Source organism: Erpetoichthys calabaricus, chromosome 7 (assembly GCF_900747795.2).
Source record: "Erpetoichthys calabaricus chromosome 7, fErpCal1.3, whole genome shotgun sequence".
Classification (NCBI taxonomy): Eukaryota; Metazoa; Chordata; class Cladistia; order Polypteriformes; family Polypteridae; genus Erpetoichthys; species Erpetoichthys calabaricus.
Genome location: NC_041400.2, coordinates 169,221,571 through 169,365,749, shown reverse-complemented (window position 1 = coordinate 169,365,749; position 144,179 = coordinate 169,221,571). Strand labels below are relative to the sequence as shown.

Here is a 144,179-nt window from a genome sequence, read left to right as displayed (position 1 = left end):
AAAAATATTTTATCATTCCAAATGCAGGCATAGATAGGGCTTATGTTTGAAGAATGTTGTATGCTGAACGAATGCTAATTGTTTGTGAAGGACTTGCCCTTGGATTTGTGCAGAATTGTATATTTATGAAGGTAAAACTAAATAAAGTTTTTAACAAACACTTGCAAGGTTTTATTTTTATGTGTGACTTTGGAGGTGTAGGAGTGAGTGACCTAGGAAAACTGCCCTGTGGCAATATACTGCACAGTAATTATTTTGTAAGCGGATTTATTCCATTCCATTCATTAAATATTTGACCTGCTTGTCAATTTTAGGACAGAGTAGAGAAACAGCAACTCATAGCCAAGGGCAGGAACCTGATCCATACTTATCACCCAAGACGACACAGCTGGCTACTTACAGTAATGTGAAAAAGTAAGTACAACTCATGAAATGTTTTTTTCTTTTTATAACATACTAGCCAACCCGCGGCGTAGCATATGCCACATAATTATTTATTGATGGGTGAACACTTCCTGAACGACACAGTTGTCCAAATGGGGTGGGTTTGAGGATACGACTGTGAGTGAATGAAAAGATGGAACTCTGGAGAGAGCAACATACAATTGTCCATGACTGAAAATTGGTTTTGGCAGACACAGGCATATCTTTTTGAAAGTTTGGCCCTGTGCCTTATTAATTGTCATTGCAAAGGCCAATCTAACAGGAAATTGTCTGCGTGTAAAAGTAAAAGGCAAATTAGAATCTGATGGGGTCAGGGATATCCGGGGAATAAGGACAGTTTGTGAGGTAGGAACTGCGATAGTTTTACACTCCAGTACATTGCGGTGAATGCTGGTAACAGTCAGTCTAGTGCCATCACAGAGACGTCTTGCTTGCCATGGGCGGTTTCTGAGAAGCATGACGACTGAACCAATTTTAATTTTGAGTTTATGCGGAGGCATGCCAGTGGGAGTAAGACTGTTAAGAAATTCTTCGGGGAATGAAACTTGATCTGCAGGATCATCTGTGACGATGGAGGCAACGCTGGTGAAAGTTACTTCGTCGGTAGGGATAAGTTTCAGTACTTGTTCATTAAGGTGTAGCGAGTCTTCGTTGGTGACGCTTAATATAGCTCGTGTACTGAGTTGTTCCGGAGTCACAGTTGAGAAGTCGATGTCGCCACATAGTTGTTGAATGGGATCAGAAATTAAAGGAAAACAATGTGAAGGTAATGGACGTGGGAGGAGTGTTAGAGCTGGCGGGCGGGGCTCTGTTGTGCGTGCCATGGTCGGCTGTTTAGTGAATTGTTGGTGGGCGGGGCTCTGTCTTGCGTGCGTCTTGCTTGCCATGGACTTAGTGAATTATATATATATATAGATGTGGACATAACAAGATTTGATCTTCTTTTAAAAGAAATATAATTGAAAAAATGAAAATTTGAATTTACAATAATGTGTTCTTCAAATAATGAACAGAACTGCCATATGTGGAAAAAGTAAGTCCATCCGTTATAATAATAGCTGGCATTCAAGTAGGCATTTCCTATACCTGTCTACTGGTTTCTGACATTGACTGCGAGAAAGTTTTTCCCATTCCTCCAAGCAGAGCCCTTTCAGCTGTGGGATATTTGAGGGGTGGCTTTACTGCACAGCCCTTTTCAAATCCCCCCAACAGCATATTAATGGGATTCAAATCCAGACTTTGAATTGATCCAAAACCAAAGAGGTGTGTGGTGGTCCCGATATCTCTGTAAAAGGATAAAGGTCTAAGTCTGTAGAGTCCTGGTGTTCTCTGTTTTGCTTTATGGTGCAAGATATGGACAATATCCAGTGACCTGAGACAAACACTGGACTCCTTCGGTATTGTGTCTATTCAGAGAATCCTAAGATACCAGTGCTTTGACTTTGCATTGAATGAGCGGTTACTCATGGAGTCCCGAATGAGGCACATTACCTGCATTGTGAGGGAGCGTCAGTTACGGCACTATGGCCATGTGATGCGATTCACCAAGGGTGATCTGGCTAGCAGGATATTCATTGTTGAGGACCTGAGTGGCTGGACCAGGCCAAGGGGACACCCATATAAGACCAGGCTGACACAGATAGATGGTCATTTTTGAGGGTGGGACTGGACCACGTGGGACTTTACCAACCGGGATCCCAACCTGTTTTGTCATGTGGTGGGTGTGGCAACATGCTGTACCAGTGCATGCTCCCCAACCTGACCAGACCTTCCTGGCTTCTCGTTTTTAAGCCATCTTAAACTTTAACACTTACGCTATAGTGTGAGATCAAGGTAATGTTTGATAAACATCATTGTTACCGCTTTACTGCTGTTTTCAATGCTTTGACCCTGATCTGCAAGCACTCCACAGTTACATCAAAGCTTTGTTCAGACAGATCCAATTGTCCATTGCATTTTCCTTGCTACAAGTAATGTATTATAAAAATCAGCATGAGGCATTGTGGAGTACAGTATACAGATTCAGTGAAATGTTATTTAAGATTATTAAGTACCTGGAAACCCTTTGACCTCCAGTCCATGAAGAAAGGTGGTTCATGTGCTTCTTACAAAAACACAGCACCCCATGCCACTTTGCCAAGAGTTGCCACCACTTTTTTCTTGCACTAACAGTGTGTATGCCTGTCTTTTGCACTCAGAGTGTATGACTTACATTTGTGATGAAAATGATCAGTTTACATGTGCAATGAGCTTGATTATCATCAGATGTTGCTGGGGTTCTTTTTTTTGACAGCTATGTTGCATGCCCATGCTGCTGTGTGCTCCAGCTTGCTGTGAGAAAGACCTAAAGCCCAGTTATGAAGGTAAACCAAAAAGTAAAGGCAATTTGAAAATTATGTGCTACCCGCAAAGGATAGAAGCTAACAGAATACAGCACATTTGTGTTGGCTTACCCACACAGCACAGCATTCTGCCATTAGTTTAGTTGAAGCCAAGGTCAAATAAACATGGAAGCTCTTGTGGCCTGCAGAGGGCACTGCAGCTGCCCAAACCCAACGCAAGCAGACACAGGACAGAAGTTCAGCACAGTTTTTTATATTTTTTTCGTGGGAAATGCTTTCCCCTGTTTACCACCCACATAGCACAATTCAAGCACAAAAACACAGCATAAAGCAGGCTTTTTACTCCTCTTTCTTTCTCTCTCTCTTTCCACCTCTACTCCTCCTAACAAGCTTTGTCCTCTTCCTCCCAATTCAGGCTCCTGGAGTAGTGACGGCCTGATCCTTTAATAGAGCAGTGCTCCAGGTGTCCAGTGATCATCTTTTTCAGGCAGCACTTCTAGATGTGGTGGCATTCCTGCCATGAAGGGCTCTGCAAATCCCACAGCTCCCCCGGTGACATCCATGGAACCCAACAGGGCTGCAGTGAACTGATTTTGAGTTGCGGTAACCCAGGGGGGCTGCCCTCTAGCATCCCAGGTGAAATAATGTCCTTCCATCACATAGGCCTCCCGGCCAAACAAGAGCTCCGGCTGTCTGCACTCTCTCCTGCAAGATTTCACAACGTTGGACAACATGGTCTTTGGGAAGAGTGAGTGAAACCTGCTGACATTTATTGAAGGATGTTGGCTCAGTATGGAGGCGAAAACAGCACGACTCAACAAAAAGTTTATAAATGGAGGAAAGGTTTAAAGCGGGCAGAGCAAGTGTAACTGACAAAGCTCGATTTGGTGGACCATCAGCATACTGCACACAAGCCCACATTGTCATACCAAATGCCTTAATTAGAAAAGACCAATAGATTACATTGTCCGCTGTTACACAACTGGATATCAGCTATGAAAAATGTTTGTGCAAGCTGGGTACCCAAACAGCTTACTGGTCTGCACAAGCCAACATTCTTCAGTGAAACCTGTTTGATGTTTTGTCCAGCAATGGCCTAATCACCCAGGGAACGTCTGTGTTCATTTGACTTTGGCTTCAACTAAGCTAACGGTAGAGGGCTGCGCTGTATGTGTTTGAACTACCCATAAGCTATTGCAAATGTGTAGTGTTAACGCCAGCTTCTATCTGTTGCAGTTAGTGCATAATTTTCAAATTGCCTTTACTTTTTGATTTAACCCGCTCTTTCAATTCTTTCGTTGCCTATGACTTTCTTTCCTGATTTTATGAACTTGGGTTTGGAATGAAAACAATCAGTTGACCTGTGCAGAGTGTTTCACTGTTTGCTGATGTGACTGTGGTTCTTTTCATGTCAGCCATACCTGATTGTCTACGCTGCTGTATTTTTGCTGTCTACCATGGTGTGTGGCTGCACCGATGTTTGCCGTGAGAAGAACCTGAAGCCTAATTATGTTTCCAAGGTAGCCTGCACAATTCTTGGATTGCTTTACTCTTATCATGTCATAAGCTCTTTATTAAGATCAAGATTGAGGCTCAAGGCCCAGTGGTTTTTGCCTGACACAGAGATAAACCATAGCATTTTATATATATTGATGAATTGAGGATTTTCATTTGGTTTTAAAAGAGGATTCTTGCACAATATGATCTTAATGATATTGCTCACCTGTCCATTTAATCTTGCCATTATTTCTTGCACTTGCTCTTCCAGGTACACAGCTCTTCTCCTCAGGTAAATATTAGTGTACTCTTCCCATTCATAATTCATAAATGTATCTGACTTACCATCTTAGAAACTAGGTGACTTTCTTACATCAGACTGCAAGACTAGTGTAACTCCTGAGAGACTGAGTGTGGGTGATGCAACTGATGGTTGTCCTCTTAGCTGTGCTTGAAGAGCTGTCCACATGCTCTTTTTCCCATTACTCTGTTCCAATTCTGTCAAAACTGACTAGGGAATTACGTCTTAGTCCTGAGAATTCATATCAATATGTAGAACAGAATAATAATAAAGTGATGAAAACTGGCTGAAATTACATTTTCAGTGGGTTGGATTTTTAGGAGCCAAGTGGTTAGTAAAAGCCCCTTGGATTGTTTGCAAGTATCCAAGAAGTGCTGTCAGTGAGAGGGTGAGTTGATCAGAGACATGGAGTGTTATAAGCTTATATATTTAATGATTCAGTGTGGATACAGAGCTTCTTCTTATTTTCTCAGCAACCTTTTATCTCCCTTTTGAGTTTTCCTAAATGCTCATTCCCATCCTTTTTCTTGTCAAATGTTTATTCTACTACAATGTGAGAAAAAGGCACTTATGTGAGAAAATATTCTGAATATTTAAACACTTTCTCTTAAGAGAGGTAAGTAAAGCTGTAGTGAAATCTGATTTAGTCTCTCTTGTTTACACTTCTCAACACATCCCAAATCTGTAGCCATTCATAAAACATCTTAACAAACGTCTCTCATAACAGCAAGAATGAATCAGATGGCTTAGCTAGTATGACTGAATACTGGAGTAATGCAACTTTTCACGGTGAAAAAGCAACAATAAGCAACCTGAGTCATGGGAGTAATAAAACTGAGTCAACAACTACCCCAGGGAGAGCGGTTCTCCTCTTCACATACGTAAACATGCTATTTTAATAAAGTTCCTTTTCTCTGCGTAGGGTTGTTGTTGAACATATGTGTCTTGAATGCATTTTTTTCTTTTTTTAATGAAAATGACTTCAAGTCAACCAAGCTTACTACTTACAACATCTCATATGGCAGCTGTTAGTACTGATATATCATGAAAATAAGCAAAATGTATAAGAATGAGTAAATATTAATTTAGGAGAAAAAAACTTTGCTCTGTGATCTTTAATACTATTGGTTGATTTGTTGTTACAGTAGTTTAATTGCTTTATAGATTGTTAATCCAAACTTCACTTGGAGCAATCAGCTTTTTGTTACCTGTCCTATTATACTTGCTGAACAAACAGGCCCAAGCTTTACTCGATTATTTTTAACTCTTTTGTAAGCTGCTTTTGATAAAAATGTCTGCCAAGCAAATAAATGTAAATGTAAAATGTAAAGTACATAACTGTATGTATAATAAAGGAGTAAAAAATGTTTTTTTTATAATATGCATTTTTAATAAAGCACAAGCTGCTGCTATCTATCTATCTATCTATCTATCTATCTATCTATCTATCTATCTATCTATCTATCTATCTATCTATCGATTTACTGGATTATGCAATGGGACTTCCACCAGCCTTCCTGGCCTTCACCTTCAAAAAGGTAACTTTGCCCCAATTTGCTTATCACCTGTGACAGATAGGGGGCGCTCTCGCTCCCTTGAACCCTTGGACAATACGTCAGACACCAGGTAAAAGTCCAAATGTTGACTTTATTAATATAAATACGTGCACAAAGCACCCTCCGCTCCACTATTCCAATAAACACACACAATAAACAATCCTCCACTCCCAGACACGTTGCCACCCTTCCACCCAGCTCAGCTCACTGCTGGGATTTCCCACAGTCCTTTTATACTTGTTGACCCGGAAGTGTTTCTGTCCCTCAGTCCATGTGACTCTTAACACTTCCGGGTCAGGTGAAAACTCCTTTTCTTCATCCCGGAAGTACATCATTTCTTCTGTCCCTGTGACTAGGATGAACTTCTGGGTTATACAATACAATACAATACAGTTTATTTTTGTATAGCCCAAAATCACACAGGAAGTGCCGCAATGGGCTTTAACAGGCCCTGCCTCTGGACAGCCCCCAGCCTTGACTCTCTATGAAGACAAGGAAAAACTCCCAAAAAAAACCTTGTAGGGAAAAAAATGGAAGAAACCTTGGGAAAGGCAGTTCAAAGAGAGACCCCTTTCCAGGTAGGTTGGGCATGCAGTGGGTGTCAAAAGAAGGGGGTCAATTCAATACAATGCAGTTCACAGAACAGAGCAATTCCTCAATATAGTAAGAAATAAAAAATATACATTTTAGAAGTACAGAGCAGAATTTAACAGTAGATGATATATCCCATGATAAGATTTGGATTTGTATAGAGTCCTGGAGACCTCATCCTTCAAGCTGCCTCCCCCATTTGGCCATTCCACGGCTGAAACAGTGCTGGGCCAGCCAATCCGATGAAAGGACCCCTCTTTCCCACGACTCCTGCGATCCTCCATCTGGGATGACTTTTCCTTAAGCAGGCAAAACAACTTGGCAGGTGGGCCATGGCACCAAGTGCCACATTTGAGTACCGAGAAGAAAAACAGAATAAGTGAGGGTTAGTATACAATTATAACTGTCATGTTACTTATGTTTAAGTGCTAATGACTAACAACAGAGATGCAGTCTGTACAGTAATCAGCAGCTCTAGTCAGGATATGCTAAACTGAAGTAGTGAGTCTTCAGCCGGGATTTAAAAGCTGAGACCGAAGGGGCATCTCTTATAGTAGCAGGCAGACCATTCCACAGTTTAGGGGCCCTGTAACTAAAAGCTCGACCTCCCACTGTTATTTTATTAATCCTTGGGATCATAAGCAGACCGGCATCTTGAGATCTTAATGTGCGCTCAGGTTTGTAAGTCATGATAAGTTCAGACAAGTAAGCCGGACCTCGACCATTTAATGCTTTATATGTTAAAAGAAGGATTTTGAAATCTGCCCTAAACTTAACCGGGAGCCAGTGTAAGGATTTAAGAACTGGAGTTATGTGTTCGTATTTTCTTGTTCTTGTAATAATTCTCGCAGCCGCATTTTGGATTAACTGGAGGCTGTATAAAGAACAGTTTGAACATTCAGTGAATACCGCATTGCAGTAGTCAATCCTACTAGAGATAAATGTATGAATTAGTTTCTCAGAATCCTGTTATAGTTATAGGCTGGATATAGTTATAGTGCACATAGCAATCCCTGGGCCTCCCTGCAGCGTCCCCTTGCAGTCCCCATGGTATCCAGCAGGGCTGTGCAGTAAAACTCCAATGTCCATGAGGCCCTGCTGGAATTCGGGGCACCTCCATGTTGCAGGGAGGGCTCCATCTGGCGGTCTGGGGGTATTGGCCGGGATGAACGGCCGGCCATATCCCACACACCTTTTGCAAATATACCTACATTATAGCAAAAACCAATAACAGATTATGTAGAACATTTATAGCCAAGTAAAAGAAAAGTACTTATTTATAGAGTTATACCCAAAAGATGTTTTTTTTTATCCAGTTGTTCATTAGATTATTTTTAATATATTTAGACCAAGGCCCACTGAAACATGTAGATATTGCTTCTCTCCATCCTTAGTTTCCCTGGTTGTTAGGCACTCATAGTAGTGTGATGGAGATTCTGATTCTTTATCCATTCAAAGTTATAATGCTGGCATTTTGGACAGGTCACAACCCATAACATTGTAATAATTGACTTTCATGAAGAGTGGTGAATGTTAATATGAGAGTTATTTATAGCAATGTGGTACTTTTAAATAGTTCTTTTTTTCCTTACCTGGATTGAGTCACGGTGAAGTAGCTAAAATACCACAAAAGTAAATGGCTCCATGGCAGGGGAAGACAAAACAACTCACAGCTTACCTATAATGAACATCTACCTTAGTCCTATAGTTAATGGCTTATTTGTGCGCCCAGAAAGCCAGCGTTGAGCATTCAGTTACCACTATAACAAATAAAAAAAACAAAAAAAAGGAGCCTGTGATTAGAAGCTGGCAAAATAATAGGATCCTGGATTGAATGGTAAATGAAAGAGAACGCTTACCTAAAGAGGGCACATTCTAGCATACTGAAGTATGTACCAGCGTGCTCATGCAACCTCTTGTGTTTTTAAAATTTAAAGCTGAACCTTACCTGCTCTAACTGCTACAGTATGTAAGGTAAACTTATGAGAATGAGCTATGACAGGCTGAGATCGCTGGCATCACGTGTGATTGGTTAGACCAAACCAGGCTGGATATAAAATGGTTGGTCGTCCACAAGTGGTTGTAATTTGACAGTGGAGAGTTGGCTAGTGTTTTTTTTTTAACTGTAGAAGAATTAGAAGCTTACAGTAAGGTCTTCAGTTTTTTATGTTCTGAACACCTCCGAGTTTCTTATAGAGGAGGTAGCTTTTGTAAAGATTTATGGTGTACTTTCTTTTTTTTGCTAGTTTCCTTCAAGGGACATCACTTTTCATTTATTTTGCTTGTTTTTGGTGACTGGTGTGTAAATAGATCCTGCCTGGACTTTGTTTTATTTTTGGAGGAGGATCATTTTGAAATATTAATGTTTTTTTCTCTTTATATTGTTTCCTTTTTGCAGTCACTGTACCTACTGTAAACAGTAGCTTGTTTTGTTATTTTGTGTCTAGCAATGAAGATCTGAACTTTGATTATTTGACACAATATTATAGATTTATAGAACTTTATTATATTGATCATTGTTTATTTTTCTGTGCAATTAAACAGAGTTACAGAATTATCATTTTTTGCCACATTCTTTATATCTTTCTCTCTCTCTGTCTCTCTCTCTCTCCTTCACTGGTTCTGTTCGGTGTTACCATCCCACAACAATGGGCACCACAGGCCTGCACAGAAAACAGAAGAGGCTGCTGTAGAGTACAACACATACAATATTGCAGTAAAACTGAAAGTGACATTTTTGTCACAGTGTTTAGTTTCCCCAAACTGGCCTATACTGTAGTTAGCTTGCAAACTCCGATGTTACTTTCTAAGTTGTCTTGCAAATTGCTTTTTTCTGTAGGCCCTGTGAATGACTTAGAAAGGTTTGAAAAAGCAAATTACAAGTCATTGTACAAGCATGTCAAACCAGTACATCAGATAGCAGGAGAGCGGAGCAGTGGTCTTCAGTGGCTTTCTTGTATCAGTTGTTTTGTTACAGACACTGCCTGAAATGAAGTACTATCTTTAACTTATCTTGTGCTTTGCTTTGCCTGATTTCAGAAGACCCGAAATTAAGAGTGACTCAGTATTACCAAGTGCTGAGACAATGGTGGAAAGATCGCAGGATAACTAAGAAATAGAGTTTAAGGAAAAACTCATTTATCAAAGCAACCTCTGACAGTTAAAATGCTGAGGCGCATTTCACAGCAAAGGAGAAGAGACATAATCCAAGAAAAACAGTAGATACCTTTAAAGAGGAAAAAGTAAAATAAAAGTTACACAAAACACAGATAGATAGATAGATAGATAGATAAATAGATAGATAGATAGATAGATAGATAGATAGATAGATAGATAGATAGATAGATAGATAGATAGATAGATAGATAGATAGATAGATAGATAGAATTTTATTGTAAAAAAGTGTTCATAAAAGGCACTTTAACCTATAAGGTTCTTTTTTATATTGGTGGACAAGCTAATACAGGAAACGCCAAAATTATCAGCTTTGATTTATATGTACACCCAGCAACATTTACATTAACATTCTATCATCCCTCAATTCTCATCACAAACTCAGTGTACTCAACCCAACACACTGCACGTTATGCTTGATAGCACTTTACTCTCATAGATAATAGAGAATATGTTGTTTTTTCCTTTGGATCGCTTACCATGAAAGGTACACTTCACAACACCTTAGCAAAGGCCAATAGCCGTGATGGGATGCTCTGTACCCAGATATCTATCTTTGATACGGCCGTACAAGTACTCTAACAGAAGCTAAGGGGTTACTTAAAAGCCTTCTCCAGTGGAGTCATGTATTTTGCAATCTGTACTCAAATTGCTATACCTGAAAGAACTTAATTTGAACAAACGTAGCTTATTATATTAATAGTTAGCAATCATTGTCAGTAAACAATAAGACTACATCAGTGAATTAAGAGCTAAACTATTTCAATCATTACTTATGTTTATTTGAGGTAAAAAAGACATAAATATTAAATGTGAACAGCATAGCAAATGAATGATTCAAATCTGTGTCACGCAGCAAGCTTTATATCAAGTCGCTAAAGTCTACTTAAGCCAGATGTGATGCTTGAGAGTGGAGAGATTGTAGATGGCATATCTGACAGAACTGTGTTCTCTCTCTGGCAGTTGTGCTGTCTGTTAAAATGCTTTTAAAATCCTTTCTTTTTATAGGGTGCCTTTGATGGCTGTTTTATGTGATACTTTGCATCAGCTGAACTCAGATGACTGATAAATTCCCATGGTCTGTTTACTTGTCAGTTAAATTACTTTTAACAAACTATGAGATGCAAGTTGACTTATAAAGTCCCCACCCTTTTTACACATCTTCTTACAAGCATATACACAATGGTTAGTTTTACAATGCTTAAATGCAAACATAGATAAAATAAAAACACTTTAAATATCTACGTTCACACGTATCTTCCCAGAATTCTTTAATCTATTTCCAAAGCCTTATCTTCTGAAAAAGATCCTATGAGATGTTAATTCTGTAGCTCGTTTATGATCTGTGAGCTAATGCTAGCATTCCAATATGAGCTCTGGGCACACAGTTTATACACTGTCACACTTGTGCACATAGGAGGCAGCTAAAGTGCTCAAATCAAAGTAATTCCTGGTCAGACCAAAGGGTGGCAGAGTGCACTAATCTTTTCTCTTATCTCCCCGCAGACCAAATACGGGAAATTCCACCCGGTTCCCATGATGTTACTTCCAGTTCCGTCACAGAAGATGTCACTTCCAGACCAGCAAAATAGCCCACCTCCTAATGACATAATTTCCACATCCCAAGAAGTCACAGCCCGATGAGCTAATTTCCAGTTCTAGTCTCAAGATCTCTCCTCTTCCTGTTTTTCAAATATTTATCTGCCATGTTTCCTAACCTGCTCAATTCTGTTTTGGACTTTTGTCTGTAAAGATCATTTAATCAAACTCTTTGCATCTGCCACCACTTTCAGTTATACAGGAGGCTGCCCGAAACCTTTTTGTTGTGTCAAGACTTGATTGTTTACCACAACACTTAAAAGCTGCAACTACCCAAATAATCCCAAGTAGAAGCACTAAATTAAAACACACAAGTTATGTATTATGAGAAAACCAGATTTTTTATCTGCGTTATAGTCAGATAGAAAACAGGAAGAAGAATAGTTAACAAAACATTTTTAGTTAAGACAGACTACTGTTCATAGCTTGGTATACTGTACATGTAACTTTCTTCTAATTTTAAATTATTTTAAAAGTTTTTATTTTGCATATGAAAAATGAATCTATGATATATGTTTTTTAGTATTTAATAATATTTTTTACTTTACTTTGAAAAACAGTCATGCAGCTTATTGTTGATATTTGGGGTTCTGGTAAACAAAGAGAAAGCAGCCATTTTCTATTCCTATCAAAACAATTCTCTAGGATAACTGGAGCCAATATTGATTGGAATAGAAATGCACAGAATGTTGCCTAGTGGTATTTCCCAATTTTCACACTGCAATAAATGAGCTAATAGTTTCCCAGTAGCTCTTTATGAAGTGTACCTAAATGCAATATTTTAATGATGAGTAAAGGCACATGGTTCAGGAATTCTTGAGTTGACTAGAAAGAGCTTTAACCTGGAAGACCCTCCTGCCAAAGTAGAACCACGACCAGAAGTGACCTACCTCAGGATGGGATATGAAGCTCTTTGGAGCCTGGAGGCCAACCGAGTGGGAGAGTGCAGAGTAAGATAGAGAAATGGGAGGTGAGAAAAGGGAGCACCTCTTGGTATTCAACAAGTAAACAAGGGACTACTTTGGCCTATTGTGCCAGCATTCCCCCTTCTTATCAAACAAGAGTCTCTGTCTCTTTAAATATCCCTTATACTGCTTTGTCTATTGGATTGTACCTATGGTTGCACAATTTCCATGAGTACATCCATTTTCTTAATTACGGGTAGCAATGAGGAAAACAGCAAGTTTATAGTTGCATACAGTTTCACACTAAGATTAATTTTGTAGAAGATTTTAGAGAAAAGCCAAGCAAAATGACACCTTTTATTGTCATATTGTCACACCCAATAAAAGGTGTCATTTTGCTTGGCTTTTCTCTACATTCATAATGGCTAACACGGTACAACACCCTAGTACTGTAGAAGATTTTGTAACTGTGTGATGCAAAAGTTGTCGAAAAGAGTTTTCTGGAGATTGTAAGGGTTTTTTGAATGGATAAACAAGGAATATTGCTCCATTTGCACTTCAGTGTTTACCTGTCCATGCACCCCCATAGACGGCGTCTATGTGCTCAGTTCAGGCACTCCACAGTAACGTGCTAAGCCCCCTTTTGCACTCCTTCTTCACCTACTCCAGCAAGTGTTGTCCTCCTTCTCTCAACTTCAACTTGGGAGTACTTTCTGTGCCAGGACATTGCACAAAGGAAGCAGTTGCAGGTCAGGCAGAAGCTCCTCAAAGTAGGAAAAGCCATTCCATGCAGCCCCACCTGGAGGCACACACGGAAACCCAACAGGACTACACTTCCTATGTGGGTTTGTGCATGGAATTTTACCACCTAACATTTTGGGGGAATATACACTGTTGGAAAGCACTCTCTGGAGAAACTGGTGATAATAGCACCTTCTGAGAGTAAGGAAAAGTGGGATGTGGATAAAGTACCTTGCCTCTGCTGCTAATATCAATCAAGCTGGGTGCATAGCCACTGGTGACTCCTGGGTTGGGTCCTGGTTTGGCTGTTGGAGCTGAGAAAAGTGTGGCAAATGGTGTTACTATTGGCTCAAGGTTGGGGATATGAGACAGAGCTGGTAACATGTACAGTAAATGCTGACAAGGCAGGTAGACGTATGTGGAGCTGCAGAACATCAGAACAGCACTGCAGAGCAGCTAAAGAGAGATAAAGTGGGTTAGGCCTCAAAGACACCGATGGTGCCAGAGTGCTATGTCCATTCCTCCATGCCTTGCACCCTCAGGTCATTCTGTGGAGACATGAAAGTAACAATTAGATTTTACTGCTATATACAAGTGACAGTAACCATGACATAACATATCCTGAATTACTACTATATCTGTAATAATTGTTTTTAACAAAGTTACAGTGTTAATGTTTGTGCTACAGTTTGTCATACTACTATAGAAATCCTGATATCTGCATTCAAATTCTAACCCTCTCCCCATTCTAGCATTTCTTTCCTCCCTCATCCCAAACATGTGCAAATTAGGCTGACTTGTGATTCTAAATTGGCCCAGTTGGTGTGTGCGTGAGCTCTTTTACTGACTGACTGCCTTCTTTTACTTTGCTCAATGCTATCAGAATAGGGTGGGATAGACAATGACCCTGTAATGAAATGCATGAATCGAGGAGAACTGGCATGTTTATATATTTGACAGAGATTGTATCTGAGCAGCACAGGTGAATTCTAACCACAAAATGATGTTGACATGACGTCTTTTAGTGGCCATAGCAGGTTGCAAGTCCATAAACCCTAATATCAATCTGTTAAAACACAGCCTTGGCTGCTCACTGATTTATTTCATAAAGAATCCAAGAAGATGAAAAGTAAAAAATGCAGATATTACTCAGTTCATTTCATCTCACATCCTGTTGCGCTTCTAAATGCCGTGCTTTATTCGGAAATTTCACTTCTTATCGGGCCTAAGGCTCAGCAGCACAAAGCTATTAGAAGTTATTACCTACCTGAGACAGTTTTGCTGAACTTTGTAAAGAATGCCTTTTTACCGTGACAGCCTGACAGAACGTTTTTCTCCAGGAAGTACAAAAAAGAAAAATAAAAGTCGAGAGAAGCTCCTTCTTGGATAGATGCCACACTTATCTGGGGTTCATTTTCCCAGTCACTTTGTAAGAGGAAATTGCAAGGAGGAGATGATATCTTGAAAGAACTCTGGCTGCTTTGTACTGCAGATTCTTGGAAGAGGTCTGTTTAACCCAGGCTGCTGTTCTTTTAACAGATAACAACAAGGTCCTTGCAATCGCTTGTTGAGGAGTGAAGACAATCACTTGTTTCCAAATTCAACGAGTGCAGTGAGCTGATGCTAATTTAAAATAGGCTGAGGATGAATGCTTGGAGATCAGGTTTGGTTTTTTTTGGCTGTTTATTTAAGGAAGGAGTGTACAGCATGTTTTGCAGCTTTTGAAATATTTATTTAATGGTGACTTCAGCCTAAGCCTTAAATATGCCATTACAAATTTTAGTACAATGGCACATTAATATGGGGGAGACACAGGAGACTGAGGAAGAGAACCGAATCAGTCTGGAACTAACCTAAATTAAAATAAATCCCTCTTATTCCAGCACAAAGTGGAGATGAATAACCATAGTACTCTGAGGATGAGCCACATAAAATGGATAAGATTTCCTACAAAATGTTTGAGAACATCAGTGAGGCTCAGAGACAGCCAATGAGTAATGCCATGCTGCACTTCCAAATGTGGCTTCCCAGTAGCTGCCTAAGAGACCTGGGCCTGTATGAAGATGACAGAAGTGGTCTCACATGATATCAGGGGGCAAAGTGGCTCTTGACCCCAAGAATTTATTTGATTCCAGAAGTAATCCCAAGAGGGGTTACAAAAGTGCTTCAAAATATAAAAATAAATTCATACTATATATTTATACATACATGCATATATATATATATATATATATATATATATATATATATATATATATATATATATATATATATATATATATATATATAGTGACAGGCAGCCGTGAAGGACCAGGGGAGAGAGCAAGGCACTACCTCCCCGAGATGCTAGAGGACAGCCCTCCTAGGTGGCTGTGGCACCATGGATTCCCGCAAGGCACACTGGGAGTTGGAGTTTGGCACAGCCCTGTTGGGTTCTGTGGGGCATACCAGGGGGAGCTACAGAGCCCTACATTGGACTTTTGCCACATCTGGAAATGAGTTCAAGTCTGATTAATGATCCACCTGGAATCACTCCGAGGGTCTGCTGAAAAGGAGCCGCCTCACTCCAAACAGGGAACCGGAGTCGGGAGGAATAGGGATGAAGCTTGACCATGGAGGAATGGAAGCGGAAAGGAGAGAAGAAGAAGAAGAAGAAGAAGAAGATGACAGAAGGGACTGTATATTTAGTACTTGATGTACTGTGCTGTTGAGGAGAGTGAGAGAGACGTGCTTCCTGTGTAGAAATAAACGTGTGCTGTCCTGAACTCGTGTCTCTGCCTGTCAGGGTTGGGGCAGCTGGAGTGCCCCTGGTTTACACAGTATATATATATATATATATATATATATATATATATATATATATATATATATATATATATATATATATATATATATATATATATATATATATATATATAGTGATATAATAAACAGATGAGACAGATTAAGAGTTGGGCAGCCTCCCTATATACCGGTCGTAAGTTCCAGTTGCTGAAAACAAGGTCAAAAATCAGAACAAAATCAGGTACATTTAACAAAATTTCTTTGGGGTCATGAAGCTTTTATAGAGGAACAAATTAAATTAACGGATGTCATAAAGATCGAGGGAGCTGGGGATGACGTTAGAAGGGAAGGGAGGGAACTGAAGTCATCAGGACGGGACTGGAAATGAGATGATTCTAAGGAGCTGGAAAAGAGCGTCTCTTCATTGTGTGGATGGATGGGGAGATCGGTGCATTTGTTGAGGTACAAGCTTTTTATTTGAGCGTCTTTATGGCCAGCTGGCTAGAGACGTCTAGGCGGTTGGTCCCATTATCGATTGCAGCCTCAACTCAACATCAACTCAACATCAACTCGCCTCTGCTATGCTCCCATACTCAGATCTTTAAGGATCTCAAGCAGACTGGTTAATAATTTCATGGTTATTGTATTATAAAAAGGGCATATTATCAAAAATAGTATTCTAGTGTTATAACCATCTATAAAACTTGTGAGACCAGCTATTTTATAAAGAATTCTATGCAGAAAATTTTCTAATGAAATCTGTAGTGAAAAAATACAGTTTTCAGTAGCTGTGGGAGTTTAACCTGCTATTTCCCATAGGTTCAATGTATTAACATTTACGTTATTTCTTAGGAATGTAACCCCTGCAAAAGTTGAGGATTGACTGTATACATGCACAAACTGAAACATTTTGGTTTCGGTTTTTAACCATCCCATATCAACCAGACACCCAACCCCAGTTTGAGATCTTTGTAACACACCACAGCATAGGAAAATATTGATAATGCCAGGGGAATGAGATAATAGCCTGTCACTAGGTGCATCATTGACAATGACATGTCAACTTCAAACACCTTGTCCAATAAAAGGAGTGATGTGGCAGTGGCACCTAGTGTGACAATTTTAAATATCAAGCAAAGTTGAATTCAATTGTTCTCTCATTCGCTAGCTAAGCGGAGTTAAGGAACACGCCCTGAAATGGGCAACTGAGTGAGGAAGGCCCCTCCCCTCGACCTGCTGCGTGTTTCTCGGATTCGTGCAAATAAATCGGTAGCACAAGTGAACTATGATACATAGCGAAATGAGAGAAGTCGCAAAGTCAACCGGAATGTTCAAGCAAATTATGTAAAAAAATCCGATCAAAATCTGTTAACACTAGAATTACCAGAGTCTACGACAAAACTCGTAGATCCGGCCCACCTTAAAACCGTTCTCACCTCTCTTTTGTCTTCTAAATGTGCTGATTAAGAGGAGCAGCGAGCAGCCGGCTATTCCATCCCCCACCGTCGCAGAACGTTCACTAAGTTCTCCCAGCTCATGCCTTGTTTGATTATCTGGGAGTGACTGAACTGCTGGAGTTTTAGAATGGAAATAATAGATCGCTATTTGGAATATATGCATTTCATGCGTGTTCCATTTCTACAGTAATCTGTGTAAACACATTGCTAAAACAGAAACTTTTTCATATTTTAGTAATAAATGTTACAAAATGTAGGCATAAACTATAGAATCTGTGAAGCCTGAAGTCCAAACATCAAATAAACACTTTCACAAAAGGTTCAAAGATGATACAACAACTTCTGTGGCTTAACACTACGGTTTGCTGACTTGGAGCACAGCTGCCCTACTGTGCTACAGAGACGTGAGTTCGATTCCCAGCTTTGAAGAAAGTGGTTTTTTTTTTTCCTCAAACGGACATTGAATTTATAAATTGGTATGCACTGTAAATCGTTAACTTTAAAATGTCAATCGCGGTTATTTCTGTTGATTAATTCATGCTTTTTTACTTAGAGTCAGAACAGGAGCTTTTTCAGCTTACTCAGCTTCTGATCTGACTCAAACAGCGCCAGTATAACTTCACACCCGATCTGACGCTGTTCGTTTTCAAATAATATTGCATTACTTCGACGATGTTTTCTGATTGGTACTATTCGCGTCATAAAATGATTTCTTCAAAACGTCACATATATTTGTCTCTTTCTTTTTTTAAAATGTGCGTTGTAGCACTCAGCAACTGGCCACCTGCATGTTCTTGCGCACACTGAATAAGACAGAGCTATATGCAATCATCAGATTAAAATGTTAACAGTTATATAGCACAGAATGGAAATCAGCAGTTCTTAGCATTGCACCACGCAAGCTGTCATATCAACCGCCTACTGTAACTTGCTTTCTTTTTTCTTCGGTTATAGTCTTGAATAAAAGTGCACTTGTTTTGTTATACTTTTACATCAACATATGTTCCTGTGTTTGAGCTACATGGGCATGCTCAAAAAATACACGTATAATGCCACGAAAAGTGCATGCAGACACTTCAGTTCGCAAGCATTGGTACGACAATGCAGTCACAAGTACACTGCAGAGCTTTAGCGCGTCTTTATGTGAAAACAGCAGTGTCAGATGGGGAGTGTCTGATGATTGCATATAGCGCTGAAGTTACTGCTCTTTACTATGCTTTCCTCTGCATGTCCTGGAGTACAAAAGAAACAGCATACAGCAACACGTGGGGACTGGCAATATTGGGGGAAAAAAACACGCGGTCGTATGTATCGTGATACACTGCAGAACTATAGCGCGTCTTTATGTGAAAACAGCAGTGTCAGGTGGGGGGTGGTAGGGAAGGATCCTGAACGCGACGGAGACAATGAAAAGTGAATTTAAAAAAAAAAATAAAGCTAACCTTTACAAATATCATAAATTACACCTTCTGTTACAGACTGAAATCAAATGTATCTTTTTATTCTAAAATAGTGAAAATAAGAACACTTCTCAAAATGGAGTTGTGCAGGATCGAACTCATGACCTTCAGACTCCCAGCCAGTGACTGATACTGTTGCACCACGGAAGCAGTGATAGGTAAAGTGTGTCAATGTCGCACACTAAGGCGGCTTTTTTTGGCGGTGGCTTTTTTTTTGTACCTTTTGTGAAAGTGTTTCTTTGATATTTGGACTTCAGGCTTCATACATTATATAGTTTATGCCTACATTTTGTCATTTGCTACTAGAATATTGTAAAACGTTTCTGTTTTAACAATGTGTTTACACAGATTACTATAGAAATGCAACACATACTGTATGAAATGCGTGTGTTCCAAATAACAATCTATTATTTCTACTCTAAAACTCCACTTCACTCCCAGATAATCAATCAAGGCATGAGCTGGGAAAAGCTCGTTTACGTTCTAAGTCGTTGGGGGGATGGAATAGCCGGCTGCTGGCAGCATGTCTTTATCAGTACATTTAGATGACAAAAGACGCTGGCGGAGAGGTGAGAACGGTTTTAAGAAGCGATTTAAGGTGGGCCGGATCTACAAGTTTTTTCGTAGGCTCTGGTAATTCTAGTGTTAAGTAGTTCTCTCGTGAAAAGTGGACAGACATACGGACAGACAGACAGACATTGGATTTTATATATATATATATATATATATATATATATATATGTTAGTAAACCTTCAAAATAATCTGCAGTTAAAGTCTCAACAGCATTCTCAGCATTTCTGGATCTTAGTAGAACCAGATAACTATAAGAATCTTCACCAAACAGCTCTGAAAATGTCTGCTTTGTTTAGGTTTCCATACCTCTGTGAGTCTGCCTTTTCTGATATGAATGTCATTAAATCAAAGTTCAGAACAAGACTGAGAGATGAACATTTAAATGACTCCGTAAGAGTGAACCTAAGTGGCTACACTCCACCATACACCTCTCTTGTTGACTCCATGCAGTGCCAGTCATCTGACTAACTAAACAACACATCACATATGCAACTGGACATGTGAATAAAGTGAAACAGTGACATGGAACAAAATGACAAATGAATAAGTAACATCTATGGATTTGGAATTGCATTGTTTTGTTTTGACAGCATTCATGTTTTAATTCAATAGTGTGAGATACACTAGAAAATGCATACAGACATACAAAATGCACCTACAGGTGAACTAAATATGTTTTGTGATGTTTTAATGCAAATTGTGAGTTGTGGACACCAACATTTTGTAAATGGCAAAACAAGCTTATTCAGTTTGTTTTGGTTGAATTAAGCTATGAGAATAAATGTTAGAAAACACGAGTAGCTCTCATCCATTTTCATTTTGTAGAAGTAGCTCTCAAGGAAAAAATGGTTGGAGACCCCTGCTCTAGATTATTACATTTCCATTTACTTATTTGGTTGATGCCTTTATCCAAGGTGACATACAACATACACAATATAATTTTTTACATTTCTTTTTGGTTTTCCCATTGGAGCACAGACAGGTCAAGTGACATGCTCATGGTCAGATGGTGTCAGTAGTGGGATTTAGAACCTCAGGGTTTGACATCCAAAGCTGTAACTACTACACCACACTGCCTGCTTCACTGATTACAAAGTTTGGAGGCACTAAAACTATAACTCTAATAATAAGAATTATTCCTCTTGGTTTTTATATTTTGAGTTGCAGTTTAGTAGGAAGAAAACCAGAAATAGGCTTGTTTTCAATAGTATTGAGAAAATGATAATGGATTTTAATATTTATTCCCATTGATGAGTTAAATCCTATTTTCATTTTCAGGACTGCTTCTTTAATTTCATGATGACTTTCCCTTCATGCCTTCTTGGTTAAATGAAGTGACGCCTAAAGGCAAGAAGATGTGGCACAGAACGCGACCTTTGATAATTCCCTGAAGTTCCTTTAGTGCTGTTTGCCATGGAAAGTGTTATTCTTGGAAATGAAAAACAGGATCAGGTGTGAATGGCACGGCACCTTAGATTACGAATTCCCTCAAGAAGTTAACCATTGCAATAAAAGTTACATTATGTGAAATGATGTCACTGTTCTCTTACTGTATGCTTTTTTCTACTCTTTCTTTTAACACGGAGTTACCTGTAGGGGGCATCTAAGACCCTTAAACGAGACATACAGCTGCGCTAGACACAAGTCCCAGGGTTAAAAGACTCTTTTATTCAACACAAATACCTTTTCACCTGTTTCTTCTTCTTATTCACATTATAATACAACAATGTTTTATTCCAGATTTCTCTCTCGTTCTACCCCTTTTCTTCCTTCTCTATCTCCTATCCTGGTGAGTTTTGTCTTCCTCCTCTACCGACTCTGATTTACCTGCCTGAGAACAAGGGGGTCCTTTTAAGGCTGGACTTAGATGCTCTTCCGGCATGTCAATGTTTTGGCTAGGAAGCACTTCTGTGTCAGGCAGAACCTTTATATGACAGGAAGCCTTCCTGCGGAAGCTCCTAAGGACAAGGTTGTCTGTTGGAACTTCAAGCTGTGTGGGTGTCAAAATGGGAGACCTATGAGAGGGATGCTGCCACCCAGTGCACAGGGGCAAACATGGTCTGGAAGTCAATCATCCAATCAGCCAGAGTGCCAGCTAGTTCATGCCCTCCTTTACACTGGTTAACATCCAAGGGCCCTTGACTGTTACTATATTTGTGGTTTTGTGTTGAGAGTGTGATGTATTATAGGTTAGACAGTCAGGTTTATTTCAGATTCACTTCAACACTTCAACAGAACTAACTGTTACATTTCCTGAGCTTACTTTATCCAGAAAGGATCACTTTGAACTAGAGGCTATCCAATCAATAAAGGTGCCAGTCTTCTCTCTCTATCCTGGAACAGAAATGTTGTCCAAGTTTTGTGGTGCAGTTATTGGCCTTTTCACACCTGCTTCATTCAGATTCTTTGAATTCTGGTGCAATTTCCCACAAAATTTTCAGTTTGTTTGGATAGATGTGAAAACGGCAATCGCACTCTGTTGTGGGCCAAAGCAACCCTACCGGAACCCTTTGAAAAGGGTGGTCTTGAGGTAATACCAAGTAAACCCTGGAGCAGTTTGCATGAAGTATAAATATGATCCAATGTGGGACTGATCTGACTACAAGAAATACTGTGCGTAGTGGGTGAAATTGTGCATATTGTGGTAGTTATGTTAAGTGTCTGCTGTCAGTAATTACAAAATGGCATTCACATCATAAAGTCAAGGGTTAACATAAACCATTGTAGAGATAGTCAAGCATAATGACACCTTTAATTGGCTAGCTAAAAAGATTACAATATGCAAGCTTTCGAGGCAACTCAGGCCCCTTCTTCAGGCAAGAAGATCTTTTTTAGTTAGCCAATAAAAGGTGTCATTTTGCTTGACTTTTCTCTACATTCATAATGGCTAACATGGTACAACACCCTAGTACCATAAACCATTATAAATGGATGGATGGTAGGTGGCACTATTGCCCTTTTTAAACCCAACAGACAGACATTTCAGACACAGGTTAAAAGCACCAAGAAGTATTTTATTATTTCATCTTCCCACACAGTGCCTCCAAAGCACCACAGCCAAAATAAGTTCAGCAATAAAGCGCAATATTCTTCTCATCCACACCTCCCAGCAAGCGCTGTCCACCTCCTCCCGACTCAGGCTCACCTGCTGGGTCTTCAGCAGTCCTTTATATAGTGCTTCTGTTCTTCCTTCCACGTGATTTGCTGGTACTTCCGGGTTAGATGGAGAACTCAAATTCTTTAGTTAGCCTGGAAATATTTTGGGGCTCCTGTCCACGTGATCCATTAGTACTTCCGGGCTATAGGGAAAGTATGACTCCACCGGTCTTTTGACAGATCCCCCTGGCTGCACCCACAGCACCCAAGAGGGCTGTGAAACCGAACTCCAAGTAGCAGGATGCCCTGTAGGAATCCAGGGCACCGCTATACTCCAGGGGAGCTGACATCTAACGTCTTGGGGGAGGCAGTGTCTAAAATTTACTGCCTTCCCTCATCTTTTCCTTTTCTGGTTGAGCTACTGGCCGTCCATCACACCATTAAAAACAATAACAAGGTAAAATAAATATATACAAATGTAACAATTTACATAAAACAACTCACACAATTAGCAGACAATCAGAGCAAACCTAGCACCTGATACAGGTCCACAGCTTCTTGCATGCATGGGTCAAACAAACTACATTCAGAAATGCCAAGAAACGAATAGCAGTGACCCATGATACCAACGATCAAACCCCCTAATTTTACACTCAGAAGGTCATATGCACAGGAGAATGTCTTCTTAATGCAATCAGTTTTAGGGCATGATGTGGATACAGAGCCACAGACATACGCTAACAGGCCACTTTATTAGGGACACCCTTTCAACTGCATGTTAATGCAAATATCTATCAGCCAATCACGTGGCAGCAACTCAATGCATTTCGGCATGTAGACATTTTAAAAACGACCTGCTGAAATTCAAACTGAGTATCAGAATGGGAAAAAAAGGTGATTTAAGTGACTTTGCACTTGGCCTGGTTGTTGGTGAAACACGTGTTGGTATGAGTATTTGAGAAACTGCTGATCTACTGGGATTTTCACACACAACCACCTTTAGGGTTTAAAGAGAATGGTCAGAAAAAGGGAAAATATCCAGTGAGCGGCAGTTCTCTAGGCGAAAATGCCTTGTTGATGCCAAAGGTCAGAGGAGAATGGCCAGACTGGTTTGTCTTGATAGAAAGGCAACATATGCCAAATAACCACTCATTACATCCAAGGTATGCAGAAGAAACCTTGAAGCAGCAACCAGGAGACCACACTGGTGCCACTCCTGTCAGTTAAGAGCAATCAACTGAAGCTACAATTCGCATGAGCTCACCAAAATTGGATAATACAAGATTGAAAAAGCATTGCCTGGTTTGATGAGTCTCAGTTTCTGCTGCTACATTTGGATGGTAAGGTCAGAATTTGGTGTCAACAACATGAAAGCGCAGATCCATCCTGCCTTGTTCAGCTGGTGGTGGTGTTGTAATAGTGTTGGGGGATATTTTCTTGGCACATTTTGGGCCCCAATTGAGCATTGTTTAAATGCCACAGCCTTCCTGAGTATTGTTGCTAGCCATGCCCATACCTTTATAACCGCAGTGTACCCATCTTCTGATGGCTACTTCCAGCAGGGTAACGCACCATGTTACAAAGCTCATATAATCTCAAACTGCTGTACTATTTCTTAAACATGACAATGTGTTCAATCTACTCAAATGACCTCCACAGACACCAGATCTCATTCCAATAGAGCACCTTTGGGATGTGGTGGAACAGGATATTCACATCATGGATGTGCTCCCGACAAATCTGCAGCAACTGAATGATGCTATCATGTCAATATGAACCAACATCCCTGAGGAATGTTTACAGCACCTTGTTGCCACTAAGAATTATGGCAGTTCTGAAGACAAAAGGCATCCAACCCGGTAGTAGCAAGGTGTCCCTAATAAAGTGGCCGGTGAATGTATGTAGTAAATGTTAATCAAACATTACTGAAATTCTGAAAAATTATTAACAAATATTTACAAATCAGTAGACACATAAATTGAACTACCCTAAACTGAAGTTACGTTCATATTGTTGCTACTGGAGAGTAAATAAAGTATCTATCCATCCATTTTCCAACCCGCTGAATCTGAACACAGGGTCACAGGGGTCTGCTGGAGCCAATCCCAGGGCACAAGGCAGGAACCAATCCTGGGCACACACAAACGGGACAATTTAGAATCGCCAATCCACACATCTTTGGACTGTGGGAGGAAACCCACGCAGACATGGGGAGAACTTGCAAACTCCACGCAGGGAGGACCAGGGAGGCGAACCCGGGTCTCCTAACTGCGAGGCAGCAGCGCTACCACTGCACAACCTGCTGCCCTAAAGTATCTATCTATCTATCTATCTATCTATCTATCTATCTATCTATCTATCTATCTATCTATCTATCTATCTATCTATCTATCTATCTATCTATCTATCTATCTACACAACATTATTCAGTTACAGTAAATGAAACTTGACAGATATGTCAACTGTATAACTGAAACTGAGGCACATCAGTGTATGCCCTTCACAGATCTTGCCTCCTTTGTGCACTTGCCTGTTTGAAATATATTTTTCATACCAAGCATATTAGTGTATCATTTTCACGTAGTCTTCCAGTTGTCTGATAAGAGGAATTATGCTCACAGACCTACAGTATGGTTGGTAAATAAACCACATAATTATGGAAAATGTGCAGCGTGCAAACACAACTGTTGTTGACCCTCCTTAATATTTTTTTCTAGGGAAAATTTTTTTTCTGACCAATGAAAGAAGTCCACAGGGTATTTATATTCAGTGACTAACTGGAAATCAAAATAAAGTAATGAATGATTGCTCTTATTCGGAACAAAGCAAACAGACTACGAGTGTGAAAACGCCTAATGATACAGTGCTGACTGCACATTGACAGCCCAGACTGGAAAATTAGAAGCTGGTATTGCAGATAGCAAGTAAAGCCACATTTAGAGAAAAAGTGCAAATGAGAGTTGTTCTGGGATTCCGTTTGCAATGATAAAAGATGGACAAGCCATATTAGAAGCAGAAGAGAAATCCTTATATACAGTAGGCCTGGGAGAGGCAGAGAAACTCAGACCTACATTTTTGGGGTCCTGAAGCTTAAAATTTTATGGGGGCCCCTTTGCATTCAGTAACAAGGTCTGAGTAACCACTTTTATCTTCTTCAGTGGGGTTTTTCCATGATAGACTACCACAACTTTTTTAAAAAATGTAACCACTACATCGCAGATTTTGATTAAAAATGTAGTACTGAATTGCATTACATAGTTAATATTATTATTGTTTAAACCCCCTTCTCATTGAGTAGACACTGAAAATGTTTAAGCAATGTAGACTAAAGTTACTTCTGGGGCCCCTTCAGGATTAAGGTCTCTGTGGCTTAAGCTTCAGTAGATCTGCCCATGCCATAGAATTCTGATTGGTAATCCTTCCTTAACTCCTCAAAGACTGGCTCTGAGCCCTTTCCTGTGTGCAATGGTGATGGACAGATTGACAGATGAAGTCATAGAGGAGTCTCTGTAAACTATGATATTTGCATATGAAATTGTGATTTGTAGTGAGAGTGGACAGCATGGTGAGGCGAACCTGGAGGAGAGAAGGGGAATGAGAGTCAGTAGGAGTGAGATGGAGTGTATGTGCGTAAATGAGAGGAAAGGTGGTGGAAGTGTGCAGGGCCGGATTTATATGAAAAGAGGCCCTAGGCTATTCTACTTATGAGGCCCTTTCACCTTCCATTTTTAAGTTTGTAAATTACATGAGAGATAATAAAATACGTAATACGCGTTGATCTTAACCAATACATTTTTATGTTTGTGTATTAGTCATATGCATAGAATTTCTCCTTATTTTCGGTTCAGTGTTTTAGTGTTCACTGTTTTTAGAATAGTGTAATTTTAATTTTGCTAACAATTTGAATGTAGGCCCCTCTTGATCTTGAGTCCCTAGGCTGAAGCCTAGTTAGCCTATAGGAAAATCCGGCAATGGAAGTGTGTGACTGCAAGGAGCAGAGGTGGTGAAGGTAGATGAATTTAAATACTTGGGTTCAATAGTCCAAAGCAACGGAGAGTGTGGCAAAGAGGTGAAGAAGAGAGTGCAGGAAGGGTGGAGTGGTTGGAGAAGAGTGGCAGGAGTGATTTGTGATAGAAGAGTACCTGCAAGAGTGAAAGGGAAGGTCTATAAAACAGTACTGAGACCAGCTATGTTGTATGGTTTGGAGATGGTGGCCCTGATGAAAAGACTGCAGGCAGAGCTAGAAGTGGCAGAGTTGAAGATACTAGATTTTCACTTTGAGTAACGAGGGTGGACAGGATTAGGAATGAGTATTTTAGTGGGACAACACAGGTACGACAGTTTGGTGGCAAAGTGAGAGGGGCTAGATTGAGATGGTTTGGGCATGTGCAAAAGACAGATGATGGGTACACTGGGAAAAGAAAAATGAGTATGAAACCCACAGGCAAGAGGAAAAGAGGAGGGCCAAAGAGGAGGTTTATGGGTATGGTGAGGGAGGACATGAAGGCAGTCGGTGTGTCAGAAAATGATGTAAAAGACAGGGACAGATGGAGACGGATAATCTGCTGTGGTGAATCCTAAATAATAGCAGCCAAAAGAAGAAGAAGAAGGATCCTTCCTTCTGTGGGAGTAAAGGTAACACTAACTAAAATACACAAAATAAATCTGTGGAGCTACAGTACCTATAAAAAACATTCACCCATTTGAAAGGTTACACTTTTTATTATCATACAACATTGATTCACAGTGGACTTAATTTGGATTTTTTGACAGATCTCTGCAAAGTGGTCTAAATTAATTACTAAATTAATATAAAACACAAACTTATTGAAGGCATAAATATTTACCACGTTCAAGTCAGTATTTAGTAGATGCACTTCTAGCAGCCATGATAGCCTTGTGTCAGTGTGCACAGGTCTCTCTATATCAATTTTGCACATCTGCACACTGCCGTTTTTTCCAGTTTGGGATGATGAAGAGCGTAATGGTGATTACTGATAATGTGATACTGACAGTGTTCAGTCTGGGAACAGAGTGAAGCTAGATATATCTTCTTCCCAGTTCTTATTTATTGCTTCCTGTGGCTCGCTACAAATGGGGAAGTGTAGTCATCAGTCTTGTTAGGTTTGGACATGGTGCTGCTATTTTTGTAACTCAGCAAAAAAAAAAAAAAAACAGAACAAAAAAAGCAAACAGCCGGTGATGAACCTGGGACACTGCCTTTGAGAGGACTTCAGCTCCCAGCAGTCAGCAGTGGTGGACAGGAGGTGACCTTATTTGGTGCACATTTAGAAGGAACAGATCAGAGCAGAGGTGCAGCAGTTTTTCACACACAGCATCTAAGTACACGTGTCATAAAAAGTGGCGGTCTACATGATTTTGGTCAAAAATACAAGGTGGCATGACTATGTTTGCAGATGGTGCATCTGTTCATGCATTCTATGACCAGGCACACAATTCAAACCTAAGATGCTGGATCCATAATTCAGCAGCACTAACCACTGCTGCACCATTCCTATACTGTACGTAGATGTATAATGTAATGAAAATAGACAGAAGACATGAAAGAGTTGGGGTGTCAGCTGATAGCCCTGTTTAATTCCTCGTTAAAAAAAAAGCAAAATAAACAGTGCACAAGGGTGCAAGAAAGTTTGCTATAGAGCCTCACAAATGAAAACAAGAGGGATCGATTGATTCACCCCTAGTGATGTTCCTTCAATTAAAGACAACTTCCAGGTAGTTGAGGGGTTTATATATTGCTTACACTTTGTCATGGAAGCCAATCTCAATTTACAGGCTTTTTACATCAATATAATTATTCCAAAGCAAAACTGAATGATTTTTCAGTCATGTTGTGACCAAATTCAACACCATATGTTGTTTCTCTGTCTTTGTAAAACACATTTTGACAATGTTCTCTGTGAATTTAAAATAACAAAGCCAAATATGGATAGGGAGGTAAAACGTAAACATTCATTTCTAGGGCTCACTATTTCCTAACACTTCCACTTTCTTCCCAGGAGGCCTCACAGCTGAGCTAACCCTGGAGGATAATCCTTCCAATTATTGATTTGACCTGAGATATGCTGTCTGTCTTGGGAGCAGAGAGCCTCTGTGTTTCCACTTTACAGGAGGCAACATTTATTGCCTATGCAATAAAGATTATTCTCTAAAACCTCAAATGTACTTTTCAGATTTCAAATAGTGTAGAACAACTTCACAAAATAATAGTGGTCTTATGGTGCTTGGCCTGCTTTTGTAGGAGTATCAAATGAAGGGTGACATAAAATATTCTCAAACCTGCTTATTCCAGTATGAGGTATTCTGGGCAGCATTGGGCCTGAGCAGGAAGTAATCCATTACCGGGCCCACTAACACACGTGGCTGTGAAACCAATTTAAGGAGAAAGGCAAAGCTCTACATGGGTAGTGACACATGGGCGTGGGATTCAAAACAAGAATGGTGGATCCTTGAGGAGGTATGCCTCACTATTATCTCACCAATTGCTAATAATAATAGCAAATTTTATTTTTAACATTCTTTTGTTGACCCAAAGCACTACAAGGTATAACAAAAGACTAGAATAAAAAGCATAAACTAAGTAGTAAACGACAAAATGAAATGCAATATGCAACATACAAACAATGCAAGATAATAAAACAGAATAAAACATACAATATAAAAAAATGACACAAATAATATCCAAGTAAAAGAGAAGCAAACCTAAGAATTTATAAAATCCTAAAATGCTACATAGAATGAATATGTTTTGAGAAGTTTCTTAAAGCAATCAAAAGTCTGGCTATTTCTGATATGCACTACTGTCAGGCAGTAATGCATTCATGAATAGGGAGCAAGTGTGAGCATACAGGGTGATGTGATGGTGCTGTAATGTATGAGCACGAATCCGAGCAGCACAGTTTTGTATATAATAGAATTTCCAAAGAAAACTTTAAGTTGATTCAGTGCTGGCTCTAGCTTATTTGCTGCCCTAGGTAACCGGGAAAATATCGCACCCAAACCACAGTCTTGAACTACTGCCACTTTGAGGTTGGATTGAAGAGTGATGGGCGGAATCCCCTTGAATTTTCAAATTAATAGTCCAAGAATGTAAGAGTGAAGAGCCCTTGTCCCCCTTGAAGGTCCATGCAACTGTTATGTGTATTTCAAATAAGGTCCCCTTAAGGATTCACATGAGTAGTCCATAGTACTAGGGTGTTGTACCGTGTTAGCCACTATGGATGCAATGAGGAATCAAAGAAAATGACACCTTTTATTGGCTAACTAAAGTACTAGGGTGCTGTACCGTGTTAGCCATTATGAATGTAGAGAAAAGCCAAGCAAAATGACACCTTTTATTGGCTAACTAGAAAGATTACAATATGCAAGCTTTCGAGGCAACTCAGGCCCCTTCTTCAGGCAAGATGTAATACAGAAACTGAAGTTTCCTATGTTTATATACACACTCTAGGGCAAGAAACAACATTGGTAAAAATTTAAATGAGAGATTTTGAATGTAAAAAAATAATAGATTCATTCAGGCTAGGGTTAATTTAGCAAGAGAGAAAAGAACAATGTATTGTCAAGATCTCTGGATAAGATAACTGTCCAACAAAGTCTTTTGAAGTTTGTAATGAGTTTTTTCAAAACAATGTGGGTCTGTAGTCAGGTTGTCTGTTATTCTGAGAGATGTAAACAATCCTCATATCTGGCCATAAAACTCTTGTCTTTATTCAATCCATGTTGTAAAGTATTAAATTTTAGCATGAGTTTAACTTCCCATTCTTTTCTCTCTTGCTGTGTTTTGAAGTTGCCCATAAGCACTGTGACCTTAAAGTCCTTCTCACAGTGTCCATGGCTGTTGAAGTGGGCCGCCACAGGAACATCTGTGTTGCCATGTTTAATGTGGAACCTGTGTAAGTTCATTCTCTGGCGGAGTGTTTGTCCAGTTTCTCCCACATAGAGTGCAGTGTCAGGACATTTCATGCAGAAAATTAGGTAGACTACATTAGATGATCTGCAGGAAAATGATCCCTTGATGTGATGTTCAAGTCGGCAGTGTGGTATAACTATACGGTCTGTATCATAGATGTGGGCACATGTTTTGCATCTTTTCTGTAGGCATGGAGATGTGCCATTTTCTGTTGGTTCACTTAGGGAGCCTCGGACAATTAATTGTTGAAGGTTTGGTGGTTGTCTGTATGCCAGGAGAGGAGGTTCAGGAAATACATTTTTCAGTGTTTGGTCATTGTTTAGTATTGGCTGAAGTTCTTTTATAATTTTTCGAAGTGTTTCAAGATGTGGGTTGTAGGTGACAACAAGGGGGATGCGATCCTTGTTGTCTTTGTTTTTATATTCCAGAAGGTTGTCTCTGGGTATGGCAGTAGCTCTTCTTATTTGAGTGTCTGTTGTTTTCGGGGTGTAACCTTGTTTGATGAAATCTTGTCTGAGCTCCTGCAGTTGTTGATCACGGCTCTTGGCTAACTAAAGAAATTGCAATATGTAAGCTTTCGAGGCAGATCAGGCCCCTTCCATCTTGCCTGAAGAAGATCTCAGAACTGAACCCTGGGTGACATCATGGCTTACTGGGGCAGAGTGTGATTGATTAGTACCCATAATAATAATAATAATAATAATAATAATTTTTTACATTTATATAGTGCTTTTCTCACTACTCAAACACTTTCCTAGTGAGTGGAGAGCCACTTCAGCCACCACTAATGTGTAGGATCCACTTGGATGATGTGACGGCAGCTATATTTGCCCCAGTACGCTCACCACCCATTACCTGTTAGGTGGTGAGACAAATAGTCAATTAGGGACAGGGGATGATTAGTGGATGAGAATGACTAGGCCATTGAGGGTAATTTAGCCTGGACATTGGGATACACCCTACTCTTTACGAAGGATGCCCAATGGATCTTTTACGACCACAGAGAGTAAGTAGCTTGGTTTTTGTGCCATTTTAACAGCACAGTATCCTCATCACTGCTCTGGCATCCACATTCAGAACACAGGGTAAGCACCATTTTCTTGTGCAGGCCTCACCAACAAGTCTTCCAGCAGTAACTCAAGCTATTTCCTAGATTGTCTCCCATACAAGTACTGGCCCAGCCCAAACATACTTAGCTTCAGGTGAATGACTTGCTCTGAAGTGCATGTGGTATGAGAAAAACCTACCGAATAAAAAAGCTACATACAAAATAACGTGTATGTCATGAATCATTAATTGTTAAGCATGTGTTTCATGTTATTTATTTAAACATTATGGTAGTGATGTCACCTTCACTCCATTTTGTTATTTTTGGATATTTTCTGCCATTTTGTAGCCATTTATCTTGTGCATATTGCATATTGTTTCCACACCTGTTGCTAGTCACATGACACAAAGACCACATGAAGGTCCATTCATCTTATTCCACTTATGAAAGACAGATGTGCAGAGCTTGTGGAATCACAGTGTTAGATCTTTCTCAAAAGCAAACTTTTGTGACAACTTCAAATATCTTATTTGGTTTATTCAGCTTTTCCCATGAGGACTTAAAGTTGGGCTTGGTGTCAGTGCCTTCTGATTTGCATCCAGTGTTGCCAGGATAGGCCCGACTTCACACAAGAATTATTAGAACAAGCAAATTCAGAGAATTATGAACAAAACTGCTGTAGATTTCTTTTTAAATAGTCACTCTGAAATTATTCCATAAGGGCTCAATTTCTTAAATTCAATGTATCTATTGAATGGTAGCTAGTAAACTCTAGTTCTTCTTGAAGACTGTCACATGATGTGACTTTTCCAGTGATTTTCAGTCATACCTTTCATTTACAGGATCTTAGCAAGTCGGAGACATTTCACATTGTGCTCCCATGAAGCCAGTCACCTAACGTGACCAGGCCAGCAACTCACTTCAACTAGACTGCGACTTGCTCCCATAAAGTCAGAGAGGTTTGATATGGTCTTTAGAGTTGTAAAGGTGGACTCTGTGTGAGTGAGAGCCAGCAACCAATGAATGCTGATCTGGAAGTACAATGCATATAATTCAGCAACAATTAATAAGGAGCATTGATGTTTTGAACCTCACAAGCAGAAGAGAATCTCATCTGTCTGATGTCTTATGTACCATGGCTTAGTAAACGTGACATGGACAACAATTTTCTGTCCTCAAGGATGACATGGTCTGGTGACGAGATCAGCTACTGTGGTTGGTAAGTCTGACCTACCAAACAACTAGAAGTCACGTAATGTGACATCGGCTGCAGCTCTATCTACACCAAGACATTTCTATGCTTATATTGACATACATAAGAAATGAGAGCTAGAGTGCAGTCAATCACCCATAAAAACTGTAGAAACTTACTAGGAAACTTTGAAAGTGGAGCATCCTGAGAAAGCTGCACAAAGACAGCATACATATAGTCCCAGAGATTGGAACTCAGGAGTCACTTTAACCCTACTACTCTACATATGTACACAGGAATAACAACTACAATAGGCTCCGCACTCTTTCAAGGCAAACACTAGTCAGACTCTAGCAATTAACAAGATGATGAAAGTCTCTCATCAGTGTTGATTAGTGTGTAACCTTCAACTGTCCTTAAAATGAAATTGAACTTCCTATATAGCACAAAAAAGAATTCACTTGGTGTTGGGGTTGGGGGGGTGGGATAGGGGGGTGTGGGGGTGGTGTTGGTGGTCACGGTAACAGCAAAAATATAACACCCAGCTTCATTCATTGTCTTTCACCATGTTGCATGTGTAAATCCTTAGAGACTTAGTAATACCAGCTAAATTGTTAATTTGTCAGCGCAGGGAATGATTGCATTTAATTATCTCTCTATAAAAATAGTCCATTGTTGCTGATTTAATCGTGTGTTAGCTTCTGCTTTTTATGGACTCTTGGGGCCTGTCTGTGGTGCTGGAGCTTTTGGGATCATTTTGCTCACGTCACACACGACTCAATTTTTCATTTAATGAATGCTTGAGTGAAAACAGCCTCATGTGGAAGAACCATGAAGCTTATCTAAATCTTTCCTGAAGGAGGGGCTTTGTTCCAGTCTGAGGGTGCTCTTCTTGACTGGTGTTGTGAAATGCATTATTTTTAGCTTTCACTGTGGTCCTCAAATATTTTTTCAGGATTCCTATTTTATTTGTAAAGAACAGATAGATAGATAGATAGATAGATAGATAGATAGATAGATAGATAGATAGATAGATAGATAGATAGATAGATATCTCCACTGTTACTTGCCATGTTATCTAACGCTTTAAAAATGGTATTGTTGAGGAACACATCTTCATCATGTCAAATGTGATATTAATATATTTAGGCGCTCACTTTGTCCAGCTGAGGACTGCATTAGATACAGTGTTAAAGGATATGTTCTGTTTTTTCAAGTTATTATTATATGTTTATGGTATTCGTTGATTTATACCACGAATGTGCAAAAAAAGTGTTACTGTTCTTATTATATCTTTCTTCTAACTCTTTAAATGTATATTGAACTATTTTGTAGATTATTCAGTTATTGTAATAATGATTCAAGATTTTGTTTATTACTACAAAAGACCACACTGGTCTGTTAACATTTGACACGTGGGGCTTTGTTAAATATGCAATAATTTTCTGTTCTTGTCAAAATGATACCCTATAAATAAGAATTGGAGAAAGAATATTTATTTCAACAGAAACACACACAACAGCCTCTTAAGTGCTTTAAATCTGCTGAAATTTGCTAATGACACTTTCCTGATGGGCCTGATCATACATATACATAAGGTGTTGGATCATGGTGGATTAGCTGGACAGTTGGTGGGGCCCTTGCCCAACACTACTAAAATATTGTTTGCAAACTGAGAAGGTCACCCTTCAAGAGGTTTGTACCCATTCCCTGTGACCTTCCTTGTGATGATGCCACCTGTGATCTCCATAGTCCTCCCACTTCCCAGCCTCTCTGTCTCTGTCGACTAGGTGAGTACAGAGAGTTGGGGAAGCTCAGCATGAACAAAACTGCACAGCCTGATGGAATCAGCCCCAGGGTGCAGAAGACATGTGCCAACCAGCTCTGTGAGGTCTTTCAGTGGCTTTTCAGGCTTCCTTTCCTTAAATTTGCAAAAAGTTCCTCTGCTTTGGAAAACAACTTGTACTACCCCAGTGCCAAAGAAGGGGCTCTGCAGTGCCTCCAAGGACTTTAGACCAGTTGCTTTTACTTCATACAGTATGAAAACCTTTTAGAGCAGGGGTGGGCAAAGTCATTCCTGGAGGGCCACAGTGGCTGCAGGTTTTTGTTCCAACCCAATTGCTTAATAAGAAGCACTTCTTGCTCTAGAAACATCTTCTGCTTCATTTATCTCCCTCATTAAGATTTTGAACCCTTGTTGCTTATTTAAGTCTTAAACAGCTGCATTCTCTGTTTTTAATTGCTCCTTATTAGCAATAAGATGCAAATGACAAAAGAAACCAGCAGTTATCCATTTTGCTTGTTACCCTTTACACCTGTGTGTATTTATCGTGCACTATTTGGTTTAATTAAATACTTGGAAGGAAAGAGAAGAGAAAAAAGTGAAGGATTGAGAATTACTCATCCGTTTTACACTTCAAAGTATTTGGATGATATCCTTAGACTGGAAAAAAAAGGATATGAGAATGACTTAAAATAGCAGAGTTAAAGCACTAACAAGCCATGAAATGTAATTATTGGCAAGGATTGTTTTCTAATTAAGCAACTGTGTTGGAACAAAAACCCGCAGCCACTGCGGCCCTCCAGGAATGACTTTGCCCACCCCTGTTTTAGAGGCTGGTCCTGAAGCAGCCACAGGTGCATGTATTGTATGTTTTATTCTGTTTTCTTATATTGTACTTACTCTGTGTCTTTGTACTTTTTGTTTTTGCTTATGTACGCATTTGAATTTCCCCCTTGGTATTAACAAAGTATATGTGATCTAATCTAATTAAATCTAATCTAATCTTCTGTTTTCGGCTGCTCATGTTAGGGGTTGCACAGTGGATCATCTTCTTCCATATCTTTCTGTCCTCTGCATCTTGCTCTGTCACACCTACCACTTGCATGTCCTCTCTCACCACATCCATAAACCTTCTCTTAGGCCTTCATCTTTTCCTCTTGCCTGGCAGCTCTATTGTTAACATCCTTTTTCCAATATGCCCAGCATCTCTCCTCTGCACATGTCCAAACCAACGCAATCTCGCCTTTCTGACTTTGTCTCGTAACCACCCAACTTGACCTGACCCTTTAATGTACTCATTTCTAATTCTGTCCATCATCGTCAAACCCAATGCAAATCTTAACATTTTAACTCTGCCACATCCAGCTCTGTCTCCTGCTTTCTGGTCTGGGCCACCATCTCCAACCCATATAACATAGCTAATCTCACTACTTTCTTGTAGATCTTCCCTTTCACTCTTGCTGATACCCGTCTGTCACAAATTACTTCTGTCACTCTTCTCCACCCATTCCACCCTGCCTGTACTTTCTTTTTCACCTCTCTTCCACAATCCCTGTTACTCTGTACTGTTGATCCCAAGTATTTAAACTCATCCACCCTTGCCAGCTCTACTCCCTGCATCCTCACCATTCCTCTGACTTCTCTCTCATTCACACACATGTATTCTGTCTTGTTCTTACTGACCTTCATTCCTCTCCTCTCTAGAGTAAACCTCCAACTCTCCAGGGTCTCCTCAACGTACTCCCTACTCTCGCTTCAGATCACAATGTCATCAGCAAATATCATAGTCCACGGGGACTATGTCTGTCTAATCTTGTCTGTCAACCTGTCCATCAAGATTGAAAATAAGAAAGGGCTCAGAGCTGATCCCTGATGGAATCCCACCTCCACGTTTAATGCATCCGTCACTCCTAATGCAGTTCTCACCACTGTCACACTTCCCTCGTACATATCCTGTACAACTCTTACATACTTCTCTGCCACTCCCGACTTCCTCATACAATACCACAACTCCTCTCGAGGCACCCTGTCATATGCTTTCTCCAGGTCCACAAAGACGCAATGAAACTCCTTCTGGCCTTCTCTATACTTCTCCATCAACACCCTCAGAACAAACATTGCATCTGTGGTGCTCTTTCTTGGCATGAAACCATACTGCTGCTCACTAGTCATCACCTCTTCTTAGCCTAGCTTCCACTACCCTTTCCCATAACTTCATGCTGTGGCTCATCAAATTTATCCCCCTGTAGTTACTACAGCTCTGCACATAATCCTTATTCTTAATAATCGACACCAGTACACTTCTTTTTAATTCCTCAGGCATCCTCTCACTTTCCAAGATTTCATTAAACAATCTGGTTAAAAACTCCACTGCCATCTCTCCTAAACACCTCCATGCTTCTATAGGTATGTAATCTGGACCAACAGCTTTTCCATTCTTCATGTCCTTACTTCCTCCTTGCTAATCTGTTGCACTTCCTGATTCACTATCTCCACATCATCCAAATTCTTCTCTTTCTCGTTCTCTTCATTCATCAGCCTCTCAAAGTACTCTTTCCATCTGCTCAACACACTCTCATCACTTGTGAGTATGTTTCCATCTTTATCCTTTATCATCCTAACCTGCTGCACATCTTTCCCAGCTCGGTCCCTCTGTCTAGCCAATCAGTACAGGTCCTCTTCTCCCTCCTTAGTGTCCAGCCTCTCATACAACTCATCATACGCCGTTTCTTTAGCCTTTGCCTCCTCTCTCTTCATCTTGCGCCTTATCTCCTTGTACTCTGGTCTACTTTCTCCATCCCTCAGACTATCCCACTTCTTCTTCGCAATCTTCTTCCTCTGTATACTCTCCTGTACTTCCCCATTCCACCACCAGGTTTCCTTTTCCTCCTTCCTCTGTCCAGATGTCACGCCAAGCACCCTTCTTGCTGTCACTCTTACTACTTCTGCTGCAGTTGCCCAGCTGTCTGGCAACTCTTCACTGACTCCCAGTGCCTGTCTCACCTCCTCCCTAAACTCAACCTTGCAGTCTTCCTTTTTCAACTTCCACCATTTGAAAATTTGCTCTGCCCTCCCTCTCCTCCTCTTTTTCTTGATCTCCAGCATCATCTTACAGACCACCATCCTATGCCGCCTAACTACACTTTCCCCTGCCACCACTTTGCAGTCTTTAATCTCCTTCAGATTGACTCTTATACATAGGATATAATCTACCTGTGTGCATCTTCCTCCACTCTTGTACTTCACCCTATGTTCCCCTCTCTTCTTAAAATACATATTCACCACATCCATGTCCATCCTTTTGGCAAAATCCACTATCATCTGACCTTCTTCATTCCTCTCCTTGACACCTACCCATCACCTCCTCGTCTCCTCTGTTCCCTTCACCAACATGTCCATTGAAATCTGCTCCAATCACCACTTTCCTTCCCTTGGGTACACTGTCCATCACCTCATCCAACTCACTCCGGAAATCTTCTTTCACATCCATCGAACACCCAAGTTGCGGGGCATATGCACTAACCATTCATCTTCACACCTTCAGTTTCCAGCTTCATAATCGTTACTCTGTCTGACACTCTTTTCACCTCTAAAACACTTTTGACATACTGTTCCTTTAGAACAATCCCTACCCCATTTCTCCTCCCATCTACACCATGATAGAACAATTTGAATCCACCTCCGATCCACCTGGCCTTACTCCTCTTCCATTTAGTTTCTTGCATGCACAATATATCAGCCTTCCTTCTCTCCATCATATCGGCTAACTCTCTTCCCTTACCAGTCATACTGCCAACATTCAAAGTTCCTACCCTCTTTACCTTCCTTCTGTCCTTCTGCCTCTGGACACATCTCCCCACTCTTCTTCTCCTTCTTCGGCCAACAGTAACCCAATTTCCGCCAGCACCCTGTTGGGTAACAGTACTGGTGGCGGTCATTGTTAAGCTGGCCTCGACCGATCCAGTATGGAAATTTGTATCATTGTGTGCATATTGATCTGGCAAAATTTTACACCGGATGCCCTTCCTGACGTAACCCTCCCCATTTATCCAGGCTTGGGACTGGCACGAAGAAACACATTGGTTTGTGCATCCCCTATGGCTGGATTTAATCTAATCTAATCTAATCTAATCTAATCTAATCTAATCTAATCTAATCTAATCCACTACTATTGCTTGCACTATGAACAGAGATGAAATTTTTTCTTATTAGAAATGGTTTGGTTTCTGCAGGCCTAGCTCTCTTTCTCAGGAGTGGGGGTTGATTTGTTTTGAACCTTTTCCTTTTTTTTCTTTTTGTAAAACTCGAGTTATGTGTATGGAGTGTTATTTGATTTTAAAAAGTTCAATAAAAATAAAATTAAAAAAATGGTTTGGTTTATTGCATCTTTTCAATCAAAAGATAAACTGCAGTGTGTTGTTAGGGCAGCGGAAGGATTTTAAACCTGAAGTGAAATGCTATTCAGGACCTACAGTATATGCAGTAAATCTCTGGTTAGGAAACCAGATGGAACTATGACTGAAGGCCATACTCACTCACTCAGATGATGACCCATTTCAATTATTACCACCACAAAAATGTTTATGGTCACGAAGAATAGGAGGCACTCACATTTTCCTTAAGAAAGGTATTTCTACTGGTATATTTTTTATTTCCAAGACCCCATTGTATCATGATTTCAGCTTGAGTGTTCAAATAGATTTTAACTCTCTTAGGCCAGAGTTATACTTCACGCGACGCCATGCATGCTGAAGCGGACGCTCCTGCTATGCAAGCGTTGAAGTGTTTATACTTGCACGCGTACTTTACGTAAATCTGGAGGAATCCGCCAGGTGGCAGTGCGAGATATTATCACGGTGAGAACATGTTCGTCTTCTCTGTGTTGTGAATTGCCTAGAACACCCATTAAATTCCGATGACACCTTACCGCAATATCTCTGAAAAGGATGTTTATTGATTAAATCCAGGGATGTGTCCATTCCAGCAAGCATTGGGCACAAGTGAGAAACAATCCCTGGACGATGCCTCGATTCATCGCAAGGTGAATACAAGCACACACATACACTAGCGTCATTTTAGCGGCACCAAATCCCCAAATCTGCATATCTTTGGAAGGAAACTGGAGCACACTGAGGAAACCCAGCAGGAAAACGTGTAAACTCCAGGCAGGGAATATCAGCAATGTGACTCCCTGCAAGACAGCAGCGCTAACGCTCCACCACTGTGTCACCTCATGTGTGTAATTATTAACAGTATTCATTATTTAAACGAAATTACCGATTTATCTGTAAAATGTAATATACATTGTAACAGTTGAGGCTGTTATCGACCTCTCGAACCCTCAGGTACCATGCCAAACACCAGGTAAAAGTCCAAGACTTTTTATTTTTATAATAGTGTGCACTAAGCACCCTCCACTCCACACTACACATACAAATACCAATAATCAATAATAAAGCACAATAATCACTCCTTATCTCCCAGACACTTTGCCACCCTTCCTCCCAGCTCAGCTCAATGTCTGGGCTTTACCAGAGTCCTTTTATACCCCCTGACCCGGAGGTGTTTCTGTCACACAATCCACAAGTTCTCATTACTTCCGGGTCAGGGTAAAAGTCTGTTTCTTCAACCCGGAAGCACGTCGTTTCTTCTTGTCATGTGATCATGACGCACTTCCGGGTTACAGGGCACGTAAGAGTCCGACAGCCTCCCTACAGCGACTCCCGGTGGTCCCCAAAGTATCCAGCAGGGCTGTGTATACAAACTACAAGGTCCATAAGGCCCTGCTGGAATTCGGGGAACCTCCATGCTGTTGGGAGGGCTCCACCTGGTGGCCTGGAGGCGTGGGCCGGAATATTTAGCCGGCCATCCATCACAACATACTTTAATGCTTTTCATCATGAAAGTGATATCAAGTATAAATCTAAGGATTCTAAATGTGCAGAGAGTTAGAATATCATACATTTAATGTGCTCAGTGTGGCGATCTATTGCTGGCAATTCGCTGCTGTCAGGAGCAGAGGAAGCCCTAGAAAAAAAGATAGCGCAGAAGATGGTATGTGAGAATATTTAAACATATCGTGTCATTACAATCGGGAATATGCGACGCTTGAATATAAAAGCATCACGAATACATCTGTATGCCGGCATTTTGCTTCACCACATCAAACCATTTATCAAATATCGAAGCGTGCACACCGATCTCGTAGGATCCGCAAAGCGACTTTCTGTCACATATAGATAGTAAACAGAGACTCTGACATCACATTCCAACTTTTAGCACATTGTGCACCCCGACTTTTTGCTGGTACTGCAACTCGCACACGCGTCGCGTTAATTTCTGAGGACCTGCTTAGAGGACGCATCAAATGAATGCTCAGAACACGTGGCGGCCGTAATGCAGGCGCGTACGCGTTCTGAACATGAAGTATAAATGAGCCCTTGCGGGTAACTTCTATCCAGAACTTTAAGTTTAAGACATATGAAGTGCAACAAGATATAGACTCTCCAAGTTACTGGAGTGCCAAAAAAGTAATTGTTTTGATCTTTGAGTGTCATTCATGTTACATCGTTGTCCTATTTTTCTATTTTGTTTAAAAAAGACAGTACAATAATGGTTCTGTATTTCAATGACACTATAATTTACAGGCAAAACATCACAATGATCTGCTGTCATTATCAACAACCAACAATTTTTTTTAGCTTGAGGCCTTTTTATGATTTTTATATATATATATTTTTATATATTCTTGAGATTATTTTATGTTTACGACATAAGAATTACAATGATGAGTTGTAGGGCCTCTACAACCAACAACTAACACTAGTGCAACAATTGATGCAGTGAGGATGATCAGGAGACTGAGACATGGTCAAAAATTATACAAGGTTCATAACCATGATGTTAGATCGCGCGTTGACCAAAATCAAAATATACCCAGAAATTCTAGTCAAACATCAATGCAAGAATGTCAGGAAACAAGAGAGAAGTTAAATTAAAATCACACATAAAGTCTATGGTGTAACTGCAAACTCTGGAACACAGTGAGAGGCCCAGCAAGTGACCATGGAAGATAAGAGGGAGCACAAGAAGAGTGAACACCACCTTAGAAACAGTTCAAGAATAGCCATGGCTACTTTCAGTAACTGTTATTTTGTGAGACGTTTCCTCTGGCCTAAACAGCTGGAAGGTGATTCTTTTTGAAGTACACCTGTGGATCATTCATTGTTAAAGAAAACATGCCCATTATCGGGCTTAACTCTGTTTGTATGTGTCTTGGTGCTTCTACCTTGGTGCTCATTGCAGTCTTGAAATTGTGTGCAAAGTGGCCTGGTTCACAGCATGACTCTAAACTGCTTTATGACAGTGGCATAAACCTTTCATTTGAATGTAATCATGTCCCTTTGAATATCATTATTGTTATTATTATGAATGAATTAATTCATTCATTTTTTTTGTAGTGAATCCTTAGCATTAAAATCAGAAAACTACAAAACGTCATTCATGAATTATCCTCATTAATAAATTATTAATGGATGGGCCTAGCTGTCTGATTGGTTGGGCACCACCTCGTTTGGCCCGCCCACAGTGATGGATCTGATTGTCTTTATTACTTATGTTTTAGAGTGGTGAAGCCTAAGCATTAGAATCAGAAAACTACAAAGCATCATCAAGAGAGGCAAAGGTTGCTGATAATTGTGGTGTCATTCATTTTCAAACTTGTCTTCCTACTGCTCGCTGGAAGCAAGTGTACGACGCTTCATAACCACTTCTCATGTCCTACTATTGTCATGTCAGACCTAGTCAGACTTGAATGCAATTCCTAGGAGAAACTCTGAGAGGCTTGATAAGTATGGGCACTGAACTGGTCTCCTGGAGGTGTGAGGTAGCAGCACTAAGCACTGTGTCACCTTTCTGCCCCAACATTTCAGGTTATCTTTAGTAGTTTAAAAGATAAAATATTCTATTTAGATAAGACATAAATAAATGGCTGGTCCATGCAATTTTCAGCAGAACTTTACTATTTTTCTCTTTCCAAGGGTTATAAATGTACTGAGGTAGCACATCCTTCTGAAGAGTTGAGTCACTTTCGCCTGAGCATTGCCTTTAATTTATTATCTTTCTTGGTATGACTGAATGTTTTTTGCCATTGATAAAGATCTTTAGCGTCAGATTGGGCTGCTCTCTTTTCATGGGTCTCTTGCAGGCTGAGATTTGGTCAGAGTGTAGATAAGAACAGAGTCAGGGATATATATATAACCTGCTGCACCCAAGGACATTCTCCGACTGAGGCTGAGAGGAGCAGTAAACAAGCTTGACTGATGGCCTGCAATCTAATTGGAAATAAACACAAAGATGGTGAAAAACAAGTGGATGCATTTAAAAAAAAACGGCACTAACCTAAAAGCAAACTTCAAACAGGGGGATGTTAGAAAACAAGTGAAAAGATCAACCCCCAACCCATTCCCAGAATCCTTTTATCTTTGTGTTATGCTGCACAAACACCTATTAGGGGGCCAATAACAGAGTGCCTTGAATAAGCTGCTATTGTAATGGGCTTGGCAGAGAGCCGAGGCAGAAAGATCCCACAATTATCCAGGGCATCCAGTTTGTAAGCTGTAACTTTCCTTAATATTTTTGAAGCAATGAATATATCTTCCATTATTGTTTCAATTGAATGTTTTTTTTTTAATGCTTTATAAGTACAAGGCTGCTTTACTTGTAGTATCAGACAATATTACCCAAGCTATCAGAGTTGGTTGGAAGTGCATGAGAAACAAAACATAAGTGGCATGTCTATGAAATGACATTGAAATAAATTCTTCTTAGCATTGATAGAAAAATGTAAGGGAAAACATGAGCCATAAGCCAATTAAAATAAACAAGCACAGAGCTATCAAGAAAATGAAGATGGTGCAAAATCTTATGGATATGGAAGGAGACTGAAGTGGGTTGATTTTGTGTATAGTCTATATGGCTGTTTTTTGGATATGAAGATAATAACTGCATTAAATCTACTCTGCAGCAGGCAGAGAGCACGACCTTCTGTATTCACTATTTTCTTTGACTGCATCTTATTTTAGAAATGAGATATACATGAAACAGTAAATAAGTCATGTTTCAAATAATGGTACATGTGGATTAGTAATACATTAGTATTTATTATTAGTATTATTATTATTAATAATAATAATAATAATAATAATAATACAAGGTAAGGTGAAGGGTCTAAACATGGCCTGAAGGGCCACAGTGGAACTAGGCTTTCATTCCAGGCGTAGTGTTCTTAATCTTTTTTTCTTGCAACCCAATCTTGCCCTTCACAGTGACTTCGAGACCCAGTCCATGACAAATGACTGATCTTTTGGGGTCCACCTTTGAGAACTGCTATTGATAGTCATAGCAGGGGGTGAGGGGGCTTTGGAATAGTGTCCCCTTTGGAGAAATGCTGCTGACAGTCATAGTAGAGCAATGTCGATTGCTTAAACTAGCTGCACTGACCCATTGCAAGACACTTCATAAACTGTATGCGACCCTTTCCCATTGAGTCATGGCCATGTGTGACCCAAAAGGTGGCAACATGTGACATAGATTAAAAATCTATGGTAGTTCATTCTCTTTCAGTCCAATGGCCATTAATAAAATAAATTAATAAATGTGCCAATCTTTTATAACCTTGGCTTTTAGTGTACAGCAGTACGTTCAGTTTCAACATTTAATATAATTATTTTGTCATCAATTTTTAATTAAATGATGTAGTTAGTGGAGGGTTTCAGCTGAAGTTACATTGCATCCTTGATTTATGTACTTATTGCCAAGGGATGGAGTGGTGGGCTTTTGTGTAGTACACATCTATATGTGTATTGTAACAAGGCGCTATATAGGCGCCTGACCCGACACAGATAGACACAGAGGCACATATGAAACACAAGGACTTTATTGTTCTTCACCCGTGGGCGCATGTCTTCCCCGTGACCCACAGGCAATACACAGTCCCAAAGCACTATTCTGCAACACAACACAACACAACAATCCTTTCGTCTCTCCCACCACTCCTCCTCAAGCTTCGTCTCCTTCCTCCCAACTCTGGCCCTTTGACTGGTGGTGGCTGGCCCTTTTTATAGCCCACCCGGAAGCGTTCCAGGTGCTTGACCACTAGGTCCTAACTGCACTTCCAAGTGGGGCTGAAGAGTCATCCAGCTGGGCAGCTGACTCCATACAGCTCCCCCTAGCAGCCACCCGAGCCCCCAACCAGGCCCCAACCAGGCTGTGGAGGACTCCATCTCCCATGGACAGGTTGGGGGATCACCGTCTGCCAGGAAGGCTGCCACCAAGCATCCTGGGGGAGGTGCTGAGCTGCCCATGGTTGCTCCCCCGGAACAGATGCAGCAAGGGAGTCCCTGCCAGGCATGGGACCCGGCTGTCCGCCACAGTAGATAGATAGATAGATAGATAGATAGATAGATAGATAGATAGATAGATAGATAGATAGATAGATAGATAGATAGATAGATAGATAGATACTTTATTAATCCCAATGGGAAATTCACATTCTTCAGCAGCAGCATACTGATACAATAAATAATATTAAATTAAAGAATGATAACAATGCAGGTGAAAAAAAACAGAAAAACAGACAATAACTATGTATAATGTTGAATGTTAACGTTTACCCCTCTGGGTGGAATTAAAGAGTCGCATAGTTTGGGGGAGAAACGATCTCCTCAATCTGTCAGTGGAGCAGGACAGTGACAGCAGTCTGTCGCTGAAGCTGCTCTTCTGTCTGGAGATGATACTATTAAGTGGATGCAGTGGATTCTCCATAATTGATAGGAGCCTGCTGAGCGCCCTTCGCTCTGCCACAGATGTTAAACTGTCCAGCTCCATGCCAACAATAGAGCTTGCCTTCCTCACCAGTTTGTCCAGACGTGAGGCGTCTTTCCTCTTAATGCTGCCTCCCCAGCACACCACTGCGTAGAAGAGGGCGCTCGCCACAACTGTTTGATAGAACATCTGCAGCATCTTATTGCAGATGTTGAAGGACGTCAGCCTTCTAAGGTAGTATAACCGGCTCTGTCCTTTCTTGCACAGCGCATCAGTATTGGCAGTCCAGTCTAATTTATCATCCAGCTGCACTCCCAGATATTTATAGGTCTGCACCATCTGCACACAGTCACCTTTGATGATCACTGGGTCTATGAGGGGTCTGGGCCTCCTAAAATCCACCACCAGCTCTTTGGTTTTGCTGGTGTTCAGGTGTAGGTGGTTTGAGTCGGACCATTTAACAAAGTCATTGATTAGGTCCCTATACTCCTCCTCCAGCCCATTCCTGATGCAGCCCACGATAGCAGTGTCATCAGCGAACTTTTGCACATGGCAGGACTCCGAGTTGTATTGGAAGTCCGATGTATATAGGCTGAACAGGACCGGAGAAAGTACAGTCCCCTGTGGCGCTCCTGTGTTGCTGACCACAATGTCAGACGTGCAGTTCCCAAGACGCACATACTGAGGTCTGTCTTTAAGATAGTCCACGATCCATGCCACTAGGTATGAATCTAATCCCATCTCTGTCAGCTTGTCCCTAAGGAGCAGAGGTTGGATTGTGTTGAAGGCGCTAGAGAAGTCTAGAAACATAATTCTTACAGCACCACTACCTCTGTCCAAGTGAGAGAGGGATCGGTGTAGCATATAGATGATGGCATCCTCTGCTCCCACCTTCTCCTGATATGCAAACTGCAGAGGGTCAAGGGCGTGTTGAACCTGTGGCCTAAGGTGGTGAAGCAGCAGCCTCTCCATGGTCTTCATCACATGTGATGTCAGAGCAACAGGCCGAAAGTCATTCAGCTCACTAGGACGTGATACCTTTGGGATTGGGGTGATACAAGATGTTTTCCAAAGCCTCTGGACTTTCCCCTGTTCCAGGCTCAGGTTGAAGATGCGCTGTAGAGGGCCCCCCAGCTCCGATGCACAGACCTTCAGCAGTCGTGGCAATACTCCATCTGGACCCGCTGCTTTGCTGGCACGAAGTCTCCTCAGCTCTCTGCTCACTTGCGCTGTTGTAATTATGGGTGGGGATGTCTTTCCTATGCTGGTATCAGCAGAAGGATGTGTGGAGGGTGCAATACTCCGAGGTGAGAGTGAGAGTGGGTTAGGGTGGTCAAACCTGTTAAAGAAGTTGTTCATTTGGTTTGCTCTCTTCACGTCTCTCTCAATGGTGGTACCCCGCTTCGAGCTGCAGCCAGTGATGATCTTCATCCCATCCCACACTTCCTTCATGCTGTTATTCTGCAACTTCTGCTCCAGCTTTCTCCTGTACTGCTCCTTCGCCGCCCTGAGCTGGACTCGGAGTTCCTTCTGCACGCGCTTGAGCTCATGCTGATCACCGTTTTTAAAAGCCCTTTTCTTCTGGTTCAAAAGGCCCTTGATGTCACTTGTAATCCATGGCTTGTTGTTAGCATAGCAGCGTACAGTTCTTACTGGAACTACAATGTCCATACAGAAGTTGATGTAGTCAGTAGTGCAGTCAACAACTTCCTCAATGTTCTCATTATGAGATCCCTGCAGGATATCCCAGTCTGTAGTTCCAAAAAGTTCTCTCAGAGTATTCTCAGCCTCCGGGGTCCACTTCCTGAATGATCGTGTGGTTACAGGTAGGACTCTCACTTTTGGTTTATAGTGAGGCTGAAGCAGAACCAGGTTATGATCTGCTTTCCCAAGCGCAGGCAGCGGGGTGGCGCTGTATGCGTCTTTAACGTTTGCATACAGTAAATCAATAGTCTTATTTCCCCGGGTGTTACAGTCCACATACTGGGAGAATGCAGGTAATGTTTTGTCCAGCGTCACATGGTTAAAGTCTCCAGCGATTAGCACAAGCGCCTCAGGGTGCTGCGTTTGTAACTTAGCAACAGCAGAATGGATGATGTCACTCGCTGACTCCTCGTCCGCCCGAGGAGGGATATACACGATGACAACAATGACGTGTCCAAACTCTCTGGGCAAGTAGTAGGGACGTAAACTTACGGCCAACAGTTCGATATCCCTGCAGCAAGTGGAGATTTTGACGTTAACGTGTCCAGAGTTACACCACCGTGTATTAACATAGAGAGCGAGTCCTCCTCCTTTGTGCTTCCCACAGGTACTTGCATCTCTGTCCGCTCTAACTGTGCTAAACCCGGGTAGCTCCATGTTGGCATCTGGGATGGTGTTATTTAGCCAGGTTTCGCAAAAACACAACAAACTGCATTCTCTGTAGGTCCTGACATTTTTCACCAGCGCAGCCAGTTCGTCGATCTTATTTGAGATTGAGTTTACATTCCCCAGAATCACAGAAGGCACCGAAGGCTTGAAACGCCACTTTCTCGCAAGCCGCTTCATTTTTAGCTTAGTGCCGGCTCTGCTGCCACGATACCGCCTTCTTACCTCGTCAGGTAAATATGGAACCACACCGGCACTGGCATTTGTTCTCAGCGCTCGAAGTTGAGTACTTGAATATGCGAGTCTCGGCGTGTAAAAATCCATGCCCACGTTGTAAAAGTAAGTGTGTCCAGGGAACGAATCCACATAAAATAAAGTAATAGGAGTGATCAATAAATAATGTATGTATATGTTGTGATAAGAATACACAGGCGACATCAAATGTTTGGGGCAGCCACCCGTGTAATATGACCTAGCTGCAAATGGGTACATTTTTCAAGAGCTGTGACTGGTACAAAGTCCAAGACAGAACTGATTTAGAGATGCAAAGATGGTGGCTTTAAAGCCCGGGACCGGAAATGACGTCATCATGACGGAATTTGGTGGGGTTTCCCTTGAATAGTCTGTAGCGGATTGAGAGAGAATGTCAGTGCACCTCGCCCCACCCTGGTCTGGCGTAGCATTATCATTATTCAGGCCCATTAGCTGCCTCCCATTCTCACGTGTGTGATAATGTATATATATATATCTCTATTATAAAAGGAAATCCTGGGATGAGACTTTCTCGGAGATAATTTCAACTCCCGCAAGAGATAATTTCAGGTCCCGCAGCACGAGAGTTTTTGTCAAGAGATTTTGACAAGTACCACACTCTTCTCAAACATTAACAACTATACCCACAGCCCAATCACTTCTCATTCGTGTAAATGCTATTGTCAGACACAGTTCCTGCACTCTCAGCTCCAAGCGGAGCCGGATATAAAAGACAAAGAGTAGAAGACAAAGTAGAACGTCATAAAGAGGATCAAAAACTTTGGCGTGATACACATGCAGAGTAGGTTAGAGATAATGAAAGTACTAAAATTCAAAAGTCTCAAAAACTGATAATAAAGATCGCCTTAGCGCTAACAAACGGAAATTATTACTTTGTGAAATAACGGAATAGCAAAAAGATATTGAATATATGGACATAGGTGATATGACAGAAGTATGTAGATATTATTTGGCTTTAAACTTTAAGTTGGAGACTTGTAGATCGTCTAATTCGTGTTGCCATCAGGGAAGAGTAGTGTTTCTTCCCAATGAAGAGGCCTATCCATGAGAATTAAAAAATTTGTTGTTTGGTGAAAGTGAAATCCACATACACGAGCGGCAGAGATGTGAAGCACAGGCTGGGGGGTTGGCGAGCGAAGCTAGCAGAGACGAAGCCCCCTAGTATTTATAAATATGTATATAGTCACTTGTATATGCCTGTGGATCACCTCCCTGGGTCTGTTGAGGTAAGTGGTACCACCCAGCGAAGAAAGGGGTCGCTGTCTCTAACACTGTCTTCTTTTTCACCTGCAGTTCCAAGGTAGCCCCAGGAAGATACCTAGTGCCCACTTGAAGCCCCCTGGGATGCAATAAAAACTAGCATTCCCCAGAAGATGGCTACTGTTCTGGTGTGCAAAATCTGTAAATTTTGGTCTATATTTTCATTATATTTTGCTCAAGACAAAACAACAGATGAACTTAAATACAGGTCACTTTCATGGACAGTTTAACATCAAAACCATTCTGTTTTCCTTAATTTTTATCAATAACAATCACAGTACCATTTGTTTGATCTGAGCAGGAATTCAGGAGATGCCTCAAGCTGTATTGATGAAGGGAAGGGCACCAGGAATAAATTGGTTTACAGCTTGAGACAAGAGATTGTTAAAACATCAAAAACTTTATTGCTTGGGAAAACGGATATATTCAAATACTGTAGATTAAAGAGTCTAGGTGAATGCATTCATCATTTTCATAGCATTTTGAAGGAGCATCAGTTATGGCACTATGGCCATGTGGTGTGATTCCTCTACGGTGATCCAGCTAACAGGATTCTTATTGTTGTGGACCCGAGTGGCTGGACCAGGCCAAGGTGTCACCCAAGTAACACCTGGCTGCAGCCAATAAATGGTCATTTCTGGGGAGTGGGACTGGACCGCGTGTCTGCCTGGGGAGTTGCCAACTGGGATCCCTAACTGTTTCGTCATGTGGTGGGTATGGCAATGCCCCATACCAGTGCATGCTCCCCAGCCTGATATGACCTGAGCTGAATAGGTTTATAGGGAGTACATAGAGCATCAGTCCATCGCAGGATCATCTAACACACACACTCAAATTTGGACAAGACAAATTTACATATTAACACATAAGCACTTTGGCATGTGAGATGATAACCAGATTTCTCTTGTTCAAAAAGCCCAAACAGACAAAGGAAGACTGATACGTGTATCCTATAATGAAAATTTTTGTTCCGGGCTGTCTGTATAAGCTGCATGGATACAACACGGATACACTAATGTATTTAAAAATTTGAAGCTGGATGAAAATTAACAAATGGAGGAGAGATAGCTAAAGGGTTCCAGTCCTAACAGCACATTTTCACGTTCTTTTTTCTTCCTCTGACACATCACTGCAATTTTGTGTACTTCATTTCCTCTTAAGATATACAAAAGGCATATAAAAGGTGCCAATCAATAAGCAAATAAAAGAAGACTGACAATAGAATACGCATCATACATGACATTTCCAAATATAACCTTATGCTGACGTAAAACTAATCAAGCAAAGCGCTAAAGTGAAAATTTACCCAGCACTCTCATAATAATAAAAACACTTTACAGACTCTACCCCTCTCTCAGACTTTTATGTGCTTAGTAGCTAAATTATAGTTAGCTAATTCTGTGCACAATAAAAGGAGAGCTTTAGTTCTAAAGCATACCAGCTCTGAATGGGGCACTAAACAAAAAATGAAAATACAATTGCCATTTAAAACAATAACAACAACAACAAAAAGCTCTATAAAAATAAGACATTTCTAAACCTACAATACAGACTGTAATTTGTCCATTAGCCTCAGAAGCAGAAACTAATTGAAGTCTTTTATGACTTGTTTAGCATGCTTTTCCTACGCACTTCCTTATGCAGAAATGAAGAGCAGAGTCAATAAAACTGTTCTTCCTGATTTGACTTTTCACTCCAATACTTTCGCAGTGTAGTGACTGGTATAAATCCACTGTCCAGTGTGTCAATTTAATAGATGACAAAAAATAGTAGAACAATGAGCAGCTGAATCTCACGTAGAACATTAGGGATTCAGCTCAAGGAGTCAAAAGGTGCTGGTAGTCTGTGTTGAAGTTGGAAGAGGTGCCCCTTTTAATTAATGCTGGGACAGTTCTGGCATTGTTTTTAACCTAATGCTAATGAGTGAAAGTATGGCTCATCTATTTCTGTTATTGCATTACATGATGGGGGACCCAAACATTCTCGGAATTGGTCAATAGCACTGAAGTAGCTTATAGTTATTAAATATGCCACTAGGTATTCTGTGCTTACAACTGTGGTTAATAATGTTCTATCAGACGGTTGTGGCGAGCGCCCTCTTCTACGCAGTGGTGTGCTGGGGAGGCAGCATAAAGAAGAGGGATGCCTCACGCCTAGACAAACTGGTGAGGAAGGCAGGCTGTATTGTAGACATGGAGCTGGACAATTTGACATCCGTGGCGGAGCGACAGGCACTGAGCAGGCTCCTGTCAATCATGGAGAATCCACTGCATCCACTAAACAGTATCATCTCCAGACAGAGGAGCAGCTTCAGCCACAGACTGCTGTCACTGTCCTGCTCCACTGACAGACTGAGGAGATCGTTCCTCCCCCAAACTATGTGACTCTTCAGTATCTATCTATCTATCTATCTATCTATCTATCTATCTATCTATCTATCTATCTATCTATCTATCTATCTATCTATCTATCTATCTATCTATCATATAGTGCCATTCATATCTATCTATCTATCTATCTATCTATCTATCTATCTATCTATCTATCTATCTATCTATCTATCTATCTATCTATCTATCTATCTATCTATCAAGTCTGCCGAGTTCCATTGTGCTGAGATGGTCAAGTGCATATTTATGCCATTTATTCTACAATCACACAGGTGACTTTGGTGGTGATGATGATTGTATTTTTTTGACATTGACGGAATTGTTTGTAAAGAGTTTGTTCCCTTTAAACAGTGACTTTACACTAAAGTGCTGAGTTGTCTATGGGTATGCAGCAGAGGAAAAAGGCCAGAGAAATGATGCATGGACAACTGTTTTTGTGCCATGACAGTGCACCTACACACACCGCGTTGTCAGTCAAAGAGTTTTGGATCAATAACAGCATAGTTGTTGCTTCACACCCCCCTTATCCACCAGATCTCACATCCTGTGCACAGAAAACATTAACAGGAAATGGAAAAGCACTGGGACAAGCTCATTGCATCTCAAGGAGAACATTTTGAAGGTAACTAAAAGGGAATTGCTGTAAACTTTGTGATAAAGTTTTTTTTTAATAATTCTGGAAATTTTGGTGTCCCCACTTGTAGCTGCATAAGCACTTATAAACTTTCGTCAGTGAAGAGTGGTATAGAAAAATGAATTGAACTGAACTGAATTATCTTTTCAACTTTAGTATTTAATCAAAGTCTGTTGTCCTGCCAAGAACAGTAGCATAGCAGTTTAAAGAAATAGGGGCCAGGAGGTAAAATGTTGAGTAAACGGGTTAAAGTTCCTTTTTGGGAAATCTTTTAACTGAGACATATAAAAACGCAACTAAAACATTGGCAGAAATGTAGAATGAGAACCAAGAACAATAAATTAAAGCGAGTAATTAAGCGAGTTCTGTTGTTTTTGTTTATTTTTATGGGCTTTATTATTATGTTTTGCATCTTTTTGGGATCTTCATACATGGTGATTACAAATCCATCAATGATTTTTGAATGTAATAACAATATGAAGTACTTCAAATTATTTTAGAACTGTTTTTGGTGCACCACTTGTTTACTTATTGCCTTGGATGTTCTTTAAAGGATGCGACGTGTGACGTCATTAATTGTGACAGGTTTAAAGGTCACTGCAGATGTCTCATCCTCATCCAAGATTGCGGATAACAAACAAACCTTTGTACAGGTAAAATTCGATTATAACGAACTCCCAGGGACCTAAAAAAATATTTCGTTGTAAAAAATATTTCGTTGTAATGAGATTCTGTATTTGTTACTATAGTGCTTTCTTTAACTTGTATCCAGGCATTTGCAATCATTTCAATAGCTTCTTTCACATTACTTTTAATCTCCTCTTGCCTACAAGTTATGCTGATGAGAATTTTTCTTAGCATTTCCTTGCGGTAATACACTTTCAGGGTGCAATTGGGTGGGAGGTATTCAAAGTGAATATTATCTGAATGTGGAAGCATATTGTGGGCAGCACAGTTATCAGTCAGGAGCCGAATCATTATTTCTTCTTCATATTGTGAGGTTTCTGAACTCTTTTGAGACTCCCCCACTCTCCACCCAACAGGAACGACATGCTGAAGTGAGTCCTGAAGCGCGATTGCAGCATCTGTGGAAGATTGTTTGTCCATTGCTGGGGCAGGGCAATAGGAGGCTCACATTGCTGCAGTGAAGCGCCACAGAAGCAAATCATAAAAGATCGGGGTCACACTATAAGCATGTCTTGCACACCAAAACACAAGGCTTAGTCTCAGTACTTCAGCAAAACCAGCTTTATTCAGCTTGAAACAGGAACGGCACAGTTATTTATTGTAGCGTGATTTGCCACTCTGCTATACACAGACATAGCAGTCAGGCAGGATCGTGGCCAGTTCAGTGATCAAGTAATCCTGTTACAGTATCTGCATTTACAATTTACATGCTCCTATCCTTGCATCACCCATCGAGATCTTTCCTGTTTACTTTGGCGGAGAGACGCAGCATATCTGTGAGCCTGCTATTGCCCCGTACAGACGCGGAGATTGCACTTCAGGACGTTCTTCGGCTTGCTGTCTAGTTGGGGGAGGTCCCAAGAGAGTTTACAAACCTCACATTTTCTTGAATGAGTGCCGCATTAATAGGAATGTTTCTTGAATGAGCATCACTGAACCACATAAAAACACCTTTTTCGGCATCTTCAATTGCAGCAGTTCACATACGTTTGCAACCCGAGATTTTTCTACTTTTTTTTGCTCTGTCTTTCAAGAAAGTTGACAGTGTCGATGGCGAAATTCCGAATTCACTGGCAACGTCTTTTTTCTTTTTGCAGCAATCGAGAGCTGCAAAGATTTTTTTTTCTAATATGAACTGTTATCGTTTTTCCGTGTCTGCCGTTTCTATAGGAGGGTGACAATGAGTTAAATTTCAATGGATGTTTTTCAAATGTTGACAAGTAATAAGTAAAAGGTATCACTGAAAACCACAAAAATAAAAAAGGCAAAAAAAAAAAAACCAGTATGAGGAAAGTTCGAAGAAAGAAAAAAAAATTACAGTGTTTCTGTTTGGGGATCGTTGTGCACAACTGAGCTGCAGCCACAGAACTAACTGCTCTGTGGATGATTCATCCAAGCATTTCAAGGTCTTTTGTGTACTTCATTATAATGAAAATATCTGCTGAATGTACTTCATAGTAACGAGATTTCTATAGACGCGTGTCATATGGGGAAGCTGTTGGGACCATAAAAATACTTCGTTGTAATGAAAATTTCGTTGTAAATATATTCGTTATAATGGAATTTTACCTGTATTATGAATCTTTGTTAATACGCTGTTCTATTTAATAATCTTTCAGCAAAGTTTCTCTGATTCTGATTTTTGCTTCATGTTTTAGATTTGATGACAGTTTATAGATTTTCCTGGTCATGACCTTTATTTTATTTTACGACAATATCAATTCTTCTGGTCCTTTCTTTTTCCTGAGATGAAATCTACTTTAGCAAAAACACAATACTGGTTAAAGTGTCCCAGCACAGTGCCTGCCTAAACCATTGCAGTGTGCTACTGAGTTCACATAATGAAACTCCTGAGACATGGCCCTTGACGACCAGACATCATGTCATCATAATGGGAGTAGGAGATGATGGCACTTGTGAGAAAATGGCGTCATGGTATTTATAACATATAATGTAAAAGTAAAATAACTCTAAAGTCCAACTTTATACTGTATCTAGAAAATGAAAGTAGAAGTGAACTCTGCACATTTCAAAACCAAAACAAAAACTAGTACTAATTAAAGAAAAGTTTATTTTAGAATAACAAAAACTCACATATCCTAACAACTGTCAGGCACTGACGTTCCAAAAATGCCCTGAAGGATAGTATTAATGAAACCAACCAGTCCTTATAGACATCCACATCATAATTATCAGTTTCATGATCTTAATAAGATCAAGCAAGGAAACCTTAACTGTAATAGAATTATATTTATGACGATAAAAGCCTATTTACCAATTAACATAAATCAGATGAATTCAACGACCGGGGAACTCAAGAAAAAATGAATTTTCTCAATTAATCAGATAATTCTAGATTCCTAATTAAGGGATAAACTGCATAAAAAATAATCCATAAACTTTCTATTAACTCCAATTAATCCCATAAACCCTTTGGGAAAACTAGTTGAGCTTGAATATATGAAAAATAGAAAATTAACCTCTAATGAACATGTAGAGATGATTTCTCTTAACATTAACATTTGTAAGAACACACAAACAGAATTCATAGAAGACATCACACTGAAAGCAGAAAAAGAAAATTCAGAATACTTAACAATGACCCAGAACATAGAATCCAAATGAATCTTACTCTTGTAGTGAAGACTAGAAATGGACTTCAGAAAACAGAAATCAAGGAAATTAATTACAGTACTAAATCAGCAAAAGAGCGAGACAGCCAGCTCAGAAATCCAAATGTGCTAAAATGGTTTCTGAAATCTTTGATACTTTATATTCCCAACTCTTGGCTTATTATGTAATTGCACATTAATTAAGACAGATTATTTCCAATTGGAAAAGAAGAAAGGAATAAAGACAAGAACCTAAATGATTAAACTGGAGATTGAAAGTTCAAAGACATGAGTAATGATCTTAACAAGCTTGGGTACCTATGTTGCACAGGAGACTAGAAAGGGGATCAGGTTTCCAAGGAATAATATCTTTATTACTGAACTGGCAGGTACAATCACGAGATCTTATTTAGAAGGGGTTTGTCAACAGCAGAAAAGCACACAGTAAGCAGCTGTCAAACATGGAGTCTCCAGGTCAAAAGAACACAAAGTCCTCCTCATCAAGCAGGTTCAACAGCTTGGAAGCAGTGACTGGAGCAGACGCAGTCTGCGGGAGAGAGGACAGAAGAGTGAGCTGTTAGGTTGGTTGGGGCTCAGTCTTTTAAATTTTCCAAACCTTGAGTGAGAATCATATTGTACGGTTAGCCTGCAAGCCTGCAGCTGACCCTGTAAAAGGGATGGGTAAGAGTGTGTTTTCCCATTGAAATACTGTTTAAGGGAGTTTCTCAATGGCAGCTGTGTTTCTTTGCGATAGTTTTACCGTTAAGAGCGGCGACACTGGTCACAAAGTAATTTACATAATGGTATAGTGGCGGTGCTGCGCTGAAGATTGGGGCGGAAAGAGAGAGAGAGAGAGAGCTCAGGTGACGTCACCAGGAAGTGCTCTGCTGGCCTTGCTTACATGGAATCTCTGTGAATCCGAGAACAGGCGTTCATCTATTAGCTCAGGCTGCAAAGAAAGTGCTTCTGAGAGCCTTTGTACTCTACATTTCACAAGTTTGTGGCTTGTTAAAGATATCACTAAATTTGTATGTTATATCATTTTGGCAATCACTTGGGATTAAATGACAAGCTCCAGGCTGTCTGAAGGGGAGAATGAATGCTTAACTAACAAGATGCATGTACATAGGAGGACGAGTATTGGTGGGGATGAGGCTTTAACTAATTAGAGTAAGGAATGTGAGACATCCAGCACATGGACAATGCATGGGTTTTGTGGTTTAACAAATCTGTGAAGCATTATACTGTGTAGTCATTGTGTCTTATTTTTGTACCCAATAAAATGTATCATTTTATATTATAACTGAGATATGCAAAGCTGTTATGTGAGCTGAGTGGGCAAAAATAAGACTGTGTACTTCTGCTCAGAAAACATGTCTCCTGCTTTTCCACAGGGACATCCCTTTTTGCAAGAGGAAATAAAGACAAATGACAAGCTTCCTCCTACATGGTTCTTCCAATTGATTATTAACACTGATTAAATTTCTTACCACGGGCTGACCACCATCAGCTACCACAATGCAAAATGTGCAACCTGGGATGGATTGTGACACAAAACACTCAGGGTAGTCGGTAGGATTTGCACTGTGGATGGGTGGAGTGTAGTGGCTTTGCTGTGCTGAAATGGCTAGCTGAGTGAAACTATTACGTGATGCTGCAAAAAAACTGTTTCTGAGAACCTTCATAATCCAGACATTGCAGGTTTGTGGCTAACAACCGGCAGTTACCATAGAGCAAAATGTGCAACCTTGGTGGATTTTGGTGTGATTTCATAATAAAACACTTGGGGTAATCAGTAGGATTTGCACTGTGGATGGTTGGAGTATAGTGGTGGTGCTGTGCTGAAATGGGTAGCTGAATGAAAGATAGAGCTCAGCTGACATTATCGGGAAGTGCTCCTCGTGCGGTGCTTTCAGACAGTCTCTGTACTGCAGATAAATGGGAGATCTTCTATTAGTTTATGCTGGAAAGAAATTGCTTCTGAGGACCTTCATAATCCAGATATTACAGGCTTGTGGCTGACCTCTGGCAATTACCACAGTGCAAAATGTGCAGCCTGGGATGGAGTGTGATGTAAATGTAGTTGTCAGGATTTGCATTGTGGGTGGGTGGTATGCAGTGGCAGTACAGAACTGAAATGGGGGCTGAGTAAGAGAGAGAGCTCAACTGACATTATTGGGAAATTCATCTCTAGTGGTATTTTCAGACAGTCTCTGAATGGCAGATAAATGGGAGATCTTCTATTAGGTCACACTGCAAAGAAACTGCTTCCATGGGCCGTTGTAATCCAGACCTTGCAGGTTTATGGCTGACTACCGGAATTACCACAGTGCAAAATGTGCTACTTGGTGATTCCGCAATAAAACAAATGGGCAGAACCCAAGACAAGTTTTAAACAAAGATCGGCAGAATTGAAGCTCAATACAATTTTAAAGGGAGAAGCCATAGATACTGTGTTTCAGCAAGGGTTTCCCCATCGGAGGTTCAAAGAATGTTTTTATGTTAATTTTGTATATTTTGTATATTAACAGTGTTGATTATTTAGTTTCTTTATGTCCATATATGCTCTGTTGTGCTCTGTGTGTGTTGAAGGCAGTCCATTGACGGAGATGGGCATGTAGCCCTGCCTCTTGGGGGACCACCCACAGCACAAATTTTACACAACAGAATACACATGGGCATAAATAAACTATATAATCAACCCTATTAATATATAAAATATACAAAATTAACACAAAAACAGCAATTGAACCGCTGCCCCTCTTAAAATACAATGTGTGTGCTGGACAATATTTGTGTCTGCCTGTCTGTGGGGGGTACGGTGGTTGGTACACCCCCTGGTGGTCCGCAAAATATTTTAGTGCAATATAAAACATTATATCATAAAAAACTGATTTACTTTGGAAACCAAAATGGCATGTAGTTGGATGTGAAGTAAAGCCTTCGTTTTCTTAACAGTTGATTTGGCCTGTAAGAAAAAGATAAAATGTATTTTTTCATTTAAAAATAATTGCACTGTCATTTTTAAAAGCATTACTGCTCTCCAGAATTAATTGAAAGTAGTATCTCCCCTGCCTTTATCCATAATTATAATATTAATTATATGATTAAAGATAGAACTTTTAAGGTTTCTTTTATTTATCAACCAAGTTGCATGGAACTGATTGGTTAGACATCACATAAAATAATAGATTTTTCAATTCTGGTTGCAAAAAATTGCAGCAGCACAACAAATTTGCAGTACGTTCCCCAAAGTCATTTCCTGGAGTTGAGTGAGGGCAGTGCTAGGTCAGGTTTTATCTCAGGCTTTCAAGAAATCAATTAAAACTAGGAAAGTGTGTTAAAAATTGCTTTTAAAAAAGAATTATATGCTCATTTCCCACATTTTGCAAATTCAAGCAAAGAGTAGTCAATGATTATTGCTGCTCCAACACCAGGAAAATTGACAGTGTTAATTTAGTTGCTTATGTGAAGTGAGGGATAACACAATTATACTTTCATTGTAACTTTTAGAGAAATGGACATTGAGGAGGAAGGACGTTCCTTAAATAAACTCAGCCTTGACTGTTACACCCTTGGTTTTTCTCTTAATTTTTTTCTTCAGCCCTTAATCTTACTGATTTTTGCAGTAGTCCATTTAAGAAGTGTTATAACAAGAAGATGTTTGTTAAGGACAGTTCCCTTGTAGGATTTCTTCAAGCAAATTTTTATCTAACACTTGTATTATAGGGAAGGCATGAACTTCTTATGCCATCTGCTGCACCTCTCACTACCATGATTATCTCCCTTCATGTGATTACCTTGTTGTCACCTGCATTTCTAATTACATATTTATTTAAGAATATTCTTATCAGAGTTATGGAAAGTCGTGGATAGTCTAACCCAGGGGTTTTGTAATCTGTAGATTATTTCTGTACCAGTAACAGCGGACTGCCGAGTTTCATCCTCTTGCTCTGTACGTTTAACATTTGTTTGCTCAGAGGTTGACGCTCTTACTGCTTCCTGAGAAGCTCTTCTTTTCTCTACCCTACTGGCCCACTTCTTCTCTTCTTCTGTCGTCATCTTTTCGCGTTAAAACTGATTAAGTCAGTTTTTGTGTTGCAATTACTTGGTACATTTTCCTTAATTTTTCACTTAAGCTGGCACTTAAGTCTTTAATCTGCTTCAAGAATGATTTAAGATATAAAGAGGTTGGTGGAAGTGATGGCAAAGCTGGTAGGAATTAGACATGCGCCACTTGGCCGCCCTGGTGGCCAATGCCAAGAGTTGATTCTACAATAAAATAAAATAAAAATAGAGAGAATTAATAATTCCAAAACGCTTCGCTTTTAATATAAAGCTGGAGTGCAGAGTTTCAGCGTAGCATATGTGTACCAAATTCCAGGCTACAGGCAATTTGATTTTTGACCTTGACCTTCCTGGGTTAAGAGTGCACTCAGCATTTACGACAGGCTGACGCGGAATGAAAGAGAATCGTAAGAGCAAATGAGACTGAGGAAGAGGCTAATTGACGTCAGCAATCAATGGTCAGTCAAGGTCAAGGGTCAACTATTATGGTCAAGTCAAGTGTATTGGCGCCATTACTGGTATACTGTATACAGTATTGTTGTGATGTGATATTTTGCATACAAGCTGATAAATATTTTGTATGTCTTTATTTGTAACTTAGGCAAAACTAAGTCAGGAAAGTGAATTTTATGACAGAGTTGGGGAAAGTACATAAAAGAAATGTTTCTCTGCTAAAGTCTCTCTTTCAACCCCCCGCAGGAAAGCCAGGCTGCCTAACTGCCAAGCTTTACCTTAACATATGGTTTTGGGGGATGGCAGGTGTTAAGATGTTCTATCACCCCATTGGTCAGAAGTATGGCTCTTTGGAACTGGCTTGTATCAGAAGTCTTTAATTACCATGACATCCTATTGGCTGTAGGGGTTGGACAGAAAACCCATCTGATGAAGGAGCATCTCAGACACCATGAACTGAAAAGGACAACACAATGAAAAGCACAGCTCGGTTGCCATACTGAGACAGGCAATATGGCCTGTTCTGAAGAAAGCTGACCAAAAATGATACCTTAACTAGAGACATTTTAAATAACTAACAAGTCTGTGTGCCACCTGAAACTACACATCACCATTTATCAGGTTGTATGGTTGCCAATATTCAAATGTACTTTGCATATTGTTATTATTTATGAATATTACCAATAATACATTATTTAAATTGTAACTTAACTCCTGCTTGTCTTTTACTACACCTAACTGCCTGAGGTTATAGATGCAGAAGGGAAGGTGGAGAGAAGTTATATGGTACAATACCTTATAAACAGTGGTAAGTCTGGGAGATTTGAGGCATTCTGACAAAGGCTACATATTAATAATACAAAAGGGGAAAGTAGAGCAATACTGTATAATACTCTACCAAGATAAAACAAGTATATACCTACACAAATGGAAGGGCAGTCCATTTCCAAAAGAGGAAACTTGACTTTTTACATAAGCACAAGATATTTTAATACACAATAACAACCTCCTCAAGAGCGCTTTGAGTAGTGAGAAAAGCGCTATATGAATGTAAAGAATTATTATTATTATTAAATACAAACCAGAATTACTAAACAGTAAAAATTTCTGATTTGGCTAAAGATATAAAAACAGTCAGAGTGAGGCATTATAATGGAGTATTTCATATTTTAAACAAATTTTGCACGCAAAGACAATGTTTCAAGAATAAAATATGTTTTTGAAATGTTCACTTGATTTAACAAATGAAAGACATGCTGTGTCAGTTCTAAAGAACATAACAAAGGTTCAGATGAGTGATGGCTCAGTCAAGCTTATTCTAATCTGATGTGTTGTGTGTGTTGAAAGATGCATTAATGTCACGAAGCATGACTTCATTCAGGATGAATCATAACCAGTTTTCTCATTTTCTGGAACCACTTTTCCTAGGGAGAATCACGGTGGCAGCAGGCATAGCAGGTCAGTCCAGACTTCAGTGTCCCCAGCTACAAATGTCATCTCTCTGTGGGAAATTCCCAAACGAGATGAGAGATAGAATCCCTCCAGTGTGAACTCTCTGGGTCTCTGCCCATTGGAGAAGCTCTAGGGGGAACTACATGGGAGGCATTCTTACAATATTCTACAATATCACCCTATCATGGAGTGTCACCCCAGTTTCTGAGAAAAAAAAAACCTTGTTTCTGCCACTTGTCCTTGAGATCTCATTCTTTTGGCCATTACTCACAAATCATGACCATACGTTAGGACAGGGATGTAGACTCACCGATGTTCTATAAACTCTGAGTTATTGTGATGTGCTGGAGTTTTGCCATCACCCCACACTGAATGGCTCACAGTTTGGACACTGTCACAATACAATACAAGTAAAACAATATATATTTTTAAATTCAGTTTAGGCAGCACAGCAATGCATTGGTTAGCACTAAAGCTTTATCAATCCAACTTAAGACTGCTGTTTAAATGAAGTCTGCATGCTCTACCTGTGTCTGTGTTTTTTTTTTATTTTTCATTTTTGTTTTCTGGGGGCTCAGTTTTAGACCAAAAACATTCATTTTAGGTTGATCAGTCATTGTAAATTGCCCCTGTGGCAGTGAATGCGTGTGTGACAGCTGGGATTGACCGCCACCCTTCCTCAAATTGTATTCCTGTCTTGGGTCCAGTGCTGCAGGGTAAACATTAGTTTCCAGTTATCTAAAATTCAATAGAAAATGGACAAATGGATAATGATAATGTTTCAATGTGTGAGGCATGCATGAGTGAGTTCTCTTGTGGTCCAGGAAGCTGCACAGAGCAGGTGTTTGCATTGTGCCCAGCGGTCATGCCACCTATGCTTTAAAACAGGTAATCCACCTGAAGCTGAGCATGTTGGCCTAGATAATACTTGGATGAGAGACCAACCAATAAACCTAGGGCAGCTGCTTTGGTGGGGGTGGGTTGTTGGGGGGTGGCCTACTCTACACTCTGTGTGTGGAAAATGGAGGTTCTGACTCGCTGTGATTATTAAAGAACCCTGGGATATTCAAAAATAGTAGGGTGTACTCCGATGTCCTGGCTAAACTGCCAATCACACCGCATTCATTCTGCCCCCCTAATCATCCCCTGTCCCTAGCTGGCTATCTCTCTTACCCCTTCACCACCTAATAGTTAATGTATGATGAGAGTACTGGTGCAATACTGGCTGCCATTGCATCATCCAGGTGAATGCTACACATTGGTGGTGGTAGAAGTGGCTCCTTTCTGGCTATTGTGGATTAGGGCGACCCAGACACAGGCAGGCAGACACAACTACGTCCATCACCACACGTTTATTTACATACGCTACTATATACAGTCAATAAGTGCACCAATACCAGTTCCCCACAGTCCCAACAGTCCAGGCTTCCTTCAGCCACCTCTTCTCTTCTCAGCACACTATTTACACTGGGCCTCTCTTCGCCCACCTCCTTCTCCGACCTCGTCCACCTCCTCACCCAACTCCAGCCTTGATTGTCGGGAGGCGGACCCTTTTATAGGCAGCCGAATGCTGACCACACCCAGCTACCTGTGACACTATGTAAAGTGTTTTGAGAAGCTAGAAAACTGCTATATATCCATCCATCCATCCATCCATCCATCCATCCATCCATCCATTTTCCACTGCTTTTCCGAAGTCAGGTCACGGTGGCAACAGTCTTAGCAGTGAGGCCCACATGTCTTTTCCCCAGCCACACTTGCCAACTCATACTGTGGGATCCCAGGGTGTTTCCAGGTCATCTGGGAGAGATAATCCACCCACCCAGCCTTGGGTCTTCCCCAGGGTCTCTTTCCAGCTGGTCGCGCCCATAAAACCTCCACAGGGAGATGTCCAGATAACATCCATATCAAATGCCCAAACCGCCTCAATTGGTTCCCCTCAATGTGGAGGGTCAGTGGCTCTGCTCCGAGCCTCTCCCAGAGGTGCTATATAAATGTAATTAATTATTATTATGACTGTAATGCTATAATCTGATTTAAGTGAGCCTGAAAATGAATATGTGGATGGATATGTGGATGACTTACATTTTCATAATTCAATTTCTTGAAAATATGGAAATAGTAGCAGTGCATCATGATGCGTGTAGTTAATAGTAATAATAATGTCACAAAAACGACACAAAGTCATCAAGAAGGTTTGGGGCATCCACCCGTATATTGCGCCTTGGCTGCAAAACGGTTCAATGGATAAGACATGTTTACAGATACGAGTCCAAAACAGAACTGATTTAGGTAGTCAAAAATGGCAGCTTTATATGCTGAGAACGGCAGTGACATCATCAGTGGTGCCGGAGCCAGAAGTGATGTCATCAGTGGTGCCGGAACCAGAAGTGACGATATTAGTGGCGCCTGTTCCCTGCAGGATTTCCCGTGGATGGTCTGCAAGGGATTGAGAGAGACAGTTAGTGCACCTCTCGCCCCCCTGATCTGCCGTAGAATTACTATCATTCAGGCCCAATCACACATGTGTGACAATAATTATATTTTTATGTTGAACTTTTTTAGTTTTGCATTTTTGTCAGTTACTGTTGAATCCACTAATCAGCAAAAGCTCAAAGTGATTGACCCTAGCATCTTTCTGCAGATGTAAGTAGTGTCCATCCACAATCTTCTGCATTTCACTAGCTGATGGCTGGACACTTTGACTCTCAATAACCCTGAATTTCAATAAATAAAAATGGATGGATGGATGATAATGAGTATCTCTTAAGTATCTATTCAGTTTTGAAAGAGCGATTAGCAAAATACCTCTTTGAAACCTTCCTCATCAACTATTACATTAAACCTGTTCCCATTGTGTTGGTCTTTATTCAATTCTCAGTCATGAAAGATTTTAAATTATTCAGAGCAGACAGTGGAGCTTTATGATGATCACTTGTAACTGTCATAGGACATTTGATTTTGCAATAATAAAGTCAAGCAGACAGCTAACCAAGCTCTTCATAAAACAAGAAGAAGCAGTTAATTGTTATCTTGATCAAGCAAATGGACATTAGCATAAAATATATGACTTTGTTGCTTTTTAGTACAATTTTTGTGCATAAATTCTGACACTTACTACGTGTGATCACAATTCAAAAGTGGCTAGTGCTTTTCCGTTCTTCAGTAATAACATTCTAACCTTTAATTATAAACTTTGAGCAAAGTCTTATGCTTGTTCTTCTAAAGTTCTTAATTTTTTGCCCAGGTCATAGTGACAAGGCTGTCCATCCACAGTAATGCACTCTGACATCTCCATTGCTAGTGAAAAATAGATAGATAGATAGATAGATAGATAGATAGATAGATAGATAGATAGATAGATAGATAGATAGATAGATAGATACTTTATTAATCCCCAAGGGGAAATTCACAAATGACAATATGAGAACACTGTTGACCATGTGACTCTTAGGTGTGAAACATAGAAGTTTGTTTTTTGTTCTGTTGCAGAGTCTCCTCCTTATTTGCCTAAATTCTGAATTCTGTTCAGTTTGCTTATATTAATTTTGCTCCCAAGAAATCCAGAAGAGAGAGATACTGTATGTGTTTTTTGAAAACGTGTTTTTTATTAAATAGAAATAGTCAGATGTTGTAATTGTATTGAAGGCACACATCGTGTTCACATGGGCAGCAAAATGATTGATCAGATTTTGTATGTAATCTGTGAGAATGGATGAAAATATGGTACGAAGGAATCGGAAAGTGTTGAGACCCCTTCAATTTCTGGACACTTTTTTTGTGCTGTAGATTTAATTTTAAATGGATGAATTCAGTCTACTGTACACACAATAACCCATAATGACCAAGTGAATGTTTTCAGAAAGATTTGCATATTTATTAACTGAAATCTCTCATTCATTTAAGTATTTAGACATTTAATTCAGTGCTTTGTGAAAGCCCCTTTGGTAACAATTGAAGCTTAATATCTTCTTGGGGAAGTCTCTACAAGCTTTGCACATTTAGATTTTGGCAGTTTATCCCATTCTTGTTGGCAGATAATCTTAAACTCCATTGGATTGGTTGGAAAGTGTCTGTAAACTGCCATCTTCAGGTCTCACCACTGATTTTCTATAGAGTTTAAGGCTGAGGTTTGGCTGGGTCACTCAAAGACCATCAGACCTGAAGCCTCTCCAGCATTGTTTTGGCTGAATACTTTGGGTCAATTTCAAGCTGAAAGGTGAACCATCGCTCCAGTGTGAGGTTATGTGCACTCTGGAGCAGATTTTTTTCAAAGACCACTCTGTATGTGGCTGCATTCATCCTTCCCTCTATTCTGACCAGTCTCCCTGTCCCTGCTGCTGTGAGTCTGCCCCATAGCATAATGCTGCAACAACTATGCTTCACTGTAGGGGTGGTATTGGGCAGGTGATGAGCAGTGCCTGATCTTCACCGGACATAGTGCTTCGAGATCTGCCAAAGGAGATCAATTTTTACCTCATCAGACCAGAGAATCTTTTCACTCATTCTTTCAGAGTTCTTTAAATGCTGTTTGTCAAACTATTTTACCATAAACGACTGATTGATGGAATGCTGATGAAATGGTTGCTCTTTCAACATGTTCTATCATCTCAGCAGAGGACATTTGAAGCTCTATTAGAGTGATCATTGGGTTTTTGCCCACCTCTCTGATCAAGGCTCTTCTTCCCAGGTTACTTGGCTGGGCTTGAAAGAGTCCTAGGTGGTTCCAAACTTCTTCCATTTCAGAATGATTGAGGTCAGTTTGCTATTGGGAAACACTAAAAAAACACTAAATGGACATTAATAGTTAAAGCAGGCAACCTTGGTAAAATATATTACATATCATTTGCATGTAACCATTTATCTGTTATGAATTGGATTCTATTTTTTACCTTTTCTGGACCAATTTTAGAGATCTGACAATCAGATTGGGTTTTTTTTTGAGGTCATAGCTTGCAATTTTGATTTATATTTTTGATTTTCTTGTTTAATTTGAGTTTTATTTTTTATATTGATGTAGTTTGGCCACCATTTTGTTTTCGTGATGGTCACTGTCCATGGTTAAGGCGAATGTTGACATCGTTAGGTCATGTGTCTTCTGAGATAGTGACCTTTAAATAACAGCACGATGGGTTAAATGGTTGGCCAAGAAATCATTTACTTATCTGAGTTGCCAGTAACAGACCTATTTTTCAAAATACTCTCTACAAACTCTTTTTGATTTAATGTTCCTTTTTGATTTTGTCTTTCCCTTATGCTATTGCTTTGTGCTCTCCCCTATCCTAACCTGTCGTTTATGGGGAAGGAGCAAAAGCTTAAGATTTGTCAAAAATTTCGATCTCTGGTTTTCGATTTTAGGGGTCCCTGATACCAAAAACATCGATATCTCAATGATGACTGGACGGAAAAATACCAAACTTGAATCTTAAACCTGTTATGAGGTGATGATGTGTTGATTAGTTTTTGAGCCAAATTGTGAAAGAGAAAGAGGCACTCCAGAGGAACCCTCAAATACCATAATTGTCCAATTAATTATGAATTCTTCTAATCGATTGCTATCGTAATTACCTGTTTTATGATCAGAAAGATCAGCATCAGAGTGGTAAATAATTGCTAAAATGTTATAGAATAGTTTGGGTAACTTGGTTCTTAGGGCTCAAAGTGCACTGACGTTCATATCCGAATTTTGTTTGATTACAGTCACACAGTTGAGTAAGGGACATCTTGAGCAGAGAGGAGTCACTGTCACTGACCACCTCTCCCTTTTCATTTGTAGTTCTGAGACTCACTTACAGGAGGACCTGTGACCCAGTTCTGCTTCCATCAAGAAATGCTGCCACTTGCAAGCAGCCAAAATATAAATCCCAACTCCACATAAAGTCGACGTTCAGTGTAGCAGCAATTGTTAAAGATGCCATAGTGGTCTAGAAAAACTAGTGAATTCTAAAACTATTTAAGCATCCTCTTGTGCAGTTTATTTTTCATCTTACTTCATTTGCAATTAAACTGCGTTACTGGCTGATACCCCTAGGACCAAAGATGGTAAACCTTAAGAGTCCTAAGATTACCATTGCCTCCACATCTCTCACCACTCATCCTGAGAAAGAGAGACGGATAACCTGGGTGTCTGTCCAGGCCTGGCTTTAGACACACTGTGTCACTATATATTGTACAGTAGATTAGGCTGCCTGTGCTAACTGAGTTACTAACAGCTAGCAAACTGTGTCTGTGAAATGTTTGGAATGCATGCTATCAGAATTAATGTAATTATTTTATCTGGAAGGAAATATCATAAAAAAGCCATTTCTGAATCTAGCTCATTTTTCCTTTCCTCATGTTAATTTACAATGTAATTGTGCTCCAAAATGTAAGTATGAGCTTGTTTGACCAACAATAAATAAATAAATAAAATCTTCACACAAATTGCATGTACAGAAGTGGACAAATGTGTTAGTCCCCTTAAAGCTCACTGAAAAGTGCTGTATGCCTCCTGAAAAGTGACAAAATGAAAAGCAATTGTTCCATATAGACCTGCATGCCTTTGATTTGTCATTGTGAAAAGCGATCAAGTATTGTTTATTCTACAAAGATATTCTAAAATGACCTGGACACATTTGTTGATACCCCTAGGAAAGATCATAAATAATTGGATTTGAGTGATTTTTCAAACTGTCTGTTTTCTTTATTTAGCATCACATACAGTATGTCTCCATCATGTAATCAGTCATTCAGCCTTTTTAAATGGAGAAGAGTCGTCACTCTGCTGTTTGGTTATCATTGTGTGTTTAACACTGAACATGAACAAGAGAAAGCAAAGGAGAGAGTTGTATGAGAAGATCAGAAAGGAAACATGCTTGTTAATGGCAAATGCGAGAAGACCATCCCCATGCAGCTTGATGTTCCTGAGAAAACAGTTGCAGCTATTATAAGTTTAAGGTCCCTGAGATTGTAGCCAACCTCCCTGGACATGGCCACAACAGGAAAGCAGACCCTAGAATAGACATAAGGACAGTGAGAATGGTAGACAAAAAGCCAAAGACAACTTTCAAAGAGCTACAAGCTGAATGGCAAGGTCAAGGTCCATCGGTGTCTGATCGCACCATCCGGTCGCTTTCTGAGTGACAGTGGGCACAATGGAAGAACACCACTGTTGAAAGAAAAACATAAAAAAGCTAGACTGGAATTTGCTAAAATGGATATTGACAAACCACAATACTTCTGGGAGAATGGTTTTTGGACAGATGGGACAAAAGTGGAGTTTTTTGGCAAGTCACATCAGTTCTATTTTCACATTCAAAAAAAGAAAGCTTTCAAACAAAAGAACACTATAACTAGCGGGGAACATGGAGGAGGCTCATTTATGTTTTGGAAAACTCAAGACTACCAAGACATTCTGGAATGTAACGTACTGCCCAGTGTCAGAAAGCTCTGTCTCAGTCGCAGGTCCTCCAACAGAATAAGGAGCCAAAACACACAACCAAAAGCAGCCAGGAATGACTAAGAACAAAACATCAAACTATTCTGAAGTGGCCTTCTGTGAGCCCTGATTTGAATCTAATTGAACATCCATGGGAAGAACTGAAAGAGGCAGTCTGGAGTAGCCCCCCTTCAAACCTGACACCTCTGGAGCAGTTTGCTCAGGACGAGTGGACAGCTGCAGAAGACTTACGGAGAGCTCCAGGAATCACTAGTTTGCAGTGATGGCCTCTCAAGGTTGTGCAACAAAATATTAGGATAAATCATGATTGGTCTCGTCTGTTTATAGGAGATGGTCGTCTGAAGCAGAGCTACGCTAGCAGCGGCTTTATTTTCCCACGTATTTCATACTATTTAGAGGTATCCTGTATTTAGCCCGACCAAGGAACTTCCACTACAATGTACAAGCATGAGTAACAAGAAAAAAAGTCAGAAAGAACCAGAAAAGAAACTTAAAGCTGCATCAAAGTCTGGACAGACTTCCGGCCTGAGTGCAAGGTATGGCCGCACGGAGACTGACCTGGAACAGGCAGACGAATGCGCAGATTTCCTGGGATCCCGCTCCATTGTATCATATCCAGTCGAGAGTGAAATGGGGAGCGAAGGTGCAAGTGATACAGGTCGCGATGGATCGCCGATTTCTGAGGATTATTTGAGACTAGAAAAGGCCCTGCAGGATGTGCTCTCATCTACTCATCGCGAGCCTGCAGCATCTGCTGTAACAGGAGCTGCATTTCCACTCGCGGAGCACGAAATCCGAAGCGAACTGTCCGAACTGAAAGAGATGATCGCTACACTGGCCACTGCCATGGTTACGGCCATAAATGAGCTTAAGGAAGATAACAAGAATGATCTTAAGAAGGCGACCATTGAGCTCAAGAACGAGCTTAAGAAGGATAACAAAGATAAGGAAACGCGTCTATTTAAATGTTTTGACGTGAACTTTAAAGGCATGTTGGAGAAATTAGTGGAACACATCGAAGAAACTAATTCCAAACTGAAAATGCTTGCTGACCAGATTAATGATGTTTCAGATCAGCTGGAAGACGTTAAGCAGGGACTCACGGCTCGAGCTGAAACAGCGGAACAACTGGCGTCTAACGCCGATGAAAAAGCCACAGCTGTGAATTCTGAATGCAAAAAACTTGGAGACAGACTTGCAGTCCTGGAGGATGGGTGCAGAAGAAATATTATAAGAATTGAGGGTATACCTGAGAAACGAGAAAGCTCAAGCTCAAGCCCAGTGAAATTTGCAGTAGAATTACTGTCTAAAATAATTGGAGATGACTTTAAACTCGACATTGAGATAGCCACGGCTTATCACACAAACAGACCAATAACCTTTAAACCTAGGTCTTTTATTGTCTGCTTCGAGCGACTACGATGTAAGCTTGATGTGATGGCACTCTCAGACACAAGCAAGAGATTATATTCGAAAATAATCTTATTCGTATTTTCCCCAACTTCTCACCATCAACAGCTGCAAAACGCAGAGCCTACATTGACATTAAAAAGTTGCTACGGAAAGCCGATATCAAATACAGCCTCTTGTATCCCGCCAAACTGAAAGTGGAAGTTCAAGATCAATATTATATTTTCCTAAGCAAAGAAGAAGCTGAAAAGGAACTAAAGAAGCTGTTTCCGACACTTTTTTGAAAGTTAATGAGGAGCCGTATTCTATCAAGGCATGGGAAGGACCTATGATCTGCTCTCTGGATCCATGTTTAAAGAGACTGGTATTATAATTATACATCCTTTTCTTTATCTGGACTTTATATGTTTATGTTTTAATTAGAGTTATAGAGTTATAGACGTGAGTGTGAAAATGTGGAAGTAATTAAAGTAGGATTCGTTTTTTTTCTTTCTTTTTTTTTTTTTTTTTTTTTATTCTACCATACCTTAAAGTAGACTGTTTAACATCATACCCTTGGTTTATTGCTTTTTCTACTATTTATACTATTACCATTATACTATTACAGTAGGAATTGCCAGGTTTATCCTAGACTAGTTTTTAAAATCATTCCCAGGGTTGATTCTTCTTTTTTTTTTTTTTTTTTTTTTAATCTTAATATCTTAACTTAAAAGCGCTGAAGATTATTTCAAGCTTAAATACTGTTAATGATAATATTTTCGGCAGATAGTATTAAGAATTTAGCTGCAAAAGATATCTCTGTTTTAATTCTCTAACGCCGCTGCAGGGTGGGGTTTGTTTTGTTTTGGACGTGCTCTGTCTCTTCGTATGTCAGAGGACTGGGACATCGCGAAGTGGGATCTAGCCTCATGTGGGGAGGCAAAATGGGGGGGTGGGAGGATAAAGGGGGGAGAGAAGAAGAACAGGTTATATCTCATCTATTCTTGTAATCCTTATAATTTTAAATATCAATGCAACAATAGGCTAAAATGCAATAACTCATGGGGAATCTTGAAACTAAGATTAAAACTGCCATACTACCAATTAAAACTATAAAATGACATTAAAAACTCAGAATCAATGTCTCCATGATGGGACAGTTAACTTTGTGAGCTGGAATGTTAAAGGCCTGAATCACGAATTAAAGAGAAAGAAAGTATGCTCTCACCTAACAGGCTTAAATGCTAAAATAGTATTTTTACAGGATACCCACTTACTAACCAAGGATCAGTTCAGACTACACAAAGACTGGACTGGCCAAATGTTCCATTCTAGCTTTATAAAGAAAACTAGAGGGTTGGGAATTCTCATACATAGAACAGTTCCATTTGTAGCATCAGATGTAGTATCGGACCCTGAAGGGAGATATGTGATGGTCATGGGCAACTTATATAACAGTAAAATGATTTTGATAAATGTTTATGCACCCAATGTTGATGATAAGGAATCATGCAAAATCTATTTGCATCCATTCCCAATGTGAACACTCATAAAATTATAATGGCTGGGGACTTTAATTGTGTTTTAAATCCACTCTTAGATAGGACTCCTGTGACAGGGGGGACGACATCTAATACTGCAAAGATAATTACACAGTTTTTAAATGATCACAACTTATCAGACCCTGGAGGTTTCTTAACCCAAACTCAAGAACATATTCGTTCTACTCACCAGTGCATTATAGCTACTCAAGAACTGATTATTTTTTTTATAGATAATAATTTCCTGCCTACAGTTAAATCATGCAAATACGACACAATTGTTATCTCTGACCATGCCCCTCTAGTCTTGGAGCTAAAATCATTAAGCCCCTCACACTCACCTCGCAGATGGAGTCTTAACCTTCTTTTATTGGCAGACGAGAACTGCACAGAATTTATATCCAAACAAATCAGCTTCTTCCTAGAGACAAACACGTCCACAGAGGTTTCTGCAGGAACACTCTGGGAAACTCTAAAGGCCTTCTTAAGAGGACAGATTATTTCATATCTTTCCCACAGAAATAAATTAGAAACCAAGAAAGTGTCAGAGCTAAGAAGTGAAATTACTAGATAGATGAAGAACAAGCCAGGCGTCCAAATGAAGTTCTCACAGGAAAAGGCAGGCCCTGCATACAGAACTTAACATCTTAACAACTAAAGAAACTGAACAACTTATTTATAAGTCTAGACAGCATTACTATGAACACGGAGAAAAAGCTAATAAGCTTTTAGCTCAACAAATTCACAAACAAGAAGTTCACAATGCAATACCAGTAATCACGAACAAGAATGGAGAAGAAATCATTGACCATAATAAAATAATGCACACATTTAGAGATTATTTATAAGTCTTTATATTCTACTGAGCCAAAGAAGACAACACACAATCTAATGCATTTCTGGATACATCACAGATACCACAAATAGATGCTTTAAGTGCTGAGGAACTGGATAAACCTCTAACGCTAACAGAATTACTAGTCGCTAGAAAGTCACTACAAAGCGGGAAATCATCAGGCCCTGATGGTTACCCCGTAGAATTTTATAAGAAATTCTCCACTCAGCTAGCTCCCCTCTTATTGGCAACATTTACAGAAGCTAGAGACAACCAAATACTACCTCAAACATTTCGACAAGCATTAATCACCGTCTTTCCTAAACAAAATAAGGACTTGTTACAATGTGCTTCATACAGACCAATTTCACTCCTGAATAATGAATGTTAAGATACTCTCAAAAATCTTAGCTAGAAGGATGGAGAAAGTGCTGCCCTCGGTAATATTACAAGATCAAACTGGATTTATTAAAGGCGACACCTATCTTCAAATCTCCGACGCTTGTTTAATGTTAAATATTCACCAGCAAAATCAAACACCCAGAGATATTATTATCATTAGACTCAGAAAAAAGCATTTGATATGATTGAATGGAATTACCTTTTCACTGCATTGGAGAAATTTGGGTTTGGCCCGAATATTTGTGCATGGATCAAACTACTGTATACCAATCCAGAAGCTTCAGTTTGTATTAATAACATTTGCTCAGGACTACTTTAAACTAGAACGTGGTACCAGACAAGGATGTCCCTTGTCGCCACTGTTGTTTGCAATCGCTATTGAACACTGGCGGTTCACTGCCGAAATTCTTATCAGATAAAGGGGATTGTCAGAGAAGGACTGGAACAGAAAAATTTCTCTATATGCAGATGATATGGTCTTATATATATCAGACCCAGAAAACACTGTCCCTGCTGTATTAACAGCACTAACAGAATTTCAAAAGATATCTGGTCTTAGACTTAATCTGAATAAAAGTATACTCTTTCCAGTGAATTCACAAGCATATAATATTAGATTAGACACCCTACCTTTTACCATAGCAGATCAGTTTAAATACCTAGGGGTAAATATCACAAGTAAAACATAAAGCTCTTTATCAACAAAATTTTGCATCTGTATGGAAAAAATTAAGCAAGACTTGTATAGATGGTCAACCCTTCATCTCACTCTAGCCGGAAGAATTAAAATTGTTAAGATGAATATCCTTCCTAAACTTCTCTTTTTATTTCAAAACATTCCAATATATATCAATAAATCGTTTTTTAAACAGTTAGATTCAACAATAACCTCATTCATTTGGAACTCAAAACACCCATGTATTCGAAGAGTGACCCTACAAAGACCTCAGGCAGAAGGTGGCATGGCTTTACCTAATTTTCAGTTTTATTACTGGGCAGCAAACATACAAGCCATAAAAACCTGGACACAAATAAATGAACATACACAGGCTTGGCCCGCAATAGAAGTAAAATCCTGTAGTACTTCTTTATATTCCCTGCTCTGCTCTCCAATAAATGAAAGTTATCGCAATATATTAATAACCCAATTGTGCTTTACTCACTCAGAATATGGAATCAAATTAGAAAGCATTTCAAGATGGAAAATCTTTTATTAGTGGCACCTCTGCAAGAGAACCACCTCTTTCAACCTTTGCAAGTATATCCAGTTTTTAATACCTGGAAAAGTTTTGGGATTAAAATGCTCAGAGATCTTTATATAGACAACATATTTACATCTTTTGAACAATTACGTTCAAAATTCAACCTCCCAGCTACACATTTCTTTCACTATCTTCAAATTAGAAATTTTGTTAAACAGAAATTGCCTGATTTCCCCCACCTTGCACCCTCCACAATGCTGGAAAAAATACTGCTCAGTTTCGAGGAAATAAACACTATTTCCGCAATATATAAAATCTTATTAGAGTCCCTACCTTTCAAGATCCAAGAGGACATTGGGAAGAAGATCTCTTAATCAATATATCAGAAAAGGAGTGGAAGGTAGCAAAGCAGAGAATTATTCAACTAAAAATTATATATCGAGCTCATCTGTCTCGCTTAAAACTGCCCCCCCCCCCCCCCCCCCCCCCCCCCCCCCCCCCCCCCCCCCCCCCCCCCCCCCCCCCCCCCCCCCCCCCCCACTTCTCCAAAATGTTTCCAGGGCAAGATCCAACATGCAAACGCTGCAACCAAGCTCCTGCCTCACTGGGTCACATGTTCTGGGCCTGCACCAAACTAACAACATTTTGGACAAAAATTTTTAAGTGCCTCTCAGACAGCCTTAGTATCACAATCCCTCCTAACCCACTAACAGCTGTGTTTGGTATCCTTCCAGATGGACTTGAATTGGAGAAGGACAAGCAAACGGTGATTGCATTCACTACACTCTTGGCACGCAGACTTATTTTGTTAAATTGGAAGAATCCTAATTCTCCTCTTATAAGTCAGTGGGAAACCGATGTTTTATATTATTTGAAATTGGAAAAAATCAAATTCTCAGTTAGAGGATCTGTACAAAATTTTTTCAAAACCTGGCAGGATTTAATCAATATTATTTTAGAATAAGAGAAATAACTATCACCGCATTTAACTCCCTTCTCCATCTCTTATTTACATATATATTTACTTCTCCCTTTCTTTTGTTTAATGTTGCCTTTTTAAAAAGCCTTAAGCAATTTTCCTTTAGCTAAGCTCTCCTTCTCAGGGGTGGGGTTTGATTTGTCTTCAATTTTTGTGGGTTATAAATTGATCTGTTTGTATGGAATGATTACAATGAAAATTAATAAGATAAAAATAAAAAAAAAAAAAAAAATATTAGGATAAGGATCCAATTATTTTTGTCCGTGCCAATTTCATTTGTGATATTATTTGAATTTTCTGTTGAACCAAAACCTAAAGTAAACAACAATGGGCGCCCAATTTCTTTTGTCAGTTTCAAGAGGCAATGGAGGGCTACCAACAAATGTGTCCCACGTCTGTGTGTTTTCTCCTGTGGTGTACTGTACAGTAATTAGTATGCTTTTTTCTTCGTTATTGTCTGATATCACATACAATATTTATCACAACACATGACCAAAATCATTTCATTATTGTGGGATAATAAATTTTACCAATACATTGACTGTGCAGAATGAAGTAAATGGTAAGAATGTCTTTGTCATGTTTACAGGTGAACAGTCTGTATGATTAAAAACTTTCAAATATGACAAAGAAATATTAAGAAAAGGCTTAATCATGCAAATAAATTTTATTAAAAACATGTTTAATAAAAATCAATAGCCTGAGGCAAACAATCTGCTAACTGTTTTATTGTCCAGTTTGTGGTGTTTATTCTGACTTTGCAATATAAATATGTTCAAGAGTTAATTTTACAAAGTTTCTCGTAATGCTGAATCCCTAAAATCTGGCACTTTTACAGTAATGCTAAGGAACTGAATACACATAGTAACATAAAACAGTAACACATTGCAAATATTTCTTTATAGAAATTAAACTAAAAGAGAACATAATGCCAGAATACTGGTATCAACATAAATAATAAATATGTTATTGAGCTTTTGCTCAGAGATAATAGCAAAACAAAAAATAATAATTTACAAGTTTAATACATATACCAGTTATTGTAATGATCTGAAAAGGAATGAATTCTTTCCCATAAGTGACCTATCAGATTGCTGTAAATTGCATAATAACGACAGATCTGACCATCACAGCGGTTTGGCAAAAGAAAAATGGCAGCGAGCTCATCCAGCAGCAGGTCTTTATGTTTGTTTTTTTTTTTATTTTTTATTCAGCAGAATAACAAAAATCTTCAACACTGTTCCCTTTTTGCTTTTCAAGGTCACGGCGGTCAAGCAGTCGATACTCAAATGACACACGGTTGACAAATTTTCCGCTGGACACCATCCGTACCACAGTATTGTCACATCCGATTTTTACTTCGGCTGGATCCCAAATACAATGCAACAAAAGAAAAAAGAGAATTGCATCAAAGTACAGCACAGAGAAGTACATCATACAGTAAAATAACTTGACTTTCCCAAACCCTCTTAATTTCATTTAGAGTCACAGTTTATCAAAGGCTACACCGACAGCATTGAGGGGCTGGCAAGAAGCAACACTGAGTGGGCTCTTTTTACCTCTAATGTTAAGCAATTATTTTTTGTTTTTTGAATACAAACTAATTAGATGGCTAAAAAGCTTCTGGCTGGCACTTCGCAAGGAGCTCTAAACGAGTTCAGTAATAAAGGAATAAATGAACAATGCAAAGCAATTCTTGAAAACAGAAACAGAGTTCATAGGGACCTGGAAGATTGTACTGGTGGACAAGGAGAGGCAGAGTCTAGAGCTGGGCTGGGACCTCTATTTAAGTGAAAGGTTTCAACATATATGGCCTCAATCCAAATATAATAATAATAATAATACATTTTATTTATATAGCGCCTTTCCCATGTATATATATATATATATATATATATATATATAACATAATGTGTCCAGCATCGCTTATTCATTTTAAAAGGAATTTATTAAGAACATTTGAAGAGTTTTGACAAAAAAATTGTTATAGTACAACTAAGGTGGATGTCCTGACTCAAGATTACTTTTTGTTCAAAGGGGCATTTATGAGTTTCACTGGAAGGCAATGACTTCTGAAAAGAATCCAGTGGGGTTTATAGATATTACTGTGGCTTCTTGCTCTTGCTTTGCTATTTAAGTGGTTGCTTGCTAATGAGCACAAAAACACAAACCACAATAAGGTAGATGCTCTTCTTCAACACACATTGTTAGTTACACTTGTGTCTTCACTTGGTTAGGTGTCAAAATAAAATAATCAGATTCTACAGGTAATGATAAATTAATTAAACTACATTTCCACTATATTGAAATTCTGATTGAATGCATCCACATTACTGCCTTGAGTCTTGTTAATGTTTATTAACTCAGCAACAGACATGATTTATTTTGTTGCTCATTTACATTTACTTATTTGGCTTATGCCAAGGCAACATACAACATTTATTATACAATTGGTAACATTTCTTTTGGTTTTCCAATTGGAGCAAAGGTAGGTCATGTGACCTGCTTACGGTCATATGGTGTTAGTAGAGGGATTTGAGCCCACAGCCTCAGGGTTTCAAGACTAAAGCCCTAACCACTACACCACACTACCTACTAGAGCCCCAATGATGAATCTATCTGGTTCTAGAATGCTGGTGACTTCAGGGGAACATCAAAATGAACAAACTTCTATCAGCATGTTCTGTCTGTGGACACAACAAGCTGCACCTGCTATATTCAAATGTTAATGTCCTGAAATGTAAACTTGTGGCACAACTGGACAGATCCGACCATCTCACTGTCGCATTCAAGCCTGTTATTAATGGCAGCAGCTCTCTTTATTTAGGCCAGAAATTCTTGGGTGTGTTTGTTTTTATAATATTAATAATTATCTTGAACTAAGCATTTCACTACAATTTGTACTATGTGTATAATTGTGTATAATAAATAAAATTTGACCAATTGAAATTAAAATGAAAGAAATAAAGAACCTCCTGCAGTGTCTGAATGCTGCCACACATTAGTGCTTGGGATTCATCTGGACAGCTCTAACAAAATAAGGCAACTGTCCACAGTGCCAGGGCAATATGTGATCCCTAATGACCTCTTCTCTCTTCCTTGCAGACCAGAGGACGAGTCCCTGAAGGTATAGCCCTGGATATACTGCCTCTTTTGGCCTGGGAGCAATTTAAAAAGCCAATGCACTGGAAGTTGGTACCCATTCAGTCTACACTCACTTAGTGAATGACACTCCGCAATACAGAAGATCTTTTTCTAAACAGAAAATGTCCACTTCTTTAAACGTTTCAATTTTCACTTTCAGTCATTTGCATTAATTGGGGTACCCAACTGGTCCCTCAACTCTTTATCATTCTGTGTTTTCCTTATTTGGCAGAATTACACTGCATTACAAGAGCAGAAAAAGAACAGCTAAATAAATATGTAATTAGAAGCAGTGACAGTTAATTATGTCCAAACTGTATCAAATTAACTAAAAGCAGACATAGGGAAGATGACAATAAATACTAAAGGCAATCAGTTACTACATGTGTGTGATGAATAGCAAACAATGACTTAAATAACCAAGGTATTGTATCATATAATAAAATAATGCCAGGAAAATGTAGTTATTCTATGTAAACTATCAAAAATGAAAAAATTCCATTCAGAATTTTTGGATTGAAAAGTCTTGATAAAAATTTGAAAATAATACCATGTTTTTGAAATGTCTGTCCAGTTAAGTAGAGGATTAAGCTGGACAGATTCCAGCATCTACAGCAGCGACCTTCAAGGATCAGGACTGAACAGCACTAGTCTAGCTACTCTGAAGCTATAATTGGAGCAGGGAAGTGTGGGTAGAGCTGGAAGGGCATCGAGGTGTTGTTGAGGTGAACGAGTAAAGTATTAAAGTAAGTCAAAGTCTCTTCGTTTAGTAAAAAAGAGCTATTTCCTGGTATGTTATCTCTTTGTTTGTCTGGATCTGGTTTAGGTGAGGGTCTAAAGACATTTTACACTAACTATATAGTTCTTACAGAAATAAACAGAAATAAAGAATCAGTGACCAGAAGATGGGTGATGAATTAAACCACCATGCTTCATCATCATCATTATCATCGACAGTTTAAAATACATTTTTTGGGTTAAGCTAGATGGGTTGATTGCCCCCCCCCCCCCCCAAATGTTTTCCTCCACTCTACGCATTCTTGGGCATTCTTTGGGGTACAATACATACTTTTCATATCATTTGAGACCACCTTCAACCACATCTTCTTCCTTCTTCAATCTTGGTGTACCTCTTCACCTAATCATCCTTTGTCTTCACCTCCACATGCCCAAACCACCTTAGTCTGGTACTCCACATTCCAACACTGATTGCCTCCACACCAAGGTTTTCTCTTAACTCAGAATTCATCCTCCTCTCACTCAATGACATTCCACACTTCCACCAGATTCACCCATATCTTACACCCACAGAGCATACTACTTCTCAAATGATTTCATAAACTTTTCCATCCAATGCCAGAGAGGCACCTTCACAAGTCAGAATGGGGGAACACTGTTGGAATTATCTCACACACCTGTAACCTTTGCTGTAACTACAGTATTTGCACCTCCTTCTGCATTTTAGATATAACATAAGTAGCTAAAGTTCCTTATTTTCTCCAAAACAACTCTGTTGCCAATATCCAAAAATAAACTTACTATATCAGCATTCTGCAACCATCCACACACTTTCTATAAAGACCACACGTGCAACCTGCAGATTACCCTTCACACCAAAACACTTTTATTCTGGCTAACTGTGCATTGGATTGAGGTTCTTCCAACACCTCTACTGCATATGTCGCATGTCCTTCCACACTCCTCCTCCAACCCTCCTACCCCTTTCGTCTCCATCAATCACCTTGGCCTTCTTTGGATTTGCCTTGAGGGCTTTCACCTCCAGACTAGCTAACCATTTCAGTATCTTTTTACTTCAATAACTCTTCACTTTTTGCAATAAATATGAGATCATCTGCATGCAAGAATTCCTATAATAGCCCTTAACATATCTCACTGGTCACTAACACAATCTCTTTCACAAACAGCGATGGATTCAAATGGATCCCAGATTCATCCTAACTTCACGTCAAATTGTTTCCTATCCCCATCTATCTTATCCAGACCACCATTAGTGTTACCACAGACACTAACCAATCTTTCACAACATTCTACAATCAACAGGTCTACCCCTATAACCATGGGTTAGAATAAGGTCACTGTGCCTCTTGTGTGTTGTAAAACTCGACTAAGGGTGATTTGAGTCAATAAGGGCATCTGTCCTTAAATATTTCTGGTCCAATTACACCCACCCCATCTCTCCTTGCCTCAAATAGAATATTGACCTAGGGTAGCGGTATAGTTCCTCTACAGTGCTATACTTTGAATGCAAACTACTGGACTGTCCTGTAGCTTCTCAGTTTTTAGTCCTGTCTGCTTCTGATTGGGTATTAGAAAGTCTGGGGTTCAGCATCCTTGTAAATTAGCAAGGCAGATTCACCACTGTGTGTGTGGCATGGATAAAATATTTGTATGGGAAATAAACTTATAAAACCAATGACTCCAACTTCTTTGATTTTTGGTTTTGGAAGTACTATTAAAAAAAATGAAAAAATTTGTGATCATGCTGTTATAATACTTTTTTTATTCATATTACCATTACAAAATTAAAGAAACAGGACAAAGATTTTGAAATGGAATGCTAACTTGGGATCCTAATTTTTATTTCAAGGATCTCATATACTCACCAGGACCACTGAATGAGTAGCAGAGGTCAGCGACGGGAAACATCTTGGATGGATCGACGCCATTTCCTCCCAGAAGCTCCACAAAATCTCCTGCTCCTCCACAGCGGGGTTTCTAAAAAATATTGTAATGTCATAAAAGAAGGAAGTGGTTTCTAATGTAGGCATAATAATTTAAGCTTCATACTATTCGATAATTTATCTTTCATATTATTTTACATCTGGGCTATGTAAAGGATGTGGTTGAACCTGTACAGTAAAACAAGTCTGATCTTTTTTATTTACTTGTACAGAGCCGGAAACCCACCAACCTCAAAAATTTCCAAAGCACTTCAAAAGGAATAGCAAACTGTCATGGCCCAAACTTATCCTGCACAATTATCCAAGTGAACTGTATTGTGACCAAGCAACATATAATCATATTTTTACTTAACGAAACAATTTTATATAACGTATAACAATAGGATAACAAGGAGTTTACTTTCTTGTTATACCTTATAAACTTCGGCCTGATGATCATAAAAATCACCTTTTAGTTTTCCTATCATGTACCATTTTATCTATCTATCTATCTATCTATCTATCTATCTATCTATCTATCTATCTATCTATCTATCTATCTATCTATCTATCTATCTATCTATCTATTTTTCTTCACTCGCCTATTTCTATGACTTCCTCATTTATTATAAATATGCATTGTGATAGACAGCCGGCAACTCAACCTGGCCGGGACGCCCACTGAGTGGAAGGATGGGGGAAGGCAACCTCTTTGTGACACTACTTTCCCTAAGACGCTAGATGGCAGCTTCCCTGGACTGGACCCGGATTCCTGCAGGGCACTATGGGACATGTAGTTTAATACCACAGCCCTGCTGGGTACCATGGGAGCCGCCATGAGATGCTGTAAAAGAACCTGGGGAGTCACGTCTCACCCATAGCCCAGAAGTACTACCCAGTCACGAGGATGAAAGCCCAGACGTACTTCTGGGCTACATGACCAACATGTCCCTTGTGTTATTCCAGGCTACCACAGTGCAAGGCTCAGTGGCTTCCACATTTCTCCGGACACAAACATTGACAGTTGCCACATTGTGAACAGGGGGCTAACATCTTGTTCTTGAACTTATTTTGCCTTTTGTCATACAGCTAATGTCGAGTTTCATGCAATCGAGTTCTCCAGAATATCATAGCAGTTTGATCGTACATTGAGACTATGACTGTCTCAATGGCTCAGTTTCAGTTTGCTCTAAAACTGTCTTTAAAACTTTTCTTTTGCCATGGTTTTTCATTGGAGGCTACGCCCCTCGCATGAATATTGATGAGTTACCTTAGAGTTACCATAAAGTGGCAGAAAGCATGGAAATATTCTTAGAATAGAAATAGAAATATACAGTATATATTTTTAAGCATGTTATTTTACCCACTAGATGGCAGCAGAATGCTGTCCCAAGAATTTTTTGGGCTTAACACTATAACGCGTATCACACATCAGCCCTTCTCCTGAGTCGGCTTTAACCATAGAACTCTGAGTTCGAATAACGTTCGTGGTTAATGGCAAGGAGGTTAAAAAGAACTGGTTGCTCTGTAAGTATTGGTGTTCAGGTCAGAAAAGTATGGCACAGAAACCACCCAACAAAGTTATTTTGTCCTCTTTTCGTATAAAACTTGTAGAGAACTGGGAGTCCCATAAATACTTCCAAAAAATTAGCCTGTAGGGGAGATTACCGTCAAAACACCAAACAGAAACAAAAGGACATTGAAGAATCTTTATAAAACAAAAGATTAATTTTTAACAAAAAAAAAACAAAACTCTGTAGCACAAGAAACTGCTTAGAACACATAGGGTACTGCCTGAGAATGCAATCCACAGCAAACTCAGTCCTAATACAGAATCCCAAGGCGAAGTCAAAAACAGAACATGGGTTCAAAAAGCCAGGAAATCACAAGGCACAAGTAAACATTCCACTACCTAGCGCATTCAAAATGAACCACCAGGAAGTATGGAAGGCCCTCCAGTTTATAGGGTGGAGGGCTGTTCCTGGCTGTGATTGACAGGTTGCCCCGCCTCTTGGGGAACCACTCCTAAAACACATGGCACATAACACAGGCTAAATATAAACATAAACAAAACCAAAAATAAAGAATGAACATAATATACAAAAAAATAAAGAATCAAAAAATGAACAAAAGAGACATTAAACACAATCTTGAATCCCTCCCAGAGATGTAACAAAACTTGGACTGCTGAAAAATGTTGTGACAGCATTGAACAAGGAAGGTGAAGGGTTTTGAAATCTGAGATCAGAGTTTCCATTAATAACTGATGCCAAAATTAAGGCATTTTTGCTGGTTCACAAAAGAGATGCATCACCAATAACAAGCAGGTTGAAGATCTGCTAAAGGAAATCACATGGAAGCAGCCTGCTCCTTGAATTGCTCTATTTTAAGAATCACCGCATCATGAGTAAAACAGCTAATTTCCTCTTTAGTTTCTAAACAGTACTAAAGACACATCATTTCTGATGTACAGTATTTAACCCTATGACGCATGATGCCTCCATTGGAATGTTTTACTTCTTTAATCTGTTATAACACTGTATGTGGTCACCTTTTCCTAGTTATGTTTTCTATCACTTCTTAAATGTACAGTTTTGTAGGAAAGTAAGTTCATCCTGTGGAAAGTGTTGTGTGTTTTATGTTATATGAAGATGTCAAAGTTGGATCCTCCTTTTAACATTCTTATTAGATTAAGGTGTCATAACCTAACAAATAACATGTAATGATTGCACCAAAAATGCAATTACCTGACTTTGAAAAGGTTAGTAGACATCAAACCTTAATCACCACCTAAACCAGTTACATTTTAGCACATCTTTGAAAAACAGCTTGAAAAGCCCAGCTTTACACAATGCGAGAAACTTTATCTACTTTGATCTTAATGTAATAAGTGCCAAGAACAGACACCTTCAGAAAATGATTGCAGATGTCTGTGCATCTAAGAGAAGATATAAATTAATTTCACAGGAATTTAGATTAAAACAGGTAGGGTGGTGCATCAGATAAAGCACTAGACTTTAAACCACAAGGTCATCAGATCCATTCCAGTTTCCCACTCACTATGTGACCCAGAGAAAGTAGAGGTAGCAGTGGACACAGGGTGGGAAACAACACTTGACAGACCACCAGTCAATTACAAGACCTGTTAACTGACACTCAGTGACTCAGTGTCACCAGCCAACCTTAAAGTCAACAATTAACCTAACCTAGCCCATCTTTGGAATAAGCGAGAATAATCAAAGCACCCCAGAGAAACAACAATGTAGAGGTCAGGAGCAAGTGCAAACTACAGATATTGTAGAGCCTGGGATACAAGGCCATGGCTCAGGTAGAAGCACTATCTACTTAACCTGCCATTGGAAATCACCTAGGTATTAAAAAGTGTCCCTTTTGCAATGTTGGTTGTTACCCAGAAGCTGATGCTACCTGTATTGGATCAAAAGCAAAACTATTTACTTTTATTTCTACGAGTATTGAGGTGGATGTGTTCAAGGTGGAGGTGGGATTACATCAGGGATTGGCTCTGAGCCCTTTCTTATATGCAAGGTTGATGGACAGGTTGACAGACAAGATTAGACAGGAGTCCCCGTGGACTACGATGACAAGGGAGCAGGTCGAGGAGACCCTAGAGAGGTGGAGATATGTTCTAGAGAGGACAGGAATGAAGGTAAGTAGGAACAAGACAGAATACATGTGTGTGACTGAGAGGGAGGTCAGAGGTGTGGTGAGGATCCAGGGGTTGGCAAAGGTGGATGAGTTTAAATACCTGGGATCAACAGTACAGAATAACAGGGATTGTGAAAGGTGAAAAAGAGAGTGCAGGCAGGGTGGAGTGGGTGGAGAAGAGTGTCAGGAGTGATTTGTGACAGACGGATATCAGCAAGAGCGAAAAGGAAGGTCTACAGGACGGTAGTGAGACCAGCTATGTTATATGGGTTGGAGACGGTGGCACTGACCAGAAAGCAGGAGACAGAGCTGGAAGTGGCAGAGTTAAAGATGTTAAGATTTGCACTGGGTGTGACAAGGATGGACAGGATTAGAAGTCAGTACATTAGAGGGTCAGCTCAGGTTGGATGGTTTTTCATGTTTTTGTAAGTATTGCTGGTTGTTGTTGGATTTTCTGGTGTTTGTGACTTTTTTGCAACTGCTTAAAGAATTTTGTTGTTTGGATAACTTTTTGGAACACTTTTGCTTAGGATTAGCTTTTCAGGCAACTCTATTGTGACTCTGTTTACTTTTTTGGACCTTTTTTTGTTAGTTTGTTTTTTTAATTAAATTTGCAAATAAACCCTTAACTTATAAAGATTCCAAATTTGCTCTTTTTATACAAGCTGAGGGTTTACCTTTATCCATCTTCTTCTGGAGCTTTTATTTTATTCTGGGACTATTATTTTATGTTAGGTAGAATGCCTAGTGAGGGTTGGGCAGTCTCTTGGCCTTGGAACCCCTGCTTTTTTATTTTTCACCAGCCCTTCTGGAGTTTTCTTTTTTTGTTTTTTTCTGTCATCTTGGAAATCTAACCTTACTTTATTCTTTGTTACTTAGTATTGCCTAATCTTATTTTTGTTTCAAATAAACTTTTCTTTCTTAATCTTTTGAAGCACTTTGAGCTACACCATTTGTATGAAAATGTGCTATATAAATGAATGTTGTTGTTGTTACAGATGTCTGTGCCAGCCTCCAGCAGGTAGCCTAAGGGACAAGGCTGAAGTCTGCTGGGCAGACCAGGCAGGTTTCTGGCTTGCTCCTAGCTTGATTCTTAAGGAAGTTAGCAAGTACATATATAAATACTTGACGCATATTTTTAGGAAGTCACTACACACTGTGGAAATTACGATGGACTGGAAAATGGCAAATATTATCTCGTTACATATGAAGGGTGATTGGGAAGATACAAGACACTATAGGCCAGTAAGCTTAATGTGCGTCACAAGTAAATTGATGAAGAAATGATTAAGGATAAGATTGAGCAACACATGGCAAGAACAGGAGTTTTACTAAACAGTCAGTATGGGTTCAGAAGGGGGAGGTCATGTTTTACCAACATGCTGGAATTCTAAGAAGAAGCAACAAATGGAGTATCATCAAAGTGGAGCATATGATATTATTTGTCTTGACTTTCAGAAAGCATTTGATAATGTGCCACATGAGAGGTTGGGCATTAAACTAAAAGAAATGGGAGTTCAGAGTAAAGTTTGTAGGGTGCAGAACTGGCTCAGAGACAGGAAGCTGAGGGTGATGGTGTGAGGAACCTCATTAGAATTGGGTGACATTAAGAGTAGTGTCCAGCAATGCTAGGGCCGTTGCTGTTTTTAATATAAGTAAATGATTTAGATGGGAATATAAATAACAAGAGGGTTAAATTTGCAGATGATATTAAGATAGGTGGATTGGCAGAATCCTTTGAATCATTACAAAGGGACTTGGACAGCATACCATCTTTGGCCTTTTTGTGACAGAATGGAAGTTATTGTAAGTAAATGTAAAGTGCTACACGTTGGAAGTAAAACTGTTAGATTTGAATGCACAATCAGAGGTCTGAAAATTGAGAGTACACCTTATGAGAAGGATTTAGGAGTCGTAGTGGACTCGTCACTATCAACTGCCAGGCAGTGTTCAGAAGCCATTAAGAAGTCAAACAGAATGTCAGGTTATATAACGCCCTGATGAGTGGAGTACAAGTCCAAGGAGGTTCTGCTCAAGCTTTATAACACACTGGAGAGGCCTCATCTGGAGTACTGTGTGCAGTTTTGGTCTCCAGGCTACAGAAAGGACATAGCAGTGCTGGAAAAAGTCCAGAGAAGAGTGACTGATTCTGGGTCTACAGAGGATGAATTATGAGAAAGATTAAAAGAGCTGAGCCTTTATATTTTAAGGAAAAAAGATTAAGTGAAGACATGATTAAAGTGTTTAAAATCATGAAGGGAATAACTATAGTGGATCGACACTTTCAAAATGAGTTCAGTAAGGACACAGTTGGAAACATGTTAAGGGTAAATTTTGCACAAACATTAGAAAATGTTTTTTTCACACAGAGAACCACAGACACATGGAATAAGTTGTAGTAGACAGTAGGACTTTAGGGTCTTTCAAAACTCGACTTGATGTTATTTTGGAAGCATTAAGTGGATAGTACTGGTGAGCTTTGTTGGGTTGAATGGTCTGTTCTCTTCTAGACTGTTCCAATGTTGTAAAGAGGAAAACCTTATATTAAATGTAAAAGTGGTAGAGACAGCATTAGGGGTGCTGATGTGGGGAGGGCTACTACAAAAAAATTCTGCAGCATTGAAGGTTCCCAAGAGCACAGTGACATCAATAATTGTTAAATGTAATATGTTTGGAGCAATTCTTTCTAGAACTGGCTGCCCAGCGAAACTGAACAATTGGGGGACAAGGACCATGTTAGGAGAGGTGGTCAAAAACACAATAGTCACTCTGGCTGAGCTCCAGAGAACTTGTGTGGAGATGGAGAGAACCTCCAAAAGGACAACTACCACTGTAACATTCCAGTAATTGACCTTTATGGCATCGTGGTCAGATTACATATAAAAGCCTGCTTGGAATTTACAAAAAGGGACCTAAAGGTCTCTCCAACTGTGAGAAGCAAGATTTTCTGGCCTGACTGAATTATTTGGCCTTAGTTCTAATCATCATTTCTAGAGGAATCCAGGCACTGCTTAATATCATATCATTCCATCTGTGAAGCATGGTTGTGGCAACATCATGCTGTGGGATTGATTGTTTTTCTGTAGCAAGTACTTTGAGACTGGAAAGGGTTGAGGGAAAGGTGGAAGAAGTGGAATCTGTGTGAGAGCAAACTGGATCTCCGAGTGGCTGGAAGGTTCATCTTCCAACAGGGCAATGACCCAATACACAAAGCAAAGACAACACAGAGGTGGCTTAGGGACAACTCTGGGAAAGTTCTTGAGTGACTCGGTCACAGCACAGTCTTGGCCCCAATTAAATATCTCTGGAGAGACCTGATAATAACTGTCCACTGATGGTCTCCATCCAACCTCAACACACTTTAAGAGGATCTGCAGGGTAGAATGGAAGAAAATCCCCAAATTGTGAGTCATGCTTGTCGTGTCATATCCAAGAAGCCTCCTGCTTGGGATCACTGCTAAAGGTGCTTCAATGAAGTACAGAGTAAAGGGTCTTAATATTTGTGTCATTGTGATATTTCAGCTAAAAATCTAAAATCTTGTTTTCATATTGTCATTCTGGGTTTTTGAGTGTTGTTTGAGGAGGGAAAAAATGAATTTACAAAATTTTAGTGTAAAGCTGCAACATAACAAAATGTGTAATAAATGAAGGGGTCTGAATAATTTCTGACACCTCTGTATTGAGGAATGCACCAAGGACACACAAAAAACAGAAGTGGCAGTGCAGGTCAATGGCCAGTTTTACAACATAACGCTCTTAAATGTTGGATATACCTCATGCATACATTTAATTTGAACATTTTGTGGATGAGGGGTCTTGCAGATAATTAAAAAAAAAAGATTCAGGATAAATGGGAAGAAAATGGTAGCATGTTCACAGCAAAATCACCAGCATTAATTTAACACTTATAGTGTAAATATAGTCCTTAAAATTGTATATAGGGTAGCCGTGTTTTAATTTAACACTGGTGATTTTGTGCATTGCGCTTCCAAATTGTGTGTAATGCAGAAGGACTGTGAGCATCTTTACGCAAAGTAGCATAAAGTGCAAAGACAGGCCTCCTTTGTGGTGACAAAGAACAAGCCAAATCAAGAGGGGGATGAGAAGAAAGAGAACAAGAAGCTGAGGCTCAGACACTGAAACTTTCAGAGTCAAGTCCTGAATGGAAGGGAGATGGAGGAAACGCCAAGACAGGTTTAATAATATTTAATGTAACAAAAATATGACAAATGATGCAATTCTACAATTTTATCCAGTTTCTGTTGCTTCTCCTACCTTTACTTGAAGGTCATTAAAGTGTCCCAGAGTCAGCTCGGCTATCTTGATTTGAACAGGATAAATAATTGAAAAACTGCAGTTTCTGTGCTGATGAGGAATAACCATGGTGAAGCTCCCCTCTGGAGTCTGGGATATGACATTGCATGCTGGTAGGAGAAAGAGAAGTGGATAATGCACATTACACAAATCACAATACCAGTGTCACAGTTTCAGTCAGCTGAGTATGAGACAAATTTCATATTTGTAGTAAAAGAACAAGGCTAGATTTAGGTGTGAAGCATTTGCCATTTAAAGAAAATTACAAAAATTATACATCTTATAACACTGCAAGATGCTGAGAATTTAATTCATGCTTTTGTTTTTAGTCGACTAGATTTCTGTTATGCACCCCTTACAGGACTACCTAAGGAAGACATGAATCAGTTACAGTTTGTCCAGAATGCAGCAGCAAGAATTGTAACTAGAAAAAGAAAATCTGAGCACATCTCACCAGTTATAGCGTCATTACACTGGTTACCCGTGTCTTTTAGAATTCACTTTCCAATACTATTAATGGGGTATAAAGCCTTAAATAATTTTGCTCCTTCCTTTGTCTTGGAGTACCTGCCCCCCTACATTCCAAGTTGTAATCTTAGATCTTCTAATGGTGGTCTGCTTATTATTCCAAGAGCCAAGCTTAAAAGAAGTGGTGAATTTGCCTTTTTCTATTATGCACCAAAATCTAGAATGTTTTACTGATTGAGGTATACCAGGCCAACACTGTGAAAAATTTAAAGAAACTCCTAAAATCTTACATTTTTATTTTGCTTTTTCGTAGCTTCAGTTAATTTCTACTCTTAATACCCTAGATACTGTATGCATAGAATTATTATTTTCTTCAGTGAGTCTGCAATCATTATTAATCGTTACTTTTCTCTGTTTAGTTTCCCAGTTCAACCGTGGTGGTATTTTACACCCACACCAACTGATCAAAGTCCAGTGTAGCCACATCTGATGTTTAATTGGAGTTTTTAAATATTTAAATATTTATTTACTTTAAATTTTAAATATTTAATATATAACTGTATGGAGTAATTGCCTGTTCGCTTATCTTCTCGCAATCAGACCTAAGACATTCCTAATTTTCATTAACCATTTTCCTTTTCCAAAGTTTATGAATTATGACCCTCCTTGGGAGAAAGTCTTTGCCCAAAACCTAAGCCTTACTCCATTCTGGCAGGAGGGTCTTATTTATACCTCAAGCTTAGTTTTATTTTGGGCTGTCCAGTCATTTCTGCCACAAGTGGATGCCCTGCAGCCTCCTCAATAAAGATGTCAGATGACTTTAAAAATTCTTGACACTCAGCATGTTTGCTAGGTTGCCTGCTTTTCACCTTTTGTCTTTTGAGATTCCAGAATGCTTTTTAAGGGCAAGATGAAACATCTGGACAGTCCCCATGAAACATCCCTTAAATCAAGGCTAGAAAGCTCAACTTCTTCAGTCTCACTTTCTAGATCTGCGTTCATTTTCTGAAGTGGGCACTCTTGTTCTTTGCCAGGCAGCAGCTCCTCTGGTTTCATCTCATTCCTATTCATAATGCAGCCTCTGTCATTGTTTTCTGTTAATGTGAAAGTTGAATTTAATTCTTCTTGTGAGTTTGTCATTTTAGTGTTATTTTAAATCTTGCTTACAATGTAAAGTGCATTATGACAATGGAATGCTGTTAATGGATCTCTAGAACAAGTGAATGATGGTACTGCCACAGGTCAACCACTAGATGTAAATCTTCTTCTGAACCTATGCACACCATCCTCCCACAGAGCCTCTTTTGTCACCGGTAACGCTTGTTCTTCATTGTGGTCTTTCCTGCTTTTTCCTTTAATAAACAGACTATCTCTAACATTCTTTATCACTTGTACTTTTTATCGATACCTCAGAGTTGCCAGTTGGGGACATTTGCACATTATTATCATCATTCATCATCATTGGTTTAATGGCCATTTTCCCCAGGTTTGCTAGTTGCCCCCCAAATCCTTTTCCTCCACTACTTAGTATTTATATATTTTATCAGTACCTCAGAGCAGCAAGCAGGAGATATTTGCATGTCATCATCAGTTTAATGGCCATTTTCTGGATTCTCCTAGGGTGGGTCATTGCCTACCAAATCCTTTTTCTCCACTCTAGGGGGTTTTAGCCAAGGTGTTGGTGACAACATTGCTCTTTATCCTTCAGTGTGGTATAAGACCAATTTATGAAGGGCTGTTCATTTGCTACCATTATGAGGATCTCCCTGAGACATTTATCTATACCCGAATCTTCTGTTTCCTAACAATACTTATTTTCCACAATATACTGTCTGTATCATTCAAATATCTGATCCCTAAAAATGTTTCTCTTTATTTCTCATATTTTATATTGCTCAATATATATATTAAGTAATATATTAATATATATTACTCACATTACTCTAGGTCAGTCTTAACCTCCACATTGTCATGTCTCAGCCAGGCTTCCTCCACTGGCTGGAATTCAAAGTCATGTGTGATGTCTTCTTTGTTCATTTTTAATTCTTTTATGTTGAATATGTTCATTTCTCTTTATTTTTGGCTTTGTCTATGTATATGAGCTGCCTCTGCTGTGTTTAATGGGTGGTCCCCCAAGAGGTAACCTGCCAGTTACCACCACGAACCGCACTCTGCCCTATAAATCAGGAGCATCTCCTACTATTCCTGGCAGTTCATTCTGTTGTGGACCAGGAGTCCTAAAGTATGAAAGTCCCAAAGGCACTTTCAAGGGGGATTTACTTTCAAACCCTGGCCACGTACAAAAAGGCCCTACTAGAGTCTTTGTAAAATAAAAAGGTTTATTTCTAATAAAAATGCTCATGAAGCTCCATTGAGTGCAAAAACATAATGCAATAGCCTAAATCAATAAGGCAATTCCAAGCAAACAAATTCCCAAAACAGAATCTAAGCCAAAGTTAAAAACACAGCACAGGTGCAAAAATCCAGGAAATGTCAAGAAAATCACAAAGAGCACAAAAACTCGCTACTGCTATGCACATTCAAAATGAACCGCCAGGAACAGTGGAAGAGCTTCTGGATTTATAGAGTGGAGGGCAGTTACGGGTAGTGACTGGCAGGTGGCCCTGCCTCTTGGGGACCACCCACAAAACACATGGAACATAACACAGACAGCTTGTATACATAGACACAACCACACTTAGAGAAAGATAAAAAGAATCAAAAGTTAACAAAAGAGACATAAAATATTCATTTGAACCCCAGCCAGACATAACATGCACTCATTTTCAACAGTGTATGACTGAAGTTAGATATTGAGCATGTATTGCCAGGAAATGATACATAGCCTAAGTCAGAAATGGGTCAATCCAAAAAAAGAGAAACCAAAAGTAGTAGTCAAAGGGAAAAGCTATTAGATCAAAAACCTGAGTTCAAAAAGTAACACACAAGTTCTTTGAATTTATTCAAATTACAGACTCTGAACAATCTGCCATGAGGGTATTTAAAGTGCTGTGCCGATGACAGCAAAACAATCGCTAATAGAAACCATGACCCCCTGTAACCAGGAGCTGTGTCATAACAATGGGCTCTCAAAATGGGGGTACCAAAATGGTGGCATGAAAATCCAAAAATAATGACAAAAATAATTAAAACTATTTCTGGAGGCAACAAATTTATTTGAGCCTTCAGGCAAATTCTTGAATATTAAAAATCATAACCCCATTTGAATTTATTTTTTATCTATTTGGAATTATTCCTTTGAAATAATCATTTAAAATGTGCTTCTCATAACATAACAGTGATGTCCATTTTCTTACTCCAGTACAAAGTGACATATATTATCATTAATATTCAGTCTTTATTTTACAGGGTGCATTTTTATCAGAAGGGTAATCATAAGAATGCAATATGGAGCATCCAGATTTCCACTACTGTTTAAGCAGATCAGGATTGCAGGAACCCAGGAAGGATGCGAAAGACAGGGGGTACAGGGGGAGTTCTAGGACCTCCTAATTAAAGATTTAAGCCTTGTTAAAATGTTAATTCCTGGTTCATGTGTCATTTCTTTTTTAAAAATGTTTCCATCGTCTTTCAAATATTATTTAGTAAATTTTATTATTGAATATGTTTTTGTTTTCGTGCCATCTTTTCTGAACTATACCTCTATTTTATTATTATCTTGTTTAGTAATCATTCTATAATTTATGCTAATTCTAGCAGTGATTGTGATAGTTCTTGTCCTATGCATCTTGAGCCTAAGGGGGTGGGACACACCAACTCTGCAGCTGTACAGGCCTACATAATTCTGTGGCAGCCACAATGGCAGTGCAGAGGCATTCTGTTCCCTAAGTTATATTGGTGTTTTTGTTCATCTTATTCCTGCAGGTCTTTAATGATTTTGCACACCTTTTTTCCAAAGCCCTATGGGTTTTTTGATTATGAGGAATCTTCCTATTGCATTATAATTTTTTTTTTATTTTTGACATTCTGTAATTTTTTTGTATTTTTATATTTATCTTTTTCTCACCATTTTGTTTTCCTTATGGGCACCAGCATTTGTGGGTATCCTGTGACATACAGTATGTTAGGCAATATGATATTTAATAATGCTAAAAATGTGTTTAAAATTCCTTTCTTACTTTCATTTCAAAATTTTTCTTGAAGGCATTTTTTTTAAATAAGTGCAGCACTGAGCTGTGAATTTTACTGTTATTATTTTTACTTGAACTTTTCATCTCAGTTGGTGACTTGTCTATCCACAAACAGAGGAAGTGTTAGTAGAGGCAGCAAACCAAAAACTAAACTAGCAAAAATGAAACTTGTTAATGTAAAAGGGCAGTGTAGCAAGATGAAAAGGTCAGAATTTTAAATGGTAAACTGTTCATTTTCTGGTCTTTCCATGTATGTAAAACTGAAGGTCTCGAACCACTGGATATCTTGTGCATGAACATCTCATGAATATGCACTGATATGGTCTGTTGAAACGACATTGGACAGAGAGGGGCTACGGGTGCTTCACCTTGGCCCTGAAAAGCTTTAAAATGCCATCAGCTTGAAGTATTACTGAAAAGAAGAGCTAGGAAGGAGGAGAAGAAGGGAGAAACAAGACGACCTATACAATGAGACTCGGAAAAGTAACCTTAAGAGACTGAATGTCACACACATTAGGTGTGTTGGCCAGCATTGTCAATGACAGCTCCTGAAATAGCCTGGTTGTATTATTGGTTTTGCCACACCCATTTACTTTTATTTGCTTTTTCATACATTAAGAATATTCAAGAATGTTAAAATCCATAATAAATGAATAAACGTTTTTTGCCTGATTTTCTTGCTTTCCGTGCTGCTCTATCTTATTGTCAGAGGTACAAAGAAAGTAGGAGAAGTGAAATTCAGCTGCAGTCAGTCTTGGGTCCCGGCAGCAAGTGCATTGCGTCTGTGTGTTGTGTCTCTAACCAGACCAGGGGCCTCATGTATAAATGGTGCGTACGCACAAAAATGTTGCGTACACCCATTTCCACACTCACATGTATAAAAACTAAAGTTGCATAAAGCCACGCACATTTTCACACCAGCTCAATCCATGCCGTATGCAAGTTCTCCGCTCAGTTTTGCAGACTGGCGGCACCCAGCGTCAAAGCTACTGTTCCTGTGTGGTTTCCCTTTATTTTTTACATTCACATCCCTGAACACAAAACATAAGAGGTTATTTATATTGATTTGCATATTCAAAGAGATGTAATTCCGGGAGGAGTCTGGGAGGCATGACAGGCATGTGCACGAGCATTACTTTTTATGCAGACCGGGATTTATGTAGTGGAAGAACATGGAAGTTGGCGAACGCACAGATTTATGCATCTGGATTTTTTTGTGCGTACGCACATTTCCACTTTTGTTCGTACGCCATGCTTTAATGTGAATTCTACACACGGCGTTATGCATGAGGCCCCAGGTGAGTTCAAGGATAAGAGAACAAGAGATGGAGTGGAGGACTTATGTGTGGGTCTACGTAACAAAGAGTCTGGGTGTGGGAATAATTAAGTATCTAATGTTTTAGGATAGGGTCACCCCAAAACCCTTCCATGATGAAACATCATTATAGGGGTGATGGAATAAAAGGTTGGCAGTTATATCGAGTCTCAGTCTGAGATTGTGGATATCATAATTGTTCCTTACAGTTCAAAATACAAATTTTGTTTGCACTTTGGTTACGAGTTTTTGCTCACCTTGTTGACTTTGATTTTTGCTTCATGTCATATAGTTTTGACACTGGAAATATTTAATTCCTAGTTTATGATCTTGGCTTGCCCCTGACTCTTGTTTCCAGTTCCTTTTTCTCATTTTCTGCTATTTTTCCACCTGAGCACAACATAATACCAATAAACTTAAGCCGGGGGTACACCCTGGTTAAATCATAATATACTGTTATTGTTCAGCTCCTGCATTTGCAAGATTTTCCAGATTTTTGATTCTCTGGCTTTGGGATTTTTTGGCTCCTGTCTATAGTTTTTGTTTGTGTTGGCTCACTGTTTTGCTTTTATTTTCTGGTTTGCCTCTTGTAGGCATTTTTTTTAATTTCCTTATTTTGATTATTGATGTGGTGTAACGATAAAGATAATAAACATCTTGTATCATAAATGCTTTTGTTATTGTGAGCATGTTTTTTTTTTTCTTTCTCCATTTTGAATTTGTAGCCTGGCCTATTTTGAATGGTTGAGGCCTCAAAGCCTGCTCTTTGAATTTAGAGCCGAGCTGATTTTGTTTCTAGGCCTCATATAAGCATTTAGGCCCAGTTTTCAAAATGTAAGCCTTTTTTGAGTTTTGTGGAGCCCCACATTCATTACAGAGTTAATGTGCATCATGAAGTTTAGTTTAGTCTAACTCAGCTCTGAAATGAAAGAAAGAAGAAAAATAACCAATTTCTCTTTTTGTAAATTTTGGATTTAGTCAAAAAAAGATTAAACAGAATGATGAATATGTCCCAAATGAAAAATGCAAAACAATCAAAGGTTATGCTGCTGTAGACGTTAGCAACAGCACTGCTATGGCAAGTGAGTTGATGGTGCCATGGTGGTGTACTGAGATCGAGAATTCTGCTCCTTTTATTATTTGTTAATATTTTGCAATGTCTTGGATGCCATTTTAGGTCCACAGTTGACGCCATTTTGTAATCCTGTCATTAGAACTGCTTCTCAGCATTTCCAGTGACGTGGTCTTGGAGGTCCTGACCTATGAGTAATCAATGTGACAGGTTTAAAAGGATTACTGGAAATTCAATTTCGTTACCTAATCTGCGGATACCAAAGCTTCAAAAAGCATTGTGCAAACAAAAAAATCAAAACCTCTAATATGTTACTTTTGGTTTTTGAACTCATGCTTATTCACCTGACTTATAATCTTGTCTCTCATTTGGCCTTAGTTTCCTTTTGTTCTTGATCCCTTTTGTTTTCCTACAAGCAAATACAGGTCATGCTCAAAATTTTTACCTTCTATTGCACTAATCGAACTGGTGTTTTCTGCTCTCCTGCGCAGAAGTGTGTATGAAAAGTAGCCTTCTATGGGATGCTGTTTAGAAGTACAAAGTGTCACAGGTATTGTTTACAGATTGTGCATCTATGTATGATGCAATTAGTTGATTTGGATATTTAGGATTCTAGTTTCATGGTACCCAGTGCTGGTCCTAGGTTATTTTGTGCCTTAGGCCAAGCTTTTTAATGTGTCAACGAACTGTTCAGTTGCTAACCAGTGAGAATGGGTTTGCCCCACCTTATGATCTGCACCCTAGCCGAATATCTAATTCACCTTAATGGTGACGCTGGCCCTGATGGTACCAGAATGAGAGTTCAGTGTTCAGCTAAAAATGAAGCAGTAACGAAACCCCAGGTTTACTATGGAGTATTTTGCACAATTAGCCCAACATCACAAGGCTCAAGACAGGAACCAGACAGAAAAACTAATTGATAAACCAGCAGAGCCATCTTCAGTCCAAACAGGTACAAATGAGGTATAAAAAAGGAGTTTACGACTTGGGTATCATGGATTTGGAAGATGGAGACAGTAGGAATCAGAAGGTCTCTAGTGACGAGTGAGTTAGTTTAGGATAGCAGTAATAACAGGTATTCTGGGCTGTTCGAATTTACAGGCTTGTAGTAAAATAGTAATTACATGATTTTTTTTAATCACTTTGTGCATACTTACGGAATGGGTTGATGATTTTCTTTATTGTTATGGTAAATCCATTTCCTGGAGTATGAATCCTAAAAAATAGCATTGCCACATTCTGGGATGATCTGATCACCCTCCTGATGCTTCCAGTTTCACAGTAGTCAATGTAACGTTCATAGGTTGGGAGAGGATGATCCTGGGAACTGGGAAATTTCTCTCCTTTTAATATCCAGCCATCAAACACCTAGAAGAAAAGTACATTTTTAGTAGATCCCAAGAAAAACACTAAATGGGGGTCTCACTGTATATGCACTAAATAGCCAAAAGTATGTGGACTCAAGTCAGGTATATCAGCCACACCAATTTTCTAGCATGTGGTCAGACAATCTCCTTTGACAAACATTGGCAGTAAAATGGGTGCAACTGAAGAGCTCATAGCATGTCATCTTGGACATTTCTGCTCTGTGCTGCTCAACTTTATGTACTATTTTGTGAAGAAGAGGCAACAAGAAGCAATGACAGCCAAACCACAAAGTGGTAGACCATGCAAACTCACAGAGCAGGGCCGCTGTGTGCTCATGCAAAAGCACATAATATTCAAGTTCGAAACTATGTGTGGAGGCAACATCGGCACAATAACTTTGAGTTAGGAGCTTCATGAAATGGCTTTCCATGGCCTAACAGCTGCACACAAGCCTAAGATCACTATGTATAATAACACGTTTGCTGCAGTGGTGTAAAGCACATTGGCATTGGACTATGAAGTAGTGGAAACATGTTCTCTGGAGTGATGAACCTGGCAGAATGATGGATGAATGGCAGACTGATGGATGAATCTGGGTGTGGGGAATGCCAGGAGAATTCTACCTTCTGAACTGCATAAAGCCTACTGTAAAGTTTGGAGGAGAAAGGAAATTGGGGCTATTTTTCAGGGTTTGCCATGTTTACAATGAAGGGTACTGTTTATGCAACAACACACAGAGACATTTTAGACAACTGTCAGCTTACAACTTTGTGGAAACAGGTTGGGGAAGACCCTTTTCTGTTCCAGTATGACTGTGCCCCTGTGCACAAAGCCAGGTCCATAAATTCAAGGAGAATCTCAAATGGCCTGCCCAGACCCCTAACCTCAGCCTTATTAATCACTTTTGGGATGAACTGGAAGGCAGGTCTTCTCATCCAACATCAGTACCTGACCTCACAAATGCTGTTTTGGCTGAATGAGCACACATTCCCACAAACACCCTCCAAAGCTTTACCAGAAGAATGGGGGCTTTTATAGCCACAAGGAGGACTCATTCTAAATATTATTGTGCATGGCATGGGATGGGATATACTTGCTCATATAGGTGTGATGGTCACAAACTTGTGTCCATAAAGTGTAGCACACAGCCATAATCAAGAGGTTTATTTGGTTTCACAGAGAATATTAGATGTACAAAATACGTTACCAAGTAGTGTCATAGAGAGTAGGCCTTTCAGGGACTTTCTAAAATAGACGATGTTATTTTGGAAGAATTAAGTGGATAGGACCTGTGAGCTTCGTTGTGTTGTGTTTTGTCTTGGTAGAGTTCTACATTACTCTACTTTTTTCCCTTTTTTATTCTTTATTGTGTAGACTTCATCAGAATGCCTCAGATCCCACAGACTTACCACTGTTTATAAGGTATTGTATTTTTTAACTTCTCCCCACCTTCCTTCTATAGCTATAATCCCAGGCAATTACATAGAGTAAAAGGAGGAGCAGGAGTTAAGTTACAACTTTAAATAATGTATTATTGATACTATTCATAAAATAATAATATTAGCAAACACACAACCTGATAAATGCTAGATGTGTATTTTCAGGCAGCACATAGACTTGTAGTTACTTAAATGTCTCTGGTCAAGTCATCAATTCTAGTCAGCTTTCTTCAGGACGGTCTGCATGCTGCCACAATATGGCTGCTGAGCTGTGCTCCTCAGTATTTTGTCTTTATGGCCATGGTGTGTGAGAGATACAGGGAGGGGTAAAGCAATCAAATATCTAGATTCTCCTTCCAAATCATTACACCAACAGGGCACTGTGGTGCAGAATGGCCTCTGATTCAAAACCAACCAATCCCAAACAGCAAACTTTAGACCAATAGAATTCTGGTACAACTCCTCCCACAGTCACTCTTGCCAAGCTGATCTGATGCTCCATCCCTAACACTGCCTTTTCATGCCTGCACCCAAGACCATTTTTTGAGCCAAAGCTTGCCAGCTACTGTAGATTTATGGCTTTCCTGTGGGGGAGTCAGTCCCAAAGGCTTAGGGGGGTTTGTTTAGTTAGACATGAAAGCATTGCTGTTTTGCATCAGTGAAATCCTGAAACACTAGTATTACATTTGCTTTGTCTGACTTACAAATAAAGACATACAAAACATTTATCAAATCATATACAAAATTAAATGCCCCAACAGCCTGAATGGCCTGTTTTCGTCTAGATTGTTCTAATGTTCTAATGGTATTTGACCAATGTGCAGAATGTGCAGGACCTGTGATAGTTCCAGCTTCGCAGAAACAACTGTCTTCTTGGGATTTTCAGTCCCTACAGTTCACACAAAAAGGGATGATAATTAAAAGCATCAAGTGAGTGGCAATTAAATAGATGACAACAGATCACTCAATGTAACAGACAGGCCACAACTACTCCACAAACAGCTCTTTATAACAGGGGTGTGCTGAAGGTCATCTCTGAATACATGACATACTGGACCTTGAAGCAGATGGACTATAACAGTAACAAGAAACTAAAAAGCATGTTTTCGTGTTCTTTCTTTCAGTATTCTGCTCTCCTCCCACATCTAAAAGACATTTGGAGTTGTTTAATTGGTAACTCTAAATTGATTTGTGTGCGTGAGAGTGCATTATAAGGGACTTGCATCCTATCCAGTAATAATTTCAGCTTTGTGACCCTGGAATAGCAAAAGCAGGATCAGAAAATTCATAGATTTGTTTATTTTTTTAATCAAAATCATAAATTGTCTGACAGTTAATGCCTTTTAGAACTCTTCATGACGTCACAGCATACATATTTATACATATTAATATATATTTATGTGTTTATGAGTTCCTCAAGGCTCTGGATGTTGTAGGACTGTCTTGGTTGACACGCCTCTGCAACATCGCATGGACATCAGGGACAGTGCCTCTGGATTGGCAGACCGGGGTGGTGGTCCCCCTCTTTAAGAAGGGGGATCGGAGGGTGTGTTCCAACTACAGAGGGATCACACTCCTCAGCCTCCCTGGAAAAGTCTATTCAGGGGTCCTGGAGAGGAGGGTCCATTGGATAGTCGAGCCTCGGATTCAGGAGGAACAGTGTGGTTTTCGTCCTGGTCGCGGAACAGTGGACCAGCTCTATACCCTTAGCAGGGTCCTGGAGGGTGCATGGGAGTTTGCCCAACCAGTCTACATGTGTTTTGTGGACTTGGAAAAGGCATTCGACCGTGTCCCTCGGGGAATCCTGTGGGGGGTACTCCGAGAGTATGGGGTACCGGCCCCCTTGATAAGGGCTGTTCGGTCCCTGTACGATCGGTGCCAGAGCTTGGTCCGCATTGCCGGCAGTAAGTCGAACCCGTTTCCAGTGAGAGTTGGACTCCGCCAGGGCTGCCCTTTGTCACCGATTCTGTTCAGAACTTTTATGGACAGAATTTCTAGGCGCAGCCAGGGCGTTGAGGGCATCCGGTTTGGTGGGCCCAGGATTGGGTCACTGCTTTTTGCAGATGATGTTGTCCTGTTTGCTTCATCAGGCCGTGATCTTCAGCTCTCTCTGGATCGGTTCGCAGCCGAGTGTGAAGCGGCTGGGATGAGAATTAGCACCTCCAAATCCGAGACCATGGTCCTCAGCCGGAAAAGGGTGGAGTGCCCTCTCAGGGTTGGTAGCGAGATCCTGCCCCAAGTGGAGGAGTTCAAGTTTCTCGGGGTCTTGTTCACGAGTGAGGGAAGAATGGAGCGTGAGATCGACAGGCAGATCGGTGCGGCATCCGCAGTAATGCGGGCGCTGCATCGGTCTGTCGTGGTGAAAAAGGAGGTGAGCCACAAGGCGAAGCTCTCAATTTACCAGTCGATCTATGTTCCTACCCTCACCTATGGTCATGAGCTATGGGTAGTGACCGAAAGAACGAGATCGCAAATACAAGCGGCTGAAATGAATTTCCTCCGCAGGGTGTCTGGGCTTTCCCTTAAAGATAGGGTGAGAAGCTCAGTCATCCGGGAGGGACTCAGAGTAGAGCCGCTGCTCCTCCGCATCGAGAGGAGTCAGATGAGGTGGCTTGGGCATCTGATCAGGATGCCTCCTGGACGCCTCCCTGGTGAGGTGTTCTGGGCACGTCTAACCGGGAGGAGGCCCCGGGGAAGACCCAGGACACGCTGGAGGGACTATGTCTCTCGACTGGCCTGGGAACGCCTTGGGATTCTCCCGGAAGAGCTAGAAGAAGTGGCCGGGGAGAGGGAAGTCTGGGCATCTCTGCTCAAGCTGCTGCCCCCGCGACCCGACCTTGGATAAGCGGGAGACAATGGATGGATGGATAATTATTATATACTAGCCATGTGCGCCCAACTACGTTGCGCGTGTTAAAGTTGTCTGTGAAGGGCTCCCTGTTTAAACGCGGCTACCAGTTGTGAACTGGGCCCTTCGTCGCACAGCATTATGATTTTTTATAACGGAAGCAAAATTACAAAAGAAAACCCTTGGACATTGATTCGATAGGAACGGCCTACTCGGAATCACTGTCCGAATAGTAATTATGTGGTGGTGTAGGAGCATTTCTGCTTTTCTCCGTTCACAGTCTATCTCGTTTTCACGACGCTCTCGTTTCCTCTCACGATCTCTTCTCAATCTTTCTCCAATCTCGCAGGTTGCTTTGTGGCAATCCAAAGAGTAAGGCAATATACACGGAGCAATGGTTATAAAACGGGGACACATAGGTATCCAGGCTCTTTAAAGCATAAATAGGGATCACTTCACTGACATGTGAGCAAGCCACGGTACAACTGTGAGACGCGCAGCACTCGCCGGCTACAACGTAACAATAATAATTTCCGGAACGTGCTGTCACGTTGTCATTCATTTTACCCACTGTCTTTCTTTCATTCATATGTTACGTAGGCACGTACCTTTTATCTTCAGCAATCTAATTCTCTAACCAGGCCTCAGGAGCTAACCAGCGTAACACTGTCCACCACCCCTTTCGTTATTCCGGCACTTTGTTGACATCCGTGAGTAACAACAACATACTAAACTGGAAGGTGGTCTATGCATGCGTGGAATTCGCGGACAAACAAAGATCAAGATCCAAATGAAGATTATATATAAAGATTAGTTCATTTAAAGCACAACAATTTGTTGTTAAGTTTGAATGTCTGTGTTTTGAGGTGTGACTGGAGTACTACAGTCTTCAGTAGTATAAGCCTGGAGGAGATTCTTAATGCAATGTCTATGTTTTAGCTGTCTCTCTACTGCCATCTAGTGCTTCTTCTTCTAATTCATTCGCGGACAAAGATCAAGATCCAAATGAAGATTATATATAGAGATAATAACAATTACATTTATATAGCACTTTTTTTTAAAAATTTGATTTATTAAATTTTATTGTAATCATTCCATACAAATAGATCAATTTATAACAAAAAAAAATTTTGAAGACAAATCAAACCCCACCCTGAGAAGGAGAGCTTAGCCAAAGGAGAATTGCTTAGGGCTTTTTAATAAGGCAACAATAAACAAAAGATAGGAAGAAATATATATAGGTAAATAAAAAATGGAGAAGAGATATATAGCACTTTTCTAACTTACTCAAAGCGTTTTACATAGACATTGGGGAGCCACCTCATCCACTACCCTAATGAGTAGCATCCCCTGGATGATGCAATGGCTGTCAATCTTGTGCCACTACAATCACCACATATTAGCTATTAGGTGATGAAGGAGTGAGAGCTGTTTAGCCAATTAGGGACAGAAGATGATTAGGGGGCTACAATTAACCAGGTCATTGTGGGTAATTTAGCCAAGGCATAGCAAAACACCTTGCTCTTTCCAAAAGATATCCAGGGATCTTGCATGACCACAGAGATGCAGGACCTCGGTTGTACATCTCATCTGAAGGACGGCATCAGTTCTTACAGATCAGTGTCCCCGTCATTACGCTAAAGCTATGGGATCCTCGCGCAACCGATAGGGCAAGCGTCCCCTTATGACCACTTCATGCAGCTCCCCAAGCTTTTCCTAGATGGTTTCTCATCCAAGTGCTGTTTCAAGTGATAGTAGTTCCAATTTTTATTTATCTTTTTAGCTTTGAATAATTGTAATTTATTCCTTACATTCATTCATTCATACTGCACATACAGTGGATTCAGAAAGTAGTCAAACTCTTTCAGTTTCTGCAAACTTTATTGTATTATAGATTTAGTTTTATATGGATACATTTGCCATTTTTGCCAATCACTCTACACTCAATAACACATAATGACAAAGTGGAAACTTGTCTTTTAGAAATGTTTCACAATTATTAAAAATTGAAAACTGATATCTCTCATTCATATGAGTATACAGACCTTTTGCTATTACACTCTAATTTGTGTTCATGTGTTCCTTGAGATGTGTCTAGAAGTTGATTGGAGCCCACCTATGGTCAATTGAATTGACTGGACAACGTTTTGAAAAGCACACAACTGTGTCTATAAGGTCCCACAATTCATACTGCATGTAAGGACAAAGACCAAACCATGAAGTCCAAGAAACATTCTGTAGACTTCCATGATCAAAATGTGAGGTATAGATCAGGAAAAGAGTATCAAACCATTTGTAAAGCTTTGAGTGTATCCAGGAGTTCCATGGCCTCGGTAATTGTGAAACTGAAGAAATTTGGTACCACCAGGAATCTTCCAAAAGTTTGCCCATTTGACAAAAGTGAATAAACAAGAAGGGGCTTAGACAAAAAGGCAACCAAGAACCCAATGGTAACTCTAACAGAGCATCAGACATCCTTTGCTTAGCCGGGAGAACTGGTCAGAAGGTTCCTATCCATTTAAAATTAAAACTATAACACTATAAAGTGGGCAGAAAATGAAAGGGTGTGAATCTTTTCTGCATCCACCCCTCCCATCATTCATCTGTCCGTTCATCTGTTTCGTAAACCCACTTTGTCCAATATTAATTATTAATTATAATCTTAATTACCTTTATAAAGTCTCCTCCACTGCAGTCGATATTCACTGAATTGTATTCAATGCCGATGTTCTCTTGGGCCTCCCCAATAAAAAATGCAGCACAGTGCAGTTGCGGATGATCAGCAGTGAAAGTAAACTGGCCCTCCATGGTCAGCATGTCAATACATCCTGCCGTTTAAAAGAGATATTAATTTGTTAATAATTGTAGAGTAGATATTGAGTAGATAGTTTAAAATTGAGATACTGTATCTCAAATAGAGCACACTGTACAATTTTTTCCAATTTAAAAAAACTCTGAAAAACTATGAAAAGCATTGGTGAATTTATAAAAACAGAGAAATATTATGTGGGACATAAATTACTGAGATTTTCATACATATCTGGGATGCCCTCCAAAATGTGGCAAATTTATCCATTTAAAATCAAAAATATACTACACAATGAAGTGTGAAGAAAGGGAAGGGGTTTGAATATTGACTGAATGCACTGTATATAGCGTTCCTGCTAATAATGTTTCTTAAGCTTTATGGCACATTATAATCCTTAGAATTCTAATGGGTGCTATTGGATATTACACAGCCAGTTTCCTCAACACTCTGCATGGAAAATGTTTTTTAAAGCATTTTGGTGAAATCTGTTCTTACTTGGCTCAGAACTGAAGCCACATGTCATCTGTGAAGTAAATTCAGAAGTCAGAACACTTCCCCATTTTCTTAGAATTAAAAGATTAATTTTCTTTAACACTGTGCTATTTCTCATACTCCTGCAGTCCTAGGAAATGTATATGTGCTTTTTACTAGCAATAATATTTTTACCTTGTAATAAAGAGATTCCAACATTTTAAACTACAAATCTTATGGACTAATTTCTCTTTTATACATTGATTTTAAGGTCTCAGCACAAGTACTTGCGAACCATTTATGAGAAAGCACTTCCTTCTGTTATTTCCCAGAGCCAGACAGAGATTATCCAGGGCAGACGCTCTTGGTTTAATTTCTTTTGTCTTTCTTCATCATCATCAGAGAACCAACAGACATTTTTTCAGAGCAGTTGAATGGACAATTCATTTGTCACATTGTGTAAATTCAAGTTTGCCCTAGAAATCATAACTTGACTAAAGCTGTTGAATTCAGCTCCGAATGCCTTTGTTTATACAACTAATATAAACTGACATTTTTGCTGTAAGCCATGGAATAAAACAATAAGATGCTCTTGACATTTTTCACCTCTCTGTTTCGCTGTTACTATTGAACTGCTCTCTCTATCTGTTTGAATAACAGTGAGGAGTTTTGGACAATTCAGAAGAGCAGGACAGAAAAATGTTTCAATGTGGTACTTTATTTACAACATGTACTCTTCACATCAGCATTTGTAACATATTGAATAATTACCAAAAAATGTTGGGGTTCAAAATAAAGGCTGGAGAAGACCCTTTTCTGTTCCCGCATGATTGTGTCCCTGTGTACAATGCCAGGTCCATAAATACACAAAGAAACTCAAGTGGCCTGCACAGACCCCTGACCTTAACCTTATTAAACACCATTGAGATGAACTGGAAGCCAGGTCTTCTTGTCCAACATCAATACCTGACCTCACAAATGCTCTTTTGGCTGAATGAGCACACATTCCCACAGACACACTCCAAAGATCTCCCAGAAGAATAGAGGCTGTTATAGCCACAAGGAGGGCTCATTCTCCATATTAATATGCATGGCTTGGGATGGGATATACAACTTGCTCATAGAGGTGTGATGGTCACAAACTTGTGTCCATTAAGCATAGCAGCATACAGACATAACCAAGAGATTTATTTGGCCTCACAGAGAACCAGATGCAGGACTTATGATCTTGGACACTTTGACCATGAATGCCATAGTTCAGCATTGCAGAAACAACTGACTTCCTGGGATTTTCAGTCCCTACAGTTTACACAAAAAGGGATGATAATTAAAAGCATTAAGTGAGTGGTAGCTAAATGGGTTACAACATATCATTCAGGGTAACAGACAGGCCACAACTACTCAACAAAAAGCTCTTTATAACAGGGGTATGCAGAAGGTCATCTCTGAATGCATGGCATACTCGACCTTGAAGCAGATGGACTCTAATAGCAACAAGAAACTAAAAAGTATGTTTAGATCATGTTCATGTGGTCTTCCTTTCAGTATTCTGCTCTTCTCCTGCATCTAATTGTTTAATTGGTAACTCTAAATTGATTACTGTGAGCGGGAGTGCATTATAAGGGACTTGTGTCCTATCATGTAATAATCTGAGCCTTGTGACCCTGGAATAGCAAAAGCAGTTCAGAAAATTCATAGATTTGTTTTTTTTTTTAATCAAAATCATGAAATGTCTGACAGCAAATGTCTTTTAGAACTCTTCATGATGTCACAGCATACAATACATGTTTAATAACAATTATTACATTTATATAGCGTTTTTCTAACCTACTCAGAGTGTTTTATAGAGACATTGGGGAGCCACTTCTCCGTTTTCCAATGAGCAGCATCCACCTGGATGATGCAATGGCAGTCACCACACATTAGCTATTAGATGCTGAAGGAGTGAGAGCTAATTTGCCAATTTGGGACAAGAGATGATTAGGACCTTGAAGCAGATGGACTATAACAGTAAAGACTTAAAAGTATGTTTAAATCATGTTCATGTGGTCTTTCTTTCAGAATTCCACTCTTCTCCCACATCTAAAAGACATTTACAGTTGTTTAATTGGTAACTCTATTTTATTAATGTGAACGAGAAAGCATTATAAGGAACTTGTGTCCCATCCATGGAAGGATACCTTAGGACTAGGAATTACTGAATTAGTTTATAGCTTGGGAAAAGAAGGAGTGAAGAGGTGCTTAAAAGATGAGACACTCAGATCAGAGTCATTCATCATCAGGACAAGACAGCCTACCAAGCGTGTGCAATGTCACATGTGTGAAACCCCATGTGTGCATTCTAATATAAATATGACTCGCCTGGTGGACCAAGGAAGAAGGAAGAAAAAACAATAACAACAGGGTGAGGTCAGAGATCAACAGGCTTGAGACTGTCTGATTCTGACACCAGTAAAAATAACTTATGATTAACACCGATTGCTAAACCAAAAGCCACCCAGAACAACATAACCCCTTGACATTTCTGATTTTCTAAGGCTTAGTTTTTCTAAGACTGTTTATATTCAGACTTTGCAAATAATAAAAGATGCAGGATACTGAAACTACCAAGAAATGAAAAGGAAGGCAGAAAAATGACAGCAGTGGAGAGCTGTTGCAAGCCAATCTAAAAATTGAACACTAAAGAAGAAGAAAGTGATTGAAATAACAAAAGGGTACCAAGTATGAGTTAGATGGCCACTGTCTCATTCACAGGCTACTAAGCATCTTACCAAGGCTACTGAGGTCGCTCCTCAATAATTAGAGCAATTGTAGTAAAAGCAAGGCATAGTTTAGTTGGTAAGTGACTGGAAGGTGGCGGGAATAGCTTCCGGGCAACGAGGGGGCAACCGCCCTGGAGCAGGAGAGGACCACGGGAGAAGAATGAAAAGCTTCTGGCCTGTTGGGACCCGTGGCCACTGCCAGGGGGCGCCTAAAGCCTCGTAGGACTCGAAAATAGTTACTTCCGCCACACTTGGCAAGATGGCGGAAGAACCTGCCAAAGACGCCTGGAGTGCTTCCGGTGCAAAGGGCAGCACTTCCGCCACACCAGGAAGAGCTGTCGGATTGACGTCATCAGACACCTGGAGCACATCCGGGCAGGGATAAAAGGCATCGCCTTCCTACAGTCTGAGAGCCAGAGTCGGGGGTGGGAGTTGGACAAAGCTCCCAGGAGGAGATAGGCGGCCAAGGATTGGACTGAGAAACAGATTTATTGGGGTGATTATTGCTTTTGTGCATTGTGTGGTGTTCTGGGACTGTGAACCTGAGTTTATTTATGAATAATAAATGTGTGCTTTTTATAAAGATGTGGTTTCCGACTGGTGGTGTCCGGGCAAGTCTCACAACAGTGACAAATAATAATCAGTACATAATAAAAATTAAATCAATATGTGCTTACCTAAAACACATCTATAATTAGTGGAAAGTAGAGTCCCTATATATTGTAAGCCCCCGCATACACTAATACGTTTTCATTTAAAAATGCAGATATCTATCTATGTTTTCATTTTTTGTCTACCCCATAGGCATGAAAAATCAAAAAAGATATCCTTAATGTCTTTTTGGTTGATCCTAGACAACAATGAGATTATCTCTATATATGTTAAATCCAAAATCTGTCTGTCTATATGTCTGTCCACTTTTCATGAGAGAACTACTTAACAGATTTTTTCTCTATAAATTGCTTGAACATTCCGGTTGATTTTGTGACTTCTCTCATCGCACTGTGTATCATAGTTCACTTGCAGTATAGATTCATTTGTGCAAATCTGAGAGAGACCCTGTAGGCCAAAGGGAGGAGGGCAGAGCCCTCCTCACTCATGTACCAGCCTCCATTCGAATCGGTCTGACTCTGGCCACGTTTTGGAGCGTACCTTGCTTCCACTTAGTTAGAGATACCTGCTTGTTTATTAATTTTTAAAGTTTGTCCTGTTTCACTAGAATTCTCCAGCAGCAGCATACTGATACAAAAAACAATATTAAATTAAAGAGTAATAAAAATGCAGGTAAAAACAGACAATAACTTTGAATAATGTTAACGTTTACGCCCCCAGGTGGAATTGAAGAGTCGCATAGTGTGGGGGAGGAACAATCTCCTCAGTCTGTCAGTGGAGCAGGACTGTGACAGCAGTCTGTGGCTGAAGCTGCTGTTCTGTCTGGAGATGGCACTGTTTAGTGGATGCAGTGGATTCTCCATAATTGACTGGAGCCTGCTCAGCGCCCATCGCTCTGCCACAGATGTTAAACTGTCTAGCTCCATGCCTACAATAGAGCCTGCCTTCCTCACCAGTTTGTCCAGGCATGAGGCGTCCCTCTTCTTTATGCTGCCTCCCCAGCACACCACCGCGTAGAAGATGGCGCTCACCACAACCGTCTGATAGAACATCTGCAGCATCTTATTGCAGATGTTGAAGGATGCCAGTCTTCTAAGGAAGTATAGCCGGCTCTGTCCTCTATGACACGGGTGGAGCCGTGAGGGACAGCTAGTAAATACCGTATATAAGTTCTTCTGCGGATAAGTCAGGGCTTGATTTTGCCATATAATTTCTGGTATTTTCTATTGGTGGGTCGTATAAGTTGAATGCGGAAAACTCAGGAGTTATCACCACTTGTTTTGGAAACAGCACACAGCTCTGTAGCATGCAGTCAGCTGAGCACATTATTGGGTGTGCACCTTCTAATGTCCAGGATATCCACATTAAACAATGTTGGTCTAAAGCAAAGAAAATTATTTGTGACTGGTCACATTACTGTATATACTCGTGGATAAGGTCGCCCGCGGATAAGTCAGGACTTGATTTTACAGTATAATTTCTAATATTTTATAATGTTGCTCGTATAAATCGAATGTGGAAAACTCACGCTATTGATCCAAGAGATTATGATATACTAACACCCACCTGAGAAGTAACCACGGAGCACACTACCTTGTTTTTTCTATGTATTCTACCTACATGACCACACTGTAATAACCAATCTATTCCAAAGCAACGTTTGCACTGTTTTGTATTTTTTGTATCTCTCACCCTCATACACCTTTATCATAAGAGCATCCCTTATCTACGATAGAGCATTCAATCAGAAGAAAATATGAAGCTGGTTTTAAATTAAACGTCGTTGAAGTGGAGAAAGAAATTGGTGATGGCTGCTGCAACAAAATTCGATGCGTCTGAGAAACTGATGCAAGATTGGAGGAGGCAAGAAGATGTAAAAAAAAAATTAAGTGTCATATTTTTGAATGGACGTATAAGTCAGGGTCTTATTTTATGATCGATTTTTTGGGTTTCAAGACCCGACTTACACTCGAGTATATATGGTAAATAACATTGAGACAGTGTATCTTGTCCCCTGCTTCTCAGATTTTTCTCCTGAAACAAAATTCTGTGGTATTCTCAGATGTGTCTCCTTGTGAGTTTCAGCAGGGATCTCAGCAAAGTCATACAATGGGCTCAGATCTTCCAAGTAGTGCCTTGACATTTTTTTTTTATTTGAAAGGATTTGCATTGTGTGCTCAGTATTACATGGTAAAATGTGTGGACAGTTATTTGTGGTAATAAAACACTTTACTACGATTACAAAACTGTAGTCCTTACTTCTGAATAATACTTTTAGTTGTTTTAAATTATATTGCTGTATTCCAATTATATCATACTCATTCTAGAAGAAAAGGCAGGCAGTGTGGCATAGTGGTCAAGATTTTGGGCTTCAGACACTGAAACTGTGGGTTAAACCCCCCCTGCTGACACCACTGTGTGATCATGAGCAAGTCACTTCATCTGCTTGTGCTCCAATTGGAACTGCAAAAGAAATGTAACCAGTTGTATCTCAAATATTGTAAGTTACCTTGGATAAAGAAACAAAATGAAGTCTTGAAGGAGATTAAAACAAGACTAGAATGAGATCTCACAAAATATAATATGCATTTCAAACCAAATTCTCAAATTTGACTCCTTCTACCTCAGTTGTATCTCATGTCTCCTTTCTGTTCAAAGGAGAAACATCTGTGACAAAGTTGATTCTTAAATCTATATATATAAAGGAGAGTTGGGATCCGAGAGACTGTGTTTGTGTGTTTGTGGAGGGATGGAGAGTTAAGGCGGGTGGGGGAGTCACGTGATCATCTCCCCTCCCGTTCACCTCATTTCATTCACTTTATTTCACTCCGAGCTGAGCTCCGCAGCTGACACGGTCTTGCCGTTCTTTTTCCTTAATGTTTAGTTCTTTCTCCTTTACTGATTTACTGTTTAGTAGACGCGCTACTTACTGAATAGAATTTTTTCCTTTAGTGTTTCTACTTAGTGTTTTTTAGTGTTTAGTAGATGCAGTGTGCGAAAGGAGAGTTGGGATCCGAGAGACTGTCTTTGTGTATTTGTGGAGGGATGGTGAGTTAAGGGGGGGGTGGGGGAGTCACGTGATCATCTCCCCTCCCATTCCCCTCATTTCATTCACTTCATTTCGCTCCGAACTGAGCTCCGCAGCTGACGCGGTCTTGCCGTTCTTTATTTGCTTTTCACATGGCCAACTATACATTACATGCTCAAGAGTAAGCTCAGCGCACAGCTTGGTCATATTACAACCGGAGGGGTGAACTGACAACATGGTATACAAAGAGATCCTTAACAAATAATTATTGGTTTATTTTCCCTCAGTTTATTATTTAAAATTTTAAAGCAGTACTTCGCCACTGCGAAGCGCGGGTATTTTTCTAGTGAAACATAAATGAGATTCTCTTTTAAGTCTCACAACCTATCAAAGATCAATCTTTAAGCAGTAAAAAAAATATCTATGGGACACTACCCTGAGGTTTTTATCCCCCCAAAAACAAATACTTTTTAAAACATTCTCCAGAGCCATAGACTTTTGAAAATGAAGGTGTAGCATTTCAGTATGGATGAGGAAAAACAAAAGTTTTTGTAAATGCTGTCTCCATCATGCTCTGGTTGATTTGTGCTTATTCGATGGCCCTCCCCTGATTGGGTCCTGCTCATTACAATATCTCATTCCCTAAATTGGGAACAAATTATGGAAGAAAAACACACTCTGACATAGTGGGCATAGAAGAGTTGCTTTCCATGGTGCTTACTGAGCTTAGTCTCAATTTGTACAAATACAAGACAGCAATCAGAGTACTTTAAAATTAATTGAATTTAGTAATCCAACTACTATCGGCAGCTCATTATAGCAAAATATCGTAGGTTGAAGCTCATTGGAGCGTTTGGTACCAGTATAAATGACAATTTCAGTCAATGCCAGCTATTATCAGACTCTCTGAATCCAAAACAAAGTCACAGGTCAACACAGCCTATCCTGTCAGCTTCGACCACAAGTCAGAAAACAACCATGGAAATGAATGCCAGCCCACTACATTTGCCATTCAAACTAATCGGCACATTCAAATGAATCGGCACATCTTTGGGATGTCAAAGTAAAGCTGAGAAGAGCAGAGTAAACCTATGCAGTTAATGTCTCATAAATGTATATGTTTTTCTGAATGCTGCGAGATCCTGCCCCAAGTGGAGGAGTTCAAGTATCTCGGGGTCTTGTTCACGAGTGAGGGAAGAATGGAGCGTGAGATCGACAGGCGGATCGGTGCGGCATCCGCAGTAATGCGGGCGCTGCATCGGTCTGTCATGGTGAAAAAGGAGCTGAGCCGCAAGGCGAAGCTCTCAATTTACCAGTCGATCTATGTTCCTACCCTCACCTATGGTCATGAGCTATGGGTAGTGACCGAAAGAACGAGATCGCGAATACAAGCGGCTGAAATGAGATTTTCCTCCGCAGGGTGTCTGGGCTTTCACTTAAAGATAGGGTGAGAAGCTCAGTCTTTTGGGAGGGGCTCAGAGTAGAGCCACTGCTCCTCCGCATCGAGAGGAGTCAGATGAGGTGGCTCGGGCATCTGATCAGGATGCCTCCTGGACACCTCCCTGGTGAGGTGTTCCGGGCACGTCTAACCGGGAGGAGGCCCCGGGGAAGACCCAGGACACGTTGGAGGGACTATGTCTCCCGGCTGCTCTGGGAACGCCTTGGGATTCTCCCGGAAGAGCTAGAAGAAGTGGCCGGGGAGAGGGAAGTCTGGGCATCTCTGCTCAAGCTGCTGCCCCCGCGACCCGACCTCGGATAAGCGGGAGACAATGGATGGATGGATGGATAATTAAATGAGATGAATTAGCGATAAAGTGACTCTGGAAACCTTAAGCCTCTGGGGGTTTTCAGGACTGAGTTTGAGAACCACTGCTCTAGAACAGGGGTTCCCAACTCCAGTCTTGGCACACCACTGAGCCTGTGGGTTTTTATTCCAACCAGTTTCACAAATAAATGGTTCAGCCTTACCTCTAAATGTTTTGTTTAATTAGTCTTTTTCTTCTCTTATTTTTCATTCAGAAATGCAGTAAACAAAATTCAGAAATGTATATTTTTCTCCATATCTTTAAAGGGTAACTTTCTTTTATTATCTTTATTTCAATTCACCGTTTCCTGTGAAGTTTACTCCTTTAATTGTATCCAAATATTGACGATTAGTGCAATGCAGACACGAATGCAAATGACACTGAATGTTAAAGCAGAGCTGCTGCTTCAGTGTTACATTCATCCGTGTGTTAATCTATCTGTCTACTAGATAAGAAAATGCTAAGGTCTGTGTGTCCAGTCTCTCTGTGCAAGTTGATTGGTCAGTTTGACTTTGGTGACGTGATGAAAGAGGAAGTGTGAGTGTGAGACGCATGAGGAGGAGTAAAGGCGTAGGAGCCACACAGAGAGAGTCTCTTCCATAGATGGCAAGTAGAAAACCAGAGAGAAGGTGAGAAATTCACTTCGCAAATAATGAAATAGAGATTGCCACTCTGCAGAAGGAACACTGGTGAAGAGGCATTCACACACACTCAGACAAGAGGAAAGGCACTGAAGGCACACATATTTTTTAATTATTCTGTTACCTGTCTGCAGCAGGTACAGTGGCTAGTTAGTAAGAAAATGCTAGGATGGGCTGTGTATTTTTTTTTAATTTATAGAAATCACTTACCTTTACAGGGGCAGCACGGTGGCACAGTGGTAGTGCTGCTGCCTTGCAGTAAGGAGACCTGGGTTCGCTTCCCGGGTCCTCTTTGCATGGAGTTTGCATGTTCTCCCCGTGTCTGTGTGGGTTTCCTCTGGGTGCTTTGGTTTCCTCCCACAGTCCAAAGACATGCAGGTTAGGTGCATTGGCGATCCTAAATTGTGCTTGGTGTGTGCCCTGTGGTGGGCTGGTGCCCCACCCTGGGATTTGTTCTTTCCTTGCGCCCTGTGCTGGCTGGGATTGGCTCCAGCAGACCCCCGTGACCCTGTGTTAGGATATAGCGGGTTGGACAATGACTGACTGACTTACCTTTACAACACAATGTCGTGTGGCAAATGTGAAGAAATAACTTTTGAGTTGAAAAATACAGAACTTACCCTTAAAAAAGTCAGGCTACACTTTAAAGACTGTGTGGAGGTTCAGTTCTTAAAATTTTTGATTCACAGCATCAGAGTGTGGGTTTCAAATCCAATGCCTGATTGGTACCTGTGTGGAGCTGCATGTCTTCCATACGGAATGTTTCTCCATTTTTCATACCAAAGACATTAATGTTTAGGTTAATTGGTTCCTGATTGAGCAGGTGTAGGTGGGTGCAGAGTAGATTGATCGTTATCGTGCAGTGTGCCGTTACTAGTATTTTATAATGTCAGTTGTATAAGTCGAATGCGGAAAACTCATGCTATTGGTACAAGGGATTATGATATGCTAACGCCCACCTGAGAAAGTAAGCGCTGTTCCAAAGTGACGTTTGCACTGATTTGTGTTTTTTGTATCTCACACCCTCATACACCTTTATTGTAAGAGCATCCCTTATCTACGATGGAGCATTCGATCAGAAGAAAATATGAAGCTGGTTTTAAATTAAACGTCATTAAAGTAACGAAAGAAATTGGTAACTGTGCTGCTGCAACAAAATTCGATGTGTCTGAGAAACTGGTGCGAGATTGGAAGAGGCAAGAAGATGTAAAAAAGAAATAAAATTTAAGTGTCACATTTTTGAACGGGTGTATAAGTCGGGGTCTGATTTTATGATCGATTTTTCGGGTTTCAAGACCTGACTTACTGTATATGAGAGTATATACGGTAAATAAAATTGAGACAGTGTATTTTGTCCCCTGCTTCTCAGATTTTTCTCCTGAAACAAAATTCTGTGGTTCAAGAGGTTCTGTATGGCTGCATTATATTTAACCAATGCCTAAAATGATAAACTATACTTATTTTTACTTATTAAGTTTGCTAAAACAAAATTTTGGGATTTTCTTTGGGGCAGTGGTTTGAATTCCAGTTTAAATACTATTAGTTTGGAGTTTGCGCATCAAGCTTCTTCTGTGTGCATTCTTTCATTACACGTCCCAAAGATGTACTTTTCATATGGTGTGCAACTTGAAATTGGCTCAGGATTATTGAGCGTAGTACATGGGTGTTGCAATGGGGGGAGAAAGGGTAATGATTACCCGGGGACCACAGTTTGGGGGGCCTTGAAGCCTGTAGTGAAAAGTTTGTTTTCGAGCCGAGGAAGACTACTTATGTATAGGGCCCAGAGTTCTGTGCTACACCCGTGCCTAGTATGATCAGGTTTGGCTCCACTTTTCCATAACTCCATGAAGAAAATAGATGAACAGATATATTTTAACTAGGGTGATTATTACAATTAATATTTCAGATGACTGTGTTCCATAGAAACCCTTTTAGATGCTAACTAGAGTCTTGCCATATGGATGTCAGTCGAAAATGAGAATGATGCACCTAATTAAACAATCTGCTTGAAAGTATTTATGTAAATGCTTCTCTAAGTTCAATTTGTGAGTAAAATTTGTTAAACACTAGGTACATGATATTTGGCATGCAATTATATCATTAAGAATCATTACAGCATATTACTCAGTGGCTAGGTGACAGCTGATAAGCGTTTCTCAGAACACATTGTGCAGCTAATCTTTGCTGGATGCTACTTTTGCTTTTAATATCTTTAAACCTACCTATCAATCAAGAGAGCCCACTTAATTCAATGATGTCAAAGGAAGGGCTGGTTGGTGTCATGGCAGCATCAGACACAAGGTAGGAAGCACACCCGCCCGGACAGTTTAGACGAAACAACCAACCTGGCAAGCGTTTGTTTGGGAAGAGGCAGGAATACCAGAAAACCAAGCAAAAAAAAAAAAAAAAAGAACTTGTGGGGAGAGCAAACAAACTCCAAGCCTGATCTGAGCACAGTTTTATAAAGCAGTGCTACTTACTGTGTCATCATGTATATCTACTGTATCTATCTGTCTCTAAATGTTGTGAAGGTGAGAACTGACTTCCATTTTCAGGTACTTCATGACATCAACTGAGCAGTAAACTACCAAATTAAGGAAGGTGCACTCTCATGGCATGTTAGGTCTTATAATGGAAGGAATTCTTGGAGTAGTAGGGATTCCTGAGGGTGCTAGGGAGAGAGTCAGGAGGGAGCCCTCTGGGTTGCTAGGTCAAAGATCTGATCTGGATGTTACTACCAGGCTGTACTCAGAAGTGACTTAGTTTGGGGTTCTGGAAGTCGGGAGAAGAGAGAATGTGACAGTAAAATTAAAGGGTAAAAAAGAAGACAAGTGATGGCAAAAGAGATGTGGGAGATAAGAAGGAGAGTATATATGTGATTCAGTTTGGGAAAAAACATCATTTGTTGCATTGTCTTTATTTTATACTTTAAGTTGCTCTCTGTGTTTATTCTTAACTTGTATAACAAAAACCAACTGGCTGTGTAGTATGATGGACTCTCTTGGCATGTGTTCTGAGTTCAGGGTTAACCGAAGGATGCCTCCAATGGTTACAATGAATAGAAACTGTCAGCTTGCCTTGTTACAGCTGTCATGAAGGCTGCAGGGTGCCAAGTGTGGGTGGGTGTCCCTTAGCACCCCAATGCTTCAGACTGTGCTGATAGCATACAGTGTCTAAGACTGTGCCGGCTTTCAGAAAATAAGAGCAAAAGCTAAAGTAGGTACTGTCTGCCTTATTCAAGCACATTTCTCATGTAAGCTTGGTATTGTTAAAACCAGGTTTGGACTAGTTAAGTTATTACTCTTAATTTGAATGAAAGTAAATTATATTAGAGCTTGCTACACATCTTACAATGAAGAGAAATAAAAGGGAGCACAAAATGGATGTTATTTGTCTTACTGGACAAATAAACAAAATATCAAAAGGTTAAGTAACTCTGGAAAATGTTATATTACTTCATCACTCTGTCACAATACAGAAATAACAAATCTATCTATCTATGGTATATAGTGCCTTTCTTATCTATCTATCTGGTATATAGTGCCTTTCTTATCTATCTATCTATCTATCTATCTATCTATCTATCTATCTATCTATCTATCTATCTATCTATCTATCTATCTGGTATATAGTGCCTATCTATCTATCTATCTATCTATCTATCTATCTATCTATCTATCTATCTATCTATCTATCTATCTATCTATCTATCTATCTATCTGGTATATAGTGCCTTTCTTACCTATCTATCTATCTATCTATCTATCTATCTATCTATCTATCTATCTGGTATATAGTGCCTTTCTTATCTATCTATCTGGTATATAGTGCCTTTATTATCTATCTATCTATCTATCTATCTATCTATCTATCTATCTATCTATCTATCTATCTATCTATCTATCTATCTATCTATCTATCTATCTTTCTATCTATCTATCTATCTGGTATATAGTGCCTTTCTTATCTATCTATCTGGTATATAGTGCCTTTCTTATCTATCTCTCTATCTGGTATATAGTGCCTTTCTTACCTATCTATCTATCTATCTATCTATCTATCTATCTATCTATCTATCTATCTATCTATCTATCTATCTGGTATATAGTGCCTTTCTTATCTATTTATCTATCTGGTATATAGTGCCTTTCTTATCTATCTATCTATCTATCTATCTGGTATATAGTGCCTTTCTTACCTATCTATCTATCTGGTATATAGTGCCTTTCTTATCTATTTATCTATCTGGTATATAGTGCCTTTCTTATCTATCTATCTATCTATCTGGTATATAGTGCCTTTCTTACCTATCTATCTATCTATCTATCTATCTATCTATCTATCTATCTATCTATCTGGTATATAGTGCCTTTCTTATCTATCTATCTGGTATATAGTGCCTTTCTTATCTATCTATCTATCTGGTATATAGTGCCTTTCTTACCTATCTATCTATCTATCTATCTATCTATCTATCTATCTATCTATCTATCTATCTATCTATCTATCTATCTATCTATCTATCTATCTATCTATCTATTTGGTATATAGTGCTTTTCTTATCTATCTATCTATCTGGTATATAGTGCCTTTCTTATCTATCTATCTATCTATCTATCTATCTATCTATCTATCTATCTATCTATCTATCTATCTATCTATCTATCTATCTATCTGGTATATAGTGCCTTTCTTACCTATCTATCTATCTATCTATCTGGTATATAGTGCCTTTCTTATCTATCTATCTGGTATATAGTGCCTTTCTTATCTATCTATCTATCTGGTATATAGTGCCTTTCTTACCTATCTATCTATCTATCTATTTGGTATATAGTGCTTTTCTTATCTGTCTATCTATCTGGTATATAGTGCCTTTCTTATCAATCTATCTATCTATCTGGTATATAGTGCCTTTCTTATCTATCTATCTGGTATATAGTGCCTTTCTTATCTATCTATCTATCTATCTATCTATCTATCTATCTATCTATCTATCTATCTATCTATCTATCTATCTATCTATCTATCTGGTATTTAGTGCCTTTCTTACCTATCTATCTATCTATCTATCTATCTATCTATCTATCTATCTATCTATCTATCTATCTATCTATCTATCTATCTGGTATATAGTGCCTTTCTTATCTATTTATCTATCTGGAATATAGTGCCTTTCTTATCTATCTATCTATCTATCTGGTATATAGTGCCTTTCTTACCTATCTATCTATCTATCTATCTATCTGGTATATAGTGCCTTTCTTATCTATCTATCTGGTATATAGTGCCTTTCTTATCTATCTATCTATCTATCTATCTGGTATATAGTGCCTTTCTTACCTATCTATCTATCTATCTATCTATCTATCTATCTATCTATCTATCTATCTATCTATCTATCTATCTATCTATCTATTTGGTATATAGTGCTTTTCTTATCTATCTATCTATCTGGTATATAGTGCCTTTCTTATCTATCTATCTATCTATCTATCTATCTATCTATCTATCTATCTATCTATCTATCTATCTATCTATCTATCTATCTGGTATTTAGTGCCTTTCTTACCTATCTATCTATCTATCTATCTATCTATCTATCTATCTATCTATCTATCTATCTATCTATCTATCTATCTGGTATATAGTGCCTTTCTTATCTATTTATCTATCTGGAATATAGTGCCTTTCTTATCTATCTATCTATCTATCTGGTATATAGTGCCTTTCTTACCTATCTATCTATCTATCTATCTATCTGGTATATAGTGCCTTTCTTATCTATCTATCTGGTATATAGTGCCTTTCTTATCTATCTATCTATCTATCTATCTGGTATATAGTGCCTTTCTTACCTATCTATCTATCTATCTATCTATCTATCTATCTATCTATCTATCTATCTATCTATCTATCTATCTATCTATCTATCTATCTATCTATCTATCTATTTGGTATATAGTGCTTTTCTTATCTATCTATCTATCTGGTATATAGTGCCTTTCTTATCTATCTATCTATCTATCTATCTATCTATCTATCTATCTATCTATCTATCTATCTATCTATCTATCTATCTATCTATCTATCTATCTATCTATCTGGTATATAGTGCCTTTCTTATCTATCTATCTGGTATATAGTGCCTTTCTTATCTATCTATCTATCTATCTATCTATCTATCTATCTATCTATCTATCTATCTATCTATCTATCTATCTATCTATCTATCTATCTATCTATCTATCTGTCTATTTGGTATATAGTGCTTTTCTTATCTATCTATCTATCTATCTATCTGGTATATAGTGCCTTTCTTATCTATCTATCTATCTGGAATATAGTGCCTTTCTTATCTATCTATCTATCTATCTATCTATCTATCTATCTATCTATCTATCTATCTATCTATCTATCTATCTATCTATCTATCTATCTATCTATCTATCTAGTATATAGTGCCTTTCTTATCTATCTATCTAGTATATAGTGCCTTTCTTATCTATCTATCTATCTATCTATCTATCTATCTATCTATCTATCTATCTATCTATCTATCTATCTATCTATCTATCTATCTATCTATCTATCTATCTATCTATCTATCTATCTATCTATCTATCTATCTCCTTTCTTACCTACCTGCCTACCTATCTATCTATAATTAAAGAAGCCACAATAGACATATGACATATTTGTGAAATGCCAGTCGGTTCTTCTGCTTCACCCTGTCACACAGGACTACATTCAGGTTTTCTTGATCTGTTCGTATCCTGCTAGGTCACCCACTATACATTATAGATTTCTGCTTTGCTCACATATTAGGAACTTTTTCAGAACAAAAAGGACGAATTTCATACATAACCCATCCTGGGATTTACAATTCTTTGACCAGACAACCCAGTAAAGAACCAGTTTATAGCCATTATTTTTAAGAATGTAGACAAATATGCTGTTTTTTAATATGTTATAATTTTTACACAACAACATTACAAGTAAAGTTAATTATGCTAACTTAAAAAATGAATATGATTGAACTGAATTGAAATTTGAATATTAGTAAATCATATTTTAACAGGAATGATTTATTTAACTAATGAAGCCCTTACTGTTACGGCATGAAACAAATGCCTGCAGTGACTACAAATCTATTCACAAAAACTGCCTGGCATGGCAGCGGTGAGACTCAAGTGGCACTCGATCTATTTGACATTTTTTTGCTGTCTTACCATTTGCTGCTTGGCAAGAGAAATAAGACAAAAGTCTGTCCTTGACAGCTGGAAAAAGATAACTAATATGTTTGCATTTAAACGTCAGTCTATTTCTTTGCAGGATGCACTCTTAAAAATAAAGCTGTCAAAGTGGCTCTTCAAAGCAGTGCCGTAAATTGTTCCCAAAAGACCCATTCACATGAAGGTTCCAGTATTTACTGTATTTCTGTCCATAACAGGCTCCATACTGTAAATAGCCAAGCTTAGATGATAACAGATTTTCAGATTGGTTCCTGACTTTAAATGGACTCGTGCTGCCTAAAACAACATCAGCAAAGTTCAGGTTTTCATGATCTGTCGTATCCTGTTAGGTAGCCTGCATTCTTAAAAAACAAAGGTTCTTTAATGGCACTTCATGGCTCTTTACTGGGTTGTGTGGTTCCTTGTTGGACCTTTGCTTGATCAAGCACCATTTCATTTTGGGAAGGGTTTTTGCATATGAAGTTGGTGGTTTGTTTTTTGAAATTTCTTCTAATAAAAAAATGAAATATTTAATGCATGGTATTCTACCTTGTAGGACACTAACAATTTAAGAAAACCTGAACTTACCCTGTTTTATTGTTTGTAGCAAGAGCCCTTTTAAAGTCAGGAACCCATTTACAGGTCACAGATCTGTTACCATCTATTTGTGGTTGTTTACTGTATGGAGTCTGTCACAGATCTAAATAGATAAAGGCTCTTTCTGGAACCTTCCCGCAGATGGGTCTTTTGGGACCCTAAAACAGTTTCCCTACTGCATTGCTCTGAAGAACCACTCTGACACCTTTATTTTAAGAGTGTATTATACATTAAAGATTTCTGTTTTGTCCACATATTAGGTGCCTTTTCAAAACCCAAAGAACCAACCAGATGTGCAAAGAGCCCTTCCCAGAATGAAATGCCGCGTTGTCAAGCAATCTTTCTGTGAAGAATTACAAAACCAAGCAAAAAACCATTAATGAACCATTCTGTACAGTCTTAAAAATAAAAGCGCCGGAGCGGTTCTTCAGAGGGATGCGTTCCCAAAAGACCCATCCACGTGAAGGTGCCAAACAGAACCATCTATTGATTTTGATCAGTTACATGTTCCATACAGTAAATAACCGTGAATGGATGGTAACAGATTTGTGAACACCAACAGTCATGATTTTAAAAAGACTCCAATAACAGGGTTAGTTCATTCCATGCAGTAAAGATTTCAGCATTTTTGACATATTAGGAAGATTTTGAAAGCATAAAGAACCAACTTCATATGTGAAGAAGCCTTCAATAATGAAATGGTGCTTGTTCACCCTGTGATGCTACAAGGAACCCAGTAAAGAACCATAAAATGCTAGTAAAGAAGCAGCATTTTCAAGAGTGTAGGCAGACAATATTAATTCACCTAAGCTAATTTTACATTTCTTAAAAGCACATATTGTTTTTTATTTTTTGTGTTTTCCCTCACTCATTCAACTCATAAACAAGGAAATATTTATTTAAAGCTTCTAGCATGGGTGTGGAATGCAAGTTTCTTGCCCATACTTATTTTTAACCATGTTATGAAAGGGAAAAAGTTTAGAAACAAAAAAAAAATACCAAGTAATAAGCAGTGAGAGACCCTCAGTAGTATTTTAAAGTCCATTGCATATATGAATTTGTAGCGTCACAAAACATTGTCAAAGACAAAGTCGTTAAGATCAAAAAAATGATGTCATAAAGGTGGCATAAAACGTTTTAAATACCAAAAATGATGATATGGTAAAGCCATACTTACTGAGAGGCCGTCGATATATAATGTCTTCCGACAATTCTCTTTTAATTTCAGAGTTAAGAAGTGAGAATATACCATCTTGAGAAATCTCGTTATCCTAAAACGTAAAACAATATTTCAGTTGTTTGTAATTGAATACTTCTGGACTCTTGATTAGTAAATCAAAATGTAACATAAAGTTTATTTTTCATATTCCGTAATGATTTTTAAGAAGATGCCCATCGGATATCCCAGCCCCGTGAAAATGAGCGGAGCGCCGGCAGTTGGCACTGCACAAGACTCCGCTCCGCTAATATAACTGAAGTGTAAAGTACAGAAATATTACAGGATCATTTTGAATCAAGCACACATTTTGTCAGCTATGATGTCGCGGACAGGCAGCGTTTATTCCAACATCCCGGCAGCATCAGGTGCAATTGAAGAACAAACCCGAGACGGGACGCAAGTCGGTCACAGAAGTGGCTTTTCTGTTAGAGTGTAAAAATCAGCCCCATTCGAAACTGCGCACTCATTTACACAGGATACATTTTAACATTATTTTTTCTTCTCAACATTAAAATGAACTTGAACAGATATAACTTACGACGAACATGAAGATTAGTTTTCTGGAAATCCGGCATTTTGGAGCTTGGTTAAAACAAAGTATAGAAATTATTTCTTTATACACCAAAACGAGTATTTTGAATCGGGTTAAATATGCAGCCAGGGAATGTCAGAGTGGAATATTATCATCTGAGTTCTGGATGCAAAGATAATGTAATAAAGCAATAAAGGAAAAATTGATAGAATCAAACACGACGTTCGCATGCAGTTTCTCACCTCTAAGTATCTGCTTTCACCCCTGAGAGCTGACAGGCAGATCAAGAAGAAATAAAAGTGAACCCTAAAAGCAACAGACATTGCGACGGTGACCGTGAGAAGATCCTGAAGGTTTGGTTTCTTCAGTGCGTCCCTTTTTTTTTTAATAGACTCGGAGGAGTTGAGCTTTTTAAAGCAGCGCACAGCTGCAAAAGAAACTCATTCATAAGAGTCCCGTTCCGATAGGCTATCTTGTCTTTTTGCCAAAAAATGACGTGGCTGTGACGATATCAAGGCACATGAAGTCCATTATCATATAAAGAGAAATTTCTCCCTCGCTGATTCTGTTATTAACGGTGTCGCCTTTGCCTCACAAAAATATTTCTTTTCCGTGTAGGTTTTTAGTGACTAGAGAGCTCAATAAATGCTACAAATTGCCAGGAGCGACGGAGATGTGAATGCTGTAATAGGAAAGACATGAGCTTTTGAATGCTTTGAGGGTCTTGATGCCCAGATAAATAATAAATCACGGTGTACCTTTTTAAGCGCCACAGCAGGTGCATTTCGAATAACGTAATTTAAGAAATTACGAGAATCTCACTTCCTCAGCCAGTACAGTTAAAGAATAAGAGGCCCATCTATTTCATCCTGCTTTGGGGAAAAAAATGTCCTGAGTACTTCAGAGATCAGCAGCCCACTTTGAAGCAGCCGAACACAAGTAAAGAACCCGAACTTGAGCGTCGTTTATAGGACTTGTTTTCTGCATGCTAGGGTGATCGGCTAGCCACCACTCTGAAGTGGGTAAAGGGGCAAAAGAGTGGCTGGGTGTTGAATTGTTTTATTTGTTTGATAGAACACTTTATTACCCCGATTTTACAGCCACATACGAGCGTGTTAAATGAAATGAATTGCGTTATCACGTGAGGGCCTGTCGCCTCCTCCAGGCTTCATTTCTGTCTTCAGCACCATATTGCTGGGATCGGCTTCAGCTTCTCAATAAATCTTGAATTCGATTATATTGGTTTAAAACTGGGTGGATGGAGGGTTATATTTGAGAACATGGATGGATTTGAATGTGTTCTGACGGTTTTGCACTTACTGTTGGTAGGTCTCTTGTGTGTTCTTGGGCTGAGAAGGGTCTAGCTGCAGCTTGCAATACCTATAACATAGATCAGGTAATGCCCACAATGTCAGTCACAAAACGCCCTTTGACTCAGATAACTCTCCTACAACCCTAATCTTAACCATAGTGTAATGGGGCCCTAATGTTAATGTGATGGGTGTTACATGACTGACGTTGAGGGCGTTCCGTGATATTGGGGCATTACATGACTGACCTTGTAGGTACTGCAGTCTACAATTACACTCTGTTGTGCTTGGGCTTGCCACATTGACATCTTAGAGAGACGTTTCACTATGAGGCATGGCTTAGAAATGATTTCTTTCTGATATGACCCAGCAAACATATTGGTCCTATGTGGGCAGCCAACAACGGCCTGATTGGGATTTACACACAACATTGGCACCAAAACGCTGGCCCAGTGTGGGCAAACAGAGAGGAAGCCCAAATTTGGTCACAAAGCTGAAAAAAGTGCATACCTTAATAGGCCATCCATCCATTTTCCATAGTTGAAGTCAGATGTTTCCATACACGGGCTGAATCCTTTAAAACTCACCACATAACCCCTCCATGGATTTTATACTAACAAACTATAAATTTGTCACATTGTTTAAAACATCTACTTTTGACTAAAGTCATTTATTCCAACAATGTTCACAGACCTCAGATTATTTCACTTTTTAATTCCAGTGGGTCATAAGTTTACATCCATTTTGTTAATATTTAGTAACATTGTCTTTAAATTGTTTAACTTGAGCCAAACGTTTTGGGTCACCTTCCACAAGCTTCTTAGCATAAGTTGCTGGAATGTTGGTCCATTCCTCCCCCAGAAAGAACTGGTGTAACTGGGACAGGTTCGTAGGCTTCTTTGCTCTGACAGGCTCTGTCAGTTCTGCCCACAAATTTTCTAGCAGATTGAGGTCAGGGCTTTGTGATGGCCACTCCAATACCTTGGCCTTGTTGTCCTTAAGCTGTTTTGCCACAACGTTGGTGGTATGCTTGGGGTCATTGCCCATTAAGAAGTCTCATTTGCAACTGAGCTTCATCTTCCTTGCTGAGTTCTAGAGATGTTGCTACAGAGTGTATCGACATAATTTTCCTTCCTTATGATGCCATCTGCTTTATAAAAGTGCACCAGTCCCTCCTCCAGCAAAGCACCAACAAAACAACATGATGCTCCCACCTCCATGCCTGATGGTTGTGATGGTGTTCTTTGGCTTGTTGGCCTCCCCCTTTTTTCTCGTAAAATAACAATGGTTATTTTGGCCAAACAGTTTAATTTTGGATTTATCAGACCAGAGGACATTTCTCTGGAAGGTAAGATCTTTGTCCCCATGTGCCTTTGCAAACTGCAGTCTGGCTTTTTTATGGTGGCTTTGGAGCAGTGGCTTTTTCTTGTTGTGCAGCCTTTCAGGTGATGTCGATATAGGACTTGTTTTAGTGTGGATATGGATACTTGTCTACCTGTGTCCTACAGCATCTTCACAAGGTCCTTTGCTGTTGTTCTGGGATTGATTTTGCACTTTTCCTGCCAAAGTACGTTCTTCTCAAGGAGACAGAATGCGTCTCATTCCTGTGCGGTATGACGGTTGTGTGGTCCCATAGTGTATATACTTACATATTATTGTTTGTACAGATGAACATGGAACTATCAGGCGTTTGGAAATTGTTCCTCAGGATGAACCAGATTTGTGGAGGTCCAAAGTTTTTTTTCTGAGGTCTTGGCTGATTTCTTTTGATTTTCCCCATTATGTCAAGCAAAGAGGCCGTGAGTTTGATGGTAGGCCTTAACATCCATCCACATGTTGACTCCAGTTAGGCTAATTGGCTATTAGAAGCTAATCATCTAATTGCCTAAAGACTTGACATCATTTTCTGGAATTTTCCAAGCTGTTTAAAGGCCCAGTTAACAAAGCGTATGTAAATGTGTGACCCATTACAATTGTGATATAGTTAATAAAAAGTGAAATACTCTGTCTTTGAACATTGTTGGAAAAAATGACGTTTCCCCTGCACAAAGTAACGTTTTAAATGATATCCCAAATTTATAGTTTGTTAATATAAAATCTGTGGAAGGTTATAAAGTGAGTTTTAAAGAATTCTCTTGAAGTGTATCTAAACATTTGAATTCAACTGTATACCATCTTCCTGGGCACCTACAGTCTATCCCAGCAAGCAATGGGCACAGACAGGAACAAACCCCTGGACAGGGCACCAGCCCACCACAGAATGAACACACACACAGTATAGGCCCAATTTCACGCCCCCATTCCACCTAACCTGCATGATTTTGGATTGCGGGACTAAACCACAGCGCCTGGAGGAAACCAGCATGGACATGAGAAAACATGCGCACTCCACAAAGGGAGGCCCTGAGACATGAACCCTGGTCTCCTAATTGTGGGGCAGCATTGCTACCAATGCCCAAGCCTTTACTGGTCCTGTCCTTGAAACTTTGTTTTTTTTTAGAGTTTCATTGTTTTTTTATCAATGGAATTTTGTCAAACTATGAAGATTTACAATTCATTAATTAATTAGAACAGGAATTAAAAAACAATATTAATGTGGATTTAAACTATTCCTACAAAACACAAAATGACTATGCATTTATTTGTACCAGTCATCTGTATACTTCTACAGTCAAAATCTAAAAGCCACTGAAAATACTAATTTCCTGCGTTACTTACTTTGCAACAACTTTGAAAAGTGGGGAACAAATTATGTTAGAGAGGACATCGGCCAGAGTTACCAAACCATCACTGTGTCAGCCCATTTTAACTTAACCCATTTTGGGCAACATGGGGAGCTCACTAAGTAGTAGCCCCCACATTGGGTCAGTACAGTATTTAACTGGGTTTTCCCAAGACCATAGTGGCCGTGGTCTGCCGACAGGGGGCCACTGTGTGAGTTTTTGCTGGGACATACAGCGTACAGAACTGAACAGAAAAGCATTCTTGTGTATAGTGAAACACACACACTGCATTTGGAAATGCATTTCATATACAGAGCAGACCTTTAACTACAGAATATATACTTCTGGTGGGCAGCGTACATTTCAACATTTGTACAGAATAGTGCATTCATTTCAGTATTCAGCATACACCTTTAGTATGTACACATGTCACTTTATAAAGCATTTTAGTAATAAGTGTATGTGTTTCCATATAGAAAGTAAACTCCTGTAGTACGGCGTGCATGCATTGTAAAGAATAATTTATATAGTGGATAGTACTGTATTTTACACATATTAATCTAATATTAGAAAATGATGCAATGTTGTAAGAAAATTGTTAGCTATCAGTAGACTTTTAATTTGAAATCACCTTTTCTAAACTCTATTTATGTTTGGCAAATGTAAAGAATTACACATAGGAAGTAAAGATGTTAGGTTTGAATACACAATGGGATGTCTGAAAATCGAACGTATATCTTATGATGTAGGAGTCGAAGTTTACTGGACGCTATCAAATACCAGATAGTGTTCAGAAGCCATTAAGAAGCCTAACAGAATGTCAGGTTATATAGCACCCTGATGTGTGGAGTACAAATCCAAGGAGGTTCTGCACAAGCTTTATAACACACTGGTGAGGCCTCATCTGGAGTACTGTGTTGTGTGCAGGCCACAAAAATGACATAGCAGTGCTGGAAAAAGTCCAGAGAAGAGCAACTAGGCTGATTCCAGGGCTACAGGGGATGAATTATGAAGAAAGATTAAAAGAGCTGAGCCTTTTTAGTTTAATCAAAAGAAGATTAAGAGGTGACATGATTAAAGTGTTTGAAAAATTATGAAGGGAATTAGTCCAGTGGATTGAGACTTTAAAATTAGTTCATCAAGAACATGGTGACAGAGTTGGAATCTTCTTAAGGGTAAATTTCTCACAAATGTTAGGAATTTTTTCTTCACACACAGAATCAAAGACACTTGGAATAAGTGACCAAGTAGTGTGGTAGACAGTAGGACTTTAGGGTCTTTCATATCTTGACATGATGTCATTTTAGAAGAATTAAGTGGATAGCACTGGCAATCTGAATGTTTCTTTTTTTATAATGCTGCTCCGTCAAGCACAAAAAAGCAGCGAAAACTGAAAGTTGGTGCAAGTTAGGTGTCGACTAGTAACAAGGCCTTGTGTGAAGGTTTGTTTGATCTTTTTAAAACTTTTAAAACACTGACAACACTTGAAAATGGAGACTGATTAATCGGTTATCAGTAAATAATGAACGAAGGCTGTGTTGGTTTTCATGGCAATAAATGACTATGCCCTAAGAAAAACGCTTAAGGCTCCAGTTGTAGATTGTTACCAAAAAGATTTAGTTTTGAGTTGCTGTTAATCACTTGTTGCTTTTTGCATTCATAATATATGAATATATAGACATATTTCTCTATTATAATAATAAACCCTGGGACAAGACGAGATTGTTTAACCTGGGACAAGACGTGACATTTTCAGAGAGATACTTTCACGTCTCGTGAGATGAGACTTTGTGCCAAGAGATTTAACTACACCCAGGTTTCGGAAATAAAAGTTGAAGAGCAGATGACAAAGTAGAACGTCATAAAGAATTCAAAAACGTTGGTGTGATAAACATGCAGAGCATGTTAGAGATAATGAAAGTACCCTAGGTTCTTGTCTATAAGCCGGACATATATAAGCCGGAGACCAAAAATCAGACGAATTTTTAAAATAAAATCGTATCATAGATAAGCCGGACTCATGGATAAGCCGAACGTACTATAACCTATAACTAATAGAAGGGAGGGAGGTCAGTGGTCTCACTCGCACCCATTTAATTTCTTTAAGGGGGGGAGAGAGTGTGAGATATTGGCGTCTCTCTCACTCCCCGCATGGCGCGGTTGGAGCGGCCGGAGCGCGTTCTTTCTGTTCTGGGCATCGCCGAGTCAACACGCGCGCGTAGCGGTCATTTAAATTGTGATTTTATATGTAAGCATATTTAAATATATATCGCGGATTTTTTGCTGGTTCGCGGATTTCTGCGGACAATGGGTCTTTTAATTTCTGGTACTGTACATGCTTCCTCAGTTGGTTTGCCCAGTTGATTTCATACAAGGGACGCTATTGGCAGATGGCTGAGAAGCTAGATTGCTTACTTTTCTCTCACTCTTGCGCTGACTATCTGTCATCCTGACGTATGGGGATTGAGCAGGGGGGCTGTTCGCACACCTAGACGATACGGACGCTCGTCTAAAAATGCTGAAAGATTATCTTCACGTTGCTATCTTTTGTAAAGCTGATTCCTGAAAAGACATGCTGCACAGTGCTTCGCATACTTAAAAGCTCGAAGGGCACGTATTGATTTTTGACTGAAAAACAAACTCTGTCTCTCACTCTCTCTCTCTCTCTCTCTCTCTCTCTTCCTGCTCCTGACGGAGGGGGTGTGAGCTGCCGCCTTCAACAGCTTTGTGCCGCGGTGCTTCGCATACCTAAAAGCCAAACAGCACCATTGATTTGTTTGCTAGAGATTGTTTTCTCTATCTATGTGACATTCTGTGGTCCTGACACACACACCTTTGAAGAGGAAGATATGTTTGCACTCTTTTAATTGTGAGACAGAACTGTCATCTCTGTCTTGTCATGGAGCACAGTTTAAACTTTTGAAAAAGAGACAAATGTTTGTTTGCAGTGTTTGAATAACGTTCCTGTCTCTCTACAACCTCCTGTGTTTCTGCGCAAATCTGTGACCCAAGCATGACAATATAAAAATAACCATATAAACATATGGTTTCTACTTCGCGGATTTTCTTATTTCGCGGGTGGCTCTGGAACGCAACCCCCGCGATGGAGGAGGGATTACTGTATAAACCAGACTTATGTATAAGCCGATATTCTATTTTTTCATTTTCACAACTTTTTTCCTTAGATAAGCCGCGGCTTATAGACAAGAACTTAGGGTACTAAAATTCAAAAGTCTCAAAAAATGATAGTAAAGATCGCATTAGCGATAAACAGAAATATTACTCGATGAAATGAAACGGAACAGCGAATATATTGTTCGGATTTAAACTTTAAGTCGGAGACTTGTAGATTGCCTAATTCATGTTGTCATCAGGGAAAAGTAGTGTTTCTTCCCAATGAAGAGGTGTATCCGCGAGAATTTAAAGATTTGTTGTTTGTGGCAGAGACGTGAAGTGGTTGGCGTGTCGTGTAGGCTGGGGGGGTGAGGGGGGGTTTGGTGAGCTAAGCAAGCAGGGGGCAAAGCCCCTTAGTGTATGCTAAAAATGAGGATTTATGAGAGAGCATATCTCAATTTGTGATTATGAAACAGAACTATAAAATCCTTTCATCCATGTCCTAACCAGCTTTTGGAGTTTGGGGCCATGGTTTGGCTAGCTCTCCATGAACTGTCAAAGCCCTGCATACATACACAATTTCAGTACATTTCTTATTTTTATTTTGTTTAATTGTCAGATAAATCTCAAATGAACAGTAAAAGATTAAAAGGTAGAGACAGAGTCAGTTCTAGTACCTAAATAAGCCATGTAACAGTGGGAATTGCCCACAGTCTACCAAATTCTTCACCTTTCTTGCAGAACAGACTTCTCAGTACCATGTAAATTGAGGTCTCAGCTGTAGACCCTCAGGCAGAGGTCATGGAAAAATCAAACCACTCATTAAACTTTTGCTCCAGGTGAAATAAAATAAAACACATACACTTAGCCGAGCGAAACGTGATCACTGTCAACTCTGAATTGATACTGTGAGATCAGTATTGAGCGCCTGTGAGAAGGCAGGTGTGTGTATGTGTGTGAGAGGGAGAGGCCTACTGGAAGGAAAAAGCTTGCATAAAAGTTGCCAGGATTTTCTTTTACAGTATGTATGCAAAAAAAAATTAAAAAGATATCTCAGATGTTTTTAATTACATAACTAGTGGGGTGGTAGTTAGCACTTCTTCTTTTAAGTTTCAGGAGACTGAACACGAATCCCAGAATCTGGTTAGTGTCTGTGTGGAGTTTATATGTTCTCCATGTTTCTGGTGGGCTTTTCTAAGTCGTCAGCGTTGCCCTCTCTTTTCAAATGCAGGGTTTGTGAGAGTCACTGACTGACTAACGCTCATGGGGTTATTCTTTTGCCTGTAATGCTGCAGGGCAGACAATGCCCTTTTCTTGCCTATAAATGGATTAAGCCTGTTTTGTAAATGAATGAGTGGAGAGTAGAAGGAAGATTATATTTAAATTATATACTGAAGAAAATGTTCATGAAGTGTTTTTGGTAGATATACAAATCAGCATTTCTAAAATGAGGCTGCTTGTTTCTCATATTCTTTATGATTTGTTTTTAAAAATCTTTTGTGTGCTATGATACATGCTGTTGAGATATAAATACCTTGATTAAAGGAGAGATGTTCATTGCTTCATGGAGTTGCTTTTCTGTCATCCTGTAATTGACTGGGTGTCCCCTTTGTACACCAGCAATTTGTTATAATATGCCCTGATTTAATTTAATAAATGTGTATATCAGATTAGCTAAAAATAATGCAACTAATAAATAATTCTTTATTATTATCATTGGTGTTTCTGCGCTAAGGACCAGTGTGTTACAAACACCACCAGATAATGGCAAAGTATAGTTTTGACCAAAACAGTAAAAAAGCTTTCTTCAGTAATTTATTATTAAAATCTTTATAACAAACCTCAACTTCTTAAAGAAATATATGTTTCTTACCCAATGCGTTTTGTAGTGATGGCCAAGAAAAAATTATAATTCCATGATTTTACAGAAAAACAAAGATGTAATGTCTCATTTAACATGACCCAATAGTGATGACTCCTGGGCAAGAGCAAACATTACCAAAAATGTTCACGAAAAAATCTCATGCCGCTGTTATCGCATAATCCACATACCACCAACCATCACCCATATCCCTATGTTTATGACTTATATGTATTTAATTGTTTTACAACTGTTCCAATCAATGCCTTTAAATACTATTTAAGTATATTTCCTAGAGTTTTGAAGGTTGAGGAATTTGTTGGTAACATTTATATTTGTTCCCATGTGTTTTTAATATTGTTAATGTCATGATTTCGTTTTATGTGGATTAGTTAGTAGTAGTTTGTGTTGTGTTTTGCAACTTCTTCCGCCATTTTGAATTCCCATTATTAGGTCCACCTTCCCACATTTCCAGGGGCATGGCCTCAGAGGTCATGACCTATGAATAATTGACAACAGGATGAAAGGACAGCTAGACCTCATTTGCTTATCCGATCTGCGAGTAACTAGTCTCTCGAAAAGCCTAGTACTAACTTTATTTGTTATTTACTATCCGTTTCAACTTCTTAATTTGTAGATCTTGATTATTGTCTCTCGGATGTTCAATATAATTCCTATTTCTCAAACCTCTTTTTTTTTGTTTTGGTTTTGTTTTCTTTTTCACATCTCTCAGTTTTTCCTCAAAGGTTTATCTGCTGGTTCGCTGTCAGAGCAGTGAAATATGATGCACATTTTTGTGAGTGCTACTTTGTTGTGTTATGGGTGCTGGCATTCCGGGATTGTTATCTGCTATTGTTAGGCTTGACAGCTGATAGTGATGTGTGACGTCTTCATTACAGCTCCTAGGTCCTTCTCTTAAGGAGTACTTTCAAGTTTCAGACCCTTCTTTGTATATTAACTTGTAACATTACTACTTCTTTCATGTTTATATTTAGATTTACTTACATTAAATTTCTTCCTCCAGAAATCTGCCCAAGTCTGTATGATGTTCAAGTTGCTCTCTAATGATTTGGCTCATTCTAGTTTATCTGCGATTCCATCTAGCTTGGTATCATCTGCAAAATTAACCAGCTTATTGATTATATTCTTGTCTAGCTGATGAATGTATATTAAACAGAGCAGCAGCCCTAGCACTGATTCCTTTAACATCTCCTAATTCTGAAAAAATTCCTTACACCATGACCCTTTGCTTCCTGTGTTTGAGCAATTTCATACCCACCTACATACCATGCCATAAACTCCCTCTTTTTTTTGATCACTATCTATTTCATGTGACATTTTATCAAATGGAAGAGGTGTTGGTGAGGCCAGGAGGGGGAGCTTACCATGTGGTCTGAATGTGGATTCCAGTGCCCAAGTGGTTGGTACCCTGTGCTGTAAAAATGAGACATAAAACCGAGGTCATCCTTCATAAACAGCAAAATGTATCCCATTATCCAGGCTAAAACTACCCAGCATAACCTAGTTATTCTGACCCCCTAATCATCCACTGTTTGTAATTGGCTATCTCTCTTGCCGCTTCACCACCTAATAGCTAATGTGTGGTGAGTGCACTGGTGCAAAAATGGATGCTGTCGCATCACTCAGGTGGATGCTACACATTAGTGGTGGCTGAAGTGCTTTGAGTAGTGAGAAAGCGCTTATGTAAATGTGACTATTATTATTATTATTATTATTAGTCCATTTGAATTCATGGTATAATACAACATAATAACTGGTGTCACAAGAATGACAATAAGACATCATAAAGGTTTGGGGCAGCCACCCATATAATATTCCTTGGCTGCAAAAAGGTATTTTTAAAGATAGTGAGTTGTTCACACAATTGAGTCCAAAACAGAACTGTAGTACATAGTCAAAATGGTGGCTTTAAAGGCCAGTGTAGGAAATGATGTCATCGGTGCTGGAAGCAAAAGTGATGTCATCAGAAGTGGAGCCGGTAGTAACGTCATCAGAGGCGGGGACCAGAAGTGACATCATCAGACGTGGGACTACAAGTGCCGTCATCAAAGGTGCAGGAAACGGAAATGACGTCAAAGGTGCCAGAACCCTGTGGGATTTCCCGAGAATGGTCTGTAAGGGATCGAGAAAGATAGTTAGTGTACCCTGACGCCCCCTGGTCGGACGTGGAATTGCCATTATTCAGGCCCTTTAGTTGACTCCTACTCGCATGTGTGTAACACCGGGTCTATTCCTTGGACCTAGGTCTAGACTGAGGTAGAAGTCTATTTAATGGATAGTGCCTTTCTTAGAATATCACATGTTCCAAGTCGTGTGATCTTTTGTAATTCTTGTATTTTGATGTTACCCAGATCTGCTGGGTATATTTCTCCATTGCTTTCTTTATAAAGTCAGAGGGCTACTATCACTACTGGTATCATTGTGGCTTTTTTCCCCACATTTGTTCAATCTTGATTTCAAGATCTTTATATTTTAACAGTTACTTTAATTATTATTATTATTGCTATTATTATTATTAAATTCTATTTGAAGAGTCAAGATAAACAATAACACATGCACCTCTCTGATCATATTTTTGTTGTTTCCTCATAGAATTCCAGCATTTTAGTGAAACATGACTTTCCTAATCTGATCTCATAATGGGTATTTGCTAACACTCCTGTTCTAGACCTGTGCTACTTCATCTTTTCCTTAATAATTACCTGCATTAATTTACCTGTGATACACATTAAGCTTACTGGCCTACAGTTATTCAGATCAGCCTGATCACCTTTGTAAACAGTAGGGTCACATGTGCTAGCTTCCAGTATTTAGGAGTTTCCTCATATACGTACTCCAATCAGATGGTGAAGAGTCAAGAAATTGAATCAGAATCCATGGAGCTGTGAGGCAGCAGCACTAACCATTTTGTCATTGCTCTGCTGTATTTATAATATATTATGTGGCTGTAAAAAGGAGTATAATTTTATACTATGTTGCTGGCAATATACAGTATCTGTCCATTCAAACTCAAATAATCTTTTAAGGTTTATGGAGGCTAGAGCCTATCCAGGCAGCATCAGACATAAGATAAGAACCAGTTCTGGATGCGATGACAGTCAAAATATTTAGATTCAAGAATAAATCAGAGTGTAGGACTGAAAAGTATGCCTTTTTCACTGTTTAAACAGAGATAGTTAGATAACATGAGCCTCTATCTCAGGAATGAAGGATAAAATATGCAAAATCTTGACTGCAAAAAAGTGCAGATGGGACTGGCACTGTAAGTGAGGGGTAGTATTCAAGATGCACTCTTTCCCTTGGGCACACAATGTGCCTATCCTGACTGTAAATACTAGTTACTAGTCTGTACTTTATTTTTAATATACCATCTTAATTCTGGAGGGTCAATGTGAAAAATCCATTTACTTCAGCTTCTTTATCATTACATTTGGAACTCTCCACACTTCAGTGTGGTGCTGGAGGCCATGGTGACACAAATGTTGTTATTATGATTCTCTGTACAGAATGATACAATATTTCATTTGTCTGCATTTCTACTTTTTTACTGTTTGACATAAGCATATATATTTTAAATATTCACCAGGCTGTCATTTTTACGAATCTTCCTTTCTCAATACAATACTGCAAGATGGTGCTGCTTATCCAAAAGGCATTTGGTGCAAAGCAGGAATCAAAAGCTGCACGGAATGCCTGTCAACTAGAAACCTAGAAAACAAACACAACAGCATGTTCTTAAGATGTGGGAGAAAATCAGAGCATCTGGAGAAAGCCCACACAAATTTATGTAAAACATGCAGACTCCACATAATACGGTGACCAGGGTGGAAACTGAATCCAGCGCCCATATTTATCAAACATCTCATTATAGAAAAACGATCCTAACTGGCTCAAACATCTTTAAAGTGACGCAAATCTAGTCTTACTTTTAGGACTAGGAGTAAAAGCATTTTATCAATTTTCCTAATTTAAGAAACTACTCCTAATTTCACCAGGATTTATTCTGTAGGAGCTGCTGGAAGATGGCATTCTACAGAGATTGGCATGCACATCCCAGAAAAGGCAAAATGTTTTCGGAAATGCTGACAACAATAAACTTGTAAAAAGATATTGATCTGACAGAGATGGGATAATATTTGTACGTTACTTGATCGATCACACTGTGCGGAGAAGCTATGAAATGAAAGTGTTGGTAATGTTATTCTTCTTTGGCCACAGCAAAAAGGCAGCTTTGTAATAGAAATGATTTGGGTATGTGACAATCATGTTTCTTGAATTTTATATCAAACTTTAACCGCCTTTACAACACTTGAGGTAATATACAGATTACATTTGTCTCTGATTCAACCGAAGATAAAATTAAAGCAAGCTACATTCATGCAAATCAGCAATAACACATAAAGATGATTATACCAAGTGTGGATGAGCATGCATATGTGAATTACAAGCGATACTTCAGTGTCAACACATTGTTTGTCATGAATGCAGACTGTGCTGTAGTAGCCAGCAGATTAGAGGGGCTGCGTAATCTCATGCAGGTGTGCTGAACTTTGTACTCTATGAACCTCTGGAACGTTTGGTTTAACACTTACAAGTCTGAGAGGGTTCAAGAAGGCAAGTAGAGACCCCTGGGGCAGGCATTGACTAAACAGAGCCTTACAGTAATTAATCAGTGAGTCAGACAGACACATCTTGTGACTCTGGAAGTCAATCGGGAACAATAACATTTATTTCTATAGCATGTTTTCATACAAATGATGTAGCTCAAAGTGCTTTACAAGATGAAGAAGAAAAAGAGAAAAAATATACAGTACTGTGCAAAAGTTTTAGGCAGGTGTGAAAAAAATGCTGTAAACAAAGAATGCTTTCAAAAATGGAAGTGTTAATCATTTATTTTCATCAATCAACAAAATGCAGTGAATGAACAAAAGAGAAATCTAAATCAAATCAATATTTGATGTGACCACCCTTTGCCTTCAAAACAGCATCAATTCTTCTAGGTACACTTGCACACAGTTTTTGAAGGAACTTGGCTGGTAGGTTGTTCCAAACATCTTGGAGAACTAACCACAGATCTTCTGTGGATGTAGGCTTCCTCACATCCTTCTCTCTCTTCATGTAATCCCAGACACACTCGATGATGTTGAGATCAGGGCTCTGTGGCGGCCATACCATCACTTCCAGGACTTCTTTACGCTGAAGATAGTTCTTAATGACTTTGGCTGTATGCTTGGGGTCGTTGTCCTGCTGCAGAATAAATTTGGGGCCACTCATACGCCTACCTGATGGTATTGCGTGATGGATAAGTATCTGCCTGTATTTCTCAGCATTGAGAACACCATTAATCCTGACCAAATCTCCAACTACATTTGCAGAAATGCAGCCCCAAACGTTCAAGGAACCTCCACCATGCTTCACTGTTGCCTGCAGACACTCATTATTGTACCGCTCTCCAGCCTTTCGACGAACAAACTGCCTTCTGCTACAGCCAAATATTTCAAATTTTGACTCATCAGTCCAGAGCACCTGCTGCCATTTTTCTGTACCCCAGTTCCTATGTTTTCGTGCATACTTGAGTCGCTAGGCCTTGTTTCCACGTCGGAGGTATGGCTTTTTGGCTGCAACTCTTCCATGAAGACCACTTCTGGCCAGACTTCTCCGGACAGTAGATGGGTATACCTGGGTCCCACTGGTTTCTGCCAGTTCTGAGCTGATGGCACTGCTGGACATCTTCCGATTTCGAAGGGTAATAAGCTTGATGTGTCTTTCATCTGCTGCACTAAGTTTCCTTGGCTGACCACTGCGTCTATGATCCTCAACGTTGCCCGTTTCTTTGTGCTTCTTCAAAAGAACTTGAACAGCACATCTTGAAACCCCAGTCTGCTTTGAAATCTTTGCCTGGGAGAGACCTTGCTGATGCAGTATAACTACCTTGTGTCTTGTTGTTGTGCTCAATCTTGCCATGACACGAAACTGTCTCCCACAACCTCACCATGGTAGCAGAGTTTGGCTGTTCCTCACCCAGTTTTAAGCCTCCTACACAGCTGTTTCTGTTTCAGTTAATGACTGTGTTTCAACCTACGTGTGACATTGATGATCATTAGCACCTGTTTGGTATAATTGGTTGATCATACACCTGACTATAATCCTACAAAATTCCTGACTTTGTGCAAGTGTACCTATAAGAATTGATGCTGGTTTGAAGGCAAAAGGTAATAACACCAAATATTGATTTGATTTAGATTTTCTTTTGTTCGCTCACTTTGCATTTTGTAAATTGATAACAATAAAGAATCATTATTTATATTTCTGAAAGCATTCTTTGTTTACAGCATTTTTTCACACCTGCCTAAAACTTTTGCACAGTACTGTATATAAAAATTAGGTAATAGTAATTAACAAAGAATAAAGTATGGTCCGATGGCCATGGAGGACAGAAAAAACAAAAAAAAAATCCAGAAGGCTGGAGAAAAAAAACAAAATCTGCAGGGGTTCCAAGGCCATGAGACCACCCAGCTCCCGCTAGGCATTCTACCAAACATAAATGATCTAAATCAGTCCTCATGGCTTTCAGGCTTCACATGGAAGAATTAGATGATGATGGTCATGTGGACATCTGGCCTTTAATCCATCAATGTAGGGACAGTTTTGATTAGGTGGTGGTGGAGCAGATCGTCACACAGAAAACTGGAAAGAGAACAGCAGAGAAAGTAGAGGTTAGTACAGATATTGGAACCATGAAAAAAAAAGATAATTAAATGCAAATACAGAATATCAGAGTTACACTAAAATGTAGCTATGAGAAAGCCATGTTAAAGTAATGGGTTTTTAAAGTGCTCCACTGTAATAGCCTGGAAAATTTCTATCACTAAGCTATTCCAGATTTTAGGTGCATAACAGCAGAAGGCTGCCTCATGACTTCTTTTAAGTTTAGCTCTTGGAATTCTAAGCAGAGACTTATTTGAAGATCTAAGGTTACAACAACAACAACAACAACATTTATTTATATAGCACATTTTCATACAAAAAGTAGCTCAAAGTGCTTTACATAATGAAGAGAAGAAAAATAAAAGACAAAATAAGAAATTAAAATAAGACATTAGTTAACATAGAAATGGAGTAAGGTCCGATGGCCAGGGTGGATAGAAAAAACAAAAAAAAAAAAACTCCAGAAGGCTGGAGAAAAAAATAAAATCTGTAGGGGTTCCAGGCCACAAGACCGCCCAGTCCCCTTTGGGCATTCTACCTAACATAAATGAAAAAGTCCTCTTTGTAGTTCGGGTTTTTCACGAAGTCACTTGATGCTGATGGTCATACAGACTTCTGGCTTTTAATCCATCCATCATTGTTGGAACATCATGGTGCTTTGGGTAGATGGTGGTGGCACACGCCACCACCAACAGGACACCGGAAAAGGAAACAGAAGAGAGAGTAGGGGTTAGTACAGATTTTGAATGAATTTACGATTTGGAGTGTAAGGTGAGAGGCATTCTGAGATATAGGATAGAGCGAGATTATTTAAGGCTTTGTAAACCATAAGCAGAAGGTCATTTCTAAATGGCACAGGTGACCAATGTAATGACATCAAAACTAGAGAGATGTGCTCAGATTTTCTTTTCCTAGTTAGGATTCTAGCAGCTGCATTCTGCACTAGTTGCAAATGATTTATGTCTTTTTTGGGTAGTCCTGAGAGGAGTGCATTACAGTAATCTAGTCGACTGAAAACAAAAGCATAAACTAATTTCTCAGCATCTTGCAATGTTATAAATGATCTAACTTTTGCAATATTTCTTAAGTGAAAAAATGCTCTGATAGTAATCTGATTAATATTGGATTTAAAATTTAGGTCAGAGTCAATAATTACCCCTAAATTCTTTACCTCTGTCTTAACTTTCAGGCCTAATGGATCAAGTGTTTTTCTAATACCCTCAGTGCAAGAGTGAACACAACTTCAGTAACATTGCAAGAATAACCGTGGCTAGTTTCAGTGTAACTGTTACTTTACCAGGAGTATCCCATGAACCATAACAGTGGGATGGCAATTCTTCTGAATGTACTGCTGTGGATCATTCATTGTTAAATAAATGTGCCCCTTGTCAGGCTTAACTCTCATTTGTTGTGTTTGTCTCTGTCTTTCTATCTCGGTTTCATTACAATATTATTCATGATGTTGCCTAGTGGCAGCAGTTACATGCAGCTTAGCGCAATATCCTGCTTGTCATGAGCAGGGTGTAAGTGAATTTATTTGGCATCTTTTAAAGTCTTGAACGCTATTTTGTAGGTCCTTGGATTTCTGCATTTTTTGAGAGCTGTCATGTGTGCCTCTTCCTGCATCACAAGGGGTGTGGCTTCTAAGGTCGTGACCGCAGGTAATCATCAAGAAGGGGTAAAAGGTCGGCTGGGGGTTCCTTTCATTACTCGATCTGCAGATACAAACATCTGTTGTTATAGTGCTTCTTGTGAGTTTGTTTGACCCCTTGCCTGTTTTTTCGACTTCAATTCTTGTCTCTCATTAAGATTTGGTAGCAAGTTTATTTTTATTTGTTTTAATTTCATTTTTTCACATGCTTCTTCCGGTATTTGTCAGTAAATAATCACCTATCCGTTTCTCGGCAGGACACTGCTTTATCATGTTTTCCTTCTTCTTTTTTGATTATTATGATTATTATTATCGTGGTGAAGCCTCAGCGTTACTATCAGAATACTATGAAACATCATCATTAATGTCAGTTTGTGGCCAGGGGTACCAAAAATCATTCCATCATTAATTCTCTAACATGAGCTCCTACTCCCAGCTGGTTAGGACACTTCAAGACTACATCTCACGTCCTACTCTAAAATTGGACAAATTGTTATCCTAGTCAGACTTTCAGCACAATTCCTCGAAGTATCTTTGAGACGCTTGGTGAATGCAGCTCCAGGTCCTTGGAAGTCTCAGGCTTAAACCCGAACTGCTGTGTTACCCTGTATCTTTGTATCTCTAGAATCTAAAGGACAAACCACAGTCTCATTCTCCATCCTTTTCAAAACACTTCATTCATTTTACAAAGTCATTTCTCTTTTTAACATTTATTAAAATCATGCAAGACAAATGAAGAAAAGGGCTTTGCTTTAAGCAATTTTTCAGAATTTTTTTTGAAGACTATTTGTGTAAAGGTGCAGAAAATGTTATGTAACTGGATGAGATGGCTTAATACAATCCAATAAAGAATAATATTTTTTTAAATTATTATTTTAATTATTTCCATTACTGTATTGAAAAAGGTTAGCACAGACTGACTATTAGTCAAGTAACATCACCCACAGCCAAGTCTTCTCAGTAGTGAATGTTCTTTAGGGCATTCCATTCAAAAAAGCAATTGTCAGGTATAATATTTCATTCTTGTTTACAAAAAATAATACATTTGCAGCTTTTGTTTTTGCTTAATTTTTACCCAAAGCTATTTTTGTGCAATTAATTAGATTTGATTCAAATGACCTATAAAGGACACGCAGAATAATATACTAATCCAGTCTGCACCCTCGACTTTCAGTCAGCTTGTCGGCCGCCATGAGCCTTGTGCTAGGATAAAACACACTTTGTCTCATTTTTCCCATCTTGTTATCTTCTGTCTTTAGATCAGTAGATTTCCAAATAAAGTGTGAAGCAGTGTTTTATGACTGGGTGCAGTGGAGACTCCAATTGGACAGAGGAGTTTTTGGGTTCTTTGTTTCTGTCTGATGAGGACAGATATGCTAAGCTTTTGGGAGACAGCGGAAGGGCCTAAATGATAGCAATGCCATGCCAGACCAGGGGGCAGCGGGGTGTGCTGACTGTCTATCTTAATCTCTTGCAGAAAATCCATGGGAAATCCCGCAGGGTACCGGCGCCACTGATGCGGTCCCGATGATATCACTTCTTTTTCTGCGATGATCTTGATGAAAATTTCCATTTCCAGGCGTGATGATGGAGTCACTTCCGGTCCCTGATGACGTCACTCCCGGTTCTGGGCTCATGACTCCTGGTTCCGGCCCAAATGGCTTCATTTCCTTTTCTGGCCTTTAAAGCCGCCAGCTTACCTCAATAACATCAGTTCTGTTTTGGACTCGAATCTGTGAACATCTCTGTTCAATTTAACTCAATTTTGCAGCCTTGGAACAATATATGGGTGGCTGCCCCAAACCTTCATGATGTCTGTGACTCATTCTTGTGACACCATAAAAGCATCTTCTATTGGAAAAGGAGAACAGCGTTAATATTTATAAAAGTAATTTTGTAACAGCTGATCTTACAAAGTCCGTCCGTCCGTTTTCCAACCCGCTGAATCCGAACACAGGGTCACAGGGGTCTGCTGGAGCCAATCCCAGCCAACACAGGGCATGAGGCAGGGAACCGATCCTGGGCAGGGTGCCAACCCACCGCAGGATCTTACAAAGTTAATGTTAAAATTCACATAAGAGTTTCTGAATACAGCAGAATAAAAGTTTCATATAGCTACTTAGAGATTGAAATAATCTTTCACCTTCTGTAAGGTAACATGTAATAGAACTTGCATAGCTACTTTTTTAATAACAGAATATTTATTCTGAACCCTTCTGTCAGTATGATATTTCAGTTTTTTATTTTAATTAAATTAGAAAAAAAATTTAAATCCTGTTTAAGTAGTGTCATTCTGGTGGTATTTATTGAGTGTTGCATGATGTGGAAAATAAAAAGTTTAGCAACAAGTTAAGCAAAAGGCGGAAACATAACTAAATGTGAAAAAGAGAAGCTGTCTAAATTTTTTCAGAATCCACTGTATATGTTGTAGATTTCTATATCAGGACTGTGAATTTTAGGTACATTTCAACTTGAACCCATAGACAAACTTGGATTAATTCTAGCTACAAAGATGTAAAGTAAGTTTAAAGGATTACAACACAGAGAATAATTTAATGAGAGCAACAAGGCCAAGCAAAAACCAGAAATCAAAAGAAGTTCAACGTTTTAAAAATGCGTTTTGAAGAAGATGGTCTTTGATTAAATTAAAGTCTTTACTTTAACCTCCTTGGCATTAAATCTTCAATTTCTGTCTTGCTAGGAATTCTGTGTAAAGACAGTTAAACCCGAATGACTCTAAGGTTAAGCTGTTATGATTCAATAGAAAGCGTTAAGCCCAAATAACCCTCGGGACTGTATTCTGTTGCCATGATGTTAAAATAAAATTGTGAATATTTCTATGTGTTTTGCCACACTGGTAACTCATCAAATTCAAATGTGGGATGGAGCCTTCAACCAAAACACAATGGTGTTTAAACAAGAAGTTGTAAAGGCAGTTTTAGAACAAACTGAAGCGGAACTATTAGTGGAATCAAGTAGTAGTGATGACAATGTTAGTGTCTTATCAGACGCTGACACAGATAGTGAAACTGTGGCAAAAAGGCAAAGTGATTGCGAAGTGGAAGGTCATGAAAGACGTTAGTATCCTCAGCACTGATCACGATGCAGCAACTATCAATATTTGTGTCAAGGGAAATGTGGAAGTCTTTTAAATTGCAATTTGGATATGTAGTTATGTAAAATGGACAACACAATGGCTTTGTAGTCATTGGGTTTGAATCCCACACCCAGTGTCTTCAAGGCTATTCCTAGGGTTATTCTGATTTTACTCGTGCATCCTCTCAGACGTGTGAGTTATGTTGATTGGAGCTCACAAATTGACCCTGTG

The 144,179-nt window shown here is 39.4% G+C and overlaps 1 protein-coding gene across 1 annotated transcript; it reads right to left on the bottom strand.

The window, feature by feature from the left end:
• Positions 1 to 75,998: 75,998 nt before the first annotated feature.
• On the bottom strand, positions 75,999 to 124,069 carry crhbp (corticotropin releasing hormone binding protein). Its single transcript, XM_028806017.2, has 7 exons — positions 123,706 to 124,069; positions 122,890 to 122,983; positions 104,423 to 104,580; positions 97,255 to 97,465; positions 89,053 to 89,201; positions 81,055 to 81,166; positions 75,999 to 76,650 (listed from the first exon to the last, which is right to left on the bottom strand). Exons 1-7 carry the CDS (start codon positions 123,784 to 123,786, stop codon positions 76,493 to 76,495), a joined length of 963 nt encoding a protein of 320 aa, XP_028661850.1. The 5' UTR covers positions 123,787 to 124,069; the 3' UTR covers positions 75,999 to 76,492.
• Positions 124,070 to 144,179: the final 20,110 nt, after the last annotated feature.

Coding starts and splice junctions, on each gene's coding strand:
- crhbp (XM_028806017.2), bottom strand. CDS start 123,786: ATGTCTGTTGCTTTTAGGGTTCACTTTTATTTCTTCTTGATCTGCCTG. Junction 81,167..89,052: donor TTAATGACCTTCAAGTAAAG/GTAGGAGAAGCA, acceptor AATATTTTTTAG/AAACCCCGCTGTGGAGGAGC. Junction 76,651..81,054: donor CTACTCATTCAGTGGTCCTG/GTGAGTATATGA, acceptor TTTGGGATCCAG/CCGAAGTAAAAATCGGATGT.